General features: G+C 41.9%; 1 protein-coding gene across 1 annotated transcript; it reads right to left on the reverse strand.

Moving 5' to 3' along the window:
- Window positions 1–36,201: 36,201 nt before the first annotated feature.
- Window positions 36,202–90,849, reverse strand: LOC144773951 (vomeronasal type-2 receptor 26-like). The gene is made up of 5 exons (XM_078659004.1): window positions 90,215–90,849; window positions 89,602–89,725; window positions 83,890–84,117; window positions 75,012–75,135; window positions 36,202–37,118 (listed from the first exon to the last, which is right to left on the reverse strand). Exons 1-5 carry the CDS (start codon window positions 90,847–90,849, stop codon window positions 36,202–36,204), a joined length of 2,028 nt encoding a protein of 675 aa, XP_078515130.1.
- Window positions 90,850–144,179: the final 53,330 nt, after the last annotated feature.

The following is a 144,179-nucleotide window of genomic DNA, read 5'->3' on the forward strand; positions in this document are numbered from 1 at the left end:
TCAGCATGCAATTTCAGGGTGCCATCTATGTGGGCAAGGTTTGCTGATGGGCTGAGCCATTTTGTGTGTGTTGTTTGAGACCTTTAGCACATACTTTTAATGAGTTTTTACCAAAGTAAGTTGCTATCGGGACTCGTCTCACTATTTGGATGACTTCTTGTTTGTCGGCAAGGAAGCTTCTAGGAGTGCGCTAGGGCGATTCGGCAATTTGAGTGTTTTGCACAGGTTTTCAAGATGCCTTTGGCCCCTGAGAAGATGGAGGGTCCTAGTCAGATCTTGATGTCCCTGAGATTTGATTTGGACTTCGTGCGGTGGGTGGCGAGGCTGCCATGGGTGAATGTGCTGGAGAACCAATGATTCCTGGCAAAAGTGATTAGGGAGCAGAGGATTTTGCTGAGGACGGTGTAGAAGCTTGCTAGTTTTTTTAATAAATTTGCATGCAGAGTGGTGAGAGCAGGTCGTATTTTATGCAGGTGTCTTGGCATGGATATGTCTGCAGCAGTATTGCCACATCTTGGGGTGTGAATTTCGTTGGCTGGTAGGACTGACCTTTGCATATGGCAGACTTTCTTGGATGACTTTAATGGTGTGTCTTTGAGTTTTTTGGATGAGAACACAGTGAGGCAGGTTCAAATCTTTTGTGATGCGGTGGGTGCTCGGGTTCTGGTCTATTTTGGGATGGGAAGTGGTGTGCTGAACAAAGGCCTGAACACTAATTGAGTCAAGGAAATAGCGTTGATTTACTTCAGTCCTTGCCCTTGTCATAGCATTGTCAGTGTGGGGCAGTGAGTTCTCGAACAGGACGGTATTGTTCCATGTGGACAACAGGACAGTGGCTTACTTGGTGAACTAGCAGAGTGCAAGGGGCTTGAGGGTGTTGAGACTACTGCTGAGACTCATGCTGGTTTGTTTGTGTCTGAATGTGGTTTTCAGGGCTAAGCATGTTTCTGGTGCCAACAGTGATATAGCAGACTCTTTATCTCGTTCGCAGAGGGAACGTTTCCGAAGGTTGGTGCCAGGAGCTGAAGACATCAAGACACCGTTGCCTGCTGACATCTGGGCATAGGGGTCAAGAGGTTGCTGGCTAAGTTCACCAGGAGGAGCCACCGGCTGCCAGGAGCTGAAGACATCAAGACACCGTTGCCTGCTGACATCTGGGCATAGGGGTCAAGAGGTTGCTGGCTAAGTTCACCAGGAGGAGCCACCGGCTGGCATTGAGCGAGTTTGGGGAGTTTGTGGGACCGTCACTGACTGAGTTGATGCAGGATTGGCAGGAAATTAAAGGGAGAGTGTTGCGCTTTGTTTTGTGTTATATTGACAAAGGTTTATTACCCATGACCATTGTGGGTAAATTGACAGGTATTTCATTATATGAAAAGCTGTACTGGGGTTTTGACCCTGCCAGGGATGAGATACTGAGTGACATTCTAAAATGGTAGGGCAGAGAGAGGTTTGCAGGGAGGGCAGCATTGCGGGAGGCAATTACATTTGAGTTGTTGTGGGATTTGTTGACGCTTTTGTCAGTTTGTTGTTATAATCGCTTTGAAGTTGCTGTGTTTCGCCTATGCATTATCTGAATGGATTTTGGAGTTTTGGATACACTCGAGTTGTTGGGGTGTTATTTGAGGAGATTCGTCTGGAGCAAGGGTGAATGGGTATTTGGCTGAGTCGATTCAAGATGGATCAGGCTGGTAGGAGTAGGTGGGCATGGCTGTATGTAGGGAGGTAGCCTCGAGGTCTGTCCTGTGCGGGAGCAGTGCAGGTTCCAGGACAGGCCTGACTGGGGGCAACAGGTGATGTTTGTCATGAGGATGGCAGCAGGGTTACAACTTTCTAGTTGCTAGCTGTCTTGTCATGGCAATGGGTAGGCTTGGTAAGAACCTAGCCATTTCGATATGCATTGGGGCAGCGACAGTGACGGCTCGATTGGGGTGGTCTTGAGGACGGATTCAGCAGATTGGCAGGTGGAGGTTGAGGTGCAGAAAGCATTATGTGCGGAAGTGATTGGGTTTCTGGGTGGGATGTAGGGATTAGGGAAGGTTTGCCAGAGCTAATTGCCTATTTCTACTGCAGGCTGCATGAGTGGTCCAGGGAACAAAACGGTGACCTGGATTGAAGGACATTCCTTTGTGCACTCAGCAGTAAAGTATGCATGCAGACCAGCAAATGTATGGCCAAATTTTGGGACTGCAGAGCAGCCATAATGAGATGCTTTGGTGGGGTAGAGGGGGATGGGTTGGGGTAGTTTGCTGCCATGGTTGACAAACTGGTTCCGCAAAGGGGTTGTCCGGATATGCTCCTGATTCATATAGGTGAGAACAATCTGGTGCAGTTGTCTGGTTTGACTCTGCTTCAGCATATGCAATGGGATTTGGAGGTGTTTGGTTTGGACCGAGTTTGTGCCATGCAGAGTGTGGAGGGGAACCTTGAAATATACTGCAATTGGTAAGGCTCAGAGGAAGCCTAACAGGGCTGTGAGGGTCTTCTGCATGTCAAGGGACATCAAGGTAATAGTTCATGGGGCACTAAGGATGAGGAGCAATGTCTTTTCCAGGATGATCGGGTGCATCTTTCAAACTTGGGGAATGTGTATTACATGATGGAGTTGCTGGATGTGGTGAGTAAACTGAGAACAAGTCGATCTGGTGCAAGAGAACATATTGCTGAAGTGTAAAAGGTGCAGGGGGGGCTGAAAAATGCCCTAGGGGGTTTTCCTGATTGGCAGTATTTTGGGAGTGGTGAGTCACAGGCAGGCATATCCACCCCTCGGGATGGAGCACAGATGACTGAAGACAGGGAGCAGGATGTGCAGATCAGTGCACAGATAGAGGCTGTTTGGTAGGGAAACTGAGGGAGTGACTGGGTTTGTGGAATGAGGTCAGTGAGTGAAAGGGGGAAGAATAAAGCACGGCATCGGGGCTTTGGATTGGAAAGTGGTATGTGGTGTGGATGGTGTGGGAGAAATGGGAATGTCATATTAATGTAATATTTATGAAGTTTGAGGTTATTGTTAACCTTTTCCGTGCTGATGACGGAACTGCTCCATTATCAGCTGCGGTGGCGCTGTGCTGATGACGGAGCGGTTCCGTCATGAGCACAGCTCAACCGAGGCTGGTGACGGAGCGGTTCCGTCACCAGCATGGGTGCGCCGCGTGGCCCCCCCGCCCCCTTAGCGCTGCGGCGGAATAGCCGCCGCAGCGAAGGTGTTAATGTTAATAAGTTGAGTAACTGTTGCAACCCTGTCCTAATAAATGGCCTTTTACGCTGAAATAACAATGTGGAGTGTGATTACTGCACGAGGGGGGTCTATTTCTCTTTCAGTGAAGAGGGATTAATTTGGGGAGGTGCGAAGGATGTGAAGCAAGAGTGTGAGTGTGTGTGTGCATAACGCCTCATTAACTACTGCCCGTGCTGCGATGACCTCTATTCATTCTAATAAGCCTGGGGAAAATGACAAATATTTTTCTCACATAGGGCCAGATGTAGGAGCCAAAATACCGGTCGGTAACGGTTTCGGCCGTTACCGACCGGTATTTAAGAATTGGCATGTAGGGGCAGAATTTTACAGAATCGGTAAATTTACCGATTCTGTAAATTTACCGATTCTGTAAAATACCGAATCAGTATTTTTACCGATTCGGTAAATCCCAGATGTAGGTGGGACTCTTCTGAGTCCCAAAGGCCCTACAAATTCGGTATTTTACCACCCAATCCAATTGGGTGTTAAAATACCGAATCCAGGTGTGCATGCACATGTATGCATGCACACCTAGCCATGTGACAGACAGACATGCCCTTAGGGCATATCTGTGTGCCACATGGTGCACATGCCTATTTTTGGGGTGCCAGAGGGTGTCAAAGTGACACCCCCTGCACCCTTGCTGGAATCGGTATTTACCGATTCGGTAATTACCGAATCGGTATTTCCCATTTATTCCTATGGGCTTCACAGCCCATAGGAATCAATAGGAAATACCGATTCGGTATTTACCGAATCGGTAAATACCGAATTTCAACGATTCGGTATTTCCACATCTGGAAATACCTACATCTCCCCCCTTAATATTTACCGATTCATAAATACCGAATCGGTAAAATTCGGTATTTATGAATCGGTAAATATCATTTACCTACATCTAGCCCTTAGATCGGTAACACATTTGCTGAATTCCTTGAGAAGTGTAGCTTCCGCTCTCCTCACTGCTGAATACTAGGCACAAAGTTTTAATGTATGGAAGCAAATGAAAGCGGAGTCCTGTCAAGCCTCAGAGCCATATGCAGGGTTGTTAGCTAGAAGGAGAGCCATTGATAGCGGAATCTGTTGAGTTAGAAAATATATGCATTGTCATAGAGTCCTCACTGGAGTCTTTTATGCTTCTAATAACACAATCAATTTGCATAACCAGTTTTTATTTTGAATATCATTTCTGCAAAACGTTGTGAAGCCAGAAAGAAGGTGTTCTGGTCGCTAGTAATTGTGAGACTCTTAGAATCTCATTACAAGTTCATTATTTACTCCACGGGGAGGCACCCAGGTTGGAATCCACAATGCAAGCCAGTATTTCCCATTGTTTAATAGGGATTACAAGTTATTTACCCAAGACAGGACAATAACATGCAAACCCCATTAATACCAGGTCCATGTCCGTATGCCTGTCCCTTATAGTAGGATACAATAGAAAAAAACAAAGAAAAAATTTAAAACATCGCTATTTTAGTGTATTGAATCTGTATATCGCTGTCTGTATCCCGGGTGCCGAGAGATCCCTTTGGGGATGATTTGTGCGCCATATAAATAATAATATTAATAATAACAATGAACCCAAAACCGCAACCATTTACCACCTGGTAAACAGGGGTGTACCTTTAGGGAGGTCTTTGGGGTGTTACACACCCTTAATAAATGTATTTTGTGATAAATAGTTGGGTACAGGTGGTTTAAGTCGGGTGTGGTAAGGTGTCAGTCAGATTTTACCAGGGCCGGTCCAAACTACATCGCCGCGGTGGACTAAAGCCTCCTGACTGTGCAGTCCAGAGATCCAGCACTGCCCAACAGATGGCTCAAAGAGACTCAATGTGCTGTGTATTGTTTGTTTTCCCCATAGGTTGGGCTTTTGTTCGTTTCATTTCCAATAACATTTGGGAGGGATGTAGTCTCCTGCTGGACATGTTCTAGTGTTCAGCCTTGTGCTGTACATACACTTTTCACCCACACATCACAGGTGTCACCAGTCGGGGGACCCAATAAAAGGGGCGGGCACATGTGCCATGGGCCAGTTACCAGTTCCCTACAACTGTGTCTATGTGCTTTGTTCGCAAGCATTTGGGCCTACCACCCACCACAGTATAGTAATGAGGTCTCCTGGGGAAACATAGGTGTCTACCCTGCTCCCGTGAGGCATACCCAATCCTTAATTGGATTTCCCGTGTCGCCTGCTGCTGACTTTACCCTGCGGAGGTGGACTACGGCGTACAACTGTCCCCCAGCACGCTTGTCACGACTGGTGTGAGCCCGCCAGCACCAGGGTGTTTGCAGACTCGGCCGAGTCTGCCCCCGGGCTCGTTGCCGCTAGGTGCTGCAATGATCTTGGCTGGACCCACCAGTGCCCTGACAGCGGAGGAAGTACAACATGGGGCAGCGGGATGGGCACTGGGGTCACGCAGTGCCATCTGTATTTCTACCGACTGCAAGCTGGCCTCGTCCATGGTTGGTGCCACCTACCGTCCTGGGGGGTAGATCTAACCAGCCACTCCCCCATGAGGGAGCACATCATGGAAAAGGATAGGCCACAGAGAGAGGCCAACAGACCAAGATGGACAAGTTCACAGCCCGAACCCTCCACCATGGGAGAGCTCAGTTAACCTGCTGGAGGCACAGGGTCTTACCAGTGCCCAGCTATTTCCCACAATAGAAGCCTCGAGTGCGACAGTGCAGACAAAAATCGAGGCTCTCTCCCAAGATGTGGGTCTGTTGCGGATCTTTGTGGAGTGGCGGAACTCTCGTAGTCCACTGAACAGGATGTCTCCAAACTGCAGGGGGGGGTTGCCTCTCTACGAGCTGATCTAGAGGCCCTATCAGCCAAAGCAATTACACTGGAGGCTAGGGCTGAAGATCAGAGGGCCGCTCACGTCGTTGCAACATCCGCTTTGTTGGTTTTCCAGAGAGTGTGGAAGGACAGAGTCCGAAACTATTTCTTGAATGCTAGATAACAACAATGATCCTCCTGCTTAATTGTAGCAAGAGCTCAGTGCATCTTGGCGCCACAACCCCCTGCCGGGGCACCCCCTGCACAGTGATAGCGAAGGTGCTTAATAATAAAGACACAGATGCCATCTTCCGGGTGATTAGACAGGATAGTGACCCCAAGTTCGAGAACCATGTGATCCGAATCTTCCCTGACTATACTAGGCATGTGCCCCAGCTATGCCATACATTCGGAGGGGTTAAACAGAAGCTGAAGGCTATGGGATTCCGTTACTATGCTCCTTTACCCAGCGAAACTGAAGGTGCTCCACAATGACCAATCCCATTTCTTCACCAGCCTTGAGGCAGTGTGGGACTGGCTGGTGATCTATACCGACAACCAGTGCCGCCCCCGGTAGATCTGGCAACTGGACTGGGAATTCCTGATGCTCACAGCCATTAGGGAGATTGTGGAGATGGGGTGTGGGACCTCCAGGTGGAGGAGACCTGGGATAGGTTGGACAGACTGGTCCATCAGGATTACCGCATCGTGAAGGTGACAGGTCGGGATGCCTGCTGGTGTGGTTACTTAAGAATGAACAACCACACACTGTGATTTTTTCTCTGAGGTGCCAGGATGGCACTCCTGCAGGGTCACAGACTATGAATATTCTCCTCCTGCATAATCTCCTTGCAACAGTTTATAGCGCAACGGGAGTTGGCCGATTAACGGGGGCATGCAGCTTCTTAGATCTTCTGCTGCTCTCGACTCATGGCCGACCAGGCGTAGACCCTAGAGGGGGAACTTTTGTTAGATGCGCTGAAAGAGATGGCATGCTGCAAGATAAGTTCCAAATGGGAACGTTACCCGTTCCCATTTGGAATTTACAGCTTATTAAATGTAACAAGGTAATGCCAATGTTATCCTATGGGAGAAGCAGATCTTGCAGTAGTGAAAAATGAATTTGAGAGTTTTCACTAACAGGGCATGCTAAACTCAAAATTACATGTTACACTTTTTAAAATACACTGCACCCTGTCCTGTGGACTGTTTAGGGCCTACCCTAGGGCTGATTGATATGTATTAAAAAGAAAAGTTTGGGCCTGGAAAAAGGTCTATTTTGCGAGGTGGAAATGGCAGTTTATAACTGCACACACAAGGCCTGAGTCACAAAGGTACACTTACACCTTTGTATAAAATCACAAATGTTTGCTATTAATAAAGAGATTCATTAGTAGTATCTTTACAGTTGCAGAGTCTCCGCACATAAAAAGAGAAGACAGTCCTATCTTTTTATGTGTGGAGACTCCTCACTAGTAGAGATACTACTCTAAATCCCTTTGTGAATTGCAAATGCTCATCAACTTAAACCAAAGAGTATGTTTACCTTTGTGAATCAGGCCCCCAGGCTGCGAATGGCATGCCTGAGACATGTTTAACGGCTACTTAGGTGGGTGGCACTATAAGTGCTGCAGGCCCTGTAGCAGCATTTTATTTACTAGGGACTTATAAGTAAATTAAATATCCCAACTGGGGATAGACCAATTTCACCATATTTTAAAAAGTGGGCACATGTACTTTGCACTGGTTAGCAGGGTAAAGTGAAAAGTCCTAACGCCAATGAAAACGAGATCAGCAAAAATGGAGGAGGAAGGCAAAAAGTTTGGGGAAAGACCACCCTAAGACTGACATGTTTAATACTGTGCCAATGCTTGGATGGGCTGTTCATTGAGACCCTTGCATTATCAGGATGATTACATTGCTTCCTTTGAGTTTCAACTAGGTTTTGTTGATGGGGTCCGGAAGTTGTCCTTTTGTTAGAATGGAGATGCAACACTGACACTGAATGTGTGTTTTTTATGTATTTCTTTACTAACATAATGACATTTTAATTGCTGATTTGCAGCTTTTTGGTTAGGAATTGCTTGCTATATGAATGCCTTAGCCTCTCATTATTGCTCTGTATTATTCACTAAAAATAAAAACACGTCTTTGCTCACTTTGGGCCAGATTTACCAAATTCTCACGCAACGCAGCAGCCAAAAATGCTGCAATGCTTCGAGTGAGAAGGAGAGAGTATGAGAGTACCATGTCTACAGAGATATGACTCTACCCTCCCCTCTTCCTAACGCAGGTGCAGAACTTTGCTGCCGCACACACCTTTGTGCCATAGCACAAGGGTGTGTGTGTGTGAGTCTAGCATAGGATTTGTACTGGAAGTGTGTGCTTCTAGTACAAAATACTATGCCTAGACAACTTTTAAAACTTTTCCTACGTTGTATGTGTGCTGTACAGTTGAACTCACATGCAAAAATATGGAAAAGAAAGGAAGGAGAAATAAAAGCATTTCTCCGTGATAGTGCCTATTTGAAATGGGTTGTGCCAGTGGGAAATGTAGAAACTAACATCAGTCTCAAAAATAAAGTTATCCACTGGCTGTGTAATAATAGACCGCTCCCATCACATCTAAACGGAGACATAGTATCAGTGAGACGGTGCAATTGGGTGGGAATACGCCCTAAAGATATTGAAGGGGATGTGGTAATAGTAAATTTTAGGGACCATAGAGTAGTTACATATATTAGTGACTGGTTTCCAGGGAGAAGTGAGGGGGGAGTATCATCGAGAAATTTGAGCTACTTTTATCCAGAAGCCCTGATGATGCCCCCAAATAACCCTCAAACTTTGCGTAATTTCGATGCTCCCTATCGTCCAAAACAAATACCGAACTTCATCGTCCCTAGGTACCATAATAAAAATGTTACCCCTTTTCTCCCACCCAAACGCTCAAACAGGTACTTTATCCCGTTTGATAATAATCATCACCCTACAAATCCAAACGAGTACTGGAACATCCCACTACACAATTTATTTCATCCCCTCTCTGGTCTAGATGCAAACGAATGACTTTTTTCATCTATTCCCTATGAGGGAACTGTTTGTGAGTACACGTCAAATCGCCACACTTTAGTCGAGGCAGTTAATCTTGTACCAGGGATGGTTTATCCAGTAAATACGGGTGTTGAAATGATAAGTGAAATGACAAGAGACGCAATCGTTACTGGGAGCAATGGTACAAAAAGTTCTGAATATGGGCGAGTCAAACCTGGCAGGCCACTAACTGAGTCTGGACTGCCTAAAAAGCTCAATGAAATCACTGCTAGTAAGGCAAATGCGGGGGGGGCCCGGCTGAAACCTCTAAATTTAGTATGGCGCGTCCCAATCAAGGGTCAAATAGAAGGTCTCGAGAAAAATGGGCTATTGCATTTTGGAATATAGCCGGCCTTAAGGCGAAACTAGATAATCCAAATTGGGAAAACTTCATTGACAAATGTGATGTTATATGTTTACAAGAAACATGGGCCGAGAAGGAATATCATATGTGTGGTTTTAAAACTGTATTTATCCCTGCCGTAGGCTCTGCACATGGCCGAGCAAAGGGGGGATTATGTATGTTTATTTCCAATTGTCTTACCTGCAAAAAAATTGAGTTGTATTTTTATAACTGTTTTTATCATATTGTTGGGCTACATTTTAACAACATTGTTTGCATTCTAATAGTACATTTTTATAATAATATCCCTGTACAAGATATACCAGTGGTGCTTAAAACCCTGAACATGAAACTTAATAGCATACACAATAGCTCCCATAAACAGTTTATTGTTATATGGGGTGGTGATTTTAATTGTTCCCTATGCGAAAGATCAGGAACAGGAAACTGTGGGCTAACAATAGATAGGATACCACTCCTACACATTTTGAGCATACATTAACGGGGAATGCTCTAAATGAGATCATGTTTAACAACGATCTAGGGTTTTCAAATGTATTATGTAACACTGAGACCCCTTTCTCTCCAACTTTTAATGGTAGAGTGTTATTGTCTACAATTGATTTTATTCTTATCTCTTCGTGTTATAGGGAATGTATTGATAGCTATGAAGTTTTAAAATCCCCTCTAAGCGATCACTTCCCTATTAGGATTGAACTATTGGACCCACAATTAATAGTGCATAATAGAGCTGAGGTTTCCTCAGAAAACTTAGAAATAACCAGGCAATATTTCAAGGCAATAGATGGGGAAATCTCCTTACTGCTATGGGACGGCAAACCGGCCCGTATAGCACATGCCAAGCTTATTCGCAGCTGGTACGATGGAGGGATCGCACTGCCAAGCGTTAAACTCTATTACTGGGCCGCACAACTGACGGTCGTCAACCACTGGCTACATGTTCCCCAGCACGATCCGGCCTACAGCCTAGACAGAACTCTACTCCCAACAGACAAACTGATGAAAGCCCTCTACACTAACAAGCGGCAAAATACACTTACGGGTCCAACGGCACACACTGTCAAGATCTGGCACACAGCACAACGAGCCTTGGGATGGGAGGGAGTCTTAATGCTTGCTACCTCGCTTTGGGACTCACGACGTCTCGGTTCCCTAACCAACACTAAGGGCTTCAGGCAATGGGACCTGATAGGTATTTCGAAAATAGGGGACTTGTGGGACCGAGGAACGATTATCACATTTGAGGCCCTGAAAGAAAAGTACGGAATGGCAGATACCGAACTATACCGATATACGCAAATCAAACATGCATTACAAGGTGCTATTCCAGCGGGGACCACACTGGCAGACTCTTCCCCACTAGAAGACAGGCTCCTTACTGATCACCTAGAACAGAAGGCAATCTCGCTTACTTACCGTAAACTCATAAATAATCTTCCAGACCCCACGGTAGTACTGCGGAGCAAATGGGAGGTGGAATTAGGGGATATAGACGACGAAGACTGGTTATATGCACTCGCCTCAGCAAGAGACGCCTCCATACCATCCCGGCTCAAACTCATACAACTAAAGATAGTACACAGAGTATACTACTCACTCACCCTTCTACACAAGTTGAGACACGTACCAGAACCTGACTGCTTGAGAGGGTGTGGATTACAGGGTACATACTACCACACTATATGGGCTTGTCCTCAAATCCAAACATACTGGGAACGGGTCATGTCCGATATCTCTGAAGCGAGTGGGGTGGAACTCCGGCCGGAACCCAGATGCTGCTTGCTAAATATATGGGCCCCCACAGACCTTAATCGAGGGTTGCAAACCTGGGCTGCACTGGGCATGGCTCTAGCGAAACGGAATATAGCTAAAAAATGGGGATCTAATACAATACCTTCACATACACAATGGGAGAATGACATGGACGCGGCGATGGAGGCAGAAAGGGCGGTTTATATGCATAGGGGGTGCCCGAAGAAATGGTCTAGAATTTGGGAAAAATGGAATGTATACCGAGGGAACATATGTGAACCCCCACAAGGTTTATCGGACATTGAAACAAGCCCGTAGGGCGGGAGGGAACCCGCACGATATATATGATGATGTCATATTCGGGGGTAGGAGTTGAACCACTAGGACCGTTGATGGTAATTATTGATGTGGCCATATCGTTAAAAAGCGATATCTGACACGTCTACATTTGAAGTTTATGTATAAATGTACAAGCATTGAGTGCCTCACCTTTTCTACGAATACGATACTTACGTTATGTAATGATAAATGTAATGTTGAGTAAGGATCCACGAGAACTTGAACTGGACAACTATTTGTTACTGAAGAGAGGATTTACTGTTTTTGTAGTACTACCTGCTAAAATGCCAATAAAAACTGTTTTAAAAAAAAAAAAAGAAATAACCAGGCAAAATGGATACGCTTTAAAATGGACTAGGGTGGTCCCCGAGGAGTTTCTTAGCAATCTAGTTAACGCTTGCAGCACAAACTTTGGTGTTTGTTTAGACTTGGCATCTAATGACTCAGACATTACAGATAATTTCAAAGAAATAATTGCCTGCATAAAGAGGAGTCTATGGATAAATGTCAAGGAACAGAAGATCCAAAGGAAAGCTGGAGGCTGGTTTAAGTCAGCTTGTAGTACGGCACACAAACAATTAAAACTGGCCTTGCATAAGCAAGATAGAAACCAGACCTTGATACGGGCTCTACGCAAGGAGTATAAAAATGCACTAAAAGGTCAAAGACAGATGATGAGGAGGGAAGCATGGACAGCTATTATGGAGGCCTCAGAATCAAAGGACATGATGGCCTTCTGGAAAGCGGTGAACGCTCCCTTTTTTAAAGACAGTACAAAGGCTCGTATTGAGATAGCTATCACCGAGGATGAATGGGTTGAGCACTTTGAAACACTTTATAACCCAGTAGCAAATATCACTGATATAGTGAGAGAACCCACGTGTAAGGGGAAGGGCATTGAAGGGTTGCAACTTAAACTTTCTACTGGAGGAGATAATTAAGGGCATTAACTCCAGCCGAGGGGGAAAGGCACCCGGCCCGATGGAGTTCCAGTGGACATTTTTAAGAATAATATATTGCTCTGGGCACCTTTGCTGACTAGAACTTTTAATGCCGCTTGCTCAATAGGACTGATTGGTACCTGGTACAAGTTGATCATAATCCCCATTTTTAGAAAGGGAGATAGAGCAAGCAGTGCGTGCTATCGGCCCATATCTTTGCTTGACTACACCATTAAAATTATTGGAAGAGTCATTTTAGATAGACTGCACAAATGGGCAGAGGAACACCACATTATTGCGACCTCCAATATGGTTTTCGCGAAGGAGTCGGTACCACTGAACAAGCACTCAATTTATCTATACTGATAGAGAAATATACTACGGCCAAGGGAGGAAGACTTTTCTTAACTTTTTTAGACTTGACATCTGCTTTTGATTTTGTTAATCATGGGAAATTATGCATAGTTTTAACCAGATTGGGAGTAGAAGTAAATATTATCAAATTTTTTAGAGAATTGTATAATGGGGCTAGCGCAATGGTCAGATATGGCAAAAATGGGGAGTGTACAAGGGAGTTCAGTGTTGCGAGGGGCGTGAGGCAAGGGTGCGTCCTTGCTCCATTTTTATTTTCTATTTATATAAACAACTTGGAAGACACTTTGCTACAGGACTGCACTGATATGGCAACTGCCTCAGCCCGCTGCATACCTGCTCTCATCTATGCAGATGATGCCGTTCTTATGGCAAGAACTCCCATAGCCATGCAGACCATCATTACTTCTTTTAGCCTGTTCATGGCCAAACTAGAACTAAAAGTAAACTGTACTAAGACTTTTGCTATGAATTGTAGTGGTAACGCGAACCAAAAGAAAAAAACCATGTTCATAGGATCAATCCCTCTACAACATACTCCAACATTCCCTTATTTGGGGATCCTGTATGATCGCACAGGCAAATGGAGCTGTGCGATTAAAGCCAGGAATTTATTGTTTTCTAAATCCATAATGGCCCTTAGGTCTTTTAGCAAGAAGATGGGTAAAAAGCCAGTTAAAGAGCTTTTATACATATATAAAGCCAGCTGCGTTTCGGTGGCAATATATGGGGCAGGAATTTGGGGCGATTCAAATGTTAGCTGCCTACAAGTTACCGAAAATGGCTTTCTGCGATATCTCTTAGCACTCCCAAAGAGTATGTCCAATTACAACTGCCATCCAGAATTGGGCATTTCCTATCTAGAAGGTCTAATTAAGGTGCAACCGATTCTTCTATGGTATCGGGTATGGACCACTGAGAAATGCCACTTAAATCGCCTCATTCTGGGGGATGCTTTGAAACTAGACGGGGAAAAAAGGATAAAATGGTTGTGCTATATAAAAGCCTTCTGTGACAACATCAAGCACCCGGAATTTTTTACTGACCCTACGTCAATGTTTGACATTACCAGGAAAGCATTGAAACAGTTAAGCCTAAACTTCCTCGAGAATCAAAGAGAACAAATAGAATTGTTAAAAAAGACAGTAATTGCCCACCAGATGATAATTAAACCAAGGATTACCCAGCCTTACCTAAACCTCCAAATGAAAGAACAAGAAAGGTTCTTGTTGACCAGATTTCGGTTTGGGATTCTGTTTAGACTGCTGAGCTTTCCCGTTATAAATGATTGGTCCAAGGAAATCTGTAATTGTCCGTGTGATATTGTCTCCACCCAATCAGATATACATATTTTATTTTTCTGTAGATTTTATGTTATACCTAGGAAGAGATGGATTATGCCCATTTTAAAATATATGAATATGAGACAGTGTCCTCCAGCATTTTTAGCTATACAACTCCTGGAGAATATTTTTTCTGTTGCATCTGTTGCGGCCTTCCTTAAAAGCATTTTCTATTTACGTAAGACAATGATTATATGAATTCTACTATTCCAACTTTTGGCCTATGTTAACATTGTGTATACTGTTTTTTTAACATTTTAATGTAATATTTTGATGTGATTGATGTACTTTTATGGTTATTTATGAAATATAACCGAATAAAGTCTTTGAACAGAACAGAAATGGGTAATATTTTTTTTTTATAGATAATCAACTGGTAGGGAGGAGGAAGAAAGTGTCCACTTATTTCCCCAGGGCAAGTATTTATTTATAAAAAAAAACCGACACTTGTAACAATTCAAAACCATTGGTTTGAAAAGACCCTAAAAAACTCAATGTTGTTTGGAACAGCGGTATATATTGTTCATCCGCCCCACATTGATGTTATGGCATTTATCATTGGATGCTGCAATACGTGCTCAATGCCAGCCTCATCCAGAGGCACCTCTGGTATCGAATGCAGTGTCCAGAGAATGAGGGATGCCCCCTAAAAAAGATTAAATAACAGAAGTGTTAGAACTGTTAAGAAATAGAACATCACCAAAGTGCTTTAATAGAAAGTGAGATTCTATTGGAATAAAAATTCGGGTACGAGGATTATTAAAACACTCAACGAAAGTATATTTAAAGGCGAAGATTATTTCCAAAAGTTGGTAATAGGGGATAGCGATGTTAGCGACTGTTTCCAGTCGCTAACATTTTGGCACGCCCACTTTGCATGACATTAGCGATAATCATCGCTGACATGCAGAGTGGGCCCCTAAATGCCCGCTATCGCCTATTAGCTGTTGCTAACTAGTGTTAGCGACAGCTAGGTAATAGGGCAATAAAATTATCGCCGCTTTAGCGGGAAAAATTCCCGCTAAAGCGGCGATAATGCCCTTGGTAATATGTCCCTCAATACCTTGCTGGTTAAGATGGTGTCCATGGATTTTGTAAGATGCTCATAAACAATAGGGATAGCAAACTCTGAACCAGATTTGTAAATGTTTAACACAAACCGTAGCATCCTAATTTGCTGAGTTAAGTAAAGAAGAAACCACGGTGCGGGTGATTTCTACAAAGATTGGCCTGCTGCTCGTGTCCGAGGAGCTGGTGCTCAAACAAAGCGGCCTGTGTGACGCACACCCTCGCACAGCGATGCAGAGACGAGTAGGATTTGGACTGAAGGTATTTCCTTACCAGACATTCCTGTACCCTGGGCTTTAAGTGGGATGAAAAAAATTGGGTGTCTCTCAAAGGGGCGTGGCCAATGTAATTAAGGGCGTGTCTTAAACATGTAAACTAAAAATCTGTGCTTAGCATAGTGTGCCGCCCGACTTGTATTTTACTGTTTTCTTTCATTGCATCCAGATGTATGATACAGCAAGTAACATCATACCTACAAGAAGTCAGGACTATTGGATTTGTCAATGGCTGTTAGCTGCATAGGATCAGTAAGCAGCAACTATGGCGTGCACATAATATTGAAAAAGCTGCCACTTAAAGCCCTGGTGACACTACGACAATGTCGCTGCTCCTGAGTTTCAAAAAGAGAAGGGAAATCCAGAGAGAAAGTGACTCTCTTTAACCCCTCCCCTGCTGGTGACGGAACCGCAACGTCATCAGACACGGCCGCGCTGTGGAATTGCCACCGCAACGAAGGGGTTAAAGGATTTCCCTTCCCCTACAACACTCACCTGGCATGACGTCATGCCGTAACTTCTCCACTAGGGAGAAGTGAGCAGTGTAAGCACGTGCACATCGATGTGCCTGCTGTCCGTGCAGTCCGGAAAAAAACGGACCGCCTGTGCCACGGGCACCGGTGAGACCCGGCTCACTTAAAGCCCTGCCTGTACCTATACAAACTCAACAGAATCCCACGGGTTGAATGTATGGTGTGCACTGCAGCACAAATGGACTGCAATGATTTTTAAGAAATCAACACATTTCCCCAATTTGCACCGGGTTCAATCAGCTTTAGTTTGTGATGCAAAGCTGTGTCAAGTTATCTTAGAAAGTTGGGCTTTGTATCAAAACCTATACGTGTTTGCACTGATACATCCAAATAAAACACCATTTACACAAAGTGGCCTAAAACAGTTTTTGCACTGTAAAAGGTTCATCTTTCCAATACAAGACACCTTTTCTGATGGATAGTAAATAGCATCCCCTTCTTTGCATCACTATGGCTTGGTCTGGTGACAGTGCAAAGCCTCAGTGAATTTGGGCTTTCATTTTTGATGATGAGACAAAAATGTGTGGTTGATTGACATGGCCACTGTACCACCACACCTCGCATCTACTTCCAGAGCAGCCTTGATTTTAGCTCTTGGGCTCTTTATTGAACGATAACATCATGCAAAATTCAATAACACTTTTCTCAGAAAAGATCTGTAATAAGGTTAACCTTTCTGATTAGACCAATACTAATTTTCTGTCATTTTTGCATTATACAACGAGCACAATTAATTGCAATCTACACTCATTAAAATAGTCATTATTGTTTCGCTGCTAGGCAACAGCAAGCCAATCATTCAGTATAATAATTATTCTAATACTTTAATGAGAAGCTCTCTGGAGCATTGAAAACAATGATAAAACAAAACAATCTTTGGTTTAGTAAAAAAGAGGACTCGAATGCAATCTTCATATTAAGGCACACACAACAGCCTTTTGTTACGAATGGAATAAGGAAATGGGTTAAGCTCCCTGGTATGCTGGGATGTTAATGCTCAACTCGTAAATCATGTAAGGACTGAACATTGCAGAAACCTATTTATGTAAATGGGCCAGGAGCTGTGCTTTAATGGTTAGAAGGGCCATCCGAATGAGAGGGCATTGCGCCCCAGCCCTGTGCTTTTTCAGGGTCCCATCTAGGAAACCTACCCCATCACCAATAATGAGGCGGTGAAACACAGCCACACCACTAGATGGCAGCAGATGATAGAACTTCCGTGTTTTCTCATAAATAGGTTTTAGGGGAGTAAGTTGTGTTTACACGAGTCCTGCAATAATTTCTGGCAGGTCTGAGTGTTAGGGATAGGGTGAACAGGCATCCAGAACTTGTAGGGACAGTCCTGATTTTTCACCACTTGTCCTGGCAAATTTCTATAAATTTGGAACATATCTAATTTTCCAAAAAGTCTCCATTGGATAAAGAGGGAAGCAAGTTTGCTATGTACTCCAAGGCACGATTACTTCGCATTCACAAGTAGAAACGCATTTAGTTAACCCAGTTACTACTGCTTGTAAAGGACACATTATTTTACCCTTTAATGTCTCATTGTCAGCGTTTTCTATGTAGCTGAGCACTGACAATTAATGAACTATTGTGTGCAAGGTTGTAGGCCTACTTCTAAAGTTCATGCATGTTCCCGCTTTTGTTTTTCAGAATCTTGTCACCCTAGCTACAGGCGAGGAGCTCCAACCTTGTGTGATCAAAAAGATTCATCCTACAAATGGCATTTGACATTCATAGAGGGGCTTTCGGTCAGTAATCTTCATCTATTGGTCTGTTCGACTGTCAATCATTTTTTCCTTCCACCAAACGCATACAGTGTGGGAAAAGGGGTCAGCCCACTCCAGGTATTGTATCCCATTCACCTAAAACAGAAGTGCACTTCACTGCCACGGATGGTGGGCCAATACTGTGCTTTGCCAATGCCTTTTTTACCTTTGGCTCTTTATCCTTTTAGTCATCCTTTGTGTGCATTTAAATAGTTTTTATTTGCATTAATAGAAACCATATTTTCTTAAAAAGGCAATCAAACTAAAAAACAAATCTCCCTTCTGGACATCCTGACATACCTGCTTAGTTTAGTGTTCTCTGTTATCCTTGCATGCAGCTGTGCTCGTTGTATGAATATTGAAGAGTCAAACGTGTCCCTGATTTCCTGGGCTTAGAGAAATATAATTCTGTTGCTCTTATTACAAATGTTTTACTTCCTACTCCTAACAGTTGGAAGTATTCAAGGGGCTTATTTACAAGCCGCTTGCGCCACTTTTGTTTCCTTTTTAACATGGAAAAAGTGACGTACGGGTGGCGCAAGGGGCTTGTAAATATGTCCGATTTGTATTGCTTTTCCTTACTTCGATCCCTGTTATTTGCTACTGGTTTCACGCATGTTTTAAATGGAAAGTATTTCTGTGTTGTTTGCATTGCCTTTGTAAAAAATGAAAACCTAGAGTTGTTTAATAGGGAGAATGGATGTGTTTAACAGTCAGCTATCTGCACTCATGTCTATGTTTGTCCCCGTGCTGCAGCATCTCTAACATTCTTCTTGGTAAAATACATCTTTGTGCTACTAAGGGCCTGATTTATACATTGACGGACCTGTTATTCCATCACATACACGGCAGATTACAAGTGAATTATATCCAATGGCACTTGTAATACAGAGGACAGGATATCTGTCACGTTTGTTATGAAGTGACCCTGCCACCAAACTCTAAATCAGGTTCTAACATTCTGCACCCCATATCCATTTATCCTTCAAAGATAAAAGTCCAGGCAGTCAAACATGTAAAAAGGCACATATATTCATTGTCCCTTCAAATCCAATGCTTGGAAACAGTTTAAATTCATGCAAGGTTTTAAAATCTTCTTGCATGCCTGGAACATGGCTCCACCCCTTTTCATCAAATCTACATACTGCAGCCATTCTGAACAAAAAAGAGAGCGAGAGGAGAGAAAAGAGGGGCTCGTTTGTCTTTCCTAGGACTGAGTCAGCAAACAATGAGAACAAGATCAAAATATAGTTTTGATAAGCCAAACAATCAAGGTCATCAAAGAAGAAGTCTATCTTGCAGGGAACCCATTTGTTTTTTAAAAAGAACCCTCACCCACCAACCTAGGGGCCCATTAGGATGGCGGGCGGATGGCCCCTTCAGGGCCGGCGGTAGTCACCGCCGGCCCGTTGGAGGCTATCCGCCCACCATCCACACTTCCCCCAGGGATATTGGGATGGCTGGGGAATCCATGGCAGACGGAAAGACCGTCCGCCGCTTTTCTGCCGGTCGACTCATCGACCGTTGGAAAACAGGGTTAATATGGTGGCGGTGTCTGCAAGACACCGCCATCCATATTATGATCACTGCGGGGATCAGCCTTTACATGGCGGTGTTGCCGCCATGGAAAGGCATGTAGTCTTTGCCTTTGGATACCCGTAGCGGGCCCCCTGGCACTTGGGGGGTGCACATGGGGGGTACTTATGGTACCCCCCCCCCTGCAAAGATGGACCACGCGGTGCCTGTCACCTGTGCATGCCAATGCACGACGTGCATTCCCAGCATTGTGGCACCACCAGCCACAATTATGGGAATAGGGAATGCCACCACCATGGGGGCGGAGGCATCCTAATTGCAGGTGCGGGACCGCTGCACCCCTTGCAGACGGTCTGCATTCCGTTACGGTGGCAGATCGTAATGGAGCCCCTAGTTGGTGGCATACTTCATCATTGGGTTCCCACCCAGGGGGCCGAGTGCCTTCTGGATGTACTTCGACGCCTGAATAGAGTGAAGCTGTTTTTTTGTTTTTGAATGGGGAAGTGAATACAGTGAGTGTGAGAATTTCCAAATGACCTCCAGGGTACCAAAATATTATTTATACGGTCCCTGGGGTAAGGTTAAAATCCAATCGTTTGAAATGGGTGAGAAAATATGGTCTCACACGTCTCAAAAAATCGTGAAAATGGTCAGAGTGACGTGGTCTACATGTTTTAGTCAATTTGCTCCCAATTGAGTGGCTTTTTTCACGACCACTAATTCAGGGGTAAAATTGCCCTGAGATTGCATGAACTATGCACATAGACTAAGGTGTGCATAGGTGAGTTAAGTGTGTAACTTACAAAGTACTTTTGTACAAGCCCTTAATCGAGAGTTCCTACACGTATGCTCACCAGTATGTGGCATTTTTCATTAGCCACTTGAAGCCAGAAATAAGGAAGGGCCTCATCACAGTGGAGGTGGGACCACCACCGACAGCTTGTCGGTGGTAGTCCCACCGATGACAGCCCTTTGGTTCCACCGCTGCATTACGGTGATTGCGGTCAGACCCTTGTCTTTTGGGGGACGAACCACCAACTCCACCAGGATCAGTGATCCCGACAGGGTGGCAGTTGCAATTGTTATACCAAATGTAAGCGGTGGCGAAGCGGGCACCGACATCGCGATTACGATGTCCCTTTCCAACAGCCTTTTCATGGCGGTCTGACCGGCATGGAAAGGCTGTTCGAAACAGACTTTGGGGACCCACACAAGGGCCCTCATCCCTTGTGGGCCACTGCAAAGTGGTCCTGGGAGCACATGTAGTGCCCCAACACACCTCCATGCACTGTGTGCCATGCACAATAGGGTGCATGACACACGGTGCATGGATGTGCACAAACTGCTCCTTTACACTGTGGCTTGTGCAGCAACTCTTTTCTGGGCTGCAGCACAATCCTCTGTGCAGAAGAGCACTTTCCAACTGCCAGCACAGCAGTCCTATGCTAATGAAGTGGTCAGACCACTGACTGCTTGTCGGGCGGTCTCCTGACTGCCGCAATAATGGTCAGCGATCTAACCGATGGCCATCCAAATGAGGGTCGAAGTGTGTATAGTTAATATGAATAAGTTGTAAATAATGGAACTGCATTTAACATAACAAAGTTTTTTAAGTTGACATGACTAGGCCTCAAATTCATTTCTGTTTGTTGTACTTTGCTTTTTTTACAATGAACACAGTTTCTCGTTTCTCTGTCTGTGCAGCTCTAGTTAAAAATGTGTTCTTCAGCATTTTGTAAAATACGCAAGTAGTTTTACGGTCTGGTTTTTGTTTTATCTCTAAAATATATTCTTCTTCATGTTCTTGATGTAATGGAGGAAGGGGCAGAGCTTGACTGCATCTTTACACGGCCTCTTTCTTGGGCTAGTGGATGTTGTGTATATAATTTAAATCTGATTATGTTTTCTCTTGTGTGGCATAATACAGGATTATTCATTAGTATTCGAAAAAAGTCATTTTTCTGTGGTGTTTTCTAATTTACCATTCAATATTATGATGTATCATTTATTTCACACCATGTCATCAGTGTGATTTCCTTGTTTGAAAAAATATATCACATGCTGTTTTTAGGATGTCTCACAAATGTTTCCTTACTTTAATACTGAGCAGTTAGAATCTTTTCTAATTATGTACTTAGAATATTCAACAAAGAAGATTTTCCCTTTATCAAAAAGAACAATTGCCATGTTGGTCTGGCTTTTGATGTAATATTTAGAGATTTTAGGGACACTTCCTTGTTTTCTTCAGAGAAAAACATTGACAGACCTCTTACTAATGCATTATTTTGTCATGTGCCACACCGTATCTGCATCTCGCTATTTGACTAGAATAGAAGCTGAGCCCTATAATAATTCCCTTTATTTTAGATTTTGAGAATTTATTGATATTTTGGTTTGAACTATTTTTGCTTTTTGTAATAATTCTCTATTTAAGTAAATGTCCATCGGTTTGACTTTGAACCTTGTCTTGTGTAAGTTTGATTTGACCTTGTTTATCTCTATTCCGGGGTCATTGTCCTTAGGGACTCACACACGGACCCCAGTCCCGAAAAAAAGACCTTCAGAATAAGAATTTAGTGTAAATAGGTTTGGGGAGACTATATCATCTTTGCTCCAGGATCGCAGAAATTGAACACCGGCCATTTAGAGAATCACGTACTTTATCTGACCACATACCTGAATTTGCCTTGAAAAAGGGCACGGCCACTAGGTCAACAGGGCAAAACACATGTTGGCTGTCCTCTTTTCGCATATGCAACAATAAATAAAAAGCATGCAAAACCATTAAGGAACGTTTGAAAATTCTTTTTGGACCACTGTTGACAAACCGTGATGGCCAATCCTCCAATTTCCTCTATAAATCAGCACTAACACCTGTGGATAAAGATCAACACTGCTGACATCAACAACCAGCTTAATTTGAATCAATGGACCTAGCAGGCTGATTTGGCTGGGGTATTTGATCAATATCTGGGCCGCCTTTCTGACCTAAACCAAGGATGTGTAAAAATGCATAACTCCACAGGTCCAACTTGTCACCCTACATTTTGTGACATGAAAGAAGAGACAGGTCACATTTCTGTCTTCCTAAAGGTCACTTAGACGTACACTGACTCTTAGACAGATTTCACTAAAAGTGTTCTCAATGTTTTTCTCGAGATCTGACAGAGGTTAAAGTCACTCAACAAGACATAAGATAGGTTGACTAGCATGCCATCAAACCAAACCTTCTTTCACTAAATACACTCCACAGGCATTGAAACAGATGACATTATTCACTCTGACTTAGTGCTTTATAGGCAAAGCCTGCTCCAAACAGGCACCTTGAGTATACCAGGAAATGCAAAGGTGCCCTCTAGTGAGACCAAATGAATTACATCCAAGGCACCTTGACGTTCTTAACCTCTTCGATCCTCATGACGGAACGGTTCCGTCATGAGCGTCGGTTAAGCTGTGCTCATGACGGAACCGTTCCGTCATGAGCCCATAGGCTCAATGGAACGCTCAGCACAGCGCGAAAATTCGCGCCGCGCTGAAGCGGTTAATCCATACTCCACAGACATAGCAGCAGTTAACATCACTCAACCTGCTTAATTCTTACATAAATAAAGGAGAGTGCACAGAGGCACCCTGCGACACCAGTGGATGCAGAACTACATTATATTGAGACCACATGAACGACATCAACAGCGCCTTGACATTCATACGCCCAGGTGTCTTCTAGAAATGCTAAATGTTAAAACTATCTCCCTGGACTGGCATTCATAGCACTCTCCTAACTAGGCACAATAGCATTCACACTCATTTGCTGTCTATCTCTGCGATCCACTCCGTTCACTCTGGTGTCAAACTGTCCACTGCATCCCCATTCCACAGAATAGCATATGCATCAAGATTCTGCTCCTTCTTACTCTAAATATTCTTGGCTTGTAGTGCTTTACTTCTGAATCTCTGACCAGCTTTTCAGATAATTCCTTCAACATGTCCTCAAATTTTGTGTCCTCAACAAGAAGATGGCTTCAGTAAAACATCCAGTGATCTATAAAGATATAACATGCAATAGCCCTCATTTATGCCCTTCAAAGAGTGTCCTATCAGAGCACAATGTAGACTGGCAAGAAATAGCCACCCGTGGAGGATCAGGCACCCTTAACTCTACCTTGATTGAAAGCAAACACCTTCATCATACTTTGCTCAACTTTACATATGCCCAGAACTAAGTTAACCCAGTTACCAACATGTTTTCTGCTCTGTATGGTTATTGGTAAGATACAAATAAGGGGCTAGATTTGACATAAAAACGTGCAGAGGAAATCCAAGACAATGGTTAGCTGTATGCCTTAAAGTTTGTCCTGATTTTAAAATTATGGTGTGAAAAACCCTATTGGATTATGCGTGTATTGAACCTATTCATCGTTGACTGTTTGTATAATGCTTTATTTTTGGTTAAAATCTATCAAGTACCACTAAATGTATTTGTAAGCTGCATTACTATACTTTAGTTATATATATATTTCTACTGGCCCTGAAAGTATGCATTTCTAATTGAAATGATCAAGTTACCAATTAGAAATAAAAACATGTAATCAATGTATAGTTTGAAATTAGATTTTAACCCATTACCTCCTCATTTCCCCTCCTCGTTCCCATCCTTACTGGGCCTGTGGTCAGAAATTTATTGTGAGAGGAGAGCAGCGTGAGCGCACGAAACAAGATGGCCACCAACGCTAACCTTCTGTGAAACCTGCATTTACGCTGATTGTTTTTAGGATTAAGTTAGGTAATACCTGCATATTTAATTGTATGGTTGCCCAGGAAGGTTAGCATTTCATAGTGGTGCTGTTTCTGGAGCATTTTATGAAGTTTTGAAGCCATTTACATTGAGGAGTTTTCCACCGGTCTCTCAGAAACAGCTCTGCTGAAGTTCCTGTCACGAAGGCGGAGTTATGTTCAGGAAGGGGCACGGCTGAGGCCTAAAACACTCCCATAGCTGGTTTTAGCTACTGCAAGTTCTTCATATGTAGTGACTATCAGATACTTTTGCTTATATTTCTAAATTAATCTGAGCTTGATTTTAATATAATTAATTGGCCAAAATGGATGGAAAATTGACATAATAATAATAAGCGTTAACAAATAACATCTCCTATACCAGTGAATTAAAAAAAAATTATTCGAATGAACCCTCCTTATCTACATTGTTGGATGAATTACACACTGTTCATTTAAATAGAGATACTATTGCATCAGAAATTAAAAGGACATGAATTAGAATTTTAATATTGTTCCTGTTTCTTTCCTCTCTGGATTTCCACGCTAGGAGGGCCCCGCATATTTCTCCGTGTTCAAATTTCTTTAATTTGCTGGTCTCCCATTTTTCTTTTATGATTTTCTCATCACTGATTTTAAGTTGAAGTTGTAGATCCAAAAGCTCCTACTTTAATGCCGGGATCCTCTCCGTGTTTGAGGAAATGGCTCTCTGTAACTCAGAGTCTTTTCTAATTATAGCCTCTAAGACAGGGGTCTTAATTGTGGAAGATGGAGGGATCAGAGAGGAAGCCAGGGGGTTTATGAAAAGTCTCTACACGGAGGATAAGAATCCAGAGCTAGAAGAGGCCGAGACCTGGCTGACCCAGAGAAATCTACCCCAAATTTCCAACTCAGATAGGAGGTATTTAGAAAGTGAGATTATGGAGGGAGAAGTAATAAATCAGTTAAAGAAAATGAAGCGGGGCAAAGCTGCTGGATCAGACGGGCTACCGGTTGAGGTTTACTTAGATTATACAGAACAACTGGTGCCTGTCCTCACTACACTTTTTAACTGTTTATTGACCCATGGTTACAGTATCCCCCCCACATGGGCTGAAGCTACAATAACTCTTATTGCAAAACCCAATAAAGACCTTAAGAAAATAGAATCCTATAGGCCAATTTCCCTTCTAAACTCAGACATGAAGTTATATTCCGGGATCTTAGCCACTAGACTTGCCAAAATAATAAAATCCATAATTCATTCTGATCAAAGGGGTTTTATCCCGGGAAGACAATTGAACGAATAACCTTCCAGGTGATAGGAGCCATAGACTACGCTGAGGATAAAGGCCTTCCGTTAGCCTTGGTCGCGATAGACGCGGCCAAGGCTTTCGATCAGGTTAACTGGAAATATCTATGGGCCACTATGGTTGCGTTTGGGTTCCCTCCAGCTTTTATAGAGGGTATTAAATCATTGTATCAAAACCCACGAGCAAAGGTTTTGGTCTACGGGGGTCTATCCGATTGGTTTAATATATCCCAAGGAACCCGGCAGGGTTGCCCCCTGTCCCCCCTTTTGTTTGACATTTATATGGAACCTTTTGTTTGTGGTATTAGAGAGGATAATGTAATTCAACCCTTCAGAATAGCAAATATGGAGCTAAAAACTGCCCTATACGCAGATGACCTTCTTTTATACACCTCTAATCACATAGAAGCCATACCTAGGCTATTTTTAGCTGAGGAATTTGGAAGGTTGTCAGGCTACCATATTAATAGGGAGAAGACAGAGATAATGGGGTGGAACAACAATATTCCTATTCCGGGTGTGAAACAAAAAATGCAATATTTGGGAATATACTTAACTCAAGAACTATAGAATATCCCGAAAATCAGTTGGCAGACTGTAGTGAAAGACATCATTAAAACATTACCAAGATGGGGCAGTCTACCATTAAATATATATGGACGAGTCAACCTCATTAAAATGTCTATACTTCCTAAGTTGACCTTTCTATATAATTCCATCCCTTTATCTTTTCCGTTGAAAGAAATTGCGAATCTTCAGGGTAAGATTGGCTCTTTTATCTGGGCTTGTAAATCTCCCAGGATAGCCTGGAAAAAATTAAGAAGGGGTTTAAAGATTGGGGGTCTGGCCTTACCGGACCTATTATTGTACTGCCACGCCTTCCATTTTAAAAATGTCAGGCTACTTGCTAACATATTAGACTCATCCTCACAGGGCCGTTTATTTCAGGCTTTATTACATGATTTACCAAAAGGCCAAGAGTTTTTCTTATTTAAGTTTGGCGACCAGAAATTCTTTAAGAAAGTCCGTCTTAAGATACTGCAGACCGCACTTAGGAATTGGGGGTTTATCCGGAAGGCCTTGGGAATTCCATACTACCACACATATACTCCAATCTGGGATTTCCCGGGTACACCTTTGTGTCTTCAGGACCAGTTATCCCTGCCTCTGAGAATAGCTGGAGTTCAGAAATGGGGGGATTTACGGGTGGATTCAGGTCTTATGGATTGGAACTCTCTGATGTCACTCACAAATGGGTCACTAACAAGATTTAAATGTTATCAACTATCCGCATGGTGGTCAAGCCAGGCATTACAGCGGGAAAAAGACACTGGAATTCTTGACTCAATTTGCAGGGGGGGGGGCTGGAATCGAGAAGTGTCATTTTGGTAAAAATTGCTCACAGAGGCAAAAGGAAATCTAGATCTCGAGTTGATAAGCCTCTGGGGTAATACTATAGCCGAATATTCCGAAGAGATCAGTAAGATATGGACAGATTCTTTCTCCTTGTCCCAGACACTAATAAAACCTACCAACTTAAGGAGGAACCATCTGTTTACGACTTACCGGGTGTACTGGACTCCGGCTAAACTGTATAAGATAACACAGGAGAACTACTATTGCCCCCGCTGTAAACTCCTAGCAGCAAATGACATGCATATATTCCTAGAGTGCCCAGAGATTCAGGAGTATTGGAGTGCGATTGTCGGCTTTCTGGGTGAGGTTTTATCAACAACTATTTCCTGCTCTCCTAGGCTAGTATTTTTTGGCCTCCCATGTGAGTATAATATTAACAATTTTTCCTCACAATTTATATTTTACGTGGTAGTTATAGCTAGGAGGGAGATATGTAAAGAGTGGAAGTCAGTGGCTCCTCCCAGATTTGTAGACTGTTTAAAAAACATCATGGAAGTTTGTAAGATGGACATGGCTGGTCAAGCTGAAAGCTCAGAGAACGTATGGTCGAAACTAGAGGCCTGGTCAAAAAAGTAAACGGTCCGATGATTATGCCAGAGGCTTGTGTCGGTCCTGTCCTCCCCTAGTCTGAGGTATTCCATCAAAAGGCAGGGGAGTTGGATAAGGAAACAACCCACCTCTGGGAGATCTCTGGTAGCTATATATTGACGCCGGGGCGGCTTCAGAAATGTCAGTATAGAAGGCATCAGAGAGACCCATCTAGAGCATACAATATCTGGTGGCATATATGAGAAAGAAAAAAAAAGAAAAAAAAAAAAAAGAAATTAAAAGGACATGGCTAGTCTTTCTATGAAAGCTTCTGAAAAGCAGTTTAAATTCAAGGTAATAAATCAAAAATGCATTGTCTGATGCTTATTGCAGCAAAAAAATTATCAAGGAGTAATCTACTATTGGATTTCGAAAATTGTAATCAACAATGTAACCTATGCATCTTTAATTTACCAGAAGAAGTAGAATGTAATGACTACAAACAGTATTTAGAGAATTTATTGGTTGTTTTTTTTGCTGCCTGGTCTTTTGCATTTTAAGTTCTCAGTGAAATTCGGAATTGACAAGGCACACAGAATTTACTCAGATCATAATCCTCGTAATGACAAATTATTTTTAAAGTTTTGCACCACCACCATTTACTGAAGATCAGGAAAGTAGCAAGAATCTACATCCATCAAGCCTTTGCTAAGGAAACTGTAAAAATACACAAAGAATTCACTGAGCTTAGACCACCAATAAGAACTTTTGGTTTTAATATGGTCTTTTTTACCCATCTACTATGCGGATCTGGAAAGATGGTTTCTCCAAGCTATTTCAATGCCCAGAAGATCTTCATGCTTTCTTAATCAACATTCTCAATTTTCTATAGAAACAAATGGGCCTGATACTTGATTCCTGTGCAATACATTTTACTTATAACTTGCCTTTCCTTATAAGCTCTAGCTAGAAGGGCGTTGTCTAGGTAGTTCATTTTTGTTTTTGTATCTGTGTGATTCAGCAGTAATATTTGTTTCTATGTTGTCTTATTTATGTTTGTCCTTGTCTTTCCTTTTATTTTTGTCATTTATTTCTAGAACTACTTTTTATTCTTTTACACTTTCATCTCCGTTCTTTTTATTTCCTCCCTACTTTCATTTTTAAATATGGATAACACCAATAATATTAGAATTGTTTCTCTGAATGTTGTTAAGACAGCCTCTGAAGCGTATTAAAGTTTTAGATTACTCAGCAAGACATAAAGCAGAAATGTGTTTACTCCAGGAGATACATATTGATGATACAGTTTTAGCTTACATGAAGAAAGAAGTGGATTTGTAATGTTATTTCTTCTCCTGCAGTCGACAAAAAAACATGATTTTGCTATTCTTTTTGCAAACAGATTACATCTCCAAATATTGAACAAGTGTTCTGATGCAGATGGGTGTTATATTATAGTCAAAATTAAAATGGACAATACAGATCTTCACTTAATTAATGTATATGGACCGACAAGGGAGGACCCTAATTTGTGGTCTCTTTTTACCTCTGAGGAAGTTAGGTAGTGTTCCACTTATCCTTGGGGTGATTTTAATCTCATATGTGAACCATTATTGGATAGAACATTGCAAATTAAATATCGTCCACCCAAAGCTTTTTCCACTTTAAAGTCTTTTATTAAAACCACTAATTTGGTAGATATTTTACATTACACCACCCAACAGCGAACTATTTTACAATTTTTCCTAATCCTCATAATTCTTATTCAAGATTAGATTATTTATTATTTTCCCATCAATTAATTCATTAAATGTATGCGCAGTTAATACCTAATATATAATATTCATGCACTCATTTTAGTTGTTCTACAACTTAGCTCTACTCAACAATCTCAATTGCAGATGGTGTATGAATACATATATTGCCCTTAATGAAAATAATAAACCAAAACTCTTGTCTACACTTTAGGATAATTTTACTTTTAATCCAGAAGGCTCTACATCTATTGTCACTAATTGGGATGCATTTAAGGCATATATTAGAGGAGTAACAATTTCTCTGACAGCACACAAAAACAGATCCTTTAACTCTAAAATTAAAGATTTGGATAAGCAGATTGCAAAATTTGAGAGTCTCTTTATAACAGCCAACAATCTCAAATATAAAATATAACTGCAAAACTTTTGTTATGAATTCAGTTAAATATTAAGCAGAAGGGCTGGCATACAAATTTTCTGTTTTAGTGCAAATAGATCTGGTAGACTTTTGGAAAATTATCAAGCATATTAGAAATATAAAAACTCAAATGCAATTTATGTTTGAATGGTAAGATTGCATTATCCTACAAAGATATAGCTAATTATTTTTTGAATCACTATTCAACCTTATACAATAATCCCCCATCTGGCGATTCTTCACTTATTTATAGTTTCTTGCTCAGTTGTGGATTACCCAAAATATTGCAATCTGTTAAAGATTAATGAAATTCACCAATTAGAAGAAGTAGAAGACGTTGAATTGGCTATTAGATCCCTTAAATTGTGTGAATCTCCTGGTCCAGAAGGTATTCCAGCTGAATTTTACAGTGAATTTTCTTTGCACCTCATACCCCATTTGTCCAAGCTTTTTACCCAGTTTAGTTCCTCCGGAGTTACATCTGGGTCTTTTACAGATGCATTGATTACAGTTCTTCTAAAACCTAACAAAGATCCTACTATTGTTATGAATTAAAAAAATTCTTGCATCAAAGTTGACCTCTGTGCTGGATTTCCTTATACATATTGATCAATCTCGTTTCATGAAATATAGCCATTCAGTAAACCATACTAGAGTGTTATTAGATGCTATCAAAGAGGGACTGTCCTAACCATCTGGAGTATTGGCATTAGATGCTGAAAAAGCATTTGACAAAGTTCATTGGCAATATTTATTTCATATCTTATTTGCATTTAATTTTGCTGGTTCATTTATTTGTATGATAGCAGCACTTTATTCTAGTCCATTCGCTCGACTTTTCAATAATGGTAAAATCTCTCATCAATTTTTCCTTTTTAGGGGTATAAGACAAGGTTGTCTATTGTCTCCCTTACTTTTACTTCTTGTTATTGAACCTTTACTCACAGTTGTCAGAAATTATACCGCTATTAATGGTATTAGTATTAATGATGTTATTATAAAAACTTTTGCCTATGCTGATCATTTGCTTTTGTTTATTAGTAATCATGTATCTTCCCATCCTCCTTTATTTGATCTAATTTACTCAGACTCACAGATTTCAGGTAATACGTTAAATACTAATAAAACTTAATTTTTTCCTTCACATGTTTATTGCACCCCTGGTATGTAACTCATAAAGGAAATATGTCAAAAGGAAAAACATAAAAATCTTGGTGTTTTATTTTCCCACACCGTAAAAAAACTGATAACATTAAATTGTGAAAGTATTATAAATTATATATCAAAGATACATTTTGCATCTATCATGGTGGGGGGCTAATGGATTCAATAAAAATGGTTATTGTTCCAAAAATATTTTACCTCCTTGCAATGATTCCTATTCAGTTCCTGCTTCAGCTTCATAAAAATGGCCAGCGCTGCTGACTCCGGAACTCAGGGTTCACGGTTCAATCCCCAGTGCCGGTGGCAGCTCAGCTCAGCATCATGTGACTCTGGGCAATAGCTCACTTAATCTCCCCAACGGCCCCCAGCGCCTCAAAACCTTAAGGGGGTGATATGTTTGTGCTTTAAAAATTGGAATTAATATTATTATAATAATTTATGAAAAATAGAAAACATATCAAGGTGGTAATATTAATGTTATATCTAAGTTTTGGAATAATGAACTATCCTTATCGTTATCTCATGATTTATGAAAGAAAATTTGGTTAAATAATAAATCAGGATGGTTACCTGGGTCTTTGTATTAAACAAATTCTGTCATACCATTTAATTGCCTTTGGAATCCCTTAAGTTTATACATGCAAATATTTGATCTTCTTCTAATTGTTGGCATTGATATTTGAATCCAGGTTTGTTAAAGCATATGCTTTATGAATGTCATTTTATCTCTAAGTTTTGGAGGGAAATATGGGATGTCATTAAAAAAATATTCAATTTCTCTGATACCCTTTTGTATAATATGCTAATTTGTAAATCTATAGCTCTTTGCACAAACATGTCTGATTTGAACTATAAACGTCTAGATTTTCTAATCTCGGCAGCTTTAAAATCTATTACTGTGAATTGAAAAGAAGCTTCATTTTTATCATTCCATACATGGTGGTCATAGATAATTTTTACTAGAAGAGGTGCTAATCTGTCTTTATTAGGTGGGGTACATAACTCCATTTATCGTTTATTTTGGAACCAGATTGATAATTATATAGCTCTATATTAATCTCTCTCTCTGCTGTGCATTTGTGCAGCAGATTTGGTATATAAGTGGCAGACGTGGTTATGAGCAAAGCAAATGCTGTGCTTTTAGTCTTCTGCTCCAATTTCCAGACAGAAAGAGCTTTGGGGGTGGAAGTAGTACTGACCTGTCCCTCGCCAAAGGGCATCCTGCCTGCTGTTTCTAGTCTTTCCCTGGACCCTTGGCTTGAGGGTGCTCCAGGGGAAAGTTATGGAAACTCCTATATGTCATTGGAAGGCACAGTTTGCTGTTCTCTGCACGAGGAGATTGTTTGTGTAGTTCAGACTTCCAAGTGCCTGCTCACTAGGATAACAAACAAACAAATGGTACTCTGGGAGGACTGCCATGCTCCAGTTCTAGTGTTAAAAATGGCTTTATCTGGAATTGGCCATCTTCCATGCTGAAGCAATCTGGGCCTATAGGGAACACTGGCAACAGAAGCATTCTATTGACTCCTTTGCTGTTGGCTTACCAAGAGGTTTCTTCTTGTACTGACCTCTAATTTTGTGGACTCCGCCTTGCAGTCAGGCTCTGTTACCTTGCAAACTTCAGTCAGCTCCTTTTGAGCTTTTGGTGAAGTGTCTCTGAAGCTCTTGCCCCTAAAAACATTTTTCTGGTGATTATGACCTCAGCCTGGTAGCTTGATGATTTGGGGGTCCATGGAGTCTAAAACTCCCTACCTCTACCTTTTTCCAAACTGGAGAGTTCTGTGGTTGATTTTTGGGTTTGTATCTAATGTCATTTGTACAATTACTTGGGTGTGTGGCTTTCTACTAATGGCGGCCCTAAAACCCACTTGAAAAACCTCAAAGCAAAGGCCGCACTAATCACTACTAGACTTTGCCAGCTTAACACTGTTAAGAAAGTCTCTCTTCTGTCCCAATATGAAGGGTGCTCAGGGCCACCCTAGTACCTGTGATCACTCACGGCCATGACGTTTTTCCAGAGCAACTTACTAAAACCACGGAACAGCTCCATCTAAAAGCATACAAGTGTTTAGGCTGCACCAATATATAAGAGGTTATTTGATTAGACTTGAATTCGGGTTGAAGGGCCAAGCCCGGCTAGTATAGGCACCTTTTTAAAATACTACTATAGATGTACTATGGCCACTCCTAACAGCTTGGAATCTGTGCTCCAGAACATATTTAAAATTAAGAGTAGCCCTTGGTCCACTTATCTAAATGGGTCAGCTGATACTCTCCAAATAGGCCTATCCACACTGAACAAATTACTGCTCTCGTACAAAGCATTTAAAACTATGTTGAAAAAGCAGATAAAAGCACTGTCAAAATCAAGCGACAAGGATAAACTTAAGAACACACCGATATTAGAAGCACTGGCAACTTCGTACACTAATAATTTCCCACTCTGTTTGAAGCTTCAACTATATCTTCAGTGCTCAAATGGGAAAGCCTGTCTTAAACAAATATTGGCTGCAAGGATGATGGGGGTTCAAATTAAAGACATCAACCCAAAATGGCCCTCCCTTTCCAGGATTGTGAAGTGCAGACTGTGTGGCTATAAAAGAGAATATCTTAACCACTTATTAGGCTGCTGCCCGACACTGCTCCCTGCCAAGCGTGCTCTGTTAATACCCCTTTTCCTAAGCCACAACATAAGAACCTGCTATGATGCTAGACATTTTGTTTTTACTGCAATGGAGCCAACTGATTTGGCTAAATATAGTCAATACATTAGAGCTGTACATGACCTCTTTAAATACCTTGACAAGGCTGCCCAAACTTAAATCTGGAAAAGGTCAAATCCATCCGCAGAAAGCTTGGAGTGGCATGCAGCTTCTGGTGTTTACCGTGTGTAAGACTACACAGTTTATCTGAACTCTGTTTAGCACTTTGCAATATAACACACAGCATTTGAACATTGTCAAACCATTGTTTTACTTGCCTTTCAACAACAACAACAACCACAACATACGCCACCTTTGGTGTCATGACCAATCTCGCTGCTATGGACCTTTTTCAAGAACTTTTGCACATTACGGCTAGTTACTCTATCATAAAGCACTTTAATATTGATTGCTACCTCAAGGGTTTTTACTTTACTTCAATATTGCTGATATTATTATGTTTCTATACTCTAGGCTATTTTTAAATCTGGTGCTATCTGTACTATGGTGATTTTTGCTGCTATGGTCTTACTACCTCACTTTTCATAACCTCTGCACCTACAGCCCTTTTTAGTAACGCCTGAACATTCTTGTTTCTGTTGCTAATCTTAAATCCTTTTAGTGTATTACATGTAATCTCATAAATACTGTTTTAAAAGTCTTCCTTAAGGCATTTTGACTCCTTTTATGCTCTTGTGTTACTCAGATTTTGCTTTCTTATTCATGCCTCATGTATGGCTGTTGTTTAGAGAATTACCGCTGACATTGTAAGGATTGTAATTAATCAATCAATAAATAAAAAATATTTATATTTGATGTTTCAGTGGAATTTTGAAGTTATACTCCCTTTATTTTACCCGGATCCTTCTCCCACATTGACCGTTTTTGTTACCTTTGGCTCCTCTTTCTCTGCTTGCAGCCTTCATCTGGGACTTTGTTGGGTAAAGTCCTTGGCCTTCAAGGTTTCATGCTGGGCTGAGCATACTCAGGTTCAAGCCCATCCCACAAAGAACGTAACTATCTTTTAGTCAATGCTCAGCATGTCTGCATGAGTAACATTTGGAAGCATAGTACCTGGTAAGCACTCTCTACTACTTTCATGGGCCACTACATGCTGGCTTCCGGTTCTGTGGATTGCTAATCATTTGTCTCTGGTGTCTTTTCTGTTCAGTTAATGTGTGTGTGAATTGAGCTGCCATCATTAAAATGCACTGGGTGCTGTATTCTATGTTGACATCTCTGCCTCATTTTGTGGTGCAGATCTGAAGCTGCCGGCTCAGCTTTTCAACGTCCTCATGAGTAATGATAGGAACAAGAAAGTGAAATGAGGTGGTACTGTCTAAATTGCTTACAGGTAATCCCGGCACTCAGTTTACCCTTTGCTCTTGAAGGCCTTAGTTCATCCATCAGCCCTTCTGGATCAACAGTATTAGTTATGGGCCTTGAATAGTTGGACTCGGAGGATTTTTGAGCAGTAAAAGATACAAAAACTGTCCAAGAGGTGGTGCCACTTCATCAGTAAGTCCAGGGAAGAGTAAGGGAGAATCAAAATAATGAAATTGCTAGTTAATAAACCATGCAATTTTAAGCCTATCACAAGTTTTGTACCCATAGAAAGTAAGGCGCAGACAGAATATTTGTCCATGGCCATACAATGTATGCAAGTGAAGAAAACAGGTTTTCAACAGCAGTCTCCTGTATTGACATTTGGCCACCATTAGAATACATTGGTGGGGCTACAGGGTAAATTTTCTAGACCCAAACTTCAGTCATTAGTGCAAAGAAAATTCAATGATGGAGAGATGCATTTGATTCCCTCCCTTCTCCTGATTCCGTGCAGCACTTTGGTCAACCAGTAGGTGGGTAGAGCAAAGATGAACTCCAAAGGAATAGAAACACACAGCCCACCACTCCAGCTCTGTTTTGCAAATAATGGGGAACACTACACGTGTCCTCACTTCTAGCATCATTGAAATTTCTAATGTTGACACTCTGGGTAGTGTCTGAACATAGCTTGCTTCTTGGGGTATGGGCAAAGGAGAGAAGCTTATGGTACATGGATTTGTCATTCATCTACAAACAAGCCATATAACAATTAGACTGGGGGCAATGCTTTTGCACAAAACTACCAGATTAGCGCTTATGCGCACCTTAGTATTGCAAAAGAGGTCATGCAGCCCTTTTGTAATTAGTGAATATGATACAAAGATGGAAGTCCTCCAATTTCCAGTGGTGTCATTCAGGCAAAGTAGAGAATACCTGCTTCCCCGGTGCAAGTTCCATTTGGTACATGGACAGCTGGAAGTGCACATTCCTAGTTGGGACAGATAGTCAACCAGCAGGTGGTGGTTCACAATGGGTACTAGTGGAGGAAAGTCTTGGAAGTGGGCTATATTTGGTAGTGGGTTTTTAAGATCCAATGGATTCCCCAACAAGGAATGCATCCACATAAGGGGAACAATTACACTTCCCATTGCAAGGCCATGGGTGTCCTGTTCATTATCACAATAAAATGGCTTTCACCGCATTGTCTGAGTTTGGACAAAGGCCCCCTAATGCATTCATTGTAGTTTTGCATCCATAACGTTCTTCACAAATTTCAAGGCCATCAAGGTAGACAGGATAATTTTTGCTTTGTGGTGTGAAATATCACTCATCCATAGTCCATCATGTTCTCCCTCTTCCACTCCACCACCTCAGCCAGCTAACAAATAAAATATCAAAAGTCATGTATTCAAGCATTCTTATTTTCTATTACCCAAATGTGGTTTTCCTACTAGATGCCCTTTGGTATTACTGTCGGGTCTCACTAGAATGATATAACATTTGGGGAAAAAGATGCAGCCGAGCAATCCTGCACTGGAACACAAAATAGCAAATACTTCTACGGCCACCATGTATTTTCCCCGTGTGCTCAGGTAGGCTGGGATAAAGGAGAGCCAAACACTGACAAACACCAGCATACTAAAGGTAATCAGCTTGGCCTCGTTGAAGCTTCCAGGCAAATTCCTTGAGACAAAAGCGACTATAAAGCTGATGGAAGCCAGGAGACCCATGTATCCCATCATGCAGTAGAAAAATATGTTTTCCCCTTCATTGCATTCAAAAATTATCTTCTCAATGTATGACTTTGTGTTCAGTTCTGGAAATGGAGGTGACTTTGCAATCCAAACACCACAGATGAGAATTTGGATTGATGAAGACAAGGAAACTATGTAGATTGGGGTCTTTGGTCCTAGCCACTTCCTTGCAGAGCTGCTGGGATTTGTTGCCTTGAATGCAAGAACAACAATAATGGTTTTTGCCAGAACAGATGAGACACTGATGGAAAAAATGACCCCAAACACAGTTTGTCGGAGAATGCATGTGAGTGTCCTGGGGCGGCCGATGAATATGAAGGAGCAGAGGAAGCAGAAGACGAGGGCGATGAGAAGGAGGTAGCTGAGGCCACGGTTGTTGGCTTTCACAATGGGGGTGTGCCCATACTTAATAAAGACTCCCATGACAGCAACAGTGAGGATAGTCAGGAGGGTTGCAAAGAGGATCAGTGTTAGCCCCAGTGGTTCTTCATAAGTCATATACTCAACCTCTTTTTCGATACATTGATCACGTCGGTCATTTGGCCACTGGCCATCAGGACATTTTAAGCATTTGATTGTGTCTGAAAAAGGAAGATATTTGAGTGGATAAGTTTAAAGGTTAACATCAGGACATTAGAAACTGTGGTACCTTTCTGTCTCATCGCCAAAATGTGGTACGGAATGATGACCAATATAAGTGACTTATTAGTAACTCTTTATTGGAGCATCCATGCACAGTAAACACCAGGTGCAACTGACACAGAATGCCATAGGGTACTTGGAATGCAGCATAAGCTTATACAATCAATGACCAATGGAAAAAATGATAAATACAAATCATATTAGGAGGTCTGCCGACTAAGGGCCTCATTTATGAGAAGTGACGCATCGCTGCATGAAAACAGAGCTGCGTCACTTCTCAGTGCGCCCTCCTTGCGACATGATTGATGTGTCATATTTACGGTATGACGCATCATGTCGCAAGGAGTTACAGATACGTCAGTATTTCTGACGTATCTGTATGGCGCAAAAGTGACGCAACTCCAGCAATGTGTCCTTTCACATGGGGCAAGCTCCATGTGAAAGGGCCTGCGTCAGTCTTACGCCTGCTGTGAGGCAGGTGTATGATATTGACGCCTTTGCGTCCTAGAAGTGGCGCAGTGAAATCTTATAGATTTCACTGCGTCACTTCTATGACCCTTTCATGTGCCAGAACGCCCCCCCTGCATACATTATACCTGGCGCAGGTATAATGTGGTGCAGGGGTTTACAAAGTGACGCATCTACCTGGATGCGTCACTTTGTAAATATGGTGCAACAAGGCACATTTTGTACGCTGCTGTTACGTCACAAAAAGTGACATACCGGCGGCGTATAAGTGACGCATTGCCTCATAAATAAGGCCCTAAGTAACTACATACTAACTTGCTTGTAAAATGTTTACTATGAATTTACCATAGGGTCTTATCCATCCAGATAATCGCATAAGAGTCTGAAGTGGAATCAGCCTTACAACTTTCCAAACATAGTAATCATCATGTAAGCATATTTACTCCCTCAGCACAAAAGGCCCTCCTTGACGGCCAACAGCTTTCTAGACAGACTGAAGAAGGGTTGAATGTGCTTGCAGATAAAAGAGGAAATGCTTTTTAATTGTATTTTCTGATGTGTAGATGGTTACATTCTAACGAAAGGCTGATTCACTGGGGTTGCAGCTGAAAGGATGCACGAAAGGCTAGCGTAAAATGTATTTTCCAGTGCATATGACACATAAATATATCATAACTGTTCCCAATCTTTGCAAATAATTCTGTGTTCTCTAACAATGTTTACCATCTGTAGGCAGACATGCTGTCCTTTGATGCTATTGTTCCCTGTAGAACAGGCGCTAGGGTACAGCTAGCTCAGCTTTAATTGCATTTTCTAGAATCAATATACCAATATACTCAGTAAATAAATAGCCGGCTACATGTCAGCAGTGCAGCACCATGTGTAACAGAATGAAATCGCTTTTATTTTCAACTCCAGTGACAGATAATCTGAATAATGGCAATAGCATGTGTTCACATAATAGTTGTCAACATCGCAGAATTCAAAGAGGGAGCATGCAGTGATAAATGCAGAAGAGTGCAACATTGACAAAGATGTTTATCAAGATGTGATTCTGAATACCCCATTATAAAGACAATTTTTAAAAATTGTACTGATAATATTCCAAATGAAGAAATTCAATTTAAGCAATAGACCTACCACTGTGACTACCCAAAGCATTAATAATAAACTTAATCCCACACTTGACCGTAACCTTAAACCTAAACATAACACCATGACCTACCTTAAACCTAACATTACCTACACACTAATACTTAGCCTTTCTATAACCTCGATATAAATACTTACTCTCATACAAACTCTAATTCTATCCTTAACCCAAACTTCACCCATACCCTCCATCATAAACTGCAGCATAACTCATACACCTCTACACAATCCTAAGGCTTTATCTAACCACAACCAAAATTTTATAATGCTCGATTCTCCCTGTGATGAGATTTGTTAGGAAACCCCAGCACACTTTATCTTCTATTGCACATTTTACAAAGCCCTGAGGGCAGGATTAATAAAATCTATATTAATTAAGAAGGGTTTTCCTCTACACAGACCTGCATTTCTCTTTCATTTAATCCCGAGAATCGATCTTGCCTTTGGGCAATTTCTAATATTTGCAATAAGGGTATAAAACATATTATGGCACTTGACATTTTAATAAGATTTGTGGAATATTAATTAATGTGTGGATTAATGTGAATTAAAAAAAAGCCCAATGAGTGTCAAATGACGTCTCAGAATAATCGTTTTTCCTTTTGCTTCCCATATATTTCACCTTGTTTGTTTAATTTTTATATCGAGTCTTACAATCAGTTGAGAAATAGATTTTAATTTATTTGTTGTTATAGTAGGTGAAAAATCCTGTTTTAATGAAAATGTATAAACAGTAGCGTCTTATTTTATGCTTTATGTTGATTTTATTGGAATGAATGTTTTCAAAATTCAGAAGAAACTAAAGTGATCTGGCAAGCTGATATTAATTATGGAAATAATATTCTACAGTGTAATTAATGGTCTTCAATATTACTCTAACAAAAATACTTAAATTCCTTCAGTGTTTTGCATCATACCGGGGCTCATCACAATGTTTGCACATAGTCACATAGGGCCTGATTCACAGAACTAACTTAAGACAAAATCGTAAACTTACTACTTTTGGTATTCACAGAAGTTAGGATTTTGTCTTAAGTTCGTCTTAAGACAGACTTAAGACAGACTTAAGACAAAATCCTAACTTACGTCTATCTTAAGTTTGTCTTAAGACAAACTTAAGACAAAATCCTAACTTCTGTGAATACCAAAAGTAGTAAGTTTAGGATTTTGTCTTAAGTTAGTTCTGTGAATCGGGCCCATAATGTCACTGTAAAAGTGGTTCGAGGTAGCACTTAAACATCTCAACTGGTGCAGCACACCGCTGTACTAAGAGGCAGACCTCGAATTAGAGTTGGGTGGTAAAGGTAAATCCTCCAGTTTCTGAAAGAAGTGTTAAATCTTAAAGAGAAACTAAATGAGTTTCCTCCATCAACTTTCCGTCAAATCAGAGGATTTTGATTTACTACATCATGCCTTCATTGTGCCTTTAGTCTCTGCTCTAGGGAATTGCCTTTATTGGAAGAACTCAGGGGGCCTTATTTATGAGAAGTGACGCATTGCTGCATGAAAGCAGCGATGCGTCACTTCTCAGTGTGCCCTCCTTGCGAAATGATCGATGCGTCATATTTACTGTATGACGCATCTTGTCGCAAGGAGTTAGAGATACGTCAATATTTCTGACGTATCTGCAGGTGCAAAAGTGACACATTGCTGGAGTGTGTCACAAAAGTGACGCAACTCCAGCAATGTGCCCTTTCATATGGGGCAAGCCCCGTGTGAAAGGGCCTGGGTGAGTCTTACGCCTGCAGTGAGGCAGGCGTAAGATATTAACGCATTTGCACCCTAGAAGTGGCGCTGTGAAATCTCGCAGATTTTACTGCGTTACTTTTACGAGGCTTACTTACGTGGGAACGCCCACCCTGCAAACATTATACCTGACACAGGTATAATGTAGCGTAGGGGTTTACAAAGTGACACACCTGCTTAGATGTGTCACTTTGTAAATAGGGCGCAACAGGAGGCATGTTTTACGCCACCGATGCATCACAAAAAGCGACGCATTGGAAGCGCAAACTGTCGCAAGGCCTCATAATTAAGGCCCAGGGTTGTTGGAGGTCCCCACCTTTCCCATTCATAGTCATCTAAAGAGTAACATGTCCTGAAGACCCCAGCTGCCAGCCTCAGGGACTGTGGCTGCAGTGCCAGGAATCATTTATTTGCCTTCCCCTCCCTCTCCAGGCTGAAACAAGGTTACAGCTACTGTGCAAGGGTGAGGACTTATAGCCAGTAGTTAAGGTTGTGTGCATTGTGTCGAAACTAAAATACAAATTAACCTAAAAAAGTGGACCGGTTTTGACCACTGGTGGCAAACCTACGCTGTTCAGTGTACTTCGGACGACAGGAGTCCAAGCGACATTCCGTGAAGTTCAACAGAAATTTTGAAAAGCGCAGATGTGATAGAGTATACAAATGATGACCATGACTCAAAAGGAATGGATTTTGGGAAGTGAGTAGTTTGTTGTTAAAAGAGCCTAAAGGGGCTGATTACGATGGCGGATGGAGTCCATCCGCCATCGTCCCGGGGATGTGAGCCATCCACCTACAAGTTGGCCATCCCACAGGTGGGATTACAATGCGGCCGCCACCACTGTGGAGCAAGTGCCATTTTCTTCATTGCGGCAGGTGCTGCTGGCTGCAGAACCCGCCGCAATATAAACAAAGCACTTTCTACATTTCTCTGCACTACGTGGCAGGCACCATGCGGTACCTGCCACATGGTGCAGGGGAATGTAGGGGGCACCATATGATCCCCCCAAGTGCAAAACTGGAGTGCCCCTGCTTAAGGGAGGCCCACTACGGGCCCCCAAGTCCATCCCCGCCAACCTTTCCATGGCAAGTGAACCACCATGGAAAGGCTGGCGGGGATGAACCATTGTAGTCCCTACGGCGGTGCCTGGTAGGCACCACCACCATTCTAGGGATGCAGAGCGGTCCGATAGGCAATCGGAATGATTGCTACTGTTGGACACGTGGCGGTCTGACTTTCCGCCCGCTAGCACACCGCCCGCCATCAAAATCTGGCAGGTAGGAAATGGCCTCAAAATGGCGGTGAACACGCCACCGACAGCCTGTTGGCTGCGGGTTCACTACCATCGTAATCAGCCCCTAAGTCCTCATAGGGTAGAGGTGAGTTTCAGGTACGTTTGTTTGGGAAATATGGTGAATCCTCTTGAAATTCAAAGTATGAAGTTTAAAGAGGTCCCTGTTTCGCCATGTAGTAAGACAACCTGATGTTGGTATTGGAAAGTTGCGGTGATTGTGAAAAAGGTTATATTAGTTGCACTGTCCCGAAGACCCACTGTAAGCTTTACAGATGATACAATCCAGCTCCTTTTCAGAAACTTAACCACTGAGGAATGATTGATGAGGGAGAAGGAGCAATAGAATACTGTTGATTGATGAGGGATGATGGATAAGCAATGAGGGATCATGGATTTGGTAGGATGGATGAGGAGTGATGAACGCCACATGATGGATTATGGATCAGGCTTGAGAAATGATGGATGAAGAATGATGGATGATCAATTAATTAATCAATCAGGGTTTATAAAGCCCTGCTAATCCCCAGAGAGGGTATCCATGTGCTTGCAAGACCCGCAGGTTTATTCGAACAGTCAGGTCTTTCGGGTAATTTGGAATTCAGGAATTGAGGTGATGGTCCAGAGGTAAATGAAGAATGTTGTATGAGGGATGATGGATGTGGATTTGATCATGATGGATGAGGGATGATGGTGAAGGGATAAAAATGAGAAATTATGGATGTTGGTTGAAGGATAAAGGATGGGGTTGATGAATAAGGGCTAATGGGTTGGGACTGGTAGATGAGAGACAATGTATGAGACATGAAGGATAAGGAATCAATGATGATGTATGAATGACGGTGGAGTTCGGGTTTAGGATATGAGAAATGATGGATGAGGAATGGTGATTAAAGAATAATGGATGAGGGATAAGGATTAATTGATGATGGATGAGAGATGATGGATTTGAGATGAACAATACTAGATAATGGATGAGGAATGCTGAAAGGTGATCGAGGAATGTTGGATGATGGATGATTCACAAGGGATGAGGAGTGACAGATGAAGAATGATGGATGACAGTTGATGAGGGATCAAGAATGACGGATGATGAATGAAGGATAAAGTTGAAGGATGATGGATGAGGAAATGTGGATGATTTATGAGGAATGGTGAATGTGGAATTGCGACTGATAGATGAGAAGTGATGGATGAGGAATTAAATGGGGGATAGAGCAATGACGAAAGGCGGACAGAAAGAAGAGAGTAACATGACCAACAGTAGGTTGAGAAGAAGTGAGAGAGGAGGGTAGAATATCAAAAAGAAGCTAATAGAACAGGTGAAGAAGGGTAGTAATATTAATGTCAGCAAAAAAATGGGTATCACATGAATGCTGCAATAGGGCAGGCTTACAAAAAGAGCCCTAGCAACGCTAAGCATGCAGACAAGTAGAATCTGCTGGTATCTGTGAGGCAAAGTGTCAAGGTTCTCTTTGAGCAGGAAGTACATACCATGTAATAAAGGAAGGCAATATACCCTATTCCACCAGAGGAGTAGGATTGTGGGGTCTCACCTGTAACCCAATCCCGAAGATAATGGGAGAATACAGCTCACCAGCAACTTGAAAATGGTCAACCTTTTTGTCCAAATCATTCCATTGAAAATCAACCTTATTTAGATCATGATTCAGTTGGTCCTGATGGGGGACTTTATGGTGATGCTGCACTTGAAGAAAGCTTAGCTCCATATTCCTGTTTGGCCACTTCATTGGCAATTCCTAAGGTTTATGTTTTTTTCCTAACACTTCCATCTTATTGTTCTTCCCTTCAGCATGAAGTCCGCCTGTGAGTATTTTCCAAAGGGGTTGGCCCTTTGGTGGCTATTCTGCAGGACAAGGGTATTGGCCTTCACCCATACCTTGAGGAATGGATGATCCATTCACCTTCCAGGGCCAAGATTGTGGAGGTTGTGTGTCAGATGCTGGGTCCCTTGGATTCCAGATGAAGTAGGTCATGTCCCAGGTAGTGCTGACCTATGATCTGCAGTTCATTGGTGAGAGGTTCCAGGCAGTTGTAGGGCTAGTGTTCCTGTGTTTAGACTGTGTCGACTGCATTAATTCACGTCTGGTGTCTCTTCTGGCCAGACTGTAGATGCTAGCCTAGAGTGATGGATGAGAAGGGGGATTTGATGAGCTGTAGTCTACTTTGCGGGGCAACTGACCCTTGATTGGAGAGTTTTTGTGTTCCTCTCTGTTGGCTCCATTGTGTTTGTGGTTCTGTGGGCTTAGATGCAACTGGGTCCTATGCTGAGATGGTTCCTCTTTTGGTGAAATATCTGGTTTCCAGCAATACAGAATTCTGGTGTCGGAGGAGAGTGTTCTGGAGCTACATTGGTGACTGGTGCCTGGTCTTCTGAATTGGGAGTTTTCTCTTCTTGTTTTAGATGTGGTGGTCTTAACCAAGGCAAATAGAGTATAATAGACTAGACATATATCAGATCACTGACAGAATATTGAAAACAACAATATCGTGTTACAAAAATATTGTGTCATTACACTTAAAATGGTAAGTACAAATATATCGAAAATAAAATATTCTTTCACACTATTATGGTTAAAAACATACAAAAATATAGTTTTTTAATATTTATATTAAAATTAAAAAAACAATCCCAATTGCATAAAGGCATCCAAAAAAGGAATGGACACAAACTCGCAAAATAACGTGCTCCAATATTTATTGCTCAGTCATGTCTATGACGTGTTTTGGCCACCCGGAGTGGCCGAAAACTTCGTATGCTATGTATATGTTTATAATTAGTATTAAATATTTTGAAAATGAATTTAATTTGCCTTATATTAATATTATATATTAAATAACAATATTTTTGTGTGTGTTTAACCATATTAGTGTGAAACAATATTTTAGTTCAATATTTTTAGGGTAAATCTGTTCAGTAGTTGTTGAGATATTGAGTCAAAAATATAGATATTTGGACAGTTGACTTGCGCGATTCTCGTGAGCATCCTGCAAGAGCACAATTAAAAATGGAGTCCTGTGATTGGTCGAGAGACCTGTTTTTCCTGTGAGCCTTCGCTCCTGAGAGTCCCACAAGAGCGAGTGCTCTTATTGACTGGCTGTTGGAATTTTAGAAATGAAATTGCCGCCATTACTATCTACTGTGAAAAATTGCAGGTACTGTGGAAATGAAGTAAAACATCTATATGAGGGGGCAGCAGCAGAAAGACATGCTGTCCCCTAGATTTAGAGAGTAAGTCTCTAAGGGATAACTACTGTGATAAAACTAAATGTATATTGTTGTTAAAATAATTGTGTGATCTTGCTGGACTCTCACAGGATTGTGAATAAAAAAAGGGGTTGGTGAGTTTACAATATACACTTCTAGTAGAAAGGCATATAGGCATAGAAAGGCATATTGTGGTGCCTATTATTGAGAGGAAGAGTGTAAGATATAAGTCCTGGGATGAGTAGAAAGTTAATTTGTTTTTGAAGTTACGATCTTGCAAGACTTGTGTGGGATCTTAAAATATAGGAAGGAGAAGGTGGCCTTTGAATACACTCTGGTATGCACACATTTTACTGTAGGAAGGACTCGTAGTGGAGATGGTGGAGATGGTGTTTATCAGAGTCTACTATTCACGCCCTTCGGCTTGAGAGGAGCTGTGAGTAGCGTTAAGGCTCTTGCTGCATCCGACTATGCACACCTATCATCCAAGAGAGGTGTCTCAGCACAGAGGCCAGTGCCTCCTTACACCCTTCTATGCATTACTGTCATCTGAGAAAGAGGTTTGAAAGGAGAGGGCAATCCCTCCTCATACCCTAGTATGCATACCCAATCTGAGAGAGAGGTCTCAAGGGAGAGGCCAGTCCCTCCTCACTCACTACTATGCACACCCATCACCTGAGAAAGGTGTCTCAAAGTAGAAGCCAGTCTATTTAAGCACCCTACTGTGCATTGATGGAGCGAGATAGAAAACAAAATTTTGTTTAAACTCGCAAAGTCACATTTCCATAACATGAATAATAATATTAATAATTTGTGATGTATCGTGTTAATACAACCTAGATTAAACTTTACACATGGGGGGACTAACATGTGTGCTCATAAACGTGCATAAATGTTGCATCTTTTGTTCGTGCAAAATAATAAAAATAATTTGTTGTTTTCGTTCTTGTCATTACTAACTGCAGCAAAACTTAAAAGAAGCATGTGCTTATTTTGCTTTTCCTTGTCTATGTGATGTCATTTCTACTATTCTAGGTGCACATAAGTTTCATGGATTAATGAAGATTGGTAGATATAAACGCTGCTTTATTTGTTTGCATTTGCTAGGTAACATTAGATTAATCGGGAGGGTTAATTAATTAGTAAACCTAGGGTGGATACAGAATCAACATTATTTCTTACATTAATACTTTTCTTGTTTTTGTTTATTACTAGAAAGCATAAGTTGCCTACTTTTGGGCCTAGTTTGCTCGAGTTTGCTAAAACTGAATTTTACTTCTGCACAAGTCATGAGAAGCCCATTCTGAAAAAGTGTTCGTCAAAGCTGCATTCAATAAACAAATCTAACATGCTGTCAACATTTTGTCGGACGTGGCCAAGGTCGGAAATATGTGATAAAAGACAATTTTGTCAGCTCTAACTTGGCACCCGCGGAAGCGAAATGAACACTGTGAGAACATTAATTTACAATTGTTGCAAACCAAGGAAGCTCCTGGTTGCATTCGGAAAAGACAATGGTCTTTAAGAAACGTGACCTAATGGAACTTTTGAAATGTGGGTGACATGTCACTTGTCACTCTCAACCAATGGGACTTCGAGGATTTTTGAAAACTTTCCTTCGCTTAGTTTAGCTAGCATAGAAAGGTATAAAAAGTCATGCCCTTAGGGATGGGCTGGCTGCTGCTTTCTGACTTTCCGATGAGGGTGAAGTGCTGTTGGACTTTGCGTGGAGCACGTAAGAATCCTCAAAGAACTTTACTTTATTTTCCATTTATTTAGCTTAGCTAGGGACTTAGGCTTTAGAAATGCTAAACTTTTAAAATCTTACTTAAACTTTGAATTTCTTATTAAATTGTATTTTTTCTTATGAAGCTTTTCAAACATGTTTACTTTAATGCTAATAAAATTACAATAATAAAATTACATTTTGAAATACCATAATTTAGTAAATAAAATCTTACTTTTGACAAACAAGCTGGTCTTGGTTATTCAGAAGTGTAGGTTACTATTAGCTAGATCCCATCGCCAATGGTGGTCGTTTAAATGGTTAGGATTTATTCTAATGACAATATTCTTTCCGCAGATGTATAAAATTGTATATAGTTTGTAAATAATGTGTATATAGGTTTAATCTGACCACCTGATTCAGTAGGCCCAAAATATGTCATGTTTATAAATGGGTCCATAAGTTAGTGTAGAATTTTGTTTATAGGTTATGAAGTTGGGTAGCGTTGTTTATGATATATTTTCCATAGGCCGCTGGATCAATTCTCTGGTAGCAGAAATTGATGGTTGCTAAGGGTAACCAAGGTAATATGTTGGTTGCTAAGGGTTACTAAAGTGTTATGGTATGGAAATAGGATCGATTTTTTAACACATGTTGAGTTTGTTTTTCGTGCTATCTGTAAGCTATACCGGTATAGATTGTGTGGCGAGAAATTAGTCACGCAAGTCATCTGTTCTGTTTGCAGTGATATCGCCGAGTATCACAAGAGGTACCGCCGTGTACCATAGTGTTGTCGCCGAGCAGCACAGTGTTAGGGCTAGGTGTGAATCTTGTAAAGTGAGGGTTTTCTAAGAAATTAGAGCAGCATGAGAATAGGGACAAAGCGCCTTCCATAAAACTCACTGTGATAAAAGTATTAGTTATATCCGAGCTTGAATGAAGGGCAGAGTAACGTCGGTGCATGATTATCTATAAACAGGTTAGAGTCCTGTAGGGGTACATGTTTTATATCTATAAACAGGTTAGAGTCCTGTACGGATAACGTCGTTATTTTGCTAACGGTGCATGATTTCTATAAACAGGTGAGAGTCCTGTACGGATTTCATGTGTGTTTGAAATTAGGGAATTTTCCGTGTGAAAGTGCGAATTTGATTTGTAATTTATGTTCAAGTGGAACTCTTAGAACTGTCACTTCGCGGTGCGTTCAGAGGAACACGAGTTCATAATTTTACGTGTTAGAAGGGTGGGGTAAGAGTTACTCTACCGACGATTGAATATTATCCTTAGTGTGAATAGCGCCGACTATTCCGAAGTGTGGATACTTGAATGTATGTAAACTATCCTAAATAGTGAAACGAACAGATGAGTCCTTATTGTCATTGTTTAAGAATTAATTTACACTGAAAAGTGTCCTTAAAATGGCGCTGTGAAAAGATTTTGTGAAGGAGGGGTAAGCGCTAGGAGTGAGAAACAAGAAACCGCAGCTGCTGTGTACGTCACAGAGCCGCGCTGGGATTGGGTGACCTACGTCACAAGCTATACTCTGATTGGCTCTTGAGTCTCTGACGACCTGTAAGCTGATTGGTCCTTCAGAAAAACTCCATTTTTATTCGTTGAGTAGGAAACTGACGTAGCTCAACTGTCATTGGCTTGTTGGTGTGTTTCGCGCACGGATTGGTTGCTTTGCGGAACATCCCGGAAATATTTTACGAACGATTTTACGAATTAAATTTAACTTTTAAAAATGAGTTATCATTTTAAACATGTTGAGAAAAAGCCAACATTATTTCAGAAACTTAAAAATTTATTTTCACCCGACAAGAAAATCGAAACGCGAGGTGGTAAATTACTTCATAAGTATAAAACACCTGCAGCGTACATGGAAGGTGAATATGGATATCATACTGTTTTATGGTTTGATAGCTGGAAACGCTATACTAAGAACGACGGTGTTTTAACTTGGCCTGATGATGGTTCATTTAATGTAAAGGTTTTGAGAAATTTACGAGAGAAAATGAATGCTCTTACTCCAAAACTGAGACCAACTCAATTTGAAGCTTTAGTTGAGTGGGAAGATGAGATGTATCAATTACAAAGAGAAGCTAGTGGAATCAAAAGACCTACTAAAACTCCACCTTGGACAAGAGAAACTCATGAAGACAGATTGCGAATGTGGAGGCAGGGAAACATGAGTGAAGGATTGTATTTAATTCAGGAAATGGTCATGGGTACTCCTGCTGGGAAATCTATAGAAAGCGAATCTGAAGATGCAGTTATGGAAGAAATATACACTACAGCTAGAAAGAATCAACCTTTAAGACCTCCTAGATCATGGTCTACTCCGGTGGTTTCTACTGAAACTTCACCGAGTGCACCTCCAATTAATGAAACTCCAAAACTTTATCCAAATAATTGTGAAATTATTGAAACTCCAAGAAGACCAGAATTTGATAATGTTCGAAATGAAGGTAGACATTTTGCAATGACTCCAAGAGCAAGGGAAGCTCCAAAAGACTATGCAAGGGAAACAAGAAACGTTGAGGCTGTTGATTCTGCTGAATATTTTAAATCTAAAGAAGAATTAATTAAACGAATGACAAAAAGCATGGAAGCTGTGACAGTTCCAGTAACGATTGGTCCTGTTCAGCCTGTATTTGACCAAAGAGAATCAAACAAAACAGGGTTAACTATTCCTTTAAATGCAGAAATTCAAAAAGCTGCTGAAAAATTTTATTCAGACATATCCGAAATAAACTCTTCGAGATCGAGAATGCCAGATTTAACCTTTAATGAGGATTTATCTCCAAAAACACCAATGGGTGCTATTTCAGATGTAGGGAGTCCTGAAGTTAGGGTAACTACTCCAAAACTTGATGTGGCTAAATTAAAAGCAAATATAGAAGAATTAATAATTGGAACAATTGGTCCAGATAGTTTAAATTATTATCGAGATGATGAACTACTGTTCATTTGTAAAAGTATTCAGTGGAAAACTAAAAATAAATATGATCAATTAGAAGATCTAGCAGCGGAACTTGAAATCGATGTGAGTAAACAAAAGAATTTTGCAAAACATTACAGACTAGACTTTTCAGAAAGTGACATTGAGAGTTTGAACTCAATGGGAAGAATAGTGCATATAAAAGATTTGATTGTTTACATCAAAAAGCTGGGAGAACTCAATAAATGGAGAGTAAAATGGACGAAAAAGAAGGAAGATGAAAGATTGGAAAAATTGTCAAAACAATTTCCAATGAGAGAAATTGCAGGTGGAGGATATGTTCATGTCCCTTGGTCAAGACAGGACATACTGCTATTCACAAATGATTTTCCAAAATTGAGGGAGAAACCGGTAGAGTGGTATAGACAAGTGGATAGATTTATCAAAGTGTCAAAAGTTCTGTGGATTGATTTAGATGGATTTTTCGACATTGTCGTACCATCAGATCTTTGGACAGAATGTAAAATATCAATAAGTTGGCCAAAAACAGAGCCTGAACGAATCAAAGAAACAGGTGCCCCAAATCCTCTTGTAATGGATTTTTACGAAAAGGTGATCGTTTGGATGAAAAACAAAATTCCACCCAAAGAAGTTGATTGGGTTAAAATAGAAAGGACAAATCAGGAAACAAAAGAATCAGTTCATTCCTTTTATGAGAGGTTACTGTTCATTTTTAAACAATACAGTGGCTATGAAAAATTAGATGAAAAGGACATGAGTCATTTTATCTATAGATTCGTTTATGGACTAAAACCTGAAATTGCAGATATGATCAGGAATAGCATTGTAGGATGGCAATCACTTTCTGTAGACGATATTCTGAGAAAAGCTAAGTATTGCAGTGATGAATTAGAGGTGAGACAAAAGAAGCTCAAGGAGAAAGCCATGTGGGCTCAGGTAAAAGTGGCTGAGCAACAAATTGCCAGCATGGGTAATAAGAACACAAATTTTGTTCAAACTGGAAATACGAACCAGATACAAGGAAAGCTTAAAGGTAATATTTTTCCAAGAAAATTTAGCCCAAAGATTGAGGAGTTGAAACAAAGATTACCTTGTTTTAATTGTGGCGAAATTGGACATTGGAGAGACGAGTGTCCTAAACCTCCTAGAAACTTAAAGAATCCCTTATTAAATCCACAGATGCAGAATGGTGTTGACCTGCAGCAACAGCTACAGATGCAACAGGGGTTAAACGAGTTAAACATTCAGCGACAGCAACAGCAACAGGTGAATAACTGTCAGGATCAATTGCCACAACCACCATTTCCGAATTGTGGGGGAGTTCAAAAATATAATCCAAATGTGGGATTTCAGGGAAATGAACAGGTAATAAGACCGCAAAAACAGCAAAAGCAACAAAGAGTGCAAATGCAAAATGCTTCACAACAATTTTTGTTAACAGAAAGCCAAGACAGTGATTCTGATGATTATTGCTGACGGTGCCCGAGAGAGGAGGAAGAGTGTGTTGTTGGAGCCACTCTTGAGGTTGACCAGTCTGGTCCATTTGTAAACGGGAAAGTTAACGATGTAGACATCACTTTTCTAGTGGACACTGGTGCTACCCGTTCTACTGTTAGATCAGTGGAAATTGAAAACCTACCTCTCTCTGGGGATACCATCCAAGTTGTTGGAGTAAGCAATCAACAAATTAAAACTGATTTAACTGATCCAGTTCCAGTTGAAATTGGAAATTATAGAGACAAACACAGATTTGTGGTTTGTAATAGTAGTCCAGTAAATTTACTAGGCAGAGATATTCTGTGTAAAATGAATTGCAGAATATATTGTTCTCCTGATGGAGTTGAGTTACAAACAATGGAGGAAGATGGTTTATACAGAATGACAATGATGATGATGGAAGCAGAAGAAACAAAATTGTTTCCTGCATTTGAAGAGAAAGATTTGCCTGAAGAGCTCAAGGAAACAGTGAAATCTGATATATGGGATTTTACTGGGAACGAGATGGGTCTGATGAAAAACGTAGATCCAGTAAAAATTACATTGAAACAGGGAATAGAATTTCCTAATATTCCACAGTATAAAATGAAAGCAGAAACAATTGAAGGTATTACACCTATAATTGAAAAATTAATCAAACAAGGTGTATTAAAAGAAATGGAGAGTAGTCCTTGTAATTCACCAATTATGGGAGTTAAAAAGTCAAATGGAGCATTTAGAATCGTACAAGATTTGAGAAAGGTTAATCAAATAGTTGTTCCATGTTGTCCTGTGGTTCCAAATCCAGCAGTAATTCTGTACCAGATTCCACATGATGCTGAATGGTACACTGTCATTGATATTTGCAATGCATTCTTTACTGTTCCCTTACATCCAGACAGTTATGAAATCTTTGCTTTCAGATTCCAAGGTAAGACCCTCGGATGGTCAAGAATCCCACAGGGCTATACAGAAAGTCCTTCAATCTTTAATGAGTTGTTAAAAAGATCTTTGGAAAACTTGGACTTACCAGGTAGGTCTACGTTAGTGCAGTATATTGACGATTTGTTGATAGCTGCAAAGACAAGAGAAAATTGTGTGACAGACACAATAACACTGTTAAATCGCCTTGCAGAAGAGGGACATAAAGTGTCTCCAGCAAAATTGCAATTTTGCAAACAAGAAGTAAAATACCTTGGTCACAGAATTGCAAAGGGGAAAAGACAAGTAACAGTTGAGAGAATTAAAATGATTCAAGCAATGCAACCTCCAAAGACACAAAGACAGGTCAGAATGTTCTTAGGAATGGTTGGTTACTGTCGACAATGGATAAGTGGATTTTCAGTAATTGCAAAACCACTACAGAGACTAACAAAGTCTGATGTAAAAGATCCAATTATTCTCAACGAAATTGAGATGGAATCTTTTGAGAATTTGAAAAAGAGCTTATGCCAAGCTCCTGCTTTAGGTATGCCGAATTATGAGAAAGATTTTGAACTGTATTGCAGCGAGAGAGAAGGATGTGCATTGTCTGTGTTAATTCAGAGACATGGGAATTTAAAGAAACCTATTGCATATTTCTCTGCAGTTCTTGATCCCATTGCAAAAGCATTACCAGGTTGTTTGAAAGCAGTTGCAGCTACAAGTGTTAGTCTTGAACAGAGTGAAGGAATCATCATGGGATTTCCTGTAAAAGTTTTTGTGCCTCATTCAGTTGAAATATTGCTGACAAGAGGTAAAACTCAGCATCTGACAAGCAGCAGATTGACAAAGTATGAGAAAATCATACTAGGAGCAGATAATGTTTCAATTTCAAGATGTTTGAATCTGAATCCTTCTACATTACTGCCTGATTCTGAGATCATTGATAACATCGAAACAGAACATGAATGTTTAGATGTTATGGAATTCTGCACGAAACCAAGACATGATATTAAAGATAGACCTTTATCTGAATCAGATTTTGTCTACTTTGTAGATGGCTCATGTTTGAGATCAGAAGGAGGTGTCTTGAAAGCCTCATATTCAGTCTGTACAGTTAAAGAAGTTGAAGAAGCATCATGTCTTGAAGGAGTTCGTTCAGCACAAGTGGCTGAATTAATTGCTTTGATTCGTGCATGTGAAATATCAAAGGATATAAGAGTTACCATCATTACTGATAGTCAGTATGGATATGGAGTTGTACATGATTATGGACAACTCTGGTCTCAGAGAGGCTATATGACATCAGCAGGATCTCCAATTAAAAATGCAATTTTCATTAGGAGATTAATTGAAGCAATACAATTGCCGAAAGAAATCGCAATTGTCAAGTGTGCAGCGCACACTAAAGGAGTTGATTATATCTCAAAAGGCAATGCATTTGCAGATGAAACGGCAAAATACTGCGCAAGAAAAGGTTATTCATACAATCGGGAAAGGAGTAAAGAAACTGATTCAAATTCATTAATGCTAACAACAGTTGTAGAAACATGGAATGAGATTAGAGAATTACAAAATGAAGCAGATGATGAGGAAAAAGATCTGTGGTTAAGATCAGATTGTAGACCACGTGAAGAAGATGGAGTGTGGGTTTACAAAGATGGTAGAGTAGTCTTACCAAATTCCTTGATTGCAGATATGGCCAGATTATATCATGGCCCAGCTCATCTTGGAAGAGATTCTATGATAAGACTTTTTCGAGAGACTTGGTTCAATACTAAATTCAGAACAATTGCAGAATCTTTTTGTCAAAGGTGTTTGTCTTGCCAACAAATGAATCCAAACAGAAAGTCATTGGTGGGGACAGGAATAATTGGTCGAGAGGGTGGTCCTTTTACCAGGTTACAAATGGATTTCATTGAAATGCCCTTACACAATTGCTTAAAATATGTTCTTGTAATCGTTTGTTTATTTTCAAGATGGGTAGAAGCATTTCCTACAAGACATTGTGATTCAATTACAGTAGCAAAACTACTGCTCAGAGAAATTATCCCAAGGTACGGTTTTCCAGTCACTATTGAGAGTGATGGAGGAAGCCATTTCGATAACAAACTGATGAAGTTAATTTGTGAAGCTTTGAGCATTGAGCAGAAAATACACTGTGCATACAGACCAGAGGCATCTGGGGTAGTTGAACAGATTAATGGAACAATTAAAAACAGAATTGGAAAAATGTGTCTTGAAACAGGTGTAAAGTGGACAGATGCTCTTCCACTTGTTTTGATGTCATTAAGAAGTACACCAGATAAAAAGACAGGTTTGAGTCCTCATGAAATTTTAATGGGAAGAGTTATGAGGCAAGCTTTTGTACCTGTAGGTAAACTGTTGAGCATAAATGACAGTGCTATTTTGGATTACTGTAAAAGGTTATCTGATATAGTGACTTCTGTGTCTAATCAGGTGGGAACTGAAGCACAATCAAATGAGAAAGTTTTGACACATGACCTGAGACCTGGTGACTGGGTCAGAACGATGTAAAATGCAAAGGATTGAAACGTTGGATTCATCCTAGTCATACTATTCCAGTACCAACTCCTGAAAGTTCTGATGTTGAAAGTGATACTACAGATGATTCTGATTCTGAAGCAGAAGGTGAAATAAATCCAGATCCTGAAGATCGACAAGAAGGTCGACATCTGGAACCTGTATCTGTGAATGAAAATTCAACAAGAAAAGACTTGGAAATTATTGAAATCGATTCTGAAGGTGAAGAGAATCTGTTAAAAGGAAAGATAACTGAGGATTCAGTTGTTTCTATTAAAGACAGAGAAGCGAAACAAAAAGAAGTTTCAGACCAGGAGAGTATCGAAAAGCAGAAAACAAGCTCTGAAGTAAGGAACAGAAATCCAAAGTCTGGGAAGTTGGAGGTAATTGAAGAAGAAGAAGAAGACGAATTACCAAGTACCAGTATTGGAAATCAGAGAAGTGTTCCTGAAGGAGTAAAACTGCCGAATAGAGAAGTTCCTGAGTCAATTGAAATTTCAGACTACGAAACTGAAGAAAGTGACGTGGATGGTGCAAGTGAAAACAGAAAGAAAAGGGCTTGGAAGTCAGAATCAAATGCTTCTGAACCAAAGAAGAAATACGTGAGAAAAGCAGACTACTGGCCTGGTGGAAGATTGAGAGTCAGGTTGATCAAGAAACCTAAAGAGCAAGTTGAAGAAATCAGTAGTCAAAAGAGTCCTGGAAAAGAAGTGGGAGTTGGAAGGAAAATTGAAGTGGTGTCGAGAAAAGGAAAAAGAATAGTGAGACCAAACCAGAAATACAAATCTCCTGAGTGGACTTATTTAGTAATTCCACCCGTTATTGACATTTATGGTAGTAGTGAAGAAGAAAACGAAATAGAAGAAATTAGTGACAATGATTGAAGTACAGAAATTTTAATTTGGCAAAAGGCTGACGAAATTTTGTTAGCTGACATAAGGTCGAAGAAAAACTGTTTAATCGAAGAAATCTTATGTATGACATAAGGTCGAAGAAAACTTGTTTAGGATTTTAAAAATAAAATTATTTTAAAAGGGAGGTATAAATAGTTTAAGTCTTAGAAATTTTAAAATTAATTTTGTTTTTAATTTTGTGGCAAAACTAAAACTAACCAAAAATGCCTTATGTTAAGGAGAGCACTTCAAAGTGTTCTGTGTTTAAGAGATGCTGTAAGATGACTCTGGTGTGTCTGCTCATTTTAATTCTGCTCTGGTTAGTTTTAGCTGTGATCATCCCATTAGAGATGAATAGAGAATTACACAAAGTTAACATGACAAGCAAAGCTTTGGTTAGTCAAACTAAAGTTATTGATCATCAACCTAACTTTCATCAAGATAAATCTATTAGTGATTTTTCAAGTAATACATTCACAAAGCTTTTGAGTGAATATGTCAAGGTAATGGATGCAAAAGACTGCTATGTCTGCGTCAAATTACCTGCTTCTGTTTCGGAGGGAGTGACATACAATATGCTTCCTCTCACATATGGTGTAACATGTAGTGTGTTAATTAGCTTATTTTATCAAACTGGACGCTTAGAATATTACTATTCAGATTTTGACGAGATTTTTGCGAATATAAAGATTGATGGTGCTTTAAATAAGCACAAGAAAGCAAAACAAATGAGAGAATTTTTCCTTGTTACTAACGAACTCACTTATGAGTATGCTTACAAGAATAATCTAACATGCAAATTGAGTGCTGAGGGAAAGAAATTTTTGAATATGGTTGAAGAGAGAAGAGCAATTTACAAAAGAAATGAATTAGTCAAGCAGACTAAGTCAAAATTCTGGCAAAAAGAGGATGAGAAATTAAATGGCAAAATGCTTGAAATTGTTGCAATTCACATAGATAAACCAATTAGTGGAAAGCTTTGCATTAGAAGAGATAATACACTTTTTGATAATTATTTTGTAGGTGCGAGTAACTGTGAAGATACTTATCAGATTTTGGGAGGTTGGGGATTCAAAGGTGGAAAAGATCCAATCTTCCCTGGAATTTATTTTGTTTGTGGTGACAAAGCCTACTACAACCTTCCAGACCATTGGTATGGAACTTGTTATGTGGGAATTGTTTTTCCTAAAGTGTTTCATGTTGATAGAGATTCAGAAGGATTGTTCAAAATTCATAATTATATAAATAGAGTCAAAAGAGAAACTTTTACAGAAGTTCTGGGAGATATTTTTCAAGCAGTAATACCTTTTGTTGGTATAACCCTAAATGCAGGGAGAATTAGAAAATTGTCCACAATTGTTGACAGATTGTCAACAGACACAGCTGATGGATTCCAATTAGTGAATGTTGAAGTAGTTGCAATCAGATCTATGGTAATTCAAGATCGACTTGCTTTAGACATACTCCTAGCAAAAGAGGGAGGAGTCTGTGGCATTTTACATGTACAACATTGTTGCACATATATACCTGATGAAAGTAAGAATATTGAGATGTACATTAAAAACATTACACAAATGCATTCTGAGATAATTCCTTTAGAAGAAGATGATTTTACAGGGAAACTTTCAAAAAGGTTCCAAGCAATTAAAAATTGGTTTCATGATATTGGTAGTTCAATTCTTGGTAAGATTTTGGCACCTTTGATTATAATAGTATTCATTTTTATTTTGACAAAAATAGGTTGTTTGTTGCATAAGAGAAAGAAGCAGTTGAAAGAAAAGAAAATAATCTATAAACTTAGAAAAGAAGAAGAAAGGGAGATTGAATTACAGGAGTTACATAGAGAGCGTTATGCTAATTCCAAAGATTATGCAGAAACAGATTTTTAGGATTACTGATACAAATGAATTTGAATCAATTTCTCGGAAATTTAAATTACTAAAATTTTGGGTGTTGGTGTGGTGATTTGTTAATCACCAGATGAGGGAGTTGATGGAGCGAGATAGAAAACAAAATTTTGTTTAAACTCGCAAAGTCACATTTCCATAACATGAATAATAATATTAATAATTTGTGATGTATCGTGTTAATACAACCTAGATTAAACTTTACACATGGGGGGACTAACATGTGTGCTCATAAACGTGCATAAATGTTGCATCTTTTGTTCGTGCAAAATAATAAAAATAATTTGTTGTTTTCGTTCTTGTCATTACTAACTGCAGCAAAACTTAAAAGAAGCATGTGCTTATTTTGCTTTTCCTTGTCTATGTGATGTCATTTCTACTATTCTAGGTGCACATAAGTTTCATGGATTAATGAAGATTGGTAGATATAAACGCTGCTTTATTTGTTTGCATTTGCTAGGTAACATTAGATTAATCGGGAGGGTTAATTAATTAGTAAACCTAGGGTGGATACAGAATCAACATTATTTCTTACATTAATACTTTTCTTGTTTTTGTTTATTACTAGAAAGCATAAGTTGCCTACTTTTGGGCCTAGTTTGCTCGAGTTTGCTAAAACTGAATTTTACTTCTGCACAAGTCATGAGAAGCCCATTCTGAAAAAGTGTTCGTCAAAGCTGCATTCAATAAACAAATCTAACATGCTGTCAACATTTTGTCGGACGTGGCCAAGGTCGGAAATATGTGATAAAAGACAATTTTGTCAGCTCTAACTTGGCACCCGCGGAAGCGAAATGAACACTGTGAGAACATTAATTTACAATTGTTGCAAACCAAGGAAGCTCCTGGTTGCATTCGGAAAAGACAATGGTCTTTAAGAAACGTGACCTAATGGAACTTTTGAAATGTGGGTGACATGTCACTTGTCACTCTCAACCAATGGGACTTCGAGGATTTTTGAAAACTTTCCTTCGCTTAGTTTAGCTAGCATAGAAAGGTATAAAAAGTCATGCCCTTAGGGATGGGCTGGCTGCTGCTTTCTGACTTTCCGATGAGGGTGAAGTGCTGTTGGACTTTGCGTGGAGCACGTAAGAATCCTCAAAGAACTTTACTTTATTTTCCATTTATTTAGCTTAGCTAGGGACTTAGGCTTTAGAAATGCTAAACTTTTAAAATCTTACTTAAACTTTGAATTTCTTATTAAATTGTATTTTTTCTTATGAAGCTTTTCAAACATGTTTACTTTAATGCTAATAAAATTACAATAATAAAATTACATTTTGAAATACCATAATTTAGTAAATAAAATCTTACTTTTGACAAACAAGCTGGTCTTGGTTATTCAGAAGTGTAGGTTACTATTAGCTAGATCCCATCGCCAATGGTGGTCGTTTAAATGGTTAGGATTTATTCTAATGACAATATTCTTTCCGCAGATGTATAAAATTGTATATAGTTTGTAAATAATGTGTATATAGGTTTAATCTGACCACCTGATTCAGTAGGCCCAAAATATGTCATGTTTATAAATGGGTCCATAAGTTAGTGTAGAATTTTGTTTATAGGTTATGAAGTTGGGTAGCGTTGTTTATGATATATTTTCTATAGGCCGCTGGATCAGCATACCCGTCATCTGAGAGAGATGTCTCAAAGGAGAGGCCAGTTGCTCCCCATGCACCCTACTACACACACCCATCATCTAGAAAAGGAAAGCTAGTCCACCTACACACCCCACTACATACATCCATCATCTGAGAGAGAGGTCTGAAAGGAGAGGGCAGTCTACATACACACCCTACTATGCACACCCATGATTTGCGAGAGAGAGAGATGTGGAAGGGGAAGCGAGAGGCCAGTCACTCCCCATACACTCTACTATGCACATCTTTTATCTGAGAAGGGGTCTGAAAGGAGAGCACAGTTCATCCACACCCCCTACTATGCCCACCTCTCATATGAGAGAGAGGTCTCAACCTAGAGGCCTGTCTCTGCCCACTGACTACTATGTATACCTGTCATCTGAGAGAGAGGTCGAGCTGAGAGGTCAGGCCTTCCGCACACCCACTATGCACACCCATCATCCAAGAGAGGGGTCTCAGCGGAGAGGCCAGTTACTCCATACACCCTACTCTGCATACCTGTCAAATGAGAGAGAGAGATTTGAAAGGAGAGGGCAGTACCTCCTCGCACCCTAGTATGCAAACCCATTATGCAAGAGAGGGTTGACATTGGACAGGTTAGTCCTTTCCATAAACTACTATTTCCCTATTGGCCTTAGGAGGAAAATGGACAACAGATTGTGAAAAAGAAAAGTACCATGTCAAAAAAATATATGGAGGAGAAAAAGAAAAGTTGTTCACTTTTCAAGAAACAGGAAGGGATAACTGTGTGGAAAATCAGGATAAAACTATTAATTGGAGAAGGGATTATGTTCTTATTGCCTAGGGGATCATTTGTGGTCTCGCACACCCTTGTCTGTACAGCTATACTTGTCTCTAGTCAGTGGTTAATTTGTAAAAACAATAAGTGTTATGGCTCTCGCCAGGAGGCGGCTTGCACCAGCCCATTTCTCCTGTTAGTGCTGCCTAAAACAGAACCAACTACTAACCATGAAAGTGGGGGGAGGATGTGGCGTAGTGACCAGAGCTGCCAACTTTGGAGTTGGGGTACCGCAGTTTCATCTTCAAGGAGTGCAGAAATGCTCCGTTTATGTATATGTATCTATACAGTACTATACACATTTTGTATCTATATAGTACTACACACATTTTTTATGTTACTGGGAGATGGTAATGGAGAAATCATTTATTTGAATGCCCTAGTATGTTGCAACAGTGAGGTCCTAGGAGAGAGATCAGTTCATGCCCACACTGTCATATAGAGGCCTCTCATACAAGACATAGGCCAGTACTTCTTCATACTCTACAGCACACTAATATCAGATGTTGCAGATGTGATAGTGTAGAGGAGAGTTCTTCTGCACATGTTACGATATGTGTTTGTGACTCTGGTGAGAAGTATCAGCAGAGGGGTATATCTCTGTCTACACCCTACTACACATGCTTGTCCTTGTTGGGAGGTGTTTGAGGGAGAGTGGAGTGTGTCCTCACATTCAACCCCTTCCATGCTCATGACAAGCTCAGCTCGTCATGCAGCACAGTGCTCGTGTGCTTATGACGAGCTGAGCTCGTCATGACCACACCCGTTTTTATTGCTGTCCAGCACAGCAGGGGAATATCTCAAGCAGCGATGAGGTTAAATACACACACCAGTTGTCGAGGAGACAATTCTCAGCAGAAAGGCTACTCTATTTTATACCCTACTATGGGCATTCATCACCCTAAAGAAAAGTATGAGCAGATAGAGCAGTGTCTACCCCCAGCCTACTTTGCACATGTGTTAGTGTAGGGAGATGTCTGACTTAAAGGGCAGTGTGTCTCCATACCGTAGTCTCTATAGTTGTCATGCTCATCAGAATCTGTGGAAGACATTCTTCTATGCCAAAACAAAAAGGTACACAAAAGCATAGCAACAATGTCTGCCCACAGCAAACTCCTATAGGCAAATATACCAAAAGGATATATTATACCTTTTACAAATAAAGACATTCCTATCAACCAATCATCAATCAATCATAATATTTGTATAGCGCGCTACTCACCCGGAAGGGTCTCAAGGCGCTAGGGGGAAAGGGTCCGCTACTGCTCGAACAGCCAGGTCTTGAGTTGTCTCCTGAAGGCGAGATGGTCCTGGGTCAGTCGAAGGTGGATGGGGAGGGAGTTCCAAGTCTTGGCCGCCAGGTAGGAGAAGGATCTGCCTCCGGCAGTGGCTCTTCGGATGCGTGGAACGGCGGCGAGGGCGTGGTTGGTCGATCGTAGCTGGCGGGTGGGAGTGTAGAAGGTCAGGCGGTCGTTGAGGTACTTGGGGCCCAGGTCGTGGAGAGACTTGTGTGCGTGGGTGAGGAGCCTGAACGTGATCCTCTTGTTGATGGGGAGCCAGTGCAGGTCCCTCAGGTGGCCGGAGATGTGGCAGCGATGGGGGATGTCCAGGATGAGTCGGGCGGCGGCGTTCTGGATGCGTTGGAGTCTTCTCTGTAGCTTGGCTGTGGTTCCGGCATAGAGGGTGTTTCCGTAGTCCAGTCGGCTCTCTTCCTCTTCCTTGGAGTGTGTTTCCTCTCCTGGACCTCTCGCGAGACTCTCACAAGCATCTCACAATATCGTAAAAAGATTAGTGCTTTATATATTGAAATAAACAATTCCTAATTATTTTTCGTAACTTAATCAACACCTCTAATTACTTCCTTTGTTCAGAATAACAAGAAAACACTGTAATTAACTTAATTCCAAATACATGATTTCGTGGGTGCTTCGCAAGAGCCGAACAGGAAGTACAGCCCCCTCGGGATCCATGCAGGGGACTGTGTGTCTGACTACCGCGAGTGTCTCACAAGAGTTATCAGTTTCTAAACATTTTAAATAAATATAACGAACATATCTAAATGACTCCCTTATTATAGATTACCATTAAACAATAACTGAATGCATAAAAAAGGAACTCTATACAATACTTTTTATTTTATTTATAGCTCTACGATCTCAAAAGTATTACTTAACTTACTTCCCACACTATACTCCTACAAACCTAGCAGTCCACATTTAAAATATAACTAAAATATATTTGTGTAAAACAATTTACATAATTGATAATAAATTAACTAATTCATTAACAATTAATAATGATATACTAGGTATTACTTAATTAACATCTCACCCTATACCCCTACAAACCTAGCAACTAACAACTAACATATAAGTAAAATAAATCAGTATTACATAATGCACATAAATAATTATCAATTAAGTGATAAATAATAAAAAACTGCTAATGAATTATTACTTAATTAACTTCTTATCCTGTATCCTTACAAAACCAACAGCCCACACCTATATTATAACTAAAATATAAAGTAATTACACAATTTACATAATTAATAATCAATTAAATAATTAATAATAAAGTAATATATTTTAATTTGTATTACATTATTACTTAATTAACTTCCCATCCTATACACCTAGAAACCTAGCAGACCACACCCACAATCTAATAAATAAATATAATTATTTCACTATTTACATCATTAATAATCAATTACATTAATAATAAATTATTAATTAGTTGTTAATTAACTATTACTTAATAAATACCCACCCTATACCCCAGCAAACCACTATAACACTATAAATTACTAATAGCAATTAAATGAAAAGTTATAAATCACTTAAAGTGTGAAACTATATTTAAAAATATTATTAACAATTATACAAACAATAGCACATACAAATAATATATGGACTAAAACACATTAAGATCATTTTAAAAAACTATATTTTTTACAACTATAATATTGAAATCAACAATAACAACAACATTCTTAACAACGATATTACTTACCTGAAAAAAAATCAATATTCTTGATAATATTTCTACATCACAATATTTTTGTATGACAATACTTTTTGTCCAATATTTCTGTATCCCAATATTTACTATTTCATATTTTTTCCAAATACCAATATACCTGTACAGCATGAACAGCGAACTCACAAATATATCCCTGACACTTTTACAGGGCTGCCGACAGCCTGGGAATCCACGCTGCACAGCACTGTGGAATTTTCAGCATGGTAGAATCAATCAAGGATTAAAAAGGACTCAAAGCCGGAATCCTCCAGAGCAGAACTGGTTTCTTCTCTCCAAGACTTCAAAGGGCACCCCTGGTATGACGGATACCAGAGATCAGCTTGCTCTCTCTTTGCCTACTGTGGCAGCAACATGCCCAGGATTGTCAGATAGAGACTGATAATCACCCTATCTTAATGACTTTTCTGCATTGAGTCAATCCAAATTTGTAGATAAGAATGTTTCTCAATGTGTAATACAGTTAAAATACTACAGATTTACATTTCAGCCAAAAAAAGGGGATACTTCTTTATGGACACCTAATTGGATTAGAAGATCAAAACAGGTCATAATCTATTTATTCTGGGCCCCATCTGTGATAAAGCTACACATAGATATCAGGCTGCGTCAACAACAGTCTTTTGCACCTAGCCTGCTCGTGTGCACACGTGGTCATCTCAATGCAACTCAGAGCCTCTTCGCAAACAGTGAACTTTATTTTGACTATGGGGGTTCCACTGAAAATCCTTTTACCTGAAGGTTACAGTGCATGACTTGATTAGGGTGACTAACTCACAGCAGTGATACAAAAATGAGGAAGTCCAAAAAACTAAAAAAACTTGGGGAAGGAGGAGACAAGGAAATTACGGCTCAGAGCCCACTCTCTTACAACTTGATTGCCATATTATGGGGGAAGTTAACTGTACTTACCTGGCCTTCATTGCACCCATTAGACATGAAAATAACCCTTACAAAACATCTGCGTGCAAGATGTGTGTGAGGCAAGTCAGTGTGAGGCAAATAGCTGGGGAAAATTCTCCGGGTAAAAACATCAGTCAATCGTTGTAAGGAACAGCAGCATCCCCCGACTAATGGCCGACTGTTGTAACGTTTTGCTCCCATCTCTATTGTCTAAGCCTGTATTGCTTTAAGTGATTTCGGATTATGGAGAAAGCACCTTTGCCTATATTACAGGTTTATTATTTTGTTGGTGATGCAAGGCACCCTGCAAAGTGCTGGATGATGACTGTTGGGAGATCCTTCGACAGAGATAAAAACAGGCACATTTTATGACTAGCATCCAATGGAGTGAGCCTTCTGACTGTTGTAAATCAGATTCCTCTGTCTGAGCAAACTAGTGGGGAATTAATGTGATCCTTGCCTTAGGTCTTTTAAATGGTGGTTGTGTACTGTTTCATGCACATTTGCAGAAGTATTAGCAGCGTTGTCTGCAGGTGGCCTGTGACTTCCAGGATGATTGCGCCCCTCTGCCCCATGGTTTTCCGAGAGACTGAGAAAGTTTAGGCAGGAATGAAAATGGCGGATGGACCCTTCTAGAGTAGAAAGGGATCTGCATAAACTCAGGCTAAGGGAATATAAGGAAGCTATAAGAGAGGAAAAGGTCTCCTACTATTCAACAATGACGGAATCTACCAGATCTTCTAGGGAACTTCTTACTATGATTAACTCCCTCCTAGCCCTCTCGACCAGTCCTAGCACTGAGGTCTCCCAGGATCTCTGTGGCAAAATGGCAGGTTTCTTCTATGCCAAAATTAAGAGTTTCTACTCTTCTTTGGAGAACTCAAATTCGGTGGGTGTTAAAACAACTCCCCCTTCTGCTCCTGTGGTAGTACCCCTGGTGGACTACCACTTGCGCTTTTTTCTGCATATCCTTCAAGAAGACACTGAGTTGCTATTACGTGGGATTAGATCTGGCTCTCCACTCGAACCTTGTCCTCTTAAGATTTTGAAACTGGGAAGTGAGGCTATTGCATCTCCTCTGACGGCTATCCTCAATGCCGCCATTTCCGCTGGCCAATTTCCCACCGCATGGACAACTGCGGTGGTAAAACCTCTGCTAAAGAAGGCCTCTATTGGTCCGACAAACTAAAAAACTATCGGACCATTTCCCTGTTGCCCGTTCCAGCTAAGATCTTGGAAAAACATCTTAACTGCCATCTCAGTTCCTACTTGGAGGAATTCCAATTGCTCAATGGCTCGCAGCATGGTTTCAGGAGTGAACACAGCACAGAGTCGGCACTAACCGTTGTCTTTAACAACATTCGGCAACAGGTGGATGCTGGTCACACTACTCTGCTGATCCTCCTGGACCTGACTGCAGCCTTCGATATGATTTCTCCAAGTAGACTGGTTGGCAGGCTCCAGGAAATTGGGATAGAAGATTCCGTACTGAATCTGCTATCATCTTTCCTCACGGATCGCTCACAAATAGTTAAGATGGGCCAATTTTTGTCTGCCCCCAAACAATTGTTTTGCGGAGTCCCTCAGGGATCCTCATTGAGTCCTACTCTCTTTAATATCTATGTAGCCCCGCTCGCCGCCGTGGTAAGGTCCTTTGGCCTAGAAGTCCTTTCCCACGCTGATGACACTCAGATTTTGATTTCCATCACGGAGAGTGTCCCAGATTCAGCATTAAATTTCAAAAACTGTATGTGGGCGGTAGCTGCATGGATGGTTGAGAACTATCTTAGACTCAATGGGGATAAAACGGAGGTCTTAATCTTTGGAGACAAGTTGGACATCTGGTCAGAGGCCTGGTGGCCTTTCTCTCTCGGATCTTGCCTCTCCCCCTGTCTTAGTGCCAAGAATATAGGCATCATTGTGGACTCCTCTTTGTCTCTGAGTTCACAAATAAACAGAACTGTTTCGACCTGTTTTGGGATGATACGGACTCTTAGGAAGATCTTCTGTTTTCTTTCCCTTCCAGCTCGGAAACAGGCAGTCGTGACCCTTGTGGTATCTAGGCTAGATTACTACAATGCCCTGTATTTAGGGATAAACAAGGGACTCCTGCATCGACTCCAATCGGTGCAGAATGCAGCCGCTAGGCTGGTGATGGGTCTCCCTAAATTTCACTCCGTTTCAGCCACCATCAGAAGCCTCCATTGGCTACCGTTTGGGAGGAGAATTATGTTCAAGGCCTTATGCCTGGTTCATAAGGCCGTCCACAACAGGGGTTCTGAAGGCATCAATAAAATGTTTCACAGATACATTCCTGCAAGGACTTGAGATCTGCTAGCAAGAATCGTGTAATAGTTCCCAGGTTTAGGAAAGTCAGGTGGGGGGGAAGGCATTTTCGCTGATAGGGGCTAATTTGTGGAATTTGCTTCCTCTCCCAATTTTCACTCTGGAAACCCACTCTTCATTCCGTAAATTCCTGAAGACCTGGCGTTTCACTTGCTCCAGTCTGTCACCTGCCCTAATCTTTTAGCTCTGCAACTCTTTAACATCTGATACACTGATCTCTGTCCGCAGCGCCTTGATACCCCTGGGCTAAATCCGCGCTTTACAAGTCTTATATTCATTCATTCATTCATTGTACCCTCGGTGCACATGATGTTGTGAGATGTGTTATCACAAGTACATTTGCAATGAAATACACTTTTAGGGTATGAATTTCGAGGCCTTAATAGCGAACATTAAGGAATCGCTATTAAGGAATCGCAATTACCTATGCATGTCGGTTTTGCAAAAAAATGCGATCCCTACATATTCCTTAATAGAGAATCACAAATTGCGATTCGCTATTAAGGAATGGCTTTCCATTCATTCCTATCGGCCTAGTGGCCCATAGGAATGAATGGGATACCATTCGCAATTTGAGAGTACCAAATAGGTACTCGCAAATTGCATATGCAATTACAAGGGTGCAATGGGGCCAAAAAGGCACTCTGATGCGCCCCCAAGAAAGGTAAGTATGCACATGTGGTGCACACACATGCCATAACGGCATGTGTATGCACTACAATGCAGGTTGAAAAATGCATTTTTTTGCATTTATAAAAGGAATTACAAATTACCATCAACTTGAAGTTGATGGTAATTTGCGAATCCAAGTTGCGAAAACGCAATTTGCGAATGCATAATGCATTGCATTTAGGGAATCGCAATTTGCGATTCCCTAACTGCATTCGCAAAATATTTGCAAATTGCTTTTGGGTTGATGCGTTGCAAAGAGGCCAATTCTGCGAATCGGCCCGCTTGATGCATGTGCCCCTTAATCTCCAAAAGACATTCACAATTGCAGCACAACACATATCAGAAAAAAACAGGCAACACTATGACGCCACAAATTCCAAGCCTCAGGTAAAACAATTAAAAATTCTGGGGTATTCATACAAAGTAATAGTGGTCACTTCCATCATCGTTGCTTGCAGCAAGGATTGGGTTCTTATTACAGACCTGTGAGTGCCCAATTTTCATTTAAAGACTCAGGTCACAAAAGATTACACTTGTGTATGTAGCTGCCGGCAGAAGCCACGGTGTCCTCAGCTTATCCACTTCTGTGACATTTTCAACAATTACCTATTGGTTTTTTAACACAGGGGCATATTATCAAGGGGGTTTATCTCCGCTTTTTTGGCTTTAAAAGCAAAGAAAGCGGAGATAAAATTATCTCCCTATTACCTAGCTGTCGCTAACACCAGTTAGCGACAGCTAGTAGGAGATAGCGACCATCTGGGACCCCGCTTTGCATGTCAGTGATATTTATCACTAATGACATGCAAAGTGGGCGTGCCAAGATGTTAGCGACTGGAAACAGTCGCTAACATCGCTATCTTCTATTACCAACTTTTGGAGATATTCGCGCTAAGCGCGAATATCTCCAAAAGCTAACACCTGCCCCAGAGCAGTTCTTAGCCATGTTATCCAATGGTAGGTGGATAACATGGCTAAGAGCATTAGCTCGGTAATGCATGAATATCGCTGACTTTTCAGCGATATTCATGCATTTTGGCCGATTTTTATCGCTTAGGAGCTAAACCTTGATAATAGCAAGGTTCCTAAGCGATAAAAATTGCCGCAGCTCGGCGATAAAAATATCACCGCTAAACCAACATAGCGATAATTATCGCTAGTTGTTGGTAATATGCCCCACAGTTTGTTGGAAGGACCACCCTTGATTAGAATTTCTGCCAGTGGGAATTCTGCCACATAACAATGTTAAATCAGTTCTTGTAAACTAACTGCACAGCTGCTGTTGTCCTGTGAGGTCCATGCACATTCATCCTAATGTTTTAATCACAAGAAGGAGTCTATTTTTTTTATTTATTTATTTATTTTTTAGTGACCGCTCAGCCCTCCACAGGGCTTGGTCGCCCCACTCACTGCTGCCGCTCCTGCCTGCCTTTGTCGCCTCCTGCCTGCAGATTCCTTCGCTCGCTACCCGCTGCTCCTGGGAATTTCCCGCTGCTCCTGGGAATTTCCCGCTGCCCGCTGCTTCTTGGAATTTCCCGCCGCTGCCTCCCTGCGGCCCCGCCCCCCTGTGATTCCATTCACCACCCCGCTCCCGCCACCCAGCTGCTCCTCCCTCCCGGCTCCTTACTTATGACGCCCCCAGAGCGACCGCGCAGCGGACGCGCGCAGCGGGAGCGCCGAAGGTGCGCCAAAGGTAAGCCCGTCTGCGCCCGTCCGCGCCTGGCCCTCCCTGCCGAGGCAAGACGACCCGACTGACCTACGACGCCGCCACTCTCAACGCACTCAATGCCGGCCGGACCCACGCCTGCTGCCGAGCCACCCCAAGACGCACCCACGGACCCTTCACCTGCTGCACCTGCAAGTTCACCTGCCTCCGAACCTGCCCCGCACCCGCCAAGACAAACACCAGCAGCAACCACCTCAAGTGCATCCTGATCAACACCCGCTCCGTCCACAGACACGCCGTGGAACTCTGGAACCTCCTCGACGCTACATCACCGGACGCCGCCTTCCTCACGGAAACCTGGATGAACGCCTCCTCTGCACCCGACATCGCCATCGCCATCCCGGACGGGTACAAGATCATCAGGAGGGACCGCATCAACCAGACCGGAGGTGGCATCGCCATCGTCCACAGGAACACCATCCGCATCACGACCGACGCCAACGACTCCTTCGCCGCAGCCGAACATCTCCACTTCCAGATTCACACCGACCCTAAGACGACCCTCAGAGGCACCCTCGTCTACAGACCCCCGGGACCACGCACACAACTCAGCGAAGACATCACAGCTTCATCAGCCCGCACGCCCTCCCCTCCACTGACTACATCCTCCTCGGGGACCTCAACTTCCACCTGGAGAACAACAAGGACCGCAACACCACCGCCCTGCTGGAAAACCTCGCCAACCTCAGACTCAAGCAACTGGTCAACACCCCCACCCACTACACCGGCCACACACTTGATCCCGTCTTCTCTTCCAGCAAGTACATCACCTTCAGCCACGCCACCGGACTCCACTGGACCGACCCCAGCTGCGTCCACTTCAGCTTCAAAAGATCCTCGACCCACCACCACCCGCAACAGGTACCTCACAGGAATTGGAGCAAGATAACCGCAGACCAGCTCACCACCTCCCTCAGCCAGAGCCCACCCGCCAACAAAACGGACCCCAACGAAGCAGCCCGCAACTTCACACAGTGGCTGACCGCCTGCGCCGACGACCTCGCGCCACTAAAGAACCCTCCCAGCAGACCCAGAAGCAACAAGGCATCCTGGTTCACCGACGACCTCAAGGACTCGAAGAAGACCTGCCGCACCCTCGAGAAAGCCTGGCTCCTCGACCGGACCACCGACAACATGACCGCCCTCAAACACGCTACCTGCAAGCACCACCAGCTCATCCGCACCATCAAGAAGAAATCCCTGAAGGAACGACTGGACAACAACGCCCACGACAGCAAAGAGCTCTTCACTATCGTCAAGGAGTTCTCCAACCCCAGCACCGGCACCAACGACATCACTCCGTCACAAGACCTCTGCGACTCCCTCGCCTCGTTCTTCCACCGCAAGATCGCCGACATCCACAACAGCTTCGGCCCCCACCCACGCACCCAACTGTCGAACCAACGCCCCCCACCGCCACCCTTCGCACCTGGACCACGGTGACCACCGAAGACACAGCCCGCACGATGAACACCATCCACTCCGGATCACCGACCGACCCCTGCCCACACCACGTCTTTAACAAGGCCGACTCCACCATCGCACCCCAACTCCGGAACATCATCAACGCCTCCTTCAACACCGCCACCTTCCCGGAGATCTGGAAGCACGCCGAGATCAGCGCCCTCCTGAAGAAACCTACAGCAGACCCCACCGATCTCAAAAACTTCCGCCCCATCTCGCTCCTCCCTTTTCCTGCTAAAGTCATCGAGAAGATCGTCAACAGACAGCTGACCGCCTTCCTCGAGACGAACGGATCCCTCGACCCCTCGCAGTCCGGCTTCAGAGCCAACCACAGCACCGAGACCGCCCTCATCGCAGCCACTGACGACATCCGGACCCTGCTCGACAAGGGGGAAATAGTGGCCCTCATCCTCCTGGACCTCTCCGCTGCGTTCGACACGGTCTGCCACCGCACCCTAGTCCAGCGCCTCAGCAACATCGGTATCCAAGAGAAGGCACTGGAGTGGATCATCTCGTTCCTCGCCGGAAGAACACAAAGAGTCCGCCTCCCCCCGTTTTGCTCCGAGGCCACCGAAGTCATCTGCGGCGTCCCGCAAGGATCTTCACTCAGCCCCACCCTCTTCAACATCTACATGAAACCTCTCGCAGTCATCACACGCCAGCACAACCTCAACATCATCTCTTACGCCGACGACACCCAGCTGATCCTCTCCCTCACCAGAGACCCTGACACCGCCAGAACCTGCCTACACGAAGGGATGAAAGACGTCGCCAAGTGGATGAAGGACAGCCGCCTGAAACTGAACTCGGACAATACGGAAGTCCTCATCCTGGGATCTTCGCCCTCCGCCTGGGACGACTCCTGGTGGCCCCCAGCCCTGGGCACCGCACCCAAGCCAACCGACCACACACGCAACCTGGGCTTCATCCTGGACCCCTCCCTCTCGATGACCAGACAAGTCAACGCCGTCTCCTCATTGTGCTTCAACACCCTGCGTATGCTTCGCAAGATCTTCCGCTGAATCCCAACCGAGACCAGGAAGACTGTCACCCAGGCACTCGTCACCAGCCGACTGGACTACGGAAACGCCCTCTACGCCGGAACCACAGCCAAGCTACAGAAAAGACTCCAGCGCATCCAGAACGCCTCCGCCCGACTCATCCTGGATGTCCCCCGACGCAGCCACATCTCCAGCCACCTGAGGAACCTGCACTGGCTCCCCATCAACAAGAGGATCACGTTCCGGCTCCTCACCCACGCACACAAGTCTCTCCACGACCTGGGCCCCAAGTACCTCAACGACCGCCTGACCTTCTACACGCCCACCCGCCAGCTATGGTCCACCAGCCTCGCCCTCGCAGCCGTACCACGAATCCGAAGAGCCACCGCCGGAGGAAGATCCTTCTCTTACCTGGCTGCCAAGACTTGGAACTCCCTCCCCATCCACCTTCGGCTGACCCAGGACCATCTCGCCTTCAGGAAACAACTCAAGACCTGGCTGTTCGAGCAGTAGCATACCCCTCCCCCCAAGCGCCTTGAGACCCTCCCGGGTGAGTAGTGCGCTATACAAATGGCATGATTGATTGATTGATTGAAATACATGAAGCGGTTGGTATGAGTCATTCCGATCAATACAGATAATCACAAAATAGGTCATAGCTTATTAGCATATTACACAAATAATAACATCGCTTTTTAGATCAAGCAAAATTTACAGAATATATCATGAACAGGCCACAAAAAAAAGATTACTAATTATAAATAGAGAGAAGAGGAAAAGAAAAAAAGGTGTATATAGATCTTAACTTAACACATTTGTCTATTGGAAAGAAGAAATTCAGACATTGGCTTAATTCTGCGAGCAGGCACTAATAGGGATATATAACCCTATTTTATGACTCCACGTACTGTGTGACTATGCCCCATATTTGTGTGCCAAGTTTTTTTTTACGTAAGCCCTTCAGCGCATACAGACTGTGCTCCATATTATGAGTTACAAAAAATCTGGACCGCCATTCCACAAATGAGGGTGGTTCCTGTTGTAGCCAGTACGAAGAAATACACAGTCTATAAACAGCAGTCGCTACAAATATTAAATTAGCATGTTGCTTCGCAGTGCCAGTATCCTTTGATCCCATTTCTACCCCCAAAAGAATCTGAGTTGCAGATAGTTGAATTTGACAACCTACAATTTCCGATAAAAATCGTTCTATCTGCGACAGATGGGGAGCCAGTGATGGACACATACAAAAATATGTACATCATATGCAGAAATGTGACCACATCGAAAGCATTTCCCTATCGCATCCCCAGACCATTTAGACACCTTATCAGGTGTATAATATAAGTTAAAGAGTGATTTAAAATGTTGAGCAAAGAGCTTTGCAGATAGAAATAAGTCTTTCGCCATACCCAAAGAGATTTCAATTTGAATATCTTGTCTATCTAATTTAATCCCCCATTTAAGATTCTGCTGTTCGATATCATTGGCTTTTGTGTTTAACATCAGATTATATAAGATACCTATCTTTGCTCTTCTTGTATTAGCCTCGATCAGGGGATTTAATTGAAAGAAGATGCCACTTTTCTCTAAAAACTCCCTAATCTGGAGATATTTAGAAAAATTCTCTCTGGGGAGTTGATATTGTATGCATAACTTTTCAAAAGATTTAAGAGCACCATCGGAATACAGATCTCCCACCACTCTTATTCGTCTCCCCCTCCAGTTATACACCACTCAATCCCATAGATCAACTGGTAGAAATATTGGCGATATCAACGGTGTGTAATAAGAAATTTTCTCAAAACCAAACATATCTCTAACTGACCTTATACGCCGCTTCTAAAATCTTAAACCGTGTTCTCTTGTAATAGCTCCATTCAAGATAGAGAAATAAGAGATTTTTTGCTTTTATACCCAATAACATTTGATATATCGAGGGACACTCTGCCAAATGCTCTGGTGCTGTTCCTGTCAACAAGATACCCATCCCTTGTAACCTACATGCATAATAATATAATACAAAGTCTGTTACCGAAAATCCTCCTAGCTTTTTCGGCGATATCATGAAATGCCTGGCCCGTTGTGCTTTTTCCCTGACCACATAAAACTCATACAGATTGCTTGTAATTGTGCCAATCTAACTTAAGGGATCTCCAAGGGTAAACAGCGGAAAAAATATAAAATTTGAGGCAATATCAGCATCTTTAATAGATTACATCGCCCTACTAGGGAAAGGTGTAGGCATTCAGCACGGTCTAGTTGTTTCTTTGCACCGACCAATAGTTGATCCCAGTTTGCTTTAACCAAAGTAGTAGTGCATGTTCGTAATTTAACCCCCAAGTATACAATAGAATAGAATACAATAGAAGGAGTCTATTTAGCGTCTATTGAAGAACTCAAGGCGTTCTGCATTTGCAGGTATAAATCATCATTATTGGATTGGGGAAGCCATCACTTTATGGGGGGTTGGGTCTAGCATACACTGGGTGGTAACAAGGTTGATAAGAGGAGGATTTGGTTGAAGAGGATTGTTTTGTTTAACATTTGACATTTAGCATGGGTATTATGTTTTCATATCAAATACACATGGATTATAGTGGGTATAACGTGTCAAGATATCATAGTTTATGCTTCAAGTCTAATATTGCTGAAAATGTATAGTGTTTCTTAATTTGGGTTTTTAGCTACCCCTGAGGTAGGGCTGTTCAGCCAGCAATGCATTGGGTCAAAGTGAATGCAGCTGCCCAAGATGAATAATGTTTACCCATGTGCTGCACGAAAAGGCCTGGATAGGCATATCTAGAGCATTTGAAAAGATTGCCAAAACATGGAAAAACAAATGAGAAATGTATGATATAAAACATGGTTCAAAAGTGATTTAAATGGTTTAATGTAATCATGATAGAGTCTATTGAATATGTCTGCATTGGATGTGTGACTGGCGTGGCCTAAGTTGAGCTCCCCTGAGGTTTTTGGGCTGTCTGTGAACTTGAATGGGATCGTTTGCTCCTAGATATTGCCACCTGCGATATTCGCCAATGTGAAGTTCCGATGAACCCAACTCTCCGCACAACAGGGACCACCAACAATGCCCGTTAGTGGGACATCTGGACTTCGGCTACTAACAGCTCGCGGGGACTGCCAATGCTAAGCTCGAGCAAGGACCATCCACAAAGCCAACAGGAACAACGCGATGCAGCAACAACCATACGCGACACCCAAACTGCTCTTCGTGCTACATCGTCAACCATCTGCGATGCTCGCCCTACTCCTTCCTTCCTACTTCCACCATGAACTGTACATGTTGGACTGGACTATGAAGGTAACTCTTTCAGCAGGACTAACTTGTACCCTGTGTCCAGTCCCTGTATATGGTCCGTGCTCCATCACAGTTGGCCTGAACTTGTTACTTTCAACCGGTCTCTCACAACCAGATAGGAGTGGGTGGCTCTTTGTGCTTTTTGGCATTGTTTCCACCCAAATCTTTAAAATGTTATATCTCCAGTTCTACTGATTGGATTGTTGTCATTTTGGTCTTGCTGTATTTATTAAAGTTTATTCCATATGTCATAATCGATGTGGGATTTTTCTTGTTTATTTTTTACTTTAATATTGCTTGAAGTGCTATATCAATTATTTACACATTGCCTACAAGTTGAGCCTGATTGCTCTGTGCCAAACTTCCAGAGGCTTGAACACAGGTTAATTTGGGGTTTGCTTGTGACTTCACCCTGACAAGGATTGCCGTTGCTGCTTGAGTGAGGTCCCACCCCGCTCAACCAGTAGCCCAATTTCTTGCAGAAAGCATTTAAAAAAGAGCGACAAACTATCCTGAGCCTGCAGCATTTTCTTGAGATGTGTTTATAATGCCTGAACCTGAAAATCAACTAGATGAAGAATCTTTCAAAACCCATCTTTACCTGTGCCATTACTGATCTCTCCTTGTGAACATGGAATGCAATCAAAGCAGCACACAGGCTCTCCCCGTTTGGCAGCCCTTCTGTATCCTGGAGGACAAGCCTCACTACAGATAGAGCGTGGAACCTGTGGGTAAAGAAAAGACAAGCACATGGTGAAATAAATCATGGAGAATATATGGAAACCTCAATATTGAAGAAGTGAACATTAGCTTAGAAGATTATAGAATGGTTGTGGTACTGCAGGAGAGAAAAGATAGAGTAGCAATAAAGGGATGATTCATGTGGAGCCATCAAGATGAGGCACAGATAACATTCTGATTGAAAAAAGTCAATACATCAGAAATTGTTTTCTGGAAATGTGTATTCGATTATATTCAAACCGCCCTGCTACCAAATGTGCCTTATTTGAGTTCAGTGCCCTACATACCCTACATAGGAAATGTTATTTAGTTTGGGTGGGTGCATAGACCATTTGGTTGGGGGAGCCATTTTGATTTGTGTTTGGCAAAACTGGATGCTGGTGAGCCATACCTTAAGAGTCACATATTTAAGTCTTATTTTAGACATATCCTCGTACATAATTGACAACCCGCTGGGGTAGCAGTTCACATGCTGGGGTGATCTGGTTCTAGCAGGAGGGCTTTTAGTGGTGGTTCTGATTAACTGATGAATAAATTCAACGCTAGAAGAATCAGTACCTTCTTTTGAAAGATTACTTTATTGTGATTTGTCAATAGATGACATGCATATTCAATAGGGGTGGAACAAAAAACGCCAAATACATATGCATCATCTTGACATTAATTGATTTTGATATACATTGGCAGTCATCTGTTCACCCCGCATCAGCAGTTTATAAGTGTTAAAGAAAAAACATTTTGAGGTATGCATAATACTAAACTGGAGTTTGCGTTTCTCCACAGTCCTTGCTACATGCTCTGAGTATTTATGAGAAGTACAGTTGCCTATGGTGCAAATGATGTTCCCTTAGGGCTCATCGCTGTGGTGCGGTGCAGTACATCGCAAGACACAGGGCATGGAGAGAGAGCTATCAATGGGCTAGGTTGATAGCTCAGTGTGCGGGTGTGGGGACACTCTCAACTGCTGATTCCTGAATTTGGGTGAGGAGGTAGGTTTGTAATGGATTGCAGATTTCTTTGGGCCAAGAACTAGGGGGTGGTAGTTCAGCATAGGTGGTCAATTGATCTTTACAATAAGTTAAACTTAGCAAACATTCCTTAAACATAGGTGTTCGTCCCCTTATCCATTTGCAATCAACCCTGCCCTTTAGCTAGAAGGAGGTTGTGTTGTAATGATAGAATGCAGGAACAGGTAGAACATGGAATGTGGAATATTTTTAGGTGGTTCTAAGGTTGGTGGTTGGGGAGTAGAAGTTGCTGGTGGTGAATGTTCATGCCACACGCTGGTGCTGCTCCTTGCGTGGAACTTTGTAATTAATAAACATTTACAATCCTCTTACCATCTGATGACCCCTTTGCTTTCAATATTGGCTACGAGGATGAGATGAAGCGGGAGCAGCATCTGTAGAACCATCAGAGTAATTAGTGAAGAGCGCTGATAGCTGTGTGTGCTGTGGCTACCGTGCGTCTACCAGTTTGAGTGCAATGTTTGTCAGTCGCCACTACCAAGAAAGATTGTGAGCCTTCCCTAGTCCAGGGTGTTCCCCAGAAGACCTTCCTAGCAAGATGTGTGTGTTGTGTCATAACTTTAATCTTTGAGAGCCATTGGCCATCCTGAGCATGCAGGCGGAGAGTGGCGTCACGGCGCAGTGACATCCACACAGACGGCTATCTTTGCAGGTGAAGTAGTCGAACTGACGGTTGTTGCGTATGTGACGTCACAGAGCCGTGCGTTCATGCTGGTGGGCAGTTTTCCAAGTTGAGTCATTCTAGTAGTTGTGGTAACATTTAATCAGACACTTCTTTACCGTCATTTCACCAGGAACCTCTGTGGTTGTGTAAAGGTTCCAATAGCAGCATTACTTTGGTAAGAATTGGTGAAGCGCCCAAAGCTGTAGGTGATCTACAGTGACGGGCACACCCTGTACTTGTTACTTCCTGCGGGCACTCTTTGTCTTCATTACGGGCTAGTGAGCACCAGTGCCCTCTCGTTGTCTGGCACGTTTTTGACATACTATTGTTGCGAGGTGGTGTGCATTCCCTTGCGGCTTTCCCGCAGTGTGGAAATTTCCTCTTCAACTTCTTCAAGGTCTCTCAAGTATGGGTCAGGTACAATTTATAAGTACATGTCGCTGGAGTAGTATTGGAAAGATCTTAAGGGCAATTACTACTCAGTGATTGGAACACCATTTGTTTAGTACTTTGGCAAATTAAATTGTACTGTAGTTAAAGTGGCAAATGAATTAGTCCTGCATTCAGGCATTTAGTCTTGTTAGATTGGAGGTTAGAGTATATTTAAGGGTATGTGCTGGGTAAAATTATTAATACCAACGCAACCAGTGCCATATAGATTTGTTGGTAAGTGTCTGCAAGTATTTTGCCATCCATCTTTGCTAGTACTATTACATCATTACTTTAAATACATATTAATACTATCCCACTGTATTTGTGATACAACTAGTATTCAGCCTTCTCTGCAGAACCATGTGAACCTCCTATACCCTTCAGATTTATGCTTAGATTTGTTTGACGCTTATAGGGAGGTTCTAGAGGAAGATGAATGCTCGGAAGAAAGACATTTGTCATTATTAGAACATGGTTCAGGCGCTATGGCATTGAGAACATTTATAAATGAATCTTTATTAGAGAATGCTGGGAACATAGGAGTTTACGAATATGCAATCAAACAAATGCAGGAAAGATTTGGTAGGAAAATTGATGTGGTCATGGAACGATTTACATTGTATTCTAGGGCACAGAAAGAAGATGAAACCATTGGCCAGTTTGTGTCTACACTCAGAGAGTTAGCAGTGACTTGTGATTTTGAGCTCATGTCATATGACCAGATTCTCATGAAGACAAAATCCCCAAAAATACAAGAGAAGCTATAGTCTTGTGATAACCTTGAAGGCAGCTATTGATGCTGCCAGGAGTATTGAATTATCAGAACCATGCATTCAAACAGTAAGAAGGGAGGGTAGCGTAAGTAGTCAAGTTACTGCTTTCAATGTAGGGATGGATGTGAGATACAAAAGTACATTTGCAGAGGTGAAGATAAATTATGGGGGGGGGGGGGGTTAAAGAACAAAACTGGTGATTAATGAAGGGGGTCCTAAGGATGGTAAAGGGCTTTATGTTTCAGATGCGGCTCAACTAGCTATTTGACTATTTTTAAAAAGTAAACCAAATTGTTTAAGATGCTGCTGATAAGAAAGGGTGTTTTCAAGGTGTGGTACTGAGTGTGCAAGATGACCAAGGGCCAGATGTAGGTGGCTCAATCCCGGTCGGTAACGGCCGAAATTAAAGAATTTCGGACGTTACCGACCGGTAATGGGCTTTTCTTATGTAGGGGGCTGAAATTAAGGATTCGGTAATTTACCGAATCCTTAAATTACCGATTTCTTAAATACCGATTCGGTAAATTACCGAATTCCTAATGTAGGGAGCACTTAAATGAGTGCATATCCCATGTTAGGATTTGTTATTTGCCACCAACTACAAGTTGGTGGTAAATAACGAGAAAAAAAACGAAAAGCAATTTAATGCAAATTGCTTCAGTGTCATGTTGCAGACATGCATGCCCTTAGGGCTTGTATGTCTGCAACATGTGTACCCATAAACAATTGAGGGGTGCAACAGGGTGTCAAAGTGACGCCCTGCCACCCTACAATGTTTTCCCCCTTTTACCGAATCGGCATTTACTGGTTCGGTAATTGACATTCATGGCAATTACCAAATCGGTAAATACCGATTCTGTAAATACCGAATCTTAACAATCCGGTAATTTTTACCAATTTTTTAGCTACATAGCATTTACCGATTCATAAATACCGAATCGGTAAAATTCGGTATTTACGAATCGGAAAATACTATTTACCTACATGAAGTGAACAGACGAAGGAAGGCTTCGAGTTTACCATGTCATATGCATTGATTTTGTCTAGACAAACTGTTAAAACGAAGTAATGTGGTGGACATCTCTTGTAGGTGGTATAAGTAGATTTAATCAGGTAGAAGTCAGCAGGTATACAGTTACAAGATGATCCTTAATAAATAAGGTAGTCTCTGGTAAAGCCTGGAAATGCCCCACCAGGAGCAAGGTCCACTCTGCTCAGCCCATCTCACTAACTGATCTTGCCACATACAAAGCCACTCTAACATTCCACATGACATCATAGCAGGCTGAGCAGGCAGAGAGAGAACCAAAGAGGGGAGACATGAAAAAGGTAATAAGTATATTATAACACATCCCCCTCCTTAATAACTGAACAAACAAAGGAAGAAGAAACAGAGAATGTATTAAAACATAGAACCAAAATATCCCCTATCCATCCTAAAGAAAGTGAGAATAAGAGAATGCATTAATAAACGCAACAAGTGGAATAAGAGAGAATTATTTCATAAAACCAAAAGGAGAAGAAGAGACATGCATTATCTAATGCAACAATTCTAACTCTCCCCATGGATTGTGATCATTAGTACAAAAAGAAATGCCCAGATGGAAAACGCATTCCCAATAGAAAGAAGAAGACACAGTATTAACACAATACAATATCTCCTTCTCCCTGAAATTGATCAAAAACAAACGAAAAACAAAGTAAGATAAATCATTCTAAAAACCAATAATTCTAAATCTATGCCCAAAACTTAATGTGCCATTCACAAAAACTGCGATAAAACAAAACCAGCACAATACTAAATCCAGATAAACTGGGGCAAAATATAGAATACAATCCTTAAGTGCACTAAATCCCAAAAATGTAGGTAATGAGTGTGTACCCGTCACACACAGACTGTGTAGGTAAATATCACATCCAGAAAATCCAAAAACTTAGGGTAACCCTTAACTCATGTGTGAAGAAAACACACACAGCATGTACACGCTAATCAAAAACCAAGGTTAACTTAAAACTTAAGACACTCTCGTACAACTGTGGGCAAGCTTTAACCCACGTCACACACTCGAAAAACTAAAGGTAATTCTTAATTCAAAAATCCTGAACGAAATTGACCAAAACTTATAAATTCAGAAAAAACCAAGCACAACGTGCAGACAAGACACTCCAGAATGCAGAACTAAGGGAACAACTGCACTTAATGGAAAACAAAACATGGATCAACAAGGCCCATGACAAATCCCAGGAAAACCATTAAACATCTAACACCCATACGCAACCGTAAGAGGGACACACCACACAAAGTCTAGGAAAAAACACTTATACTCATCAACACCACCCTAGAGAGTAAGAGACAAAAATATAAATGACCAGCAATGATAAATGTGTCTCAAACTTCGGGGAGCTGTTTCAAGTAAAGAATATTGTTAATACAGGAAGATTCGCGACGTCTTCTGCAAAACAATATTATTCAGACAATCCCATCCTCGTCGCCAGTGTTAAAACGAAGTAATGTGGTGGACATCTCTTGTAGGTGGTATAAGTAGATTTAATCAGGTAGAAGTCAGCAGGTATACAGTTACAAGATGATCCTTAATAAATAAGGTAGTCTCTGGTAAAGCCTGGAAATGCCCCACCAGGAGCAAGGTCCACTCTGCTCAGCCCATCTCACTAACTGATCTTGCCACATACAAAGCCACTCTAACATTCCACATGACATCATAGCAGGCTGAGCAGGCAGAGAGAGAACCAAAGAGGGGAGACATGAAAAAGGTAATAAGTATATTATAACACAAACCTACTCATTCAGGACAAGATGAACACCATATAATATACATAACAGGCTATAAATGACAAATGTGCCCTTCTTTTGTACATGATTCCTCAATTAGGGACCTTGGTTATATAACCTTCTCTCTATATGAAAGGAGTACATGGCATACCCCTTTAGTCACGCATTCTTCAAGGGTACAATGCCTCCTGTCGACCTACTTGAGTTATGGCACACTTCAATTTCACAATGAGCACATCCACAGATAAAGTAGTTCCCTCCACTGCCACGGAGTACAATGGGAATGAGTGTCATTTTGAGACTAATGGACATTTGTGCCTTTAGTCTGTGTTTTTTTTTAGATTTGTGAACATCTTGCAGGTTACCGAACACTAAAGCTTTGCAAAAGCAATGAAAAAACAAAACAGGAATTGCCAAACGGCTGGTGGACAACACCCTACTAATTGGCTTTTGCCAATGCTTGTTCCGTGTGGAGTGACTTCGTGTTTTATGAGCACAGCATAAGTTTATGTTAAACTGTGTTCCAGCTTTAGACAGCTGAAATGCATCTTACAAGCATGCAAAAAATAATGAATTAAGTGCTCAGCTTAATTCGTTTTTGTAAACAGCTGAATGAACAGATTTTTAAAAATGTTTATAGCTGGATAGAAAAGCAGGCTAGTAGGTTTTGTTTTTTGTTCCAGCCCTGTATGACTTCGAGTTGCCAGAGTGTAAAATACACTATGAACTTATGTTCATGAAGGTCTGCCAAGATTTATGTTTGATTACAGTTGGTTTTAAGTAAGAAAGGAAGTTTATTTTAGTAACTTTTTGAGTAGCAACAGAATAATACATTCGAAAACTTGTTTGGAAGTTTGCTCGCTTGTGTCCTTTGCTCCATGTAAAGTTCCTGAATAACAGCACATAAGAGATTTAAAAGATCATCTTGGCAAGAATACTCAGTCAGGATTTGGTGGCGATTGAACTCCTTCAGTACTAGGTTTGAACGAAAACGGCATGAAAGGAGTGAGTATAAATTGTTCTCTGTTGAGTCCTCAATAATCTCAAAATTTACAGAGACAGCCAGAAAGAAGGGTAAGAGCTTTCCAAATGCATGTGTCTTATGTCAGTGAATTTTTAAAAGGAGAGTGCCCTCCAAGATGGGGTGGTGCCCAACATGTGAACTCTGGGGCAGATTTATGACGAGTGGCGCAACTTGCAAATCAGCAGAGATGCGCCAGATAAGATGCGTCAAGCAAGTTTACCCTTGCGACACCACAGATGCGTCGCATTTACAAAGGGGCCGCATCATGGCGCAAGGATAAACAGATGCGTGCGCATCTCCAGTCGGAAGGGTGGCGCATTGCTGGAGTCGTATGGCAAGCGCGACGCAACTCCAGCAATGCTCGTGGCCTGTTCATACAGAACGTGATGCGTCAGGCCTCACGCCTGCTTCAAGTAGGCGCAAGGCTTTGACACAGCGCATCGGAAAACCTTGTAGATTTCACTCAGGCACTTTTCCGAGGCGTTTCTGCGCCGGAACGCCCACATGAAATCTGCCGCAGGTTTCATGTGGCGCAGGGCTTTACAACGTGACGCATCTCCCTAGATGCGTCAAGCTGTAAATCCGTCAGAGCATGGTGCTAGTTTAACGCCGCCGCTGCATCACAGAAGTGACGCAACGGTGGCGCAAAAGTGGTGCACAGTGCTTGTAAATCTTCCCCTTAGTTTGTGTACCGGGAGGGGGAGGGAATTCGTGACAGGTCACCCCTAAGACGAAACCCTGCATTGTTCTGACCATTTTACTTGTGCAACATTGGATATTTTTTAATCACTAGGGTCGATTTATTTCCCATTTAAATTCTGTAAAAGCTAGATTGAATCATGTAAAGTTAATTTCAAGATATACCCAACAGCAGATAACAGCAGGGGTGCTTTCTTGAGTAGGAAATACCTCCCAAAACATATTTTCTTCGCAGAACAGTCTACTGTAACACATCTTCTTGAGCCAGTCACAGTCGAAGAAAAGTTGAGCAAACTTCCTCACATACAAAATGTTCAGAATTTTACATAATACACATTTCGCAAATTTTGCCAGTGTACTAAAACCTAGCAAACCTTTTTTATTATCAAATCGAGCATGATATACTGTAGTTATTTAATGCTATAAATTCAGTTGCTGAAGCTACAATTACTCTGATGTAAGACCTGTGGGGGGGTGCAAAGTTTGTATTATGCAATGCAAGCAGAATGTTGCACACATCACAATTATTGTTAGTTTCCTATTTTTTCTCGGTAGGTTGAGAAGTTTCTTGCCTTTCCTTAAGTCTACAAGGTTTCAAGACTTTCCCTACAAGCTGACCCATCTTTCCGCATGAGTAGACCGGCTAGTTAGAGCTAAAAATGCACGTACAATTTTCACACAAATTAACTTTATAAAAACGTTTTTCCTTCCGTCTTTGAAACTAGGTGGTCGATGGCGATTTATTTTTTCTTGAAAAAATGAAAATGGGTGTGAAGTTTCCAACCCTCTTGTGAAAAGACATGTGTGTATAAATTAACACCTTGACCACGGCGCAAATTCCGCTGCGGTGCTGGTCATTTATTGAGTGGGCGGGGTTCGGATGACCCCTGACCGTCCTCCACACATGCCCACTGTGACGTCGGGCGGCCCCGGCCGTCCGACGCATGGAAGGCCTATAGGCACTAAGCATATATTTGGAAGTAGTGCTAAAGTATAAGACAGTCAAACTCTGAACACTCTTAATAAGAGCACTTTTTTGTTTTGCCAATCTCTGTAGAGGGATTGGCGAATCGCCAATCATTGTCTTACACTGCAGTGGTCATATAGTTCCACATGGTTTTTTACTCTTTTGAAACACTGTCACTAATGATAAGAGTGTTGCCTTAACTCAATGGCACCTATATTGTTGACCTCAGAAAGAAGATAAACTGAGTGGCTCCACTGCTCTGTGAACTTCTCACTGCAAATGATACAAAGATCTCATTGGTGGCCTTTCAGCTGATATCTAGGATAGGGCACCTCAGAAAAAACAATACTCCAGTCTGACCTGAGAAGGTCCATCGCTCCACAGGATGGCCCCAGAATTGAGGGTGATGCCTTTGCCTTCTTGCACATTCGGGTCTATCTTTCCTACTTTCACAACATGGAACTCTTCATCCTGAGAAACCTGCAAATTCAGGATGTCGTAGGTGGCGGGGGCATCTCCGTTCGCATCGAAGTATAGATCATCCCCTCCAGGAGGTTTAAAGTGCACGTGCTTCAGGTAGTGAAGGATCTGGGACAAGAAGATATGATTTCAAACACAGCTTGAATACTATAATCACTGAGAATTATTACATAAAATAACATAACATAGCATAACATAACATGTATTATTGAAGAACACACTGATCCCTTGGGGGCATCCTGGCTATGATAACAGATGTTTATTATACATGAACTCAGTGTTATCTCTGAAGAATGAGAAGCTGAGTAGACCATCTAGGATGTGAACTTATGACTAAGAGGTCAAGCAGACTCCTGTAGTGGATGCATTAGTCCAGTTAACCACCAGACCTACCTCAGTAATGAATACATTATGCAAAATGGCAACCACAGTTTAATCTGTGTATCCATATTCTCTCAAATTTGTATGTCTTGCTTTACAGTGCAACTATATGCCTGAAGTATTGTTCCCAGTTCTTTAAACGGTGCATGGCATGGGCCTTAGATCCACCCAGAAGAGTATTCCTATTTGCTCTATAATTCTACCTTTCAGGGAATGCTCCATTGGAATTCTCTAGGGACTATTTTACATCTAAAAAGTAAACTCAATCACCACATAGTTTGTCATATTCAAGTATCCCCTATGTGCATTCTTCACAGAAATCAATCAATATTGCTGCATTGCTACCAGAATTGGCTAAGCCAATAGGGCAAGCTCTGTGGTCATTAAAAACTTTGTGCATGCGCCACATGTAAACAGCATCAGGGAATGTCAGTTTACATGCGTTGTCGCATTAAAGCCAGACTTACTGTCTTTGCCACTGCATGTTTGTTTCTCCTTTCAGCGAAACACCATTGACTATGAGCCAAAGTTGCAGAGGTAGAATTGTCAAACTAGATGACTTGCATGTGGAAACGGTCGAAGGCAAGGAAATGTGCCCTTGTTGGATAAGTGGCCTGCAATTACCCCCATAACACGAAATTAAGAATGAAGTAAGCGGTGGTCTCTATTGCTTCATTAGGAGCTGGCTGTTTATGATTGAGAGACTATTGCAGGGGTGTCTAATGTACGTCCAGGATGGCTGTGTTCATGGCAGATATTCAGAACATCCACACGGATGAAATCTACATACAATGAATCTAAATCGATTTCTAAATCTTTTTCATGAATCTAAATTGAATTCATTTGGATAGTCAGGGCCAGGTTCACAAAGGTAAAGTAAGACCAAAAAGTCTAATTTAGACCAAAAGTCTAACTTCACTACTTTTTGGTATTCCCAAAAGTAAATTTCTATGATTAAATTTAGACTTTTGATTTAAGTTAGACTATTCGTCTAACTTACCTTTATGAAAACAAAAAGTAATAAAGTGTGGGCCCGATTCACAGAAGTAATCTGAGACAAAATCCTAACTTTAGGACGTTAGGTATTCACAAAAGGTATTTGGGAGTAGTAAAGTTAGGAATCCTAACTTTACTACTCCTAAACTGAGACAAAATCCTAACTGTACGACTTTCCGTACTCACAAAAGGCATTTAGGAGTTGTAGAGTTAGAAATCCTAACTTTACTACTCCTAAAGTGAGGCAAAATCCTAACTTTACGACTGTCGGTATTCACATAAAGCATTTAGGAGTAGTAAAGTTAGGATTTGTAACTACTACTAGTTAGGATTTTGTCTCAGATTACTTCTGTGAATCAGGTAATGGCTAAGTAGAGGAAACCTACTTGTAGTGAGCACTGTTCCTACTGGAAAATGCCAATTTTCCAACAATGTGAAGGAAACTACTAATAAAATTATACAGACAATAAATATTGTGAAATCTTCCGTTCTATTTATTAATTTTCAATCATAGAACTTATGTCCAACATGTATACATTAGTACATTACACTTGTGTATTCTATTATACACCCATTATGTATATAAATCATCATGTAATACATCAAGGTGTAAATGAGTACATGACAAATTCACTGTTTACATTTTTCTAAACAAATAAGAAACCATATCCGTGGTTGTTCATATATCAATGTTAGTTGATTTTCTGAAGAAACGACGCCCAATGCATTTCGGGACCCGAAGGTACCCTTCTTCGGGGGCGAAATCTTAAAATATACAAAGAGCTAGTCAGTACGATTAAAGAAATTAAATGTTTAAACATTATATCAACTATCTGTAGATGGAGACACAAAGGGGGGTTGAACACAACTACGAGCATATTATATTTATACAGTGTTAAAATGCACTCCCTTGTTATGTTCTTCCTGCGAATCGAAATGTATATACAGTCACAAAATGCAGATTACGTCATGTGTTGACCTAAATGAGGCCTCCTAAATAGCTATTGAACATACCATCCATTTATCTCACAGAAAGACCACTTCCCTACAAGATGTGTATAATATGACTAAAAGGTAGCTCTAACCTCAGAAAAAACAGAGAAAAAATGCACAAAAATGGTTTCCCTAATGTTAAAAGAACATACATGAGATAGAACACAGTCCACAGAATACTGCTTACTAATAAAAACTGTGTGAAACAGTGAACACTGCTCGAACACAGACATGCTAAAGAATATTGACATAACGTGTTGCCTAATACATGTGCTAAATGTTAATAACTAAGTGTTGTACCACCTACCTAAAGAATCAAGGAAGTCTTGAATGGCAGAATCAAAGATATAAACCAATAAGCACACCTCGTGACTGCAGGTGCTAAAAATAATGAGGGACACGTCATGTTTCCGTCTTGTTATTAAATACGCGAGCACACATGGTCAAAATTCACTAGGCACATACCTGCAGAAAAATATACAGCCGTGTGTGGAATCCTGATATCAGACTCGTGTAGAAGGGGCTGCAACGAAATGAGCTACATAATATGTCCTGGAAGTGAGGCCGCTGGAGGGATTGAATCATAAAGACGCCAACTATTAGCAAGGCGCTAATGATAAAAAGTGCGAGAAAAAACTTTAAAGATTATCAAAACATGTACCTCATAAGCAGGCTGCTGCACTTTAATGAGTTATTACTTTGTGACAACAGTAGTCAATTACACGTTGCTGCTTAAATGTCAGGACCGTGCAGATGCGCCGATATGACAGTACACAACTGAGGGAGCTGGAAATAATATAAAAAAACACGCGATATTATTAACTGGTACAAAGAGAAACGGGCGTACAAAAGTACTGCTAATAGGGCTCATACCTTATGCGCTCTCAGTCTGAACCCGTAAAGGGAATCTTGGTTCCAGCGTACTGAAGATTAAACTTCACCGGTTCAAAGAGAATACAGGATAATGGTAAAGAACGGGCCACTACGAAAAAAACATGAAAGATGCCTGCCATTAATTACGCACTCGGGCTAAAAAATGAGGAAACAATGGGTGCTGGCATGATCGAACTGATTTACCTCCGTGCCTCGGTGTTAAGATGATCCAATGTTGGGTCTCTTACTTCAAACTCACGAATAACCGCGGAAGAATACTATACCGCTTTATAAAGAGTTCCCAAAATATCTCTAAAGTAGCGGGTGTTAATGGGAAATGTAGTCCCAACCTAAGAACTACCTAATTGAAAACGTTATTGTTCCAGATCAAAACTGGTCAAATCAAATCAATCCTCTGGTAACTATACGAATGGGATTATCATGAATTTCCTGCTTTGCAATATGACCCTATTATATATGGCTAAAAATTGGGTAATAGTTTATCAAAAAAAGTAGATTAAATGTCCAAAAATAGTAAAAGAAATGAGTTGATTGCCACTGTTTTAGTACACTCGGTGACATAAAGTGTAATTCAAAGAACAGTAAGAATGATGTCCACCTAATAAATCAGGTAGGCGATGTGCCTCAGATAACATGTGAGACTAACGTGTCTGCCAAAAAAATGTCATAATACGAGGAAATAATGCTGTCATTAAACCATATGCATACACCAATAAATACAATACATAACCGAAGTTAACTGGCCGTTCACTGGACATGCAGTCTTGGAATATGCCTTCATTGCGAATGAAACATATTACACAATACATAACCGATGTTAACTGGCTGTTCACTGGACATACAGTCTTGGAATATGCCTTCATTGCGAATGAAACATATTATAACATATATAACATGAAAATCTGGGCTCATTACTGCATATAACAATTAACCTTAAACCATGCCAATAACATTAACAGACATAATACATCAAGTCATTACGTGAAATGTGGCAGTCTAATACAATAATAGTACTTCATACTGGCATAAATGTAAGTGATGGTACATAATATTTCAAATACATCAAGACATTACATGAAATGTGGCATCCTAATAAAATTATAATACTACATACTAACATGATTGTAAGCGATGGTACAAAGTGTACCACCGTAAAATGTAGCATCCTAATAAAATACTACATACTAACATGATTGTAAGCGATGGTACAAAATGTATCAAAGAATAATCATAAAACTCAATATACATAAAACCTGCATGAAAGGAATGTGTTAGAGTGTCTAATTAATCATAAATAAAAAGGATAAGACAGGGCTAATATGGAGGTAATAAATATGCTAGGTATATACTAGGTTACAGTAGGCGGGTAAGAGCCAGTTAGAATACCCCAATAGATCATAAAAAACAACCCAAATCTACTCGATCATTAAGGCCATTTGGAATAACTGTACATAAAACGTCAATCCAATAAATTTCACGTTGTAATAATCTGCAAGAGTTGTCTTGTCCCTCCTTTCTCTGTACTACCTCAATAATTTGAGCACGTAGTTGCGCTATATTATGGTGACTTTCATCCCAATGAGTGGCTATCGGGGTGCTTTTATTTTTGGTACGGATGTTGCTCTTGTGCTCTGTGAGCCTAATTTTCAGTTTACGTTCAGTTTTACCCACGTATAATTTGCCACATGGGCATTTAAGGCAGTAAACTAAATTGGTACTATTACAATCTGATGTGTGCTTTAACTTAATTTTTTTGCCTGTCATTGGATGGGTCAGGGTATTACCAGTGATGATGTTATTGCAATGTATGCAATTTTGACATTTCATCGTGCCCTTGTAGTCAACTTGGATTTGTGGGTTCCTGGGTGACCGTACTATGTCCATCAGATTGCGGCCTATCGTGTAGGCAAATATGTGTTTCTCAAAAAAAATGCCTTTAAACTCACTTTCATTTTGGAGTAATTCCCATCTTCTGAGTATAATACGTTTGATTTGGTTGGATGGTGTAGAGAATTTGGAAACAAATGTAAATTCGTTTGTACGTTCTTTGGTGGACGGAGTCAACAATGATTGACGATCATTAATAGCTAATCTGTCAATGCACTGATCAAGAATTTCAGGAGGGTAGCCTCTCTGTTCGAATCTGCTGCGGTGAACTTTTATTTGTTTGTCAAATATTTCTTGAGTAGCACAAATTCTTTTTATTCTCAAGAAGTGAGAATATGGTAGGTTTGTAATTAGACTTTTGGGATGGAAACTGGTATACATCAATGTACTGTTTCTGTCTGTTGGTTTAGTGAAAATATCTGTCATAAGCTTTTTGTTTACCAAATCCTTGGTGACCAGCACATCCAAATAATGAACTGAACTGCAACCTATGTTATGAGTGAACTGGATCCTTGGATTCTTGTTGTTCAAGTCAATGATCAGCCCTTCAAGTTCTTGTTGCGTTCTAGACCATATTAAAAAATATCGTCAATGTACCAACAATACACTACTAGGCCTTGATTCCATTGATGGTTCGTTAGAATATGTTCATGCTCGAAAAAAGACATAAATATATTTGCATAGGCTGGAGCCCCAGAGAATGCCATGCTGGTGCCGGTCATTTGCCCATAAAACTGGTCCTGCTACTGAAAGTAGCTGTTGTTTAAACAGAAGTGTAACAGTTTCAAAATAAATAAACTTTTATCTTGACATAACTCCATCTGTAACAGTGCCCATCCTACTGCTTCCATCCCTTGTTGATGGTTGATTGATGTGTATAGTGCAGTAACATCGATCGTGCACAATATCCAATCGTCCCAGAAATATTCTTGAATAGATTCCAATTTAGTCAAGAAATGGGTGGTATCCTTAATATAAGTGCACCATGATTGTACAAATTCTTGTAGGAAATGATCTAGATATTTTCCAATAGGGTCAAAAAATAGAGCTGCACCCAGAGACCATCGGTGGGAATGGGGGATCCGTGGGATGTTTGTGAATCTTGGGTGTCATGTAGAGTGACGGTCTTCTTGGATTCTGTGTAGTAAGAAACATGTTTTGTGTCTCAGTGATGATCCCAGCTATGCAAGCTTCTTGTAGAAGTTCAGCTAGGCCCTTCTGTAGAAGATTGGTAGGGTCATTGTCTAGTGGTAAATAAGTGTGCTGATCTTGAACATGTTCATGTACTTTCTTGTTGTAGTATTCTGTGTCCATAACAACAAGGGCGCCGCCCTTGTCTGCTTGTTTTAAAGTGAGTTGAGGATTATGGGTAATCGATTGCACAGTATGGTAGTCATGAACCGTAAAATTCTTTCTCTTCATGGATTTGTATCTTATCTTAGCAAGGTCTCTCTTGACGGTGTCCTCAAAAAAGTCAAGAATTTTATGAGATGACGGTGCCATGTGTTTACTTTTGGGTTTAAACTTCGTCTCATCCAGTGGCGAATCTTGTTCCGATTGGCATTCCATGACATTCGAGAAATAGTGTCGGAGTCTGAGTTTACGCATAAACTTAAAAAATGCCACATTAGTTTCCAGTGCTGAAGTGTCATTTGTGGGTACAAAGGACATGCCTTTGTTAAGAGTCATGATCTGCTTATTAGATAACTCAGAGGAAGAAATGTTTATGATAAGGGTAGATTTTTCCCACTGCGTAGTGACCTTCCCTTGTCCTCTCCTAGTGGGGCGCCTGACTGTCCTTGTACTGTTTCTACTGACGGTGGTGGTGGTTGCCCTCCCGTCGAGGCCTGTAATAAAAAAGAACCCGTTGTGGTGGTGGTAGCTACTTGCGCATTAGGAGCAATAGGTGTTAAAGACGTGGATGCTCCTCCGGATTTTGCTATTGGTTGTCGGGACGCAGAGATGTCTTGGTCCGTGGTGATGCTTTCTTCACTGAAAGTCATCGTTTTATGTGGGATAAAACGTCTCTTGGCATATATCTCTGCCCAAGTGTAAACTTCGTTGAGTTTATAATCTATAGTATCACGACGATACTTTCTTATCTTCCCTTCCTGAAGTTCGCAATTGTACCGATCAAGTTTTAAATTCAAATCATCCAAAGTAGTTTTCCAGATTGCTGGATCAATTGCAGTTTCTAGATCTCTTTTCAAGTTGAAAAATTCCTCATCCAAATCCTTGATGGTACGTGATAATTCTTCTATGATTAGAAGAGTGAGATCTAGCGAGCATTTATTCAATATGGAAAACCACTTGTCCATAAATTGTGGGTTCAGACGGAATCTGAATAACATAGGTCTCAATGCAATCCTTAGTCCTCTCTGTATTCTTTTTGCTCGATGATACTGAACTAATGTTGATGCATGGAGACGTTGGTTGAGCTGCCTTCTTGTGAGATATTCCAATTGTTTAAGACGTTGAATAGTGGAACCCCCTTTGGTGTCAACTAATTTAATTTCATTAATCAAGGCGTATATATCTGTAGCTTCTTCTGCTGTATATGCTAGGGTATTGGCTCTATTTTCGGTGATGTGCGTAATACTATCAAAAGATGCCATAATTTTTCTAATGGTACCTAATTGGTGCTATTTCTAAGTGGAATGGTGCTACCTCAGGTGGCCAAAGTGAAATAAAGAAAGCTGAGAGGTGCACTCAGTTGTCTAATTTAATTATCAGAAATGTTATACTAATCTAATCCAAGGGTGCGTCACTACTAAATTGTGTTGGCTAGCACAGAGAGTGAAAGATAATGGCTAAGTAGAGGAAACCTACTTGTAGTGAGCACTGTTCCTACTGGAAAATGCCAATTTTCCAACAATGTGAAAGAAACTACTAATAAAATTATACAGACAATAAATATTGTGAAATCTTCCGTTCTATTTTTTAATTTTCAATCATAGAACTTATGTCCAACATGTATATATTAGTACATTACACTTGTGTATTCTATTATACACCCATTATGTATATAAATCAACATGTAATACATCAAGGTGTAAATGAGTACATGGCAAATTCACTGTTTACATATTTCTAAACAAATAAGAAACCATATCCGTGGTTGTTCATATATTAATGTTAGTTGATTTTCTGAAGAAACGACGCCCAATGCATTTCGGGACCCGAAGGTACCCTTCTTCGGGGGCGAAATCCTAAAATATACAAAGAGCTAGTCAGTACGAGTAAAGAAATTAAATGTTTAAACATTATATCAACTATCTGTAGATGGAGACACAAAGGGGGGGGGACACAACTACGAGCATATTAGATTTATACAGTGTTAAAATGCACTCCCTTGTTATGTTCTTCCTGCGAATCGAAATGTATATACAGTCACAAAATGCAGATTACGTCATGTGTTGACCTAAATGAGGCCTCCTAAATAGCTATTGAACATACCCTCCATTTATCTCACAGAAAGACCACTTCCCTACAAGATGTGTATAATATGACTAAAAGGTAGTTCTAACCTCAGAAAAAACTGAGAAAAAATGCATAAAAATGGTTTCCCTAATGTTAAAAGTACATACATGAGATAGAACACAGTCCACAGAATACTGCTTACTAATAAAAACTGTGTGAAACAGTGAACACTGCTCGAACACAGACATGCTAAAGAATATTGACATAACGTGTTGCCTAATACATGTGCTAAATGTTAATAACTAAGTGTTGTACCACCTACCTAAAGAATCAAGGAAGTCTTGAATGGCAGAATCAAAGATATAAACCAATAAGCACACCTCGTGACTGCAGGTGCTAAAAATAATGAGGGACACGTCATGTTTCCGTCTTGTTATTAAATACGCGAGCACACATGGTCAAAATTCACTAGGCACATACCTGCAGAAAAATATACAGCCGTGTGTGGAATCCTGATATCAGACTCGTGTAGAAGGGGCTGCAACGAAATGAGCTACATAATATGTCCTGGAAGTGAGGCCGCTGGAGGGATTGAATCATAAAGACGCCAACTATTAGCAAGGCGCTAATGATAAAAAGTGCGAGTAAAAACTTTAAAGATTATCAAAACATGTACCTCATAAGCAGGCTGCTGCACTTTAATGAGTTATTACTTTGTGACAACAGTAGTCAATTACACGTTGCTGCTTAAATGTCAGGACCGTGCAGATGCGCCGATATGACAGTACACAACTGAGGGAGCTGGAAATAATATAAAAAAACACGCGATATTATTAACTGGTACAAAGAGAAACGGGCGTACAAAAGTACTGCTAATAGGGCTCATACCTTATGCGCTCTCAGTCTGAACCCGTAAAGGGAATCTTGGTTCCAGCGTACTGAAGATTAAACTTCACCGGTTTAAAGAGAATACAGGATAATGGTAAAGAACGGTCCACTACGAAAAAACGTGAAAGATGCCTGCCATTAATTACGCACTCGGGCTAAAAAATGAGGAAACAATGGGTGCTGGCATGATCGAACTGATTTACCTCCGTGCCTCGGTGTTAAGATGATCCAATGTTGGGTCTCTTACTTCAAACTCACGAATAACCGCGGAAGGATACTATCAGCTTTATAAAGAGTTCCCAAAATATCTCTAAAGTAGCGGGTGCTAATGGGAAATGTAGTCCCAACCTAAGAACTACCTAATTGAAAACTTTATTGTTCCAGATCAAAACTGGTCAAATCAAATCAATCCTCTGGTAACTATACGAATGGGATTATCGTGAATTACCTGCTTTGCAATATAACCCTATTATATATGGCTAAAAATCGGGTAATGGTTTATCAAAAAAAGTAGATTAAATGTCCGAAAATAGTAAAAGAAATGAGTTGATTGCCACTGTTTCAGTACACTCGGTGACATAAAGTGTAATTCAAGGAACAGTAAGAATGATGTCCACCTAATAAATCAGGTAGGTGATGTGCCTCAGATAACATGTGAGACTAACGTGTCTGCCAAAAAATGTCATAATATGAGGAAATAATGCTGTCATTAAACCATATGCATACACCAATAAATACAATACATAACCGAAGTTAACTGGCCGTTCACTGGACATACAGTCTTGGAATATGCCTTCATTGCGAATGAAACATATTACACAATACATAACCGATGTTAACTGGCTGTTCACTGGACATACAGTCTTGGAATATGCCTTCATTGCGAATGAAACATATATAACATGAAAATCTGGGCTCATTACTGCATATAACAATTAACCTTAAACCATGCCTATAACATTAACAGACATAACACATCAAGTTATTACGTGAAATGTGGCAGTCTAATACAATAATAGTACTTCATACTGGCATAAATGTAAGCGATGGTACATAATATTTCAAATACATCAAGACATTACGTGAAATGTGGCATCCTAATAAAATTATAATACTACATACTAACATGATTGTAAGCGATGGTACAAAGTGTACCACCGTAAAATGTAGCATCCTAATAAAATACTACATACTAACATGATTGTAAGCGATGGTACAAAATGTATCAAATAATAATCATAAAACTCAATATACATAAAACCTGCATGAAAGGAATGTGTTAGAGTGTCTAATTAATCATAAATAAAAAGGATAAGACAGGGCTAATATGGAGGCAATAAACATGCTAGGTATATACTAGGTTACAGTAGGCGGGTAAGAGCCAGTTAGAATACCCCAATAGATCATAAAAAACAACCCAAATCTACTCGATCATTAAGGCCATTTGGAATAACTGTACATAAAAAGTCTGTGAATCAGGCCCACACTTTATTACTGGCTTCTAATGGAATGGGGTAGAATGGAGTGGTGTTGAGTGGAGTGTTGTACACTGGAGTGGCTTAGAGTGGAGCAATGTACAGTAGAGTACAATACAGTGGACTAGCGTACAGCGAAGCAGTCTGGCGTCCAGTAGCATACAGTGCAGTGGTGCACAGTGGAGAGCTATAAAGTGTAGTGGTATACAGTGGAATAGCACACGGTGTAGTGGCATACAGACAGTGTAGTGGAATAGGTAAAGGATTCCTAACTTTACTACTCCTAAATGCCTTTTGTGAATACCGAAAGTCGTAAAGTTAGGATTTTGTCTCAGATTACTTCTGTGAATCTGGCCCTTAGACTTTTAATCTAAGTTAGACTTTTGGTATACCTTTACCTCTGTGTATACCTGAAAAGTAGTAAAGTTAGATTTTTGGTCTAAGTTTGGTGTAACTTTACCCTTTACCTATGTCACTACACTGTCTGTATGCCACTACACTGTGTGCTATTCCACTTTATACCACTACACTCCATGGCTCTTCACTGTGCACCACTACACTGAACACTATTACACTATATGCCACTACACTCCAGACCGCTCCTCTGATAACTTGCCCACTGTATTGTACTCTACTGTACATTGCTCCACTCTAAGCCACTCCAGTGTACGCCACTCCACTCTACACCACTACATCCTACCTCATTCCATTAAAAGCCAGTCTACTCTAAGGCACTCCACTATAAGGTATTCCACTCTACCTAACTGCACTGTATGCCACTCCAGTCTACACAGCTCCTGTGTGCACCACTCCACTCTATGCTACTCCATTCTACGCTATTCTATTGGATTCCACTCCATTCTATGCCACTCTATTGTATTCAATTCCGCCCTACCCCTTTGCACCTTACAAGTCTAAGCCACTCCACCATACGCCACTCCACTGTATGCTACCTCACTGTACAATATTCCACTCTATACCACCTCACTGTACGCAACTACAATGTAAGGTATTCCACTGTATGCCACTCCACTCTATGAAACTCCACTGTACGCTATTCCACTATATGAAACTCCACTGTACGCTGCTCCAGTGAACGCCACTCCATACTACCCCATTTTATTGGAAGACAGTCTACTTTATGGCATTCCACTGTAAGCTATTCTACTCTACCCCAGTCAACTGTATGCCACTCCAGTCTACTCCATTGTATACCCCTGCAGTGTACTCTACTCCACTATACACAAATCCTTTCTACGATACTCCACTGTTTGTCACTCCACTCACTGCTATTCCACTCTACCCCACTCCTCTGTACACCACTCTACTGTATGCCACTCCACTGTACACTACTCACCTCTATACTATTCCACTCTACTTCACTCTGCTGTACTCTACGCTATTCCACTCTCACCACTCCACTCCACCCAACTCCACTTCAGGCTAGTACAATCTACTCTGCTCTATGACACTGTACTCTATTGATCAACGCTACACAACTTCCTCTATGCCACTCCACATTACTTTACTGTACTCAACTCTATCACATACTCCAATCTACTCTACTGTACTCTGCTAATCTACTCTATACCTCTCCACTCTGCCCAACTTTAAGACAATCAGCTCTATGACACTTAATGTTACTCCCCTCTACCGCACTGCACTGTGGAATACTCTACTCACGCCACTACAATCTACTCTGCTGCATGACACTGTACTCCATTGAACGACACTCTTCGCAACTCCCTCTATGCCACTCCACCCCACTCTACTGCACTTCATTCAAACACATACTACTCCAGTCTACTCTACTGTACTCCACTAAACCACTCTATCCCACTCCACTCTGCCCAACTCTATGATAATCAGCTCTAAACACTCAATGTCACTTCCCTCTACCATACTGTACTGTGCTCTACTCTACTACATGCCACTGCACCATACTACACTCTAATTCACTCTGTGCCACTACACTCTACTCTACTGTATGACACTTTCCAACAATGTAACACGCAGAAGTCCACCCCACTGTGCACCAGAACACTCCACCCTATGATACTTTACTACACTGTGTGCTCGCCAGGCCACTCTACTCCACTCCACTTTACTCTAGAACATAACACTTCACTCTATGACACTTTAATCCACTCTATCCTGCATGACTGCAATTGACTACACTTCACTCTACTCCACTATACGATACTTTACTGCATTGGATGCCACTTTTTGACGTTCCTCTCTACACCGCTCCGCTCTCCTCCACTCTTTGCTGCACCACTGTACAAAACTCGACTACACTGTATGCCAGTCTACGACACTGTACTCCACTTCATCCTCGTATACTCCACTTTAAAACTGTATTCCACTGTACAACACTCTACGGGACTTTCCAGTACTTTACAACACACCACTCCACTGTACTGTGCGACACATCACTCCAATTTATGACACTTTACTAGACCTCATGCTACGCTACTCTACTCTAATGCACTCTACACGTCTCTATTCTACGAAACTCTATGACACTGTACTTCACTATGCGCTACTCCACTCCACTGTACAACACTACACTGGACAACAGTCTCCTCCAATGTGCTGTATGACACTCCACATTACGACACTCCATGCACCAACCATGCACTCTACGATTTGAAACACATTTTTATTGAAAGCTTTAAAAAAACATTGATATTTAAAGAAAAAAAAAAGGTTAAAGATCAGTTATAGTTAGGAAAACTATTTGGTCCCAGTACAAGGCAGACTCAAACTACGCAAACATTTGAAATTCTAAAGTTATAGCTATAACTTTGATTTACAAATTAAATCATCATAAGTAGTACCCTTCATACACACTCTTTTCAGCTCGCTAACCACCCAACACTAACTATAAAACACCACTCTACCATGCACTATGTTCTCATCAATGATGACTCTTCACTGCAAAACACTTCACCGTACAAGAATCTCTGCCAGTCTACTGTATGACAGGGCACTCAACAACACTGAACTGTATGATACTCTACTCTACTGAACTCCACTCAATGTCACTACTCACAACAACATTGCACTACACTCTATGCCACTCTACAACACTCTACTCAACAGCACTTCAGTCCAGCACACTCCATTACAATACATTCCAGTTGGCAACACTCCACCTACAACACTCATCTCTACTATTCGACACATCACTAAACTGTACCGCATGCTGATCCACTCTATGATACTCCTCTGCATTATACAACACACGATGCAACTCCAGGGCATAACCTTTACTCCACTATACACTACGTCACTCCCCTGTGCTGCACTCCACTCTATTCCACTCTATTCCACACTACAATACTTCTCTCTATGACACTTGGCTCTATGACACTCTCTTTCACTGTACAGTTTGACACTCTACTTAACAATACTCCAATGTATGACACTCCAGATTATGATTTCAAACATATTTTTATTAAAAAATAAAAACCATTGACATGCTGTGAAAAAACAAAGATAAAGGATAATTTATAGTTAGAAATACTTTATTTATTATTTCTAAACAAACCCAACTTAAACTACACAAACATAAAAAATTTGAAAGTTATATCTTCAAATTATGATTTATACACCATTTTAAAATTACTATGAGTCACGCACCTCTGTACGCAGCTTGGTTTGTAAAGGAACAAAAACGTTTTCCTAAATATAACTGAGTTGTAGCACTTGTTTTTTTTCTTTAAACACACACACAACTGTTATTGCTTTAAATGCTCAGGTCTTGTTGCCTTGTATTGATTTGTCTTATTAAATTACATCCCAGTTTCACCAGTTCACAATTCGTTCAAGTTAAAAGTTTTTTTTTCATCACCAATACACTTTTAGGACATTTTCTGTGGTCCAATAGTTTATATAACAAATCTTGATGAGCAATGGGTCTCTTGAAAAGGAAATTGCATATTCAAGTCGAAAGGCCTGCCTGCATTGCAGCACGATTGCCTAAAAATGACGAACAGTAAAAGTTCATCCTGCTGGCAACTGAAGTTCACCTCTAGTAAGCGCGCACACCTCTCCCATCCAAGTGCTGCTTCAGTCCAAATAGCACCAGCACTATGCAGCAACTTCTGATCTTCACTGACAGCAGGACACCAATCATGAGTGGGCTGACACATTGCCTCTGCACATCTGAACCACACAGTGAGTTAAGCAGCACTGCCGGCCCTCATAACTAACTTCAGAACCCTCATCAGATGAAAATTATTTATACACCACCTGTTTTCAATATCATCCTGTTTGATCCTACACTTGCTTTCTGTGTGTTCCATAAATAAACTAACATCAGACCTCTTCATAACCTTCGTCTGCAAATCTCATATCTGTCTCACTAGGTGTTACATCTTTGCTTGCCTAAAGGTAGGCATCTATGGATTTTGTTCCTACGATACAAGTGTCTTTGAACAGAACTCTATGAACTATGTATCATAGTTTGCATCTGATACATACATTAGAATCCTTCTACCTGATTAAAGAAAAATATGGGTTCTTTGCATAAGAATTTGAGGGGCATCCAGAAGTCCAGAATGTAAAGATTTGCCATTTTGCATGTAGGCATTTGTAAAAACCCATACCACCATGTCTCAATTTCCTTAGCCGATATTGTCCAATTATTCTCAGTTTGTGTTGTTGAAAGAAAACACCTTTTGCCACATTCACACTCACCGCACTAATATGTTTTATGACAGCTCTATATGTTATGTCCCCCAGGTTTTTGACTTTGTTTGAGGAAATACAGTTTCCAAAAAATACCTGGGAAGGTGATTTGTTTTGTGCACATTAAAGTCTCCCTTGGACCTAACAAAGATTTTCTCAGGTACGAAGATATGAGTGAGACCTTTACCAGTTTTCCCACAACTTTCAGCAGAATCTAATGTTCTACTATATCATATTCTGCAAACAAGTGCAGAAATATTAGCATGTATGATAATGAATGATAACCTCACCCAGAAAAGTTGATGCTAGTGACCAAAATTAGACTATGAGAAGTGAAACAGATGATGACAATCAAGACTTTTCTGGAATTTAGAAATGATTACTTTCTCTAGAAAACTGGGAAGGTGGACAGAAAGGTGATAGGCATGTAGGTTGACATGCTCTTGTGCAACATTAAACACATACCAATAGCTTGAGATACAGAAGACACCTAGAGAGTACCTTGGCACAGTCGTCATGTCTTTTTGCACCAGAAGAAGCTGATAGGAGGAAGCATGATTCTTTACTGGGGAGCTGGGGATGATAGATTGATGAGAGTTTGGCTTTGTTGTCCCATCCAGAAGTATAACTTGCTCTTTGTTGATACAGAGCAGTATCCCTATGAACTCTAATGAACTCTAACTGTTGACTATGTACCAGGTGAGTTTTCCCTGAGTTGATTTAGAAGCCATATTCTTTTCAAAGCCTTGCAACAAGATGGAAGCATTCTTGGAGAAGCAAGAATTAACCAAAAGTATAGATACATATACATCTAAGTTCCACGCAATATTCCTGCCAACAGAGCCAATAGCTTTGCAGCAATTCTTAGAGCAAGGGAGACCACAAACGTCATTACTGTGAATTAATATTTTATGCCAGAACCTGGACAGTTTGGGTACACTTTATTCACATTTAGCAAGACCATCATTTTGAGAGACCTCTTTTTCATCACATTTATAGGGCCCAGAATCAACACCACCCTTCCACGAGCCCAATGGGAGTGTAATCACGATCCAGTTCCACTGCAGAGTACTATGTAAGTCCATTTGTTTGTTACTGAATCAATCCAAGCAAAGTCCCAGTGGGAAATGTGGTGATCCACAGAAACACTTCAGTCTTTGACAAAACTGAAACATAGTCATAGTTGCGCAGCTGAGACTTTCCATGAATAGAGCTCATCTTGTATTGGAACAACCTCTTCCCTGTGAACATTAACAAATGGGCTGGTAAGTAGTACAAAGAGCGTAAATTGATAAGGGTGGAAAGACGCAGAAAATATTGATTGGCTTTTGAAAAGGAAGCACCAACATGCTTTCCTCCAAAATCTTCTTTACTAGCTCCTCAATTTAAGGACCAAAGTGCTATTACCTAAAAAACATGTGCAAAACCAATTGTGTTGTGTGTTGTTTGACATCCAAATGTTGAGGTACAAGTTGGGGAGAGCTAAAGGGGCAAAACCTGATGTCAATCTCACCACCTTGATTATTCCAAATATGTCACTGGACAAAATATTGGCTGTTTGATCATATATTCCAAAATCACAGAACAATCTCATACCTCCTGAATTTTAGAAATGAGTGTCTGAACATCATATAAACAATATTGAGAAAGGATGGATAAAAGTAATAAGAGGGAATTCAGCATTAGGAACGACACAAAGATAATAAGAAGAAATCTTTCAAGTCCACATACAAATGAAACTATTTTCCTCCTTGCTGCTTCCCCTCATTCTTCCTTGCCCGTCTCCCCTTTAACTTTCCGCTCATAATTTGTAAATACATTTCCATCATTCTAGTCTATCTTTCACCTTTTCAAATCATTGATGACATAACTGATAGCATCAATGATGACATCATCAAAGTTTCTTTTGTACACACTACTCTATAAACTAGTATGGCAATAGACATGAAAGTAAGTATGAAATACCTCAGAATTATACAAAGCATAATTAATGCCATCACAGATACTACTCCCTTGACCTTAGCAAGCATGTGTTATGTGTGTCATCGACCCTATACCATAGACTTCATGGGTAGCCTAGTTCACATTAACAATCAGAGACCCTGCGACAAACCACCCACAAGCAACCAACCCCAGGCTACGCACAGCATTCGGATGTACACAGCAGGGGGTTGCAACAGGGCCTGCCCTCCCCCGCAGGCAGCCAACCCCACGCTGTTCACAGCCTTTCAACCTATGGCTTGGGGTTGAACACAGGGCCTGGCTTGCAGACAGGGCCTTGCATTCAACTCCCCGCAGGCAGCCATCCCCACGCAGCACATGGCCTTTGCTTGCGTATCGCATAGGGTTAACCACAGGGCCTGTGTTCCAGGCAGGCCCTGCTTCAAACCCCCCACAGGCATCCAACCCCACGCAATGCACAGCCTTTGGCAAAGTGCAGCGGAGGGTTATTGACAAGGCTTGACCTGCTGCCAAGCCTCTAGCAGGCTGCCAACCCCACACCATACACAGCTTTTGCTGTGAACAGCATATGGTTGGCTTTCAGGCCATGGGGACCCCATCCATTGTGGCCAAAGCATAAACATATCGGTTTTCCTGCCCTCATCATTGTGGGCAGAGAAATAGCTCTAAAGTCTTCTCCCAGTCGAAGGGAACATTTCTAAAGCTCCCACCCACTTGGAGCAAACATTCTGTTTGCTCCCATTTGCCATGAGTTTTAAAAATGCTTCTGCCAAGTGGGAGCAAGCACATGTTTCCCTGCCCGTGCTAGTGCAGACAGGGAAAATGCTGTGCCCCGGGTCTGGTCTCCCTGGGACACAGCATGTGGCGATTTGGGGGATCCACCAAGCGGCAGCAAGGAAAAGGTGGGTCCCAAAATGTGGTTTGCCCCTTCGTTTTTCCATAGGAACTTAAGAGACAGCTACAGCCCAAACTGTTGAACGTATTTACATCAAATTTGGCAGAATGCTAATTTGCTCCAGGAAGATTGCTTTTTGTGATTTGGTGTAAATCTTTTATAGTTTTTGAGAAATTAATGGGCTAACAATGTGCATGTTTCACGCTGCGGATCTTTCACGGATCCTTCGTGATGGATCTGCGAATCCGCAAGCCACAGCTTGCATTGTGATTGGCTATCTGCAACTTGAACAGCAAGTTGTGGCCGACACCTTTGGTCTAGGGAACTCCCCAAGTCCTTAAAAAAACTTTAAAATTAAGGTGGGAGAGGGCAGTGTAAAGGTACCCTAACCCCCTGTATCTGTGTAGGTTGTTGGGAAGGGACCCTCTCTGCAGTAGAAACTATTAAAGAAATTATTTTTTTGTTAATATGTGGATCCACAGAGCCATCATGGCAATCAGCATGGCCCACTCAGAGTTCTCCATGGATCTACGAATCCATACGACGATTCTTTTTAAAAAGACACACGCAGACACACATACACTCACAGAAAGACATGTACACAAGCCCTGACACACACACTCAACCACAAAACCTCACACAGACACATATACAACCACACAATGATACACACAGATACCTGCGCAACATCCCCAGTCATACATAGACACAATCCCACACATATATTTAACTCCCCATACACTGGAATATGCAACCAGCCCCATACACACAGAGGCACCACCCCCACACAGAGGCACCACCCCGCTCAATCCAATATAACCTCACAACCTCGTACACTCACACACACACACACACACACACACACATGTACAGAAACCTCCACACACTCTCACATGCAGATACAACTGTGTGGGTGTTTTTTAAAGAAACACACACTCTCACACAACCGCCCAATCTAAAACATTCATAGTCATCAACACAGCCACACAATCCCACAAACTCAAACAATCACCACAAATATACTCACCCACTCCACCCCCCACACACACATACTTACACCCACACAATGAGACACACATATAGCTCCAGACACTCAAAGACACACCCCCACACAAGCACATACACACATATACACACCCACACAATCACAGATATACAAAAGCACACCCATACAACAGTACAAAAAAAACTCCAAACCGCGGCTGACCAATGGTTCAGCACATCAATCCCTGGTACACAATTATAAGAGTCCTGTGCATGTCACTTCCAGAAGGTACACATAGAGACATACACACCCTCATCATCCCTTACATAGTCATATGCACACCAACACAACTTCAAGAATTCACAGACACATTTAGACAACTCCACAAGCACATAGTCACACACACACACACACAGACATTCAAAGGCACACAACCAAACTCACACACACATATACCCACACAATGACACACAAAGATACCCACACAGCACCCCCACACACTCACAGATGCAGCACCACATAGTGACACATACACATGCACCCACACAATGCTACACACACAGAACACCATCACTCACTCACTAAAAATCACTATCACCCCCACAAACTACCATCCCCCACATACAGAGTCACACCCACCCTCACAATCCTCTATACACAGTCACACACACAGCCAAGCAACCCCAAACATTCAAACACATCGAGCCACATGTACACAATACATATTCACCCACAGAAGCACCCCAACACACATAGACTAACCCTCACTCTCACATTACCCACATGCACAGACACATGCAGCAACACAATCTCATACACACACAGTCTCTCACACACACAAATACACACAACACCTCATACTCACATACACCGAGACAAGTACATAACCTTCACACGCATATTCACCCACATAACATACACTCCCGCACACACAGAGACTCACAGTCACCTTCACAACATAGACAGACAGTAACGCACTAAACCACACAATATCATATCTCATATACAAACAGCCACACACAGCCAAACAACTCCACACAGACTCAGGGACAGAGACATACATTATAGTTGTTTTTAAAAGCAATGATTACATTCAAACTAACTGACAATTATGTTTCTATTCAGTAGGGAGAAAAACAAATTCACTGGAAAGACCTAAAGGTTGAAGATACGTTATAATTAGTTGTACAATGTAAATATGTTTCAACCCAAAAGAAAAAAAAACAAGGAAATTCACTTGAAAAAAAATTAAGGTTATAGGGACGTTATAGTTAGGAATTGTCATTATATCCAACTTTGCATTTTAAAAAAACTTAGAAATTCACTGCAAAACTCAAAGATTAAAGTGATGTTTTAATAAGCTGAAATGTCATTGAGAACGTAACATTGTAAGCTTAAAAAACACAGAAATTCATCAGTTATAGTTACCATAGCTAACTATTACTTGCACTGCTTATTACCTCACATATTACATCACTCATGACATGTTCTCTGACATAATTTTTTATATCACTGATAACATCTCAATTGACATTGTTGAGGACATCACAGACTACATCATCCTTATGTACACGTTACTCTAAAAAGGGCTATGGCATTAGAGGTATGAAAGTAAGTACCAGACATCCTAGGATAATGTAAAGCATAATTGATGCCATCATACATAGGTGAAGGAAGCTTCTGGTATATGCAACACTGAGCCTATACCATACACTTCATAGGTAACTGATCTCATTTGGCGATCAACCACAAATAGATGGGTAACCCCTACTGCACATGGTGTACAATCTGTATACTACTGTTCAGAGAAACCTAACTTCCCCCAGGCACTCAAGCCCTGTTACCTAAGAAATGTCCTGCTATTGACAGTCTTTAGCCTGTATCAAACCCTTCACAGTTAACGATCATTTAGTGACAAATGAAGCGGACATGAGTAGAAAACCGGGTACTATAAGTAGTGTGTACCCTATGCAGACAGTTTACCCTGTAGGACTCTGTTTGCATGTTTCCAAACTCTAATGAGGAATATACCACAGATTATTAAACAGTATCTGCTAAGAACGGTGTTCACTCTATACAAAATTTCTTCAAAGAAGGACGACTCACTGTAAACACCCAAGGCGTGAAGGTCCTGAAGGTCATACTACCAACATTATACTCTCTAGTGAACATTATAGCTAGATACAATTTAGAGGCGTATTAAGCACATGGACATGGGTGAGTACCTGGTGCATATAGTAATTTGTCCTATATAGAAATGATAATGCGAGATGATTCTCAAGGGTGCTTACATTATTTAATATTTACTACATACAATCATTGCACTGTTACAAACTTTGTATTCAACACCAAACAACTTGTGTGCAATTCATGAACTTTAACCTGCATACAGTGTTAGTCCTGAACACAAACATTCATAAAGTGCTCAATACCTACACACCTATGACTCATTAGGAGCATATACATTCTGTACACTTACACCCGGTAGCAGCAAAAAGGTTGTACAATATTAGGTAGGGAAGTACGATGATACTTACCTGCCACTATGCAAAGCATAAAACAAACTGACACACTCATTGGATGATGTCATCAGTGATGGCATAAATGATGTCACAGAACACATCATGGATGATGTAATATGTGAGGTCATAAGCAGTGCATAGTGGAGGTGCAAATTATAGTTATCTCTGATAACTATAACTCATAAATGTATCTGTTGCTTTAAGTTTAAAATGCTGCATTGTTACTGACAGTTTCATCTAGCTATAACGTCACTTTAACCTCTGGTTAATATATATTAGCCCTGATCAGTTAAAGACAATTGTGCTGCCTGCCTTTTTGCTTTAAACATTAGTTGGAATTTAGGAAACGCCTCAACAAAAAGAAAGAAGGGGAGTGCTGGACTGTGCTCCAAACAATGAGTTTAGGAGCCAGAGGTAAGGGAGATGTTTCACCAGAGGATGTGGCAAAGAGAATGGCACAGCACTTAACCAGGCAAACTGGCTAAAGTATGAGTGAAAATCAAATACACATTTTAAGGAATGTCTAACAGCATCCCTGGTTTGCTGTTTGCACTGTATACCAAATTGTGGAAAGCCGCCAATAATCCATTGTGAAATCAACTGACAGAGCCCATCGAGCTCACTCAAGCCTGTATCCTAGCTAAAGAAAAGACTGGTATTGTATACACAGGCTCAAAGTTTGCTTTTGGAGTGGCACATGGCTTTGGGCTCCTCTGGATGCAAAGAGGTTACTTGAACTTGATGCAGCCATTTAGGTTATAAGATCTGATCTGTTTCCTGTACCATTGTGAAAAGATTTGTCTCAATTGCAGAATCTAGTCTTTGAGAATTAAAACCATCCTGGGCCAAGCAGCAATGTAAAAAAGACCCAGAGCACATGGCGTTGCGAGACAACGCTGGGCGTGTGGTGACAACAGCATTTCTTGTCCCCTTTCTTTCCAGGTTGTATCATGGAGTAGCCCACATTGGCAGGGAAGGAATGATAAGCACCACTTCAGCCCATCCGTATGAGTAAACATCCTTCACAACGGGGTCAAAACACGGTGGTGCCATTACGACGCGTCTTTTACAATGCAAGTCGTTACCACTACTTGCGCTGGAGGGCGCTCTAGACTAAGGAATAGTAGATTTACTATTCCAACACCTTCCCTACTGTACGTAGGCTGGAGTTGGAATAGTAAATCTTACTATTCCTAAGTCCAGCACCCTACAGCGCACGTCGTGGTAACAACTTGCGTTGTAAAAGATGCGTTGTGATGTACCGCGATCATTTTGATCGCGTTGTAACATCATACATCCTGTAGGTGTCCTTCTTTTACTTTATAGCCAAAAGCTATTGCCAAACCTTTCCCATATTCCTCTGTTCACAGGAAAAAGAATTAAGGCCACCCCAACAGCTCTCCCTCACCCTTGAACAGATGTTTGCTGGATACAGGAGGTGAAAAGGACTATCAAGGCAGCCAAGTGTCAGGTAGGGAAGTCCTCTGTGGTCTGCCTTGGGCATGGGGTGGGTAATGGGAAGATTTGCCTGTTGGATGCCAAGATCCAGTCTGTGATTGAGTCGGAGGTGCCTACTACTCAGACTGTGGTGAGGGCTTGTCTAGGACTCACTGGGATTTTACAGGACCTTTGTGGCGAACTATGAAAATATAGTTGCCCAATTGACTGGTTTGACTTCCATGGAGCAACTCAGAAAGGTGAACTGGGGATTCTCAAAAGGCATTTGGGGAAGTGAAGAGGGCACTATGCAATACACCTGCACTTAAAGCACCTGACTACAGTCAGCATTTCATTGTACAGACTTATGCCTCTGAGAATGGAATTAGAGCAGTGTGAGCTCAACTGGATGACAAAGGCAAAGAGCTTCTGGTAACCTTTATTAGTCTGAGATTACTACTCTGGGAACAGAACTGGGTAGCTATTTCAAAGGGGTGCTTGGACATCATTTTGGCCTTGTGCTAGTTCCACTCTACATGTTTGGCACAAAGTTTGTAGTCAAAATGGACCCTATGCCATTGACGTGGTTGATGGCTATGACATAGAGAATCTTACGTTGATGAGATGGTCTATTTCTCTGTATGGAGTTAGTTTTTGTAGTGAAGCCTGAAGCCAGATTGAGCCACAGGAATGCAGATGGGCTTTCCCACCAGTTTCGTCGATCTGACAATTCAACCTCAGCAGGTTAGAACTTGGTTTTGGTAGGCGGGTCTGGGAGGGCCTTCTTTCGGGATCGAAATGTCCCCTGCATGGTGATGGACCTGCACTCCTGCCCAGATTGACTCGGCTGCAGCGATATCTTTATCCATGGTGCCACATTTTCACCTTCTAGCCCCCTGGGGAGGGTGCCTAGTACCACTGGGGTCAAGCTATCCTGGCTGATGATGGCTGATAGCCAGAAACCGGTCCTAGGATGCTTGATTCCGGTCCAGGGAAGACATGGCTTGGCAGTTTGGGCTGGACTGTTCCCATGAGGCACAGGGTCAAGGCTGATTTGCATATGGCCATGCCTGAACTGGGGTGATGTGGAGAGCAAACAAACAATGGATTTAGGCCCAGATCTCTGTACTGGGATGAATGTATGACATTGTTCTGCATTCCGTCCATCAACTGTTGTTTTTGCATGTTTTTTTAGTATTTAATAGTGGTGCATTCAAGAATTTAATGTTGGCATGTACCTACAGTGACTACCTCCCAAAAGCTACTTTCACTGTAAAGGGCTGTCCTATGAGATAAGATAGAGTTCAGAATAAAATCAAACCTGTACTCTACTGAGACACTGTACTATTGTTTATGTTTATTAAAAATCCAATTCAATAGTGAAGTTGGATTTATAATGAATATTTAGGAAATTTGACATTTAAAAAGTTAGACTTTACTAACACACTTTTCCTACCTGGATCTCCAATCGACTAATTAGCTTTAGCCTGGTGGCAGATGACTCTGTCTTTGATTCCCCTTATTGAGGAATGAAAACTGCTCTCGCAGGAATAATGGCTTAGGCCAGTGGGAGGAAGAGCTCGTCCCAAAACTATTTTGTAGTGGCTGAAGAGGAGGCAACTGCTCATTTCCCTAATTACACCCTTGTCTGGCACACAAGTTCCCTTCAGGAGCAGAACAATTCTGCCATGTTTGATTTGCCTCAGAATAGTGCAGTGTGACAGTTTGCAGTAAGGCAAACAGGATGTGCTGCAAAGGAGGGGTAGACCGCTCCTGGGAACTTATTCTCATCAGTTAACGGGTGCCCAGGAGTCACCCCTCCCCCTGGCTACTGAAACCTACAAAGCTGGCACTTTAGCTGCTGCTCAGGAGAAAACTCTCTGGACCTGCGGAAAATCAGAAGAGGATTTGACATGCTGTTTGAGACCTGAGCAGAGACTAGACCACTTTTACCCAGTGCTAAGAAGTGGACTCCATGAATCAACTGGCTGACCTCCTATGTGGCTATAACAGGCCGCAAGAGGTCTTGTTCCTGAAATACCTAGCTGACGAGTAACAACTGGAATTAGAGTGAGCCCTGATGGTGCCCTTGCTGGAGTGAGTCTTGGCCCCTAGGTACTTTCCTTAAGGTTCTATTAGCCTTAGAAGAGACCAAAAGAAACTGCGCCAGACAGTAGTGCTGGAACAATTTTCTGAGTCATAGGTATTGTAAAAAATCCAAGCATAGCAGAAAAACAAGTGTAGCAAACGTGCAACACCTATTCAGTAGAACAGTGGTATTAGTATTGTATGCATCCGGTGGTGCATTTTGGAGCACTGGTATGGTAGTGTAAAGTCATTTTCAGACAGCACACTTTTCATTGAACTCGCCACAAAATTTGCATTTATATGCAGTTTTCCTGCTAAAACTATATAGCACATAATTAATAATGTGTGAAAATCAGGGTTCAGCAAATATATCATTTTTAAATCACCAAGTAAAGTGTCTTGATTTGTTTTAAAAATAATTAAATCTCATCCTTCAAAATACAAAAAAATGTGCTTCATGTGTTCTTTACAAATTACTAATACATTTTGAAATATGGGTATATTGAATTTACATGTATTTAAATGATGTATGATAGAAAAAAACTGACATCTTACTGCTTTTCCTTTTGCTTTCTGTGCCCCAGCTAGTTTGTCACCTAGGATACTTCTGCAAAATCGTCTCACTTTGTAGTCCGAGAAATAAAAGTAAACACCAGTTTCCAAATAGGCAGCAGTTTACCAGAAGATATACAGGAACATTATTTGACCTATGTCTTTGAATGCACAGCAAATGTGACAAGATAAACACAAAGGGGCATATTATCAAGGCCAACATCGCCGCTTTAACGCCTGTTTTCAGCTGAAAAGCGGCGATTGAATTACCTCAGTATTAGCTAGGACGCGCTAATAGGCATCAGCGCGTGTTTCCTTGTGTCAGCCGCCGTTTCACTAAAGCCTCATATCGCATCTCTAATGAGATGCAAAGAAGGCGTTCCCTCAGAAAACAACAGTGAAAAAGTCGCTAACTGCACATCGCATTATTTACAAGCCGGACCCCGACACCCATAACAATATAAAAAGCTGTGCTAACAGCGGTTATCGCCATAAGCTAACATCTGCTAAATTTCAGACTTAGCTATATGTATAAAGGGAGGTGGATTGTCAGGCTACAATCACCACGGGGTATCAACAATGAATTCCCTATCGCTGCAGTGTTATCGCTGGATTTCTATCGATAATCCTGCATTTCGCCGCTATCGCTGCATTATTTATCGCCTTGAAGATAAGCGTTGATAATAACGCAATATCTCGGTGATGAAATGCAGTGATAGCCGGCAATATTTGAAAGAGCTCCTAGCACGCTTTGCGATAATTATCGCAGCTCCTTGTTAATATGCCCCATAACATCTAAAAAACGGTGTTGGATCTAGCCCTGATCTCTTGACTGGGTGAGAGTACTCTGCTTAATTCAGAGACTCTGTCCATCACCACCCCTTGTTGTAAATAATTTTGTCCACCCTAAGCGTGGAAGGGTATACTCAGATGTGAGTCCCTTGCTCATTGCACCATCAGGATTCAAGCAAGCCGGGCTGAAGACGGCTGAAATGCCAGAAACCGGTCCCCGGAAGCTTGTTTCCTTCCCAGTGTAAGAATTGGCTTTTGTAGTCTGGTCTGCCCTGTTCCCATGATGCACTGGGCCAGGGACAGACTAATTTGCATACAGCCAGGTTCTGAAACTGGGATGGTGCAATGAGCTAAAAAACAGTGTTGGATCTAGCCCTGATCTCTTGACTGGGTGAGAGTACTCTGCTTAATTCAGAGACTCTGTCCATCACCACCCCTTGTTGTAAATAATTTTGTCCACCCTAAGCGTGGAAGGGTATACTCAGATGTGAGTCCCTTGCTCATTGCACCATCAGGATTCAAGCAAGCCGGGCCGAAGACGGCTGAAATGCCAGAAACCGGTCCCCGGAAGCTTGTTTCCTTCCCAGTGTAAGAATTGGCTTTTGTAGTCTGGTCTGCCCTGTTCCCATGATGCACTGGGCCAGGGACAGACTAATTTGCATACAGCCAGGTTCTGAAACTGGGATGGTGCAATGAGCTAAAAAACGGTGTTGGATCTAGCCCTGATCTCTTGACTGGGTGAGAGTACTCTGCTTAATTCAGAGACTCTGTCCATCACCACCCCTTGTTGTAAATAATTTTGTCCACCCTAAGCGTGGAAGGGTATACTCAGATGTGAGTCCCTTGCTCATTGCACCATCAGGATTCAAGCAAGCCGGGCCGAAGACGGCTGAAATGCCAGAAACCGGTCCCCGGAAGCTTGTTTCCTTCCCAGTGTAAGAATTGGCTTTTGTAGTCTGGTCTGCCCTGTTCCCATGATGCACTGGGCCAGGGACAGACTAATTTGCATACAGCCAGGTTCTGAAACTGGGATGGTGCAATGAGCTAAAAAACGGTGTTGGATCTAGCCCTGATCTCTTGACTGGGTGAGAGTACTCTGCTTAATTCAGAGACTCTGTCCATCACCACCCCTTGTTGTAAATAATTTTGTCCACCCTAAGCGTGGAAGGGTATACTCAGATGTGAGTCCCTTGCTCATTGCACCATCAGGATTCAAGCAAGCCGGGCCGAAGACGGCTGAAATGCCAGAAACCGGTCCCCGGAAGCTTGTTTCCTTCCCAGTGTAAGAATTGGCTTTTGTAGTCTGGTCTGCCCTGTTCCCATGATGCACTGGGCCAGGGACAGACTAATTTGCATACAGCCAGGTTCTGAAACTGGGATGGTGCAATGAGCTAAAAAACGGTGTTGGATCTAGCCCTGATCTCTTGACTGGGTGAGAGTACTCTGCTTAATTCAGAGACTCTGTCCATCACCACCCCTTGTTGTAAATAATTTTGTCCACCCTAAGCGTGGAAGGGTATACTCAGATGTGAGTCCCTTGCTCATTGCACCATCAGGATTCAAGCAAGCCGGGCCGAAGACGGCTGAAATGCCAGAAACCGGTCCCCGGAAGCTTGTTTCCTTCCCAGTGTAAAAATTGGCTTTTGTAGTCTGGTCTGCCCTGTTCCCATGATGCACTGGGCCAGGGACAGACTAATTTGCATACAGCCAGGTTCTGAAACTGGGATGGTGCAATGAGCTAAAAAACGGTGTTGGATCTAGCCCTGATCTCTTGACTGGGTGAGAGTACTCTGCTTAATTCAGACACTCTGTCCATCACCACCCCTTGTTGTCCATAACATCTAAAGGCACCATAATTGCTCATTTTTACCTGCTGAACTCCAGACACAACTACTTCCAGCGCCTTTGGCTCCAGAAGCTCTGAAAAGTTGGAACTAGCAACATTTCTAGATTTCTAAGACCTTCGTGGCATCAGCTGAACCTCACGGCAAAGAATTCCAATTTCTTAAAGACTTTTTGCAGGAACGCTTCAAGCGTGCCCCACTAGATAATTTTGAGTTCCATACAAAAGACCTGGGCCCAGACTTACAAAGACTTTGAGTTATGTTTGCATTGCTTTTTTAACACAGACCCGACACAAAGACTATTTAACAATCCAGTGCAAATTATGAGCTAAGCCTGGCTGCTGTCTACCATTGGTTGAGCCCGGGTTGCAATTATTATTGTTGTTTACCATATCAGGTTTCTTGCCTTTTCATTGTGGTCGACTTCAATCCACCCACATTAATAATAAAACATGTTAGACTACCCAAAAGGCATTCACGCTCCTGGGGTAAGTGCTTGTGCCCTGAGCATGCTATTCAGCGTAGAATAATGTGTTCACAAAGGCCTTCGGTTGGGTATTGGTCTAATAGTGTATATAATGTAATGTGTATACTTGTAAAGCGCACTGTTGCCAGCCGGCTTCCTGGCGCTGTATACCGCTGGGGAACCCGGCCTGGCTTTCCCTGTGGGATGGTCCCTGCTGGGAATCCCCAAGGTGGAGCCAGGCATCCCCGGCGTTGATGGGGCCATTGTGGAGATCAGGCAAGCTAATGCCCAGAGTTGCCGAGTGGGACCCCAGGTTAGAGTAGGCACCGAGCAAAGAATTATCGAGTCCGCTGACCCTGGTCCATGACCCTGCCGCGTCGGGAATCGAACCCTGGTCCCGGGCCGACTTCTGCTTCCGGGTCTGCCGCCTCTAACCAGTGAGCCACACCACTCGCCACTCCACTCCACCGTATATACCATGCGGTCAAAGCCTATTGCAAAGGTTCATAAACTGGGCTCTTGCACCTCACATTTGTGCATGGTGCCACCAGATGTAGCATATTCAGTGGGCAGTGAGGCTAGGAAAGGGCTTTGGCAGCAGGCAAAGGGGAGGCCAGTCTCAGGAATCCATACAGAAGAAGAAATTACAGGTCCAATCATTTTTAATGACTTAGCCTCACTTTACCTTGTTGAAGAATCTAAGCTCACCAGTTCATCCACTCCAACCATTGATATTTGCCATGTGACCATTATTCAATTAGGACTAATCATTGATAGCCCCCTATCAAAATGGGAATGCAAATGATCAAGCCCTAGGTTATGGAATTAGGGAAAGCAAAAAGATCAAACTCTAAATTATGGAGTTTGGGAATACACAAGGAGGAAGCCCCATATTATGGAACTAGGGAAAGCAAATGGATCAAGCCCTAGATTATAAATCAGAAAATCTCTGTAGGTGCAAACGGAGTGTGTTCTACAGCAAGAAGAAGTAAATGGTTATGTATAATGTAGATCTGTAAATATACCACAGTTTTTTCTCTGACATAGAAGTTGCTTTATCAATGTCCTGAGATATAATAGGAATCTGCTTGTGTGTGCCCTTTCAAGAATGCTTCGGAGAGATACACAGAAAATGAAAGAATTTACAGCACCAAACATGTGTCATTTGTCCACACAATGGAACTCCTCTATTCTTTCCTTCTTTCGTCCTCACACCAAGACCCCTGTAATGATAGCCTGCAGTTTGTACTGGACTATTCCTCTTGAAGCAGAACCAAGCCTTGTTTGCATAAGGTGGTCCCTGTTTGAAGTGGCGTAGTGGTAAAAAAAACAAAGTACTAGAATATTGAATCGAGCATCTGCAAGAGGCGAAACCTTGATCACTGGATCTCCTTCCTGGACAGTTCCCTTACATTTAAAAGAGCAATTCCAGTGAGAGCAAAATACAATTTGCTTAGCACCCAATCCTGTACCTCTAACAACCACCAACAATAGGCATTCAAGCAATTTGATGATATCTGCTGGAGTTTTGAGATCTGTTGTGACATCATTTACCTGATGGCCCCATTAAATCATGTTTATACAAAATTGACAAATGTACATTCATTTAAATAAATATAAGACCACAACTTCTGCTTTATTTTAAGAGGTGTTTTGGAAAGGCTGTCAATGTGGAGTTGAACAATATACTTTCTACAAAATATCCCACACGCATGTGCAAAATACATCTCTATCCTGATCTTAAGAAATAAACAAAATCTGCGTTTCTCTTACCTGCCAGGGCCGGATATCATCAATGTCAGCACAAGAGCCATTTGTGAATGGTCCATGCCCCGGTCTGCATGCCATCAGATTGTTCAATGCGTGACCAAAGGCATATGTTGCAGTATAACTTTGATATGTTAAGCTTAGATCATTCAGTTCAAATAAAGACAAGGCCAAATGATCCAATATCTCTTTCCCTGAACAAGATATAGGTCTGCTTTTTAGTTCTTCTGTAGATGCATTTCCAGTTCCATTAGCCTTTGGAAAGTTGCAGTGGAATGCTTCCTCCCAGAAGAGTTTCATAAATACATCATGAGAGTTTTTATTTGGTTGCAAACGTTGCAAGAAATCTTCAAAATTCAGCATTTGGTTTGTAGAAGGTGTGATGCCCAGGGATCCATGCAATATCTTCCAGGCATGATTGGGGAGGAGTCCAGTACTTATAGTAAAGGCTGCACTGAATATCCAGACTTTACTAGTTACATTTTGTGCGTATAGTGTTTGCAGCAACACCTTGAAATGTACCTCTGGACCGTGAACAATTATCACTTTCGTTGTATGTCCCCGGATCATTTGAGCAATTTGAAGGACTCTCTCCATAGAGGATCGAAGGTTAATTTGCTCCACGTATGCTACACAGCCACCAATACCTTCTATGGCTGTCTTTATGCCCTGCCCTCCTTGCAAACCTAAATCATCATCAGACACTATCATTCCTACCCATGTCCATTGGAAGTGCCCCATTAATCTTGCCAGAGCCATGTTCTGGAATGTAGAAGCTGGCACCATGCGCATAAAAGAAGGAAACTGGACCTTGTCACTAAGGGAGGAAAGCACAGACCCATGGCTGACCTGTCAAAAATGTGAAATATCAGATAGACATTTTAAAGAGGAAAGCTACATCTTTACAAGCAGTTCTGTCTACATGGGTGCTACTCTATGTAGCCATTGGTAGCTGCAACTGAGAAAAAGTAATAAAATAATTGAAGTCTTCCCAGAAATAATACAATACAGTTCCAAAGGAACTTAAGTGTAAACAGACATAGAATGGGTAAACAATTGGATATTTATGTATTTAAATTGTTGATTAACAAGAGTAGGAATGCTTTCATAATAAAAACAGAATATGCTGCCATTATAAAATAAAAAAACTATCATTTTAAACAATTTTTACAGTCTTTCAACCAATTTGTAGCATAGGTATTGGGCACCTGACAAATTGCTAGATTTTATGAAGGTATGAAGGTATGTGCTATAGCTAAGTAAGCAATAGATATAAATCAATCTCAGTCTGTCTGGAGAATAAGCATAAACCATCTCCTGCGCAATATTGTATAAAAAAGGAAAAGTAGGAAAAAGTACATTTTAGTGTGTTGTTCTGTCACTTGTAGAACAGAAGAAGGTATCAAATAATTGTCAGCAATTAATGAAGCATTGAACGTTCTCAAAATTAGTGGAAACATTTCCAATGATGGGTCAAAACCTCACTCAACTATGGTCTGAAGACACTAATTGCAAAAACGTAAGGACCTGCTTTGGCATTTAATGACATCCTTACATTTTGACAGATTGATATTTGTAGAGCATGGGAGTGAAAGTCTAGGCAAGAGAGAGGCGATAGCCTTGATATGAGCTGTTATTGAGGATTGTACTATGGATTATCGAGCATCGGAATTTCATTGTATTAAAATATCGTGGACAGAAATACTGAAGGACAAAATATTGATGGGTATCTGCCCATAGAAGAAGTATAGATTTACTATTCCTAAACCCAATTCAATGCACCTTGATGGTACATATGTCACCAAGGTGCATATATGTGAAGTTAGTTAAGGAAAATCTCTACTTACTTAACTTTTCAATATTTCAGGTTTGATATTCTGGTCATGATATTTCATACCCTTAAGATTGCTATCTTAATGTTCTTGGGGCAAACCGTTATTGAGTAGATTTTTTCAAGATTTTTATGTGTTTACATTTGTGTGCATCATTAATAACATGCAGAATGTATTTTCACATTTGATTCCCAGGGGCGTAGTTTGTTCAGTAATGCTGAGGAGGGAGTGTGAGATTTTCCAACAATCACACTGACATATATTGTTAATTATTGTATGAGAAGAATGAGTGGGGCTTAAGGGCCATGGAAAGGGAAAGGAGTGCAGATTGTGAGGGGTACTTAAAACACAGTATTTTGTAAAATTCCCATGCATTAAGACCATCAAAATAGAAGAGTGCAGGGCATATTATCAAGAACGGCATTAAAATTATCGCTGCTTTAGCGACAGTAAACTGCTGCTAAAACGGCAATAATGGGCTTGATAATATGCCCTTGAGAATTCCCCTAGAAGCCCATGTTCTGGTGTGAACCTGGGCTTCTATTGGAATTCTCAAGGGCATATTATCAAGCCCATTATCGCCGCTTTAGCTGCAGTTTCCTGCCACTAAAGCAAAAAAAAAAATGAAAGAAAAAAAGCAGCGATAATTTTAACGCCGTCCTTCATAATATGCCCCTGCGTGTTTTTCTCTGAGTGAGTATTTGAAAAGCCCAGGTGAAATCCAACAGACAACTTACCACACATGAATGAAAGCTCCAGCACCCAACTATTTACCAAATAATACATTTATTATGGGGGTGTAACACCCCAAACACCTCCCTGAAGCTACACCCCTGTTGATTACACATAAATACACTGACAGTTTGTGTGTCTGACCTAGGTTGGTGTCTCTTGCTCGTAGGTGCACAGGAGTAAGTAAACTAACTCAAGGTACATTTCTGCTGAACAGGGGTCTGCTTAACATGATTTGGATTTGATAACTGCTGTGGAGCGGAGTTCTGGAATTAATACCAATATTGACATGCTAAAGAAGAGCACTGCTCTTCATGTCTGTGGACAAAAAACAGGCACTGGATACAGGAATGTCAAGAAAATCCAGATAGAATTCTGAATGCTTTTATTCCCCAGATGTAGAGGAAAGTGAATTAGACGCAGATACAGTCATTAGCCTCCGCCCAACCAGCTACTGTGAAGACTATGCAAGATCAGGGTCCATTTCACATGAATTTTGCCGTAACCCCAATGTTGCAGCAAAATACAAAAATACAAACATATACTCCAGGGTAGCAACAGATTCTAAGTAATAATATTCCTCTGTTTTCTCCAGAAAACAATTCTCAATGATGGTGCCTTAGGGGAGAGGAAGATGACTTACTTGGAGCAGTCTTGGAGGTAGACCAGATTGACTCATACATTGACATTGAAGTTAACCACCGTGATTCTTTTTTGACAGGAATTAGGGTTACCCACTCTAAACTTTATTCTGTGGATGTTCCAAAAGTACCCCTCTCATCAAGAGAGTCCTTGTTGTAAACATCAGCAATAAACAGTTAGTCAATCAGGTTACAACAGAAATCTCTATTAAAAAAGGAGCAATGGAGAATAATCACCTGTTAACTTTGTGTAATTTGAGTACAGTAAATTTGTTATGCACAAAGTTGCTTTGTAAGGTGAACTGTGTGATTTATTGTACACCAGACTGTGTTGCAATTAAAACACAAGATGAAGATTCAGTGTTTAAAATTAAATCATAGGAATCAAGATTTCAGCTGTTCCCAGTTCTGACAAAAGATGATTTGCCTCTGGATTTAGGACACATGGTCAAAGAACAGGTATATAATTTCTCTGCTAAAAAGATAGGATGGCTTAAAATGCAAAGATAGATAAGAGAAACATGAAACCAAATGCAGTTTTCCCTCAAATGAAACAGTACAGACTCTCAAGAGAAGCAGAAGACGGAATTTCATGAAAAAATTACTCAACAGGCAATTCTTCTGGAACTGATTGGTAGCCCTTGCAACTCTCCTGTGATGGGAATTTAAAAACGAGTGGCAAATGGAAACTAGTGCAGGACCCAAAAATAAAATAGTGTTTCTAAGTTATCCAATGCTACTGAATCCTTCAGTAATCTTATTCCAGATTTCATCAGATACAGAATGGTATAGAGTCAAGCGTTCTTCTCCATTCCTCGGCATGAAGACAATCAGGACTTATTCACATTTAAATTCCAAAATAAAGTTCCTGTTTGGTGTTGAATCCCACAAGGGTATGTAATGGCCCTCTAGAGATCTTCTGGGATGGCAATACGTTCCTCTCTCTCTCAGCACCAGCCACAATCTACAACCATAGCATGCAAGTTCTACAGTGAAAAGATGATTTCACTGATGGGACATGGACTTTGATTTATGCCTCAATGTCAGTCAGAGACTGGCACTAACAGTCCTGGAGCAATATGTTAAATGCAAAAGTTAAAGACAGAAATTGAGGCAACTCTCTCCCATACACAGGCAAGTATCAATGTATTCATCAGTGTAGCAGACTTTCTCCCACTTTATAATCAGACATATTCTAATTTTACAGTGGACCAAACATGGTACTGCTAAGGGTATACTGGTCAATGTTGATGATTAACATTAATTCCTAAAATTCCCAACCTCCCAACAATCATTTTTGCTGCAAAGTTATGGAATTTGACTCCTGAGGTCAAACTTTGTAATGTCAACTCAATGCTAGAGTTCAGGTTATTCCGAATCCAAATTATTAAATTCCTATCCCCAGTTCTCTAAAATCCAACCCATTCCTCCCAATTCTGCCACCTTTAATTCAAATGAAATCTCCTCCTGGGATCCAAACCTTTTACTAGGCTAGTGCTCCACTCAGCCCATTGATACTCTCTTGTGAACAAGGTAAATGTTTCATGAGACATTTTAAACATTGCTAGCCACACTTGTCATGCCTCAGGTGTTTCCCATCTCCCATCAGGGCCGGCTTTAGGTCAATGGAACCGGTGCGGCCGGACTGGGTGCTGACCTGTGAGGGGGCGCCTACCTCACGGGGGGTCTGTTTTTAGCAGTAACTTTTGGTTGCAGAGACGAGGGGCACTTTTGCTTGGTGGTAGAGAGAGAATCCGAAGAGGCGGTCATGGGGGCACCAAAAATGACTGTAGCACTGGGCACCACCAACTCTAAAGCATGCCCTTTCTCCAGCAATGGGCATTGTGGGCCTCATCATTTAGAGTAGCCAGAGGAGAAGAGAGCTGAAAAAATATGATTGTTTGAAATGTAAGACAATTATATGTCTTTTGGAATGCACTGCAGATGAGTCCATTTCAGAGCTCTAAATTTCTATAAGGGTTATAGGTAAAATAAGTATGCATTAAAAGCTGGTCTTTTCAGTTCAGTTTACATATGCATTAAAAATGTACTTTTGATAGCACTTTAACAAATTACAAATTTAATGATGCATTTATTTTGCCTTGCTGGAACTATATCCAGCCTAAAAATTAACTTTAATGTTTTAGAGCAGGTGGGACATTTGGGTAGAATGTTGAAGTAGAAGTTTGTTGAGCGATACAGTTGTGTGGGAGGTGAATAGTGACAGTTGCCAGTAGTAGTGTTTGGGAGCACAGGCTGCCATTACTCTGCGTTGGCGTACTTATTCACTGATTGCCTGAATAAACCTTTGGATGAATGTACCTACCTGCATCTTGTCTGAATCCTTCCCAAAAGTGTCCTTCATACTTTCCATGACTATACCCTGTGCAAACATGCAGGGACTCAGAACAAAGATGACTGCATACCAGTGCCACTTTGTTTTGTCAGTGTTTTACAGGAAAAATGGTTATGCCTTTACATAGAGCCTGTTTGGTTGAGCAGAGCCATTGCAGTTTCAAAATACTAGGGGCCACATGTGCTATTTATATTTGCAAACCAGGAATATGCAATTTGGCCACCTACTGATTTACGAATGGAAATGCAATTTAAGATGCAACCTAGGTATTAATCATCCATCCACAGTGGGCCCCAAAATAACTTGCCCTATGTCTATTAGTTAGGCAGTTACCTACCCCCTCTGTTTGGCTGTATATACAGGGTTTGCGGGTGCAAGGAACAGCAGACCTTCATTTCTAAATGTGCATTCCCAAATGCAAAACATTTTTAAAGCAACCCATGTCAATAAAAGGACCTGGTGCTGCTTTAAAATAATGATTCCTATATGGGGAGACATTGATACCTACATGTTTAGATGGTGATGCTTCACAAGACCCCTCCTGTCTTGGTGGTTGAGATACTCTATACACGCCTGCACTATAACATAATTACTCGCCTTGATAGGTGGGCCTACCTATTGCAGGGGCTTTTGCTGGATCACTCGCAGGATCTGAAGCACTTCCTTGAAGTGTAAAAGGTGGTCCTCAGACCTCTCACGCGCGAATGTACTGTTATCTAGGTAAGCACCACTGAAGACTCCTAACGCAGCAAGGATGCAGATAATGAGCAGGGTGATAGAGGAATTCTCTACCACTTTGAATTGAATCTCTTTGAACTGAAAGGATACCTCTGGATTGAGAAGATGACCTCTCCTATGCACCCTCAATAAGGGTCAGATCATGAATTCAGATTAACGATACCGGTGAACCTGGCACACTACCCAATGAACTCATAATCTCGTGGCATGGTCTGCGCAGCAGTCTGAGGTGATTCCCTGCAGTACTCAAAAAAGCATAGTTCTGGGGGATCCAATTTAAGGGTCAGCCCTTGGTACCAGAACCTTGGGACTGGACTAAAAAGGCTGGAATAGAGGTCTTTATTACTCCCAGGCTCAATATTTTTAATGTTTTTTTCTTCGCAATGGCCCTCGCCTTGTCTGACGACTTGTAGACTTTATTTTTCTCAATCATGCTATCACCCATGCCCATATCTTAAACACTAAAGTCGATACATCCAGCCACCACGGTGTAAAGAAACATAGAGAACTAGCCCGCAACACTCCCTTGTTCATTAATTTGCAAATTCATTTTCACTTCTCACAAAAAGCGCATTGTAACCCCAACATTTACAAACTAAGAAATTATTTAGAAATGTAATGTAACAAGTGCATACATCTGATGAAACTCTTTGCAGTTTGCATAATTCAGGTGCAATACTGCTTGATTTGATTCCTTATACAAGTTATCATCAAAATGTTGGCTTAAATTTTACAAACAAACAATGAATAAGGTACATTTTGTATGCCCTGCTTACAAAGTGGGCAACCACAATGTGGTATCCACCAACTTTTCATACACCCAAATCATTAGTCAAGAGAACGCCATCTGATCATAAGTCTTAAGGCAGATTTTAAAATATCAGCTCCCAGTGTCTCATACAATAATTTATCTTTTGATTGTACAGCAATGCAGTAAATCAATTTAAAACTTATTTATTGTCAATATTATAGTAAAAGTATGGCCACTTACCTTGTTTTATCCGATACCCTGCAGAGGTGACGTGCATTCCCCTCTCTGCCTCTCAGCTTACACCTGATTCCTTTTGTTGATTACAGGGATCAAGTGAGAGCTCAGCGGGGGAAAAGGGCTATGATTGTGGAAGACACCTGCGATCTGTTGGGCCTGCCGGGCTGCATTTGGAGAAGCTGTTTCCGGCTCATACCACTATACAACACTTGTCTCAAGTGGGCACCTCCTTGGAATGAAATAGAGTTTGGCAAATTAAACAAGTTGTTGTTTTGACCATTGAAGGATCTTGTTCTTCCACACATTCCTTTATATTTGAATTGTAAATCTGAGTGCTTATTATTTCATTAGAATGTGTTTCAAGACGACCAAGCTTTCTTTAAGGCAGAGTTCGTTGGGTGTCATAGTTCACACAGTGTTGAAAGCAAATCTGTGGTCCTGCTTATGTAGCAAAGGTCTTGTGTAGCAACCTTCACTGTGCACTAGTAGGAGATAAGTCTAGAAGAAAGTAGCTCATCTGATATGAACATGAGAGGATTCCAAAAGATGGATTACCACATCCAGAATGCATCTAGTATGCATTGAAAGCATCAAAGCAAGGCATAGCATGAAGGCTAGGAGTGCCTTCAATATCGGGCCACATCAAATATGGACGCTAGCCGACAACTTTACAAACTCAAGCAAATGTGCGTGTGGGATCTTGCAACATCAAGACAAGGTGTGGCTTAAATAGTGAACTTCATCCAGCATTGTGGTGGAGAGCTCATAAGATCTCACAAATTTACAAATTTGCATATACTTGCAAATTTGCGGTAACTCGTGAATTTATGTATCATGTTCCAAGGGGGTTTAATGAGCTTCTCCACCACGGTAGGGTTGGTAAATTGGTGGATTAATGAGAGTGTTACGATCCCCAATTAGTTGCAGGAAGGACAGAGTAGTGAGTGTAAAAGGATCCTAAGGAAAATAAGTACAGTAAGAGATGTTGCACCCGTGTGTGGTCAGACAATTGTTTCACAATAGATATTGTTAGATCTGACATTCTTGTTGTGGTATTCCTCACATGCGTTGCCTTCCCCCTCTTGCTTGCAGAATTTGTTTTTGTTGGCTTTATGACTGTGTGCACTTTACCACTGCTAACCAGCTCTCCTTCAACCATGGTAAAATTGTCCTACACCTAGTTTGCACAATTAATTGACTTCAAAATTTCTAGTTAATGGTCCTACGTTTGCACAGGCCCCTTACATTAAATGCTACTAGTGGTCCTGTAGTATTCATTGGGCCATCTGCCAAGGGAACTGTGATGGTTTTTACTTTAACCAAGCGAGATAGATAGAGAATTGGAATATTGCCTTTGTAGTAAGACACAGGTCTTCAAAATATATCACTTATTTCTATTTATTTCAGAACAGGTAGTTGGAGTGCTTCCTATGTTCACAACGAATGTTCACAACGAAGAACAAACTACTTAATCCAGTAGACTCCTCTTAAGGCACAGTCACTCAGGATAGGCTGTTTCCGCCGGCTATGCTGCTTCCACTCTGCAACCCAGGCCGATACTTTCCAAGAGGCAAGACAAACCGAGAAAAGAAAGGACACTACAGTCACTCATCTGTCCTTAATGCTTATACTCTAAGGTGCTCCCCTTCACCAGCTGTTTAGGATCACCACTATTCAGTGAGGTAAGGAAGGTAGGGGTTGGACAGGTGTAGATAACAAGGAGGGTGAGAATCATGTCATGCACTTATTTGCGCCAAAACCCCACCACCCCTTTGCCTCCAACCTCTCCTTCCACCCCTCTTTTCCCGTCACTCGCCTGGGGCTACAGTCCCGTGTGACCGTAGCAGTCGGTATCTCGGCGTCCTGTGCCTCCAGGGAACTACCGGATACTAGCACGGTGTATTGTGGGGTTCTTTTCTCCTCCTCACGGGGCTCGGGATCTTCGGACTCGTCCTCCGACGTTCTTCTCTCCCTGCGTTCGCCTTCCGCTGCCCGCCGCGCTGCCTCTGATGAGCTCGCCTCTCTCCACCTGAGATAACCGCCGTTCTCTCCTCCGTCGGGCAAAGCTAGACCGCCGAGTGCTACGTTGTCTGGCGCCCAGCCGGGCGCCATCTTGGAGTTCTCGGCGCCTACTATATCACATTGCCTCTCTTCGTGGGATGGACGATCGGGCCATTCCGACACAGGGAACCTGGATAAGTAGTCCACATTTCCTTGTAACTTTCCTGGCATGTGTAAAGTCTGAAATGAAAAAGGTTGTAAGGCCAAGAACCAGCGTAGCACTTTAGCATTGGTGTCCTTGTTAGTGGCTAACCATGTCAATGGAGCATGATCTGTTACCAGGAAGAAGGTACGTCCTAACAAATAGTACTGCAATGATTCCATGGCCCACTTAATTGCAAGACATTCCTTCTCCATTGTGGCATATCGGGTCTCTCGTGGAAATAATTTTCGACTTAAAAATAGCACTGGTTTAAGCTGGCCTTGGGAATCTGGTTGCGACAAGACTGCTCCTAGTCCTCTGTCTGAGGCATCGGTTTGGAGAACAAATGATTTCTTATAATCAGGACAGGTTAATACTGGAGCTTGGCATAATAAGGTTTTTAAGGTCTCAAAACTCTTTTCTTGTGCTTGACCCCATTGAATTTTGGCCCTGGATGGTTTGTTCCTTAACAGATCTGTAAGGGGACTTGCTACTTCTGACAATTGGGGAATAAATCTTCTATAATACTCCACTAATCTCAGAAAAGCCCTCACTTCCCTTCGAGTGGTAGGTTTAGGAATCTTTTGAATGGCTTCTAACTTGTTTATTTGGGGTTTCAGGGTGCCCTCACTGATAGTGTATTCCAAATGGTCAATTTGATGTGTTCCCAGTGTGGTGTTCTTTGGATTCATAGTGAGTCCTGCCTGAGTCAAGGTATCGAATAAGTTCCTAAGGTGTTCCAAATGAGTTCCCCAATCTGGGCTGTACACTACGATATCATCCAAGTATGCAACGGCATATTTCTGGTGTGTTCGCAGTAGAACGTCCATAAGTCTCTGAAAAGTAGCTGGAGCCCCATGTAGCCCAAAAGGCATTACTCTAAACTGATATAACCCAGAGGGTGTTGAGAAGGCTGTCTTCTCCTGAGCCGACTGGGTTAAGGGTATTTGCCAATAGCCTTTGGTCAAGTCGATGGTAGACATGACCCTAGCCGTTCCTAGTCTTTTTATTAATTCATCCACTCTGGGCATGGGATAATTGTCGAATTTGGAGTTAGCATTCACTTGGCGGAAGTCTATGCAAAAACGGATGCTTCCATCCGGTTTGGGCACTAACACAACGGGAGAATGCCAGTTACTCTTGGATGGTTCGATTATACCGGCTTGTAACATCTTTTCAACTTCCTGTTCTACCGCCCCTCTTCTAGCCTCAGGGATACGGTACGGTTTGATGTTCACCAGCCTTCCAGGCGGAGTGATGATGTCATGAGTGACTAACGAGGTCAACCCTGGATTGCCTGAACTAAGCCCTGGGTATTGGTCCAACAGTTGTTCTAACTGTTGTTTTTGTTCAACAGACAGCTTAGGTCCCATGGTTGGTTTTTCGTCTTTCCCAGTAACTTCAAAACTTTGGGGTAGGTCTAGCTTTTTATGAATAGTCACTTGACTGTTTGTTTGGACTGGTCTCTGGTCTGTATTGATAACCTCGGGTTCTTCCCATTTCTTGAGTAAGTTAATGTGATAAGTTTGCCCTATTGTATTGGTATGAGGCACAGCAACCCAATAGGAAACTGGAGTTACTTTTTGGACTACAGTATATGGTCCCTGCCATGTGGCCAACAATTTCTTGTCTGAGGAGGGAAGGAGTATTAGAACTTTGTCCCCTACTGCTAATTCTCTCATGTGGGCAGAGCGGTCGTACTGAGTTTTCTGTTTATCTTGTGCCTTTTCCATATTCTGGTGAACTGTGTCCCATAGTGTAGCTAAGGTCTCTTTCAAGGTTTGTATGTAACCCAATAGAGGTTTGCCCTCATCTTCCTCCTCTTTCCACTGTTCTGCTGCCATATCTAAGAGAGTGCGGGGTTTTCTTCCAAACAAGAGTTCAAATGGGGAAAAGCCAGTGGACTTTTGTTCATGTGTTCGAATGGCAAATAACACTAAGGGCAGTTTTTGGTCCCAATCTTTCCCTGACTCTCCTATTAGTTTCTTGAGTATAGTTTTAATAGTCTTATTGTACCTTTCTACTAGCCCATCTGTCTGGGGGTGATATACTGCCGTTCGAATTTGATGAATGCCTAGAACCTTACATACCTCCTTCATTAGCTTAGCCGTAAAAGGAGTGCCCTGGTCTGTCAACAACTCTGCAGGAAACCCCACTCGAGAGAAGAAAGACATCATAGCTTGGGCGACTGCCATGGTAGTCATACTTGTGAGAGGAATGGCCTCAGGGTATCTTGTGGCGTAGTCTACCAGGACCAGTATGTATTGGTGTCCCCTAGCAGATGGAAGTAGAGGTCCCACTAGATCCATCCCTACCCGTTGAAATGGAACATCAATAATTGGTAAAGGTTGTAAAGGTACTCTTTTGTCTTTTGAGGGATTGACCAACTGACATTGTGGACAAGTGGCACAAAACTTTGCGGTCTCTCGATACACCCCTGGCCAATAGAACTTCTCTGATAAGTATCTCAATGTCAGTTCCTGTCCATAGTGTCCTCCCCCTGCCTGGTTATGAGCCAACTGCAATACCTGTTCTCTGAAGGCCTTAGGTACCAGCAACTGCTCCGTCTTAACTCCCTTTCCTTCACTGACTCTGTACAACAATCCGTTTTTTACAAAGAAACATGGCCCTACCTTCTCTGATTCAAACTCCTGTACTTGACTCCAGGCATTCGTGAGAGTGCTGTCTTCCTTCTGGTCTGCACGAAAACTCCGAGCCGGAGTAATTCCATTTTCTGGAGAAGAGAGTAGACATGAAGCAAAAGTTTGACAGGCAGCAGTATATCTTTCCTTGTCTCTTCTTTTCTCATTTTTAGATTTCTTTTCCCTATCTTGAGGAGTAGTTATATTTTCACTGGAAAACGGAGCTTCCTGTAACCATTCCGTTTCTACCTCTTGTTGGGATACTGCAATCAAGTACTCATTAAACTTAGGTAAGTCAGTACCTAACAGAATAGTTTCGGGTAATGTGGGAACCACTCCTACCTTCCCTTCCTGACTTGAGGATCCCCATCTATTTCCAACAATACCTCGGCTAAAGGATACTCTTTGACACCCCCATGTACGCAAGAAACTAAAACTGTTTCCTCCTCACAAATAGATTGTAATGGTACTAGACCTTGTACTACTACGGTTTGATGTCAACCGGTGTCCAGTAGGGCTTCAATAGTTTTACCATTAAGACAAATGGTTTTATTGTATCTTCTTCTAGGGACCCCAGTGGCTAGTACTCTGCCTCGGGCCCACCCCACCTCCATGGGTTCTGTACCGTCATTATTCAGAGGGCAGTTACGTGAAATGTGCCCCCACTCGGCACATCTGAAGCATTGGGGACCCATATTAACGGGATTATTGACTTTCGGAAAGGGTTTTGGACTGATTTTGGGTGTAAAAATGGGACGTTTCTCTCCGCCCTCGGTAGAGGCTCTCGGAGTAGGTTTGGGAAAAACAATAGGTGCTCTGCCTGGGGGAGCCTTAAAATCTGGAGACCTGTGATATGCACAAGCCAATTCAATGGCTGATTGAGTGGTCAGTCCCGGGTGTTGCTTTAGCCACGCTCTGGTGTTAGTGGGTAATGCTTCCAGATTTTGCTCAAGGTAGATGTGCTCAGTGACCTCTTCCATGGAGGAAGCGTGAGGTTTTAGCCACCCGTTTCCCAGATCCCGAACTCGATAATATAAGGCTCGAGGATTGTCTCCTGTAACCTCTTTTCTTTTCGAAAGCGGGACCGATAATACTCATGGTCACAACCCAATCTTTCTAATATTGCTTTCTTTATGTCCTGATAGGGGGTTACTCCAGCTTGATATGCTGCTTGCAATTCTCCTGAAAGGAGAGGTGTTATATATTGGCCCCACCGCTCAGGGGGCCAAGTAGCAGTGGCAGCTACTCGCTCAAAGTTAGTGAAGAAGAAATCAGGATCTTCTCCTTCCTGAAACTTCTGTAGCACACTCCCAGGTATATTAGGTTGTACGCGGGTATTAGAAATGGCATCCGTGAGTCGGAGAATGGCTGTATCCTGTACTTTCTGATTATTAGTCAGTAAAGCCGCCTGTTCTTTCATCGCGGTTTGGAAAGACTCTCTTTCTTTTCGTGCATTTTCATTCTGCTGTTCAAATACCAATTGCAAATGTCTCTGTCCCTCTGCCAATTGAGTTATCATATCCTGTACTGTCACACAGGCTGTGTCATCTTGTTTCAGACGACGGTATCCCACTTCTAACATCACTGTGATGGTTTTTACTTTAACCAAGCGAGATAGATAGAGAATTGGATTATTGCCTTTGCAGTAAGACACAGGTCTTCAAAATATATCACTTATTTCTATTTATTTCAGAACAGGTAGTTGGAGTGCTTCCTATGTTCACAACGAATGTTCACAACGAAGAACAAACTACTTAATCCAGTAGACTCCTCTTAAGGCACAGTCACTCAGGATAGGCTGTTTCCGCCGGCTATGCTGCTTCCACTCTGCAACCCAGGCCGATACTTCCCAAGAGGCAAGACAAACCGAGAAAAGAAAGGACACTACAGTCACTCATCTGTCCTTAATGCTTATACTCTAAGGTGCTCCCCTTCACCAGCTGTTTAGGATCACCACTATTCAGTGAGGTAAGGAAGGTAGGGGTTGGACAGGTGTAGATAACAAGGAGGGTGAGAATCATGTCATGCACTTATTTGCGCCAAAAACCCCATCCCCCCTTTGCCTCCAACCTCTGCTTCCACCCCTCTTTTCCCGTCACTCGCCTGGGGCTACGGTCCCGTGTGACCCTAGCAGTCGGTATCTCGGCATCCTGTGCCTCCAGGGAACTACCGGATACTAGCACGGTGTATTGTGGGGTTCTTTTCTCCTCCTCACGGAGCTCGGGATCTTCGGACTTGTCCTCCGACGTTCTTCTCTCCCTACGTTCGCCTTCCGCTGCCCGCCGCGCTGCCTCTGATGAGCTCCCCTCTCTCCACCTGAGATAACCGCCGTTCTCCCCTCCGTCGGGCGAAGCTAGACCGCCGAGTGCTACGTTGTCTGGCACCCAGCCGGGCGCCATCTTGGAGTTCTCGGCGCCTACTATATCACAGGAACATTTTAAAAATATGTCCCAGGCCTGCCAATGCAACTAAAGTTTAAAATGTGAGTTTCGATACAGAAAAGGGGGTGGTGATGAACAGAGTGTCTGAATTAAGCAGACCACGCTTACCCAGTCCAAAGATCAGGGCTTGATCCATCACCGTTATTTATCTCACTGCCCCATCCCAGCTCAGAACCTGGCTATATGCAAATTAGTCTGTCCCTGGCCCAGTGCATCATGGGAACAGGGCAGACCAAACTACCAAGCCAATTCTTCACCAGAAAGGAGACAAGCTACCGGGGACCGGTTTCTGGCATTTCAGCCTCTTCGGCCCGGCTTGCTTGAATCCTGATGGAGCAGTGAGAAAGGGACTCATGTCTGAGTATACCCTGCCACACCTATAGTGGCCAAAAACGATACAGAAAAGGGGGTGGTGATGAACAGAGTGTCTGAATTAAGCAGACCACGCTTACCCAGTCCAAAGATCAGGGCTTGATCCATCACCGTTATTTATCTCACTGCCCCATCCCAGCTCAGAACCTGGCTATATGCAAATTAGTCTGTCCCTGGCCCAGTGCATCATGGGAACAGGGCAGACCAAACTACCAAGCCAATTCTTCACCAGAAAGGAGACAAGCTACCGGGGACCGGTTTCTGGCATTTCAGCCTCTTCGGCCCGGCTTGCTTGAATCCTGATGGAGCAGTGAGAAAGGGACTCATGTCTGAGTATACCCTGCCACACCTATAGTGGCCAAAAACGATACAGAAAAGGGGGTGGTGATGAACAGAGTGTCTGAATTAAGCAGACCACGCTTACCCAGTCCAAAGATCAGGGCTTGATCCATCACCGTTATTTATCTCACTGCCCCATCCCAGCTCAGAACCTGGCTATATGCAAATTAGTCTGTCCCTGGCCCAGTGCATCATGGGAACAGGGCAGACCAAACTACCAAGCCAATTCTTCACCAGAAAGGAGACAAGCTACCGGGGACCGGTTTCTGGCATTTCAGCCTCTTCGGCCCGGCTTGCTTGAATCCTGATGGAGCAGTGAGAAAGGGACTCATGTCTGAGTATACCCTGCCACACCTATAGTGGCCAAAAACGATACAGAAAAGGGGGTGGTGATGAACAGAGTGTCTGAATTAAGCAGACCACGCTTACCCAGTCCAAAGATCAGGGCTTGATCCATCACCGTTATTTATCTCACTGCCCCATCCCAGCTCAGAACCTGGCTATATGCAAATTAGTCTGTCCCTGGCCCAGTGCATCATGGGAACAGGGCAGACCAAACTACCAAGCCAATTCTTCACCAGAAAGGAGACAAGCTACCGGGGACCGGTTTCTGGCATTTCAGCCTCTTCGGCCCGGCTTGCTTGAATCCTGATGGAGCAGTGAGAAAGGGACTCATGTCTGAGTATACCCTGCCACACCTATAGTGGCCAAAAACGATACAGAAAAGGGGGTGGTGATGAACAGAGTGTCTGAATTAAGCAGACCACGCTTACCCAGTCCAAAGATCAGGGCTTGATCCATCACGTTATTTATCTCACTGCCCCATCCCAGCTCAGAACCTGGCTATATGCAAATTAGTCTGTCCCTGGCCCAGTGCATCATGGGAACAGGGCAGACCAAACTACCAAGCCAATTCTTCACCAGAAAGGAGACAAGCTACCGGGGACCAGTTTCTGGCATTTCAGCCTCTTCGGCCCGGCTTGCTTGAATCCCGATGGAGCAGTGAGAAAGGGACTCATGTCTGAGTATACCCTGCCACACCTATAGTGGCCAAAAACGATACAGAAAAGGGGGTGGTGATGAACAGAGTGTCTGAATTAAGCAGACCACGCTTACCCAGTCCAAAGATCAGGGCTTGATCCATCACCGTTATTTATCTCACTGCCCCATCCCAGCTCAGAACCTGGCTATATGCAAATTAGTCTGTCCCTGGCCCAGTGCATCATGGGAACAGGGCAGACCAAACTACCAAGCCAATTCTTCACCAGAAAGGAGACAAGCTACCGGGGACCGGTTTCTGGCATTTCAGCCTCTTCGGCCCGGCTTGCTTGAATCCTGATGGAGCAGTGAGAAAGGGACTCATGTCTGAGTATACCCTGCCACACCTATAGTGGCCAAAAACGATACAGAAAAGGGGGTGGTGATGAACAGAGTGTCTGAATTAAGCAGACCACGCTTACCCAGTCCAAAGATCAGGGCTTGATCCATCACCGTTATTTATCTCACTGCCCCATCCCAGCTCAGAACCTGGCTATATGCAAATTAGTCTGTCCCTGGCCCAGTGCATCATGGGAACAGGGCAGACCAAACTACCAAGCCAATTCTTCACCAGAAAGGAGACAAGCTACCGGGGACCGGTTTCTGGCATTTCAGCCTCTTCGGCCCGGCTTGCTTGAATCCTGATGGAGCAGTGAGAAAGGGATTCATGTCTGAGTATACCCTGCCACACCAATAGTGGCCAAAAACGATACAGAAAAGGGGGTGGTGATGAACAGAGTGTCTGAATTAAGCAGACCACGCTTACCCAGTCGAAAGATCAGGGCTTGATCCATCACCGTTATTTATCTCACTGCCCCATCCCAGCTCAGAACCTGGCTATATGCAAATTAGTCTGTCCCTGGCCCAGTGCATCATGGGAACAGGGCAGACCAAACTACCAAGCCAATTCTTCACCAGAAAGGAGACAAGCTACCGGGGACCGGTTTCTGGCATTTCAGCCTCTTCGGCCCGGCTTGCTTGAATCATGATGGAGCAGTGAGAAAGGGACTCATGTCTGAGTATACCCTGCCACACCTACAGTGGCCAAAAACGATACAGAAAAGGGGGTGGTGATGAACAGAGTGTCTGAATTAAGCAGACCACGCTTACCCAGTCCAAAGATCAGGGCTTGATCCATCACCGTTATTTATCTCACTGCCCCATCCCAGCTCAGAACCTGGCTATATGCAAATTAGTCTGTCCCTGGCCCAGTGCATCATGGGAACAGGGCAGACCAAACTACCAAGCCAATTCTTCACCAGAAAGGAGACAAGCTACCGGGGACCGGTTTCTGGCATTTCAGCCTCTTCGGCCCGGCTTGCTTGAATCCTGATGGAGCAGTGAGAAAGGGACTCATGTCTGAGTATACCCTGCCACACCTATAGTGGCCAAAAACGATACAGAAAAGGGGGTGGTGATGAACAGAGTGTCTGAATTAAGCAGACCACGCTTACCCAGTCCAAAGATCAGGGCTTGATCCATCACCGTTATTTATCTCACTGCCCCATCCCAGCTCAGAACCTGGCTATATGCAAATTAGTCTGTCCCTGGCCCAGTGCATCATGGGAACAGGGCAGACCAAACTACCAAGCCAATTCTTCACCAGAAAGGAGACAAGCTACCGGGGACCGGTTTCTGGCATTTCAGCCTCTTCGGCCCGGCTTGCTTGAATCCTGATGGAGCAGTGAGAAAGGGACTCATGTCTGAGTATACCCTGCCACACCTATAGTGGCCAAAAACGATACAGAAAAGGGGGTGGTGATGAACAGAGTGTCTGAATTAAGCAGACCACGCTTACCCAGTCCAAAGATCAGGGCTTGATCCATCACCGTTATTTATCTCACTGCCCCATCCCAGCTCAGAACCTGGCTATATGCAAATTAGTCTGTCCCTGGCCCAGTGCATCATGGGAACAGGGCAGACCAAACTACCAAGCCAATTCTTCACCAGAAAGGAGACAAGCTACCGGGGACCGGTTTCTGGCATTTCAGCCTCTTCGGCCCGGCTTGCTTGAATCCTGATGGAGCAGTGAGAAAGGGACTCATGTCTGAGTATACCCTGCCACACCTATAGTGGCCAAAAACGATACAGAAAAGGGGGTGGTGATGAACAGAGTGTCTGAATTAAGCAGACCACGCTTACCCAGTCCAAAGATCAGGGCTTGATCCATCACCGTTATTTATCTCACTGCCCCATCCCAGCTCAGAACCTGGCTATATGCAAATTAGTCTGTCCCTGGCCCAGTGCATCATGGGAACAGGGCAGACCAAACTACCAAGCCAATTCTTCACCAGAAAGGAGACAAGCTACCGGGGACCGGTTTCTGGCATTTCAGCCTCTTCGGCCCGGCTTGCTTGAATCCTGATGGAGCAGTGAGAAAGGGATTCATGTCTGAGTATACCCTGCCACACCTATAGTGGCCAAAAACGATACAGAAAAGGGGGTGGTGATGAACAGAGTGTCTGAATTAAGCAGACCACGCTTACCCAGTCCAAAGATCAGGGCTTGATCCATCACCGTTATTTATCTCACTGCCCCATCCCAGCTCAGAACCTGGCTATATGCAAATTAGTCTGTCCCTGGCCCAGTGCATCATGGGAACAGGGCAGACCAAACTACCAAGCCAATTCTTCACCAGAAAGGAGACAAGCTACCGGGGACCGGTTTCTGGCATTTCAGCCTCTTCGGCCCGGCTTGCTTGAATCCTGATGGAGCAGTGAGAAAGGGACTCATGTCTGAGTATACCCTGCCACACCTATAGTGGCCAAAAACGATACAGAAAAGGGGGTGGTGATGAACAGAGTGTCTGAATTAAGCAGACCACGCTTACCCAGTCCAAAGATCAGGGCTTGATCCATCACCGTTATTTATCTCACTGCCCCATCCCAGCTCAGAACCTGGCTATATGCAAATTAGTCTGTCCCTGGCCCAGTGCATCATGGGAACAGGGCAGACCAAACTACCAAGCCAATTCTTCACCAGAAAGGAGACAAGCTACCGGGGACCGGTTTCTGGCATTTCAGCCTCTTCGGCCCGGCTTGCTTGAATCCTGATGGAGCAGTGAGAAAGGGACTCATGTCTGAGTATACCCTGCCACACCTATAGTGGCCAAAAACGATACAGAAAAGGGGGTGGTGATGAACAGAGTGTCTGAATTAAGCAGACCACGCTTACCCAGTCCAAAGATCAGGGCTTGATCCATCACCGTTATTTATCTCACTGCCCCATCCCAGCTCAGAACCTGGCTATATGCAAATTAGTCTGTCCCTGGCCCAGTGCATCATGGGAACAGGGCAGACCAAACTACCAAGCCAATTCTTCACCAGAAAGGAGACAAGCTACCGGGGACCGGTTTCTGGCATTTCAGCCTCTTCGGCCCGGCTTGCTTGAATCCTGATGGAGCAGTGAGAAAGGGACTCATGTCTGAGTATACCCTGCCACACCTATAGTGGCCAAAAACGATACAGAAAAGGGGGTGGTGATGAACAGAGTGTCTGAATTAAGCAGACCACGCTTACCCAGTCCAAAGATCAGGGCTTGATCCATCACCGTTATTTATCTCACTGCCCCATCCCAGCTCAGAACCTGGCTATATGCAAATTAGTCTGTCCCTGGCCCAGTGCATCATGGGAACAGGGCAGACCAAACTACCAAGCCAATTCTTCACCAGAAAGGAGACAAGCTACCGGGGACCGGTTTCTGGCATTTCAGCCTCTTCGGCCCGGCTTGCTTGAATCCTGATGGAGCAGTGAGAAAGGGACTCATGTCTGAGTATACCCTGCCACACCTATAGTGGCCAAAAACGATACAGAAAAGGGGGTGGTGATGAACAGAGTGTCTGAATTAAGCAGACCACGCTTACCCAGTCCAAAGATCAGGGCTTGATCCATCACCGTTATTTATCTCACTGCCCCATCCCAGCTCAGAACCTGGCTATATGCAAATTAGTCTGTCCCTGGCCCAGTGCATCATGGGAACAGGGCAGACCAAACTACCAAGCCAATTCTTCACCAGAAAGGAGACAAGCTACCGGGGACCGGTTTCTGGCATTTCAGCCTCTTCGGCCCGGCTTGCTTGAATCCTGATGGAGCAGTGAGAAAGGGACTCATGTCTGAGTATACCCTGCCACACCTATAGTGGCCAAAAACGATACAGAAAAGGGGGTGGTGATGAACAGAGTGTCTGAATTAAGCAGACCACGCTTACCCAGTCCAAAGATCAGGGCTTGATCCATCACCGTTATTTATCTCACTGCCCCATCCCAGCTCAGAACCTGGCTATATGCAAATTAGTCTGTCCCTGGCCCAGTGCATCATGGGAACAGGGCAGACCAAACTACCAAGCCAATTCTTCACCAGAAAGGAGACAAGCTACCGGGGACCGGTTTCTGGCATTTCAGCCTCTTCTGCCCGGCTTGCTTGAATCCTGATGGAGCAGTGAGAAAGGGACTCATGTCTGAGTATACCCTGCCACACCTATAGTGGCCAAAAACGATACAGAAAAGGGGGTGGTGATGAACAGAGTGTCTGAATTAAGCAGACCACGCTTACCCAGTCCAAAGATCAGGGCTTGATCCATCACCGTTATTTATCTCACTGCCCCATCCCAGCTCAGAACCTGGCTATATGCAAATTAGTCTGTCCCTGGCCCAGTGCATCATGGGAACAGGGCAGACCAAACTACCAAGCCAATTCTTCACCAGAAAGGAGACAAGCTACCGGGGACCGGTTTCTGGCATTTCAGCCTCTTCGGCCCGGCTTGCTTGAATCCTGATGGAGCAGTGAGAAAGGGACTCATGTCTGAGTATACCCTGCCACACCTATAGTGGCCAAAAACGATACAGAAAAGGGGGTGGTGATGAACAGAGTGTCTGAATTAAGCGTGGAAGGGTATACTCAGATGTGAGTCCCTTGCTCATTGCACCATCAGGATTCAAGCAAGCCGGGCCGAAGACGCCTGAAATGGCAGAAACCGGTCCCCGGAAGCTTGTTTCCTTCCCAGTGTAAGAATTGGCTTTTGTAGTCTGGTCTGCCCTGTTCCCATGATGCACTGGGCCAGGGACAGACTAATTTGCATACAGCCAGGTTCTGAAACTGGGATGGTGCAATGAGCTAAAAAACGGTGTTGGATCTAGCCCTGATCTCTTGACTGGGTGAGAGTACTCTGCTTAATTCAGAGACTCTGTCCATCACCACCCCTTGTTGTAAATTATTTTGTCCACCCTAAGCGTGGAAGGGTATACTCAGATGTGAGTCCCTTGCTCATTGCACCATCAGGATTCAAGCAAGCCGGGCCGAAGACGCCTGAAATGGCAGAAACCGGTCCCCGGAAGCTTGTTTCCTTCCCAGTGTAAGAATTGGCTTTTGTAGTCTGGTCTGCCCTGTTCCCATGATGCACTGGGCCAGGGACAGACTAATTTGCATACAGCCAGGTTCTGAAACTGGGATGGTGCAATGAGCTAAAAAACGGTGTTGGATCTAGCCCTGATCTCTTGACTGGGTGAGAGTACGCTGCTTAATTCAGAGACTCTGTCCATCACCACCCCTTGTTGTAAATTATTTTGTCCACCCTAAGCGTGGAAGGGTATACTCAGATGTGAGTCCCTTGCTCATTGCACCATCAGGATTCAAGCAAGCCGGGCCGAAGACACCTGAAATGGCAGAAACCGGTCCCCGGAAGCTTGTTTCCTTCCCAGTGTAAGAATTGGCTTTTGTAGTCTGGTCTGCCCTGTTCCCATGATGCACTGGGCCAGGGACAGACTAATTTGCATACAGCCAGGTTCTGAAACTGGGATGGTGCAATGAGCTAAAAAACGGTGTTGGATCTAGCCCTGATCTCTTGACTGGGTGAGAGTACTCTGCTTAATTCAGAGACTCTGTCCATCACCACCCCTTGTTGTAAATTAAAATGTGAGTTTGACCTGGCAAAATAAACCCTTTTGGCATGCTAAAAGCTTTTTTTTTTATAATTATATATATAGCCCCTTCGATAGGTCCTAAAGGCTCACAAGGCAGGGCAAATTGTATTGAAATAGGACAATTGTACTTAAGGTTTACATGTCCTGACAGTGAAATAATCTTAAAGGTGTTATTACTGTCGTAAAGCCCATCTCTCCCATCGACTGACACTGATTTACTATATTACATTTATTAAGTGCTAGATAGGCCCCTATAGGAAATGGTGATAGATGAACCAAAGATGCACTGTGTCTGTCGCGAACAAGGCAGAAGATAAGTGAGCCCACTAGGGTCTCTAAGAGTGGATACCGCTGCAAAAACCGGCAGTCATAGGGCTCGGCAGTGCACCCACCACTAACCGAAGCTGGTGCCTTCCCAGCAAACAGAAATGCGTCCTGGTCCTTGGGCACTTCTCTGGCAGGCTTCACCAGCATCTTACCCCTTCTATTTTCCTTAGATGACTAGTCCATTGTTCTATGGTCAGCAGCACCTGCTCAACCCTCCCTAAATGCTTTATAGGCCCAGTAGCCACAGCAGATAACTCAGGCAGCCCTAACATGGCCGCCAGATCTTTTTCCAACTCTGAACATAATACCTTTGCTGATAGTTCATAGACTGTGCAAGACTAACTGACAAATACCAGCTTCTATGCAGTAACCATCCTTCCCAAAACCCAGGTTGACCATTGCAATATGTTGTTATCTGACCTCATTGTGGACACCTGTCATATAGTAGAAATAATTTTTCAATTGATGCTCTGGGGACACAAGTTTGTTCTCGACCAGGTCCATGCTGGCTCATTACCATGCATTATCACATATTTTATACCGCAGAACACATGTCCTGGGAAGAGGCGGCTTGCAAAACATGCATTCTAAAATCATACATTATGGTTTGGGATAGCTGGGGCTACCTTTTATACCTACTCTGTACTCTACATACCCACAGAGGCATCCTGCACAAAGACAGACAGGTGCACAACTTCTTACCTCTACATACACAGGGTGTTTTTAAACAAAACAAAATGTTTTTTTAAATTAAAACTGAGGGGTCCATTTACAAAGATTTAACACTGTGTTTGCATCACAAACGTGACGCAAAACAACAGAAAATAATTTTTTTACTAATTTACTTTCCAACGCTAATCTTATTTAGAGGTGAAAAACACTCAAAAGTAGCGCAAAGCAGTGCATTGCAAACTTTGCATCTCTTAGCGCCAAGGGGGCGTACCTTGGGCGTTCCCATGCAACCACCCAATGTTTCTGCCGCTAAACCCTATTACTTAAAAAAGTAGACAGGGTTTAGCAAGAGAAAATAGCACCCATTTCAAATAGGTGCTATGAAGGAGAAATGCTTTAATTTACCCTTCCTTTCCAACTTTGTAAGTGTGCTGCACTGTCCAGCACATATGCAAAACAGGAAAATGTTTAAAGTTGTACTGGAAAGCTATCCTTCCAGTATAAAACCTATGCTAGACTCACGCAGAAGCCCTTGCAGTATGGTGAAAGGTGTCTCCATAGCCCATAGCAACTAATTTCAGCGCCAGCACTAGGGAGAGGGGGGCAGAGTACCATATTTCTGTAAACATGGCGCTCTCCTGCATTTTTCTCATGCAACACAGCACAGCTTTTTTGCCTGCTGCGCTGTGTTGCATGACATTTTAGTAAATCTACCCCCACGCTTTTTGACTACATATTTAAATGTTTTCTCCTCTTATTGCTACAAATACATAAATATATTTTTCTTACTAACTGCAACAGTCGGGAGTATTATTTCACGGGAATTGTAACATATTAAAAATATGGAAACTATTTCAAGGGCGTGACATGATCCCTGTTTTAACAAGACTCACTATTCATATGTGCAATGCCAAGTCTGTTTTGACAATTTCAGATATGTCTTTCAACAATTATGATCTTCCTTCATAAACTTAAAAAGTCATTGAAAAAGTTAATCTATTACATCATTGTCCTGCACTAGGATAAAGAAGAAATCTAATAATAGCATAATGTCTTTCATTATTCTTAGCCACATCAACATTCTTACTCAATGCATTTCACTATTTTAATCTCTATTGAGGAAGTAGTGTCTAACAAATAAAATACAACTCTTCAGTAACCACACAAATAAATAAACAACTCCTGCTCTCAGTCGTAGCCTGCAGCCAAGCATCCCTCGCACCATTTGTTGCTAAAAGGTCAAATCTAAATCTTCAAAAGCTTGAACTCATATTGGGTCTAACAATCACACCAGGTATTCTTAGGTGCCAATGAAAACTGAGATCCAAATAAAGTACACAAGTCTCCTTCACTTGAAGCTGTCACCTATGCATTTCCCCAATTAGTAATAACACCTGATGCTCCAAAAATAGTTTGCATTTTATTTGTGAGCCAGGGGTTACCAATTAATCTTCTGAATTCAACAACTTCTACACTTGGTTAAACTTAAACAGTCTTCCAGTCCCTGTAAATATTTATTTTAAATAATTGTACTATTGCAGCTATACAGAAGAGGAGAGAGGAGTTGGCTTAACGGCTAAGGCGCTCGACCTCGGGCCTGGGGACCTCGGACCTGGGGAACTGACTGTTCTGGTGTTAACCTGGGCTTCTATGGGAATTTACAAGGTCATATTATCAAGCCCATTATCGCCGCTTTAGCGGCAGTTTCCTGCCGATAAAAGCGGCAATAATATATCGCCCTTTCTTGATAATATGGCCCTGAGTTCGAGTCTCGGTAGTGGTGCAAAACATCCTGTGATTCAGGCTAAATCACTTACTTTCCCGTGCCTAACAAAAATGAATGTGTGTCCTCATGTAAAGTAATTGGTGCTATGTAAAGCGCTCTGATACCCCATTCGGATTCAGGTCAAGTTCGCGCTATATAAACTCTGCAAAAAAAAAAAAGAATAAAGCAGACCACTTTTGCATCTGCATGCCTGCTTTAAAAAATGGCAAGTTTTAAAACTATGACAATTAAAGAATGACCGTTTTCTATAGTGCCTGTTACTTTTCATTAATAATATAGTGAGTTAGACAGCTGTACACAACCAAAATGCTGCATTTGGATTAGCTCCTGCACAGGAGATTCAGAGCTGGTACTGAGACAAGTTTCATTCCAGCATCAACCCACATATCACCATGCCTTCTTCTTACCATAACAGCTGTCCTTGAAGACCACAAGGTTCTAACAAACAGCTGGAGTGTTCACCTAACTCCCAGAATGCTTCTGGAGAAGACAGCTTTACAAACATTCACTGTCTTGCACAGAAGGCAGAATATGTAAATGGAAATGATTCCCATCCCTGCTACTACAAGTTACTGGTTTCAATGTATTACTTTGTTTATTTAACTCATACAGGTTTCCTTGTATTTTGCACTGTATTTTACACTGGTGAAAAGAATTCCAGTGTTCAAAAACAGATGCTGCAAATGGATCCAGTAAAAGCCATGGTCAGCTGGTAAAGTGAAATGAGGTTGCTAGTTTCTCGGGTCATTTTTCAGGGGTTGAGCCATTGTGTCATCAAATATTTTTGAAGTTCTAGAGTTTAAACAAGTTACATTTGTATCTTCAGTCCCTCAGAGGGTAGAAATGCTTTACTGCAGCAACCTACAATTGTCTATTTTTAGCTAGAACAACTGTGCTAGATTTGTTTTGTAAGAATTATTATTTGATTCAGGCAACACAAGAGATCAACAAATACAGATATTAAACATTATTATTCTTAGAGCTTGAATACAACGATTGAATTTCTAATCAAAATGATTAATTAGTACTGTTTTATACAACATACAGTTAATAGAAATGCTAAAATTATGTTTTTTTTAAAATACTATCAAAAAACTTTAAACAATTTAAACAAGTGATAACAGACTAATTGATTAGCGGGAGAGTTACACAACATAACTAGATCTTGAGCTAACATGGCATTGTATCTTAACTGAATAGGTGATATAAACTGTTGTCTAGCCTCTACCAATCTCGGGTTGGCGCAAATTAATAAAACATGATAAAGATCTTGCTGGCTGCCTTTGCATAGATTACATATGCCTGTAGAGTTATTTGTGCCTTCCCACTTAGCTATAAGAGTTGCTAAAGGAAGAATATCACTCGTAAGAGGAGGATACAACACTTTGCCCCATGCTCTTATTGGAACTGTAAATAAGGCTGAGGTGTTTTAAATACTATTTTCTCAGCAAAGATTTTATAGTGAATAAATGTTAAATAAGAATTATCAATCTTCCTCTGTGGGTAATAAGACTTCCTCTTCTTGCAGTAATCCATAATTTATATTTTGTTAAACATGTCTGTGATAGATTTATACAACAACAACTAAGGAGTGACACGTAGGTGCTATGGTCAAAACTCGAAACCCAAGCTCCCAGCCGAACAGACTCAAACCAACAGTGATGAGGCTTTGTTAAAGAAAATCATAAGTGAAACACACACAATGGGAAAAATAACTTATTAGAAAATAACTTATTTATAAAAAGAACCCTCGCTCACCCTAGTGGTGACATGCTTCATCATAGGGTTCCCACTGGAGGAACCGAATGTCCCTCCAATTTTATTCAGTGGTCAGCTGATATTGTTAAAAACTGTGTATGGGATACCTTAGAGGTAATATTATTGACCATAGCACCTACGTGTCACTCCTTAGTTGTTGTTGTATATTTACTTAGGGATATAGGAGTGACCTATGATCCTTACTCTCTTGTTGTTAATATATGTGATAGATTTATCTCATAAGAAATAGTCCATCTTTACTTGTGAGTAAGTAAGTAAATATTTTTATTTGTATATGATTAATTAAAATATTTACAACATTGTAAAACGTCCAATAATTGTTGTTACTTAAACATAACAAAATTAGGATGCATAAAATGACAGTATTGTTAACAGTTTTATGATCTTTACTTGTGGGTAATGTAGTTTTGCTTTCCGACAGTAATCCTAAATGTTACATTTGTATGTCAAATCTCTTTGTTAAATGTATTTTTTACAGGACATTTCCATATTTACTCATAGACAGTGATGCTTTACTTTCCTACAGCAATCTCACATTTTATCTACAATCTTTGTTACATTTATTTTAAAAGAAATGCTGGTCTTTACGTGTAAATAATGATACTTTGCTAACCGAGAGTAATCCATAGTCTTTGATTTTTAATCTGGTACCTCTATTTTGCAATTGTTTTTACAAGAAATATCCACCTTTACCTGCGGGTAATGATACACTCCCATGATCCTGGCCATCGGCACGCTCAAAGATGACATTGTTTCCCCAATGACTCCAGCCAGCGGTGGATGCTTTGGACACTTGAATCCTGGGATGAGCTCGGATGTCCCATGCAGAAGACCCAAAATCCTTTCACCAGCTGTGCTCTCGGACATGCAGGAATCAAAGATGCGCACCCCCAGGGTGATGTTTGGCAGCAGCTCTGGAGTCTGGTTGATTTCTTCGGCAGCAAAAACCATAGCTAGCAAATCCCGGTAATAGCGGATGTTGAACCTATGCAATGAATTTGAAATAAACAGCTGCATTAGTGTCTCCTCGTCATCATGCATAACGTGCCTCTTTAATGTTACTGACTTGTTCTGATTAATACCTGGTTTCTGCATGTTAGTAATCGTTTAATACGTTCATATAACTAAAACAGAATTGTAAACAAAGAATTAAACTATATAAAGATATCAATGTATTTCTATTTACTTAGGTATTCATTTTTAGCTTTTTTTTACCTACCATCCTGTAGCATTATGCCTTTGTTTTAGGGAATGCCCAAGTACATTTATCAACTCTTTGCATTTGATAATATGATCCTCTGTCATTGTTTTAACTAGTGTACCGCTTTTACCAGTTAGCACGTCTGAGTTTTTTAAACATGTTTTATTGCATGCTTGGTTTTTATTGTATTTTTATCTCTTTTTTATTGTTTTTCAAAACAATCTTATGTTGCTATGATGTTTTCTATACATGTTTTTCTCTGTCAATGAATTTATGTAAATTCGAAAAGAAAAATAAATAAAACAATGACCATTAGCCAATAGTGAAGAAGTGACAAGACTTACCACTGCTACACTCTTGAGACGCTGCTGTCAAACTCACTTAAGCCAATCAGATAGGGCTGCTTTTACCATAATAATCACACCGCAACCAATGTATTGGTGATTCCTAATGTACGGTATATATGCACTTTCCTCCATAACTGCAAGAATTGCATAGTGGTGTGGATGATGTATACACAGTTACACTGGAAATCCGATAATGGTTGATTTTTAGGTTCATCTAACGACAGCCTTAGTTCTCTGGTGAGAGCTTTTGCCATTAGACAACACACAACATACACACACCAAAACACACAACATACACACCACAACACACAACATACAGATACAGATGCAGAAAGTGGACTTTGGACAGCTCTTTTCAGCCATTGGCTACTGTGGTTCAGCTGACTTTATCCATTGGCAATGTGGGCTGTCCATCAGCATTGGTACCTGCACTGCTTCTCGCGGATTGAAACACCTAAAAATGAGTTCCACACATATTTTGTTTTTAACCCCCTGAAGGACACTTGGTGGGCAGGAGCCTGGTGCTGCATCCCCTGCTGAGGCCTGTGCTTTGTGCACCCGCACCTCTCCTGATGCACTCATTGGCCGAAGGGTCGCGGATGCCCGGCACACTCTCCATCCGGGGCTTGGAGAACATACGCGGGGCACACCTTATGGAGTGGCCCAATGAGGGACCTTGTCTTTTACGACAGGTTCCGCCGTGACCTCCGGTTCAAGGTCGGAGGACTAGAGGTCCTCTGCTCTCTGGAAGCCATGGCTGTCATCTGTCAGTGTGGACGGCACGTGCTGTGGGCAGCTGCCTGGGGGTGGTCCTGCACCCCGCCTGGTGCTCTCCCTAGCATGCTCTCCCTGCAGATCACCTACCCCTGTACCTGTGCAG

The sequence above is a fragment of the Lissotriton helveticus genome, chromosome 8 (assembly GCF_964261635.1).
Source record: "Lissotriton helveticus chromosome 8, aLisHel1.1, whole genome shotgun sequence".
NCBI lineage: Eukaryota > Metazoa > Chordata > Amphibia > Caudata > Salamandridae > Lissotriton > Lissotriton helveticus.

Bases quoted from the DNA above. Each gene is read 5' to 3' on its own strand.
- LOC144773951 (XM_078659004.1), bottom strand. From the start codon at position 90,849: ATGACTCTTAACAAAGGCATGTCCTTTGTACCCACAAATGACACTTCA. The intron at 84,118-89,601 runs GTAAACAAAAAG...TTCTTGTCCCAG, and splicing joins TGCTGGTCACCAAGGATTTG to ATCCTTCACTACCTGAAGCA. The intron at 75,136-83,889 runs GTCAGACTGGAG...CTTTACCCACAG, and splicing joins GGAGCGATGGACCTTCTCAG to GTTCCACGCTCTATCTGTAG.